Source organism: Etheostoma spectabile, chromosome 23 (assembly GCF_008692095.1).
Source record: "Etheostoma spectabile isolate EspeVRDwgs_2016 chromosome 23, UIUC_Espe_1.0, whole genome shotgun sequence".
Classification (NCBI taxonomy): Eukaryota; Metazoa; Chordata; class Actinopteri; order Perciformes; family Percidae; genus Etheostoma; species Etheostoma spectabile.
Genome location: NC_045755.1, coordinates 19,937,234 through 20,081,412, shown reverse-complemented (window position 1 = coordinate 20,081,412; position 144,179 = coordinate 19,937,234). Strand labels below are relative to the sequence as shown.

Below are 144,179 nucleotides of genomic sequence, written 5' to 3'. Positions count from 1 at the left end.
AATGACCTCTCTTTTGTTTCATGTACTGTATATATTGTCTTGTAACTGTGTACCTACCTTGTAAATATAAGACAAAGATAAAAAAACATCTGTATGGTCACCCAACACACACACACATACACGCACACACAAGATAATTTAGTTTTCCTCTTTATTCATTCCATATTATACATTTTCCTGTATTGTACAATGACAAGAAAGATTAACCTTGACCCTTTGTGTTTCCCTGTTGAGCTTCAGTAGAAGGATAGTTTATATATATATATATAATATATATATATATATATATATATATATATATATATGTAGTTTATATACTAAAGTTTATAGTAGGAACTTTGGAAGATATCCACTTGATTTGTCTTAACTCAGTGACTGCTAAAAAAACATTTAGGAAGATAAACTTCAATACATCTTTGCACAAAACAAGGACTGTGGATTTTGTTTTCCATCGCTGACATTGAAAGTGCAATAAGAGGAAATGTTTTATTGAACAGGAGAGTCAATTATCTACAGTAAGCACAACTTGTTTCAATGTTCATATGGGCCCTTGACTACTACAGATTTCATATTAGACAGGGGTGTCACTTTTCACAGGATTGGCTATTTCCTCAGCATTTTTTTTTTTTCTTGTTCCCTGAAGTATTTGGTGGAAACATTAAGTGAGTTGTGCAAACAAGCAACAAAGGTAAAGAATGTGGTCTCCGACTCCATGATGCATACATGTGTTGGCCAATGGTGCGTTCATGAACACCTCGTAAACTCTGTAAACTGTTGAAAAGTACCCTTCTTTCATCTAATAGCTCTTGGCATCGTGGCATTGCCGTAAATGCTGAAAAGAAAAAGTTTAAATCTTGAATCTAATCAAATCGTGAATTTGATGAATGGTGACTCCCCAAATGGTACTGCGTTACCTTTAGCTTGGTGTACCTAGTAAGTGGGACATATAGCTATAGGCAGTTTTCTGCTGGAACAAACGTGTGTGTTTGTGTGTGTGTGTATGTGTGTGTGTGTGTGTGTGTTGTTCACTGCAGCAGCGCAGCGGCGAGACGGTGAAGGTGCACCAGCTGGACGTGGCCATTCCACTGCAGCTGAAGAGCCAGCTGAAGAAGGGGGGCTCCAGAGAGCAGTGCATCGGGGAGGCGGACTCGGACGTCTCCGACACCATGCAGTTCGTCATGCTGACCCGCAAGGGCAACAAGCAGCAGGTAACTGCCAGCTGGAAACCACTGCCTATGTGGATTTTTATTATTTAATTAGTTTTTTTTAACCTTTTATGTTTTCCTCGGGTCAAACTGACCCATTTCAAAGTGTTTTATATCGGAAAATATTGATTTCTTTGAACCAAATTGCCCAAAAATAACATGGATGATTTAACATTCTTCAGGTAAAATTAATGATTACTTTCATTGAATTTTATGGGTTTTTTATTTAAGCATTTGAAGTTTTTTTTGTTGTTAATTGTTTCAAAACTAGGACATCTACCCATCTGTGATCCACTCAGTATCCTCTGATCTTAATTATTAGTCAAAATAATTCATAATTTCTGTCTTTTTAACTAAAAACACATGTATAATTTGATATAAATGAGGTTTGTTGACCAAGAATCCCAAGAACAAGCCAGTTTAAATAAGCTGAATAATTCAATTTATTTCAAACATAACAGTGTCTGCTGCTGCAGATGAAGACTAGTATTCTTAATTTAAAAACAAGATAAACTGTAGTACAGTTATGTAAACGGAGTATAGATAAGTGGAATAGTGATACGTGACACGTTTTTACCCTCGTACTGAAACTTCCTGCTGAATGAAATTCACACACACACACACACACACACACACACACACACACACACACACACACACACACACACACACACACACACACACAGACTCACTTCAGTCTAACTGAGCTCAGGAATAATATTGACTTGGGTGTGTGTGTGTGTGTGTGTGTGTGTGTGTGTGTGTGTGTGTGTGTGTCTTTGCGTGCATGTGTGTGTGTCTTTGCGTGCATGTGTGTTTACTTAGTCAAGCTGCAGCGGTGGAATGTGTGGTTTGAGGGCAGAGACTGGCGCTTGTGCTGCTGCAGGGTGTGTCCAGCGTTTCTCTGGCAGGATTCAGAGGTTTAATAGAGCATTTACACGGCTGCAAGGACAGCTGCCAAATACACACAAGCAACAGAATAAAACACTTTTCTCACAAAGTTTGGAGAAAAGAAAGAATATCTGTGTAGTTGTGTTGTGGACGGGAAATTACATTTCTCTCTCTGTAAACACGCTGCCTCACGAGGTTACTGCAGCATCGTGTGTGTGGGTGTGGGTGGGTGGGTGGGTGGGTGGGTGTGGGTGTGGGTGTGTGTGTGGGATGGACCTGGACACCTCATATGTCACTGTGTGATGAGAAGATTAGTGCCTACTCTCATGTCAGTAAGGTAAATATAAAAGCTACATCCGGTTAGTTTGGCTTAGCATCTAAAAGCCGTTTTAAACAACTAGCCTGGCTCCGTGCAAAGGTAACACAATTCACCGCCAGCACGTCTAAATCTCGCTTATAAACACGTAAAAGCAGAAGTTGTCGTTTTTAGACTGGAGTTTTTAATCTGGATTTAACAAACAGGATTTAACGTGTTAATAGGTGAGATTTAGGGGCACCTGGGTAGCTCACCTGGTTGATCTTGCACCCCATGTACAGAGGCCCAGTCATTGCCGCAGTGGCCGCAGGTTCGATTCCTTCGCTGCGTGTAGTTCCCCCCCTTCTCTCTCTCTCCCCCTTTACTGTCATCAGTTGTCCTGTCCAATAGAGGCCTAAAATGGCCTAAAAATAAGTCAGATTTAGAGGTGCTAGCAGCTGTTTCCCCCTCTTTCCATTCGTTATGCTAAACTAAGCTAACTAAGACTGGAGGCAGGGGGAAACGGCTAACTTGGCTCTGTCCAAATCTAACTGGCTATAGGGTAGAGAACATTTGGGGATTTTACGCGGTAAAACAAAACCAGGGGCTGTCACCTAAACTGCATTTCGTTGCCTTGTACCTGTACCTGTGTAATGACAATAAAGTTGAATCTAATCTAATCTAATCTTTTAACTTCCAGAAATATCAGCTTTCAAACACCCAAATCAGTTGATTCAATCTCTTTTGTGTGTCATGTAAATGTGTGTGTGTTTCTGTTCCACAGTATAAGATCCTGAACGTGCCCCTGTCATCCCACCTGGCGGCGAACCACTTCAACCAGCAGCAAGCCGAACAGGAGGAGCGCATGAGGATGAAGAAACTCACCCTGGACATCAATGAGAGACAGGAGCAGGAGGACTACCAGGGTACGGCACAATGTCCTCTGAACCCGAAGCATTAGCATCAGTGTAGGCGTCGTGATGAGGAATCAAAAAATCTAGATGATCTACACTCTTATCAATAGGTAGAATATGTGAAGCGAGACTAGAGCAACTTTAAGAAACAAATTCACTGCAGATATCGGGTTAGAACAACACAAAAGTTGGTGAACATGTCTGCCAGTCTCTGATTCTCCGCTGTGTTGTTTCACTCCAGAGCCTGAGACTGACCGCAACGGAGTATATATATATATATATATATATATATATTTTTTTATCGTTGAAATAATCACCAATAAAGGCCTCTTAACCAAATAATACACAACCGGTAAAGCACTAAAGTGAGACGAAATTTGGGTGGAGTGACCAACATCCACGTTGGAGTTGGGAAACACTCACTAAGATTTCTCTAAAATATGTTAAACTCATTATTTGAACATTTTACATGAAAATCCGACATTATAACATCATAGATGATGACAGAAAATACGGAAAAGCATAATAGTTCCACTTTAAGATAAGATGTAGATCGACCTTTATCGATCCCCGGGGGGAAATTAGGTTGTTATAGCAGCACAAAGACATGAATATAATAATAATAATAATACATAAATAGTACAGATAAATATACACGTAAGAGAATAAATAATAAGAGGTATATAAAAACTAGTAAAGTTTAAAAAAAAGAATAGAAAAAAATAGGGCTGTCAATCGATACAAATTCAAAGAATATCTGTCAGTTTGCATCGTTTAAATGAAATTAAATGAAACCACTTTTTCTAATAAATTATATTATGTGTGTGTGTGTGTGTGTTGTGTGTGTCACAGAGATGATGCAGTCCCTCGCGCAGCGGCCGGCTCCGGCCAACACCAACCGGGAGCGCCGGCCTCGCTACCAGCACCCGAAAGGCGCTCCCAACGCCGACCTCATCTTCAAGACCGGAGGAAGGTGAGACGCGATCTCTGAAGCGCCGGCGCTCAAAACAAACCGCAGAACGGGTCGGATGACGATGTGAGGAGTAGGGCTCATTCTCTTACTGCAGTATGTTACTGACTCTCCCCCTCGGTGGTGTCTCTTTGACCAGAGAAGTGCAAGAATTAACAGGCATGAGACGCGAGACAGACGAGAGAGGCGAGACAGGACAGACAAGCGGGAGGGAGACTAAAGACATGTCCCGGAGTAGGCTAGAGCGGCTCGAGTCCCATCGAGGTTCTTTAATTAAACGTCAGCAGAGATGAAGCTTCAGCAAAGTTAGCCATAAAAACAGAGGCAAGGCTTCGTCGAGGGGTTCCTGTTTCTGTTTGCACTTTTAACTGATTCTGATTTTCTGGTGCGTAAAGCGTTCGAGTGAGATTTTTTCTTTAAAAGTTCTGGAAATATTTGGAAATAAAGATGACTTTAAGTTAATACTTTTGTTAACATCAACAGCGCCTTGTTGTGTGTCTTTCTTGCTTCTGTAAAGTGGAACGACAACACAACACAACATGAACATTTTCCCCCGTTATGCTTTCTTATCGTGGCAGGTGAATCCACATGTTGCCACAAACGTGACACTTTTATTTTGGGAAGAGTTGTTTTTAAAAATTGGAAGATGAATAAAGAAGATGAAGGAAGATGATAAAACTGTAGGGAGAACAGAGGCAGGGAAAGTGGGTTCAGGGATGGAGCACAGGGTGTGATTTGTGATTTGGCTTCAGTGACAGTAATAAACTTTTATAACAAGTACTGTGTGTGAATCAAAGCCTGAGATCTCTTCTTCCTCTGTGCCATGAAAACATGTTCCTTCATCACCATGAACACACACACTGTAGTTTAATTTGACTCAGTCCTACACACACCGTCCTGCTGCCATAAGGACTCACTAAAGCACCAAATGTGGATTAATCCGCCGCTGAAAATAGTGCCCAACAAAGTCAATATATCCTCCCGTTTGTCTGATAAAAAAATAAAGTGACCAGCTGTCTTTATGAAACTTTTCTATTTGTATTTTTAAAGATTTACATCTCCGTACATATGTTAAAATCAAACTGGAAAAATATTATAATCATAATTATTAATCATTGACTTTTGGAAAGATGTTGCACTCATTGAACTTAAAAAAAACAGTGAAACAGTTCCACAAATCAAAAGTGAAAACACGTAGAACTGAAATTTCCCTACATTTCTGTTTTTTTTTTTTTTAAATTCCCCTTCAGACAAAGTTTACTTGCAAAATATCGTCTTCCTCAAATACGTTGTTTTTGTTATCGTTGGGAGCCGAAATCCCGATCAAAATTTGATGAATTGCTCAGCCCTCTTAAACACATTATTTATACATTATACACTACAATATAGATTAAATATGATATCAGGATCAGGTCTATTGCAAATAGGGTTTCACATACAAGGAATTTGCCTTAACAATAAAAAGTAAGAGAAAATAAAAGCAGGTGTGAAAAAAGTCAAGAATCATAAATGTGAAATAGAAGAATTTACAAAAGAAATACTGTCAATAAAGTAAAATAAGTCCATTTTAAAATATAATTGCTGTACGGTTTGTGTTAATACTTTGGTAGCTCTTCCTCTAATACCTCCACATGTATCAGACCCTGGTCTTGCAATGCTGAAAATCAATGAGCACTTATATGGCAATATGTTTGTTTTTTTAATACCAGATTCAGGTAAATCCTTAAAACCGTAAAACCACATTGTGATACTTAATGGGAAAAATTACTTGAAAGAAAATCTGGATCTTTACTTTGTTACTAATCCAGACCGCTAGCTAGACTATCTGTCCAATCTGAGGACTATGGTTACCTGGTCCTCAGGTCTCTGCAGGGTAAATCCAGACCGCTAGCTAGACTATCTGTCCAATCTGAGGACTATGGTTACCTGGTCCTCAGGTCTCTGCAGGGTAAATCCAGACCGCTAGCTAGACTATCTGTCCAATCTGAGGACTATGGTTACCTGGTCCTCAGGTCTCTGCAGGGTAAATCCAGACCGCTAGCTAGACTATCTGTCCAATCTGAGGACTATGGTTACCTGGTCCTCAGATCTCTGCAGGGTAAAACCAGACAGCTAGCTAGACTATCTGTCCAATCTGAGGACTATGGTTACCTGGTCCTCAGGTCTCTGCAGGGTAAATCCAGACAGCTAGCTAGACTATCTGTCCAATCTGAGGACTATGGTTACCTGGTCCTCAGGTCTCTGCAGTGTAAATCCAGACAGCTAGCTAGACTATCTGTCCAATCTGAGGACTATGGTTTCCTGGTCCTCAGGTCTCTGCAGGGTAAATCCAGACAGCTAGCTAGACTATCTGTCCAATCTGAGGACTATGGTTACCTGGTCCTCAGATCTCTGCAGGGTAAATCCAGACAGCTAGCTAGACTATCTGTCCAATCTGAGGACTATGGTTACCTGGTCCTCAGGTCTCTGCAGGGTAAATCCAGACAGATAGCTAGACTATCTGTCCAATCTGAGGACTATGGTTACCTGGTCCTCAGGTCTCTGCAGGGTAAATCCAGACAGCTAGCTAGACTATCTGTCCAATCTGAGGACTATGGTTACCTGGTCCTCAGGTCTCTGCAGGGTAAAACCAGACAGCTAGCTAGACTATCTGTCCAATCTGAGGACTATGGTTACCTGGTCCTCAGGTCTCTGCAGGGTAAATCCAGACAGCTAGCTAGACTATCTGTCCAATCTGAGGACTATGGTTACCTGGTCCTCAGATCTCTGCAGGGTAAATCCAGACAGCTAGCTAGACTATCTGTCCAATCTGAGGAATATGGTTACCTGGTCCTCAGGTCTCAGCAGGGTAAATCCAGACCGCTAGCTAGACTATCTGTCCAATCTGAGGACTATGGTTACCTGGTCCTCAGGTCTCTGCAGGGTAAATCCAGACAGCTAGCTAGACTATCTGTCCAATCTGAGGACTATGGTTACCTGGTCCTCAGATCTCTGCAGGGTAAATCCAGACAGCTAGCTAGACTATCTGTCCAATCTGAGGACTATGGTTACCTGGTCCTCAGATCTCTGCAGGGTAAATCCAGACAGCTAGCTAGACTATCTGTCCAATCTGAGGAATATGGTTACCTGGTCCTCAGGTCTCTGCAGGGTAAATCCAGACCGCTAGCTAGACTATCTGTCCAATCTGAGGACTATGGTTTCCTGGTCCTCAGGTCTCTGCAGGGTAAATCCAGACAACTATCTGAGTCTCTGTTGCATAATACATGTTCCACCAAAACACGTTCCTTCCCGAGGCGATTTTCCAGCCGCATCGTGGCTCCGTCTGGCTTTTTTGCGTCGCCCATGACGATTGTGATCGGTTTAAAGAAATGCCGATAAACCAGAGCACGTTTTACTCCCATCCCAGAATGCTGTGTGGACTAGCCAGACCTTCCTCCGCAGCACTGCGAAAGAAGGTCTGGCAATGCCAGACCACTATCCCCTCATTAGAGTTGCTGCTCAACCTCTGCCTCCATCGGTTAGTTTGTTGTTGGGTGTTTTGGTGAATCCAGACTAACAAACACACTGACTCTGGAGAAGTACCTCACACAACCACACTCCTCTCCTTAAAGTTGTAATCCGTAGAGTGGTTTCCGGATGACTCTGCAGCCCCCCCCCACCCCCCCACCCCCCCTCCCCTCCCCCCTGGCTTTACACAGCTTAATAGTGAGTTTCAGCTCATTGTTTATCTGTCGCAACGTCACTGTTCTGGTTCACTCCCAGTCTCCTAGCCTCGTTTTCAGAGGAGAAGCTGTAAAAAGCTTCTGTTGCTCAGCAGCGGACAGACAGTTAGCGACTAGCGGGTGAACGTAGCGGAGCATTTAGCAGCTAAAGAGACAGATGTTTCCCTCAGGAGTTGGTGAGGACCAAGTGTTCCTGTTGCTCAGCACGTCTACAGTAAATGTCTGCTCTGTCCTCCAGGAGACGCTGATTGGAGTCTGGGTCCGGGCTGAACGAGCGAGCAAGCAAGAGAGCGAATGAACAAGCGAGAGAGAGAGAGAGAGAGAGAGAGCGAGCGAGAGAAAGAGAGAAAGAGAAGATCGGAAGGGATAACCCGGTCTAAACAGGGAACGAGTTCTCCAGACGCCCACCCTGAGGCCGGGACAGACCAAAAACCCCTGACCTGAACGCACACTTCTATTCCTGCCGAGGGGCCCGAAAACCCGAGGAGGAGAGACAGAACCGGGGAGAGGTCAGAGGTCAGAGGTCAGGGGGTCAGACGGTTGGCTCTCTTTTCTTTTCTTTTTTTTTTTGTCTGTTGCCTGAGATGACAAAAAAAAAAAAAACACAACTTGTCTGAACCAGAACTATAAAGTTGACTGGACATGTGCGCAGGCCGAGCGGATGGCGGGACGGAACAGGAAGGCGGGACGAGCGAGCCTGTCTTCACCGGCAGGGGGGGGGGGGGGACAAAAGGACAAAAGGACAAAAGGACTCATGTTTAGGAGTTTAAAAACCTGCGAGTGGATAGAAATATACCCGAGGCTAGTAAGGGAAATGGATATGACCTTTTTTGTTGATGTATTTTTTTTTTGGAGGGGGGCCTTTAAAAAAAAAAAAAAAAAAAGAAAACTGGGAACACTGCACCCTGTCGCTAAGGCAACGCTGTGAGATGGATACGAGGGGGCGGGGGATGGCGAGGTTGTAACGCTGGATCCTAAGATGGCCGCCCGGTAACGCAGAGGGCATGTTGGGTACACTCAGACGAATTATGTGTTTTAGGAGTGTTTTAGGCCGATGGTTTGAGACTGTTGTTCTAGAGGCATGTGTTGATTCAGACCCGTACTAGGGTGTCACTTTGGTTTAAGAAGTGTGTGTGGGGGGGGGGGGGGGGCATAAAACAGGGGGTCTGTGGGTCCTCCGTCAAACAAATGTTTCCATTTTTACGCCCTTCTCTGCATTTCTACGTACATTTAGGGACTATGGTGAAATAATGAAGTTGATCTTGATGATGAAATCGACCAGAAAGAGTAATTCTAATCTATGTGTCGTCCAAATTATCTTCTAAATTATGTATTTCTTTCTTTACGATCGCTGAGACCTAAAAAACAAACAGGATTTTTAAAAAAGTGGCTGCGACTATTTTCATAATTCCTAATTTTTTTTTTTAAGAAACATTCCAGACCTGCAGCTTCTCAAATGTGCTACTTTCCTCTATTTTTTTTTTTTTTTTTTTTTTTTTTTACATTATTATATTATTGTAGGTTGAATATTTTGGGCAACGAGCAATGTGAAGATGTCAGCTCGGCCTCTGGAAACAGTTTATAGACCAAAAACGATAAAATTGGCAAAATAATCTGCAGATTAATTCATATAAAATAATCATAACTTGCAGCCTTAGATTTGCATTTGGTGATTTCAAGAGGAATTAATGAAGGGAAAGTTTAACAATTGAACACTGTCCCCATATTCCTCATAATTATACATACATATATATATAATATAACGACGGTTTAATCTTAAACCGGGTCCTGACTGTTAATACTCAAATACTTACTTACTTATAAAATTATAGGAAACTATAAGACCCGTAAAATAAAGTGTTACAAACTACTTTTCACTAATAAACGCCACTGCTGTGCTAACGACACGCCCAATACTCGAATATCTGCTGTTTGACTGACACTTAATACTTTTTAAAGTAGAAGGGCACTCGCCAGGTCCACGCACTAGCCTACAACGTTGATGCAGTGGGAATTTTCCCAGTCGGGAACTCATTTTTCTGATTATTCCGACACCACGTGAATGCAGCACAAATGCCCCATGTCACAATGTTGACGAAAGCGAAAAATACCGCGTGTATCGGCTCAGTTATCATATTCTCCAATATTTAACTGGTTGCTTCTTGGCCCACGCTGTTAAAAAAGTAAATGAGAACGTTGAAATGGCCGACAGCGGCGACTGCCAAACCAAATCTGTCGATTTAATGTAAAAACAATTATACATTTACAGTCATTTTCATTCAAGGTTTTGCATCAAAACACTGTTGTTTTACAGATTTGTTCTTTAATTGTCACGACCTTCAATAGAGTGACGGTAAATGGTTCAAAAAACTTCAAATTGAAGTGAAATATCCTAATTCAGTTACATTTTACAGACTTATGGCCACAATTTAAAAAAAACTAATTTAAACCAGTGTAACATTTAGAGTTAATTTCCATCAAATTAGGATTTGTTTTTACTGTGCATGATGCACTCTTCTGCAAAGTTTCATGAAAATCTGGCTGGTAGTCGTCGTAGTCGGCTAGTAGTTACATCTAGTGTAATGTTAAGTAAATGTTATGTTGGACATTTTGGGAAATACCCTCGTTCACTATCTGGTTGAGATGTGCCAGAGAAGAGCCTGGACCAGTTAGCGTAGCTTAGCACAAAGACTGGAAACAGGTGGAAACAGCTAGCCTGGCTAAGTTAAGCTAAGCAGCAGCTGAGTGTGGCTTCAGTTTAACCTTACAGATGTAAAATTGGTTTCATTTCATTTATTTAATAGCAAATAAAAAGGAACATTAACAGATCAAGATTAATAATTACAGAATATGAAAAGGAGGCCAAAAAGCCTGAACGTGTTGCTGAAAAACAACCAAATAAACTAAACAACAATTACAAATACAGACGATGCGTTTCAAAATATTATTTCCCATTTAAAAAAAAAAGAAAAAAAAAGGACTCTAAAAATAAAAAAATATTAAAATAAAGTAGCCACTCCATGTTAAATGAAAATAAAAGAACAAAGACCAAACCTTACCTAAATGCCATTTTTGGGCTTATCTTAAACAGTTATTTTATTTTTATTTTTATTGTTTTCGTCGACCTTCTCGAAGCTTTCGATGGAACATGGGTGACGTATTCATAATGGCGTCAAAGACCAGACTAAATCAACATACACATCAGAACATCAGGCATTTCGTTTGTTTTCATCTATCCCGCTAGACGTTTTCTCCCCTCCAGAATCAGGACTCAGTTTGGACAATATCCAGCTTTGCTTTGATTTGTGAAGTGTAACGTGGTAAAAAACAAAACAAAAAAAAAGAAATGGATAACCGTGTGCCTAAAAGGTTGTCCTCACATATTATTTTTTTTAGCTGAATTCTTCTCCGTTGAGGCTATAGATGGATAAATATACTCTGTATTCTGCTGCATGGGTCCTCTTCTGCACCTCCTTCTCATTTTGTAGTGAAGCGGCTCGGACTTAGTTTGTCTGTGTCTAGATTCTTCAGATCTGTTGTTCTTTTTCCTGCAAGCAAAAGTAAAGAAACCCAGCTCCCGGAGCTTTGTGTGTGTGTCTCGGCTCATGACAGACAGAAAATATTATGACAATAAAATGTATGAAGATGAACGCTGTTTGCCGGGTCTGTGGATGAGGGGGTCGTGCGTCTGTGGCTCTTGCGTGTTTTCAGAGGGTGCGCCTGTTTGTCGAGGTAATTACAAGGCAGCAAAAAACATAAGTATGTGCTCATTTCCTGCCCGGGTCGCTCCTCTAAACACTGCACATGCACAGTGGTAGAATGTAACTAAGTATATTTACTCAAGTACTGTACTAAAGTACGAATTCGAGCTACTCGTAGCCTACTTTACTTGAGTGTTTTATTTTCCTGCCACTTTCTAGCTCTACTCCGCTACATTTCAGAGAGAAATATCGTGCTTTTTACGCCACTACATTAATCTGACGGCTTTACTTACTTCACACGTCGAGATGTCTGCACACAGAACACATGTAGTTTATAAAATCTGATGTTTTATTGTAAAGTAAAATAGCCAACGATTTAACGGCCTACTAGTCCAGCTGAGATGATTAGACCATCAAACACACAGCAGTTTGGATCCTGTGATTGATTTTTTTCTTCCACCGTCCACTTGTTGTTCAGATTGAGTACTTTTGAGTACATTTTCCTGATGACACTTACATACTTTTAGAGTAACATTTTTTAAAGTAACATTTTCAATGCAGGACTTTTACTTGTAACAGAGTATTATTACTGTAACTTGAGTTAAGGGACTCAATACTTCTTCTCTGAATACTTATTCCACTGCATATGTACAACATTGCTAAATTATGTCCGGATTGATGTGGTTAGGGGCCCAAGGGCGAAGATTTTCTGTTGACACACACACATACATACACGCGCACACACACACACACACACACGCGCACCCCTGTTACCTTTTATAGGAGAGACATGTCTCAGGTGCCCACATGGACATTGAAACCGGTTTTGCTTGATGTAATTGTGCCTCCTGTCCTCTTCCACTGACGTTTGTTTTCAGCAAACGCAAAAGATATTTAGTTTACAGTCAAGAAGGAAAACTAGCTAATGTTTAAATGTAAAGAAATGAGTTGAATGGATTTTGACACCTACCAGACAGCCCTTTACGACTGGGAACTGAAGCCCTTATCTATCACTGGGTGACTTTAGTGAATCCAAACTAAACCTTTAAAACACCAAAATAACACAACCAAACTAACCGATGGAGGCAGTGGCAGAGCAGCAACTCCCGTGTTTTGCGAGGTAAAATGACTGTTTTTAGTAAAGGATTCTGGTGGCTTTTAGAAATCAGAGATAACGGCTTCAGTTTCCCGTCGGAAAGGGCTGTCTGACAGCCAGGTGAAGTGCTGAAAATATTCCAAATATAGTGTCCACTTAAACTGTTCCGATTTTTTTGAGGTGTCTGAAATGCATTTTGCCGCTGCCCCCTGTCCACAGCAGGAGGTTGCTTAGCTTTTGTGTGTCGGTAGTAGTGCCTGCTTCTCCAAACTGGGGGCATGCAGACCGCCATCTACTGTACCTACCACACTGTCTATGGAGAAGTAGCTCGTACAACCACACTTCAAAAAATCTATGCTTTTAAGATCTGATCCCAACCACAAGTCCCATAAATGTCATTGCCCGGATTACATGTGCAAATACTGATGTTTTGTTGATACCAATTGTAAAATGGGGGTCCTCGTTAGTGGTGATTTCACTTCACATAACTTGCGCGATGTGAGCACAATATAAACTAAAATCACCAATGTGTTAAAACTACCTTCTGACATGGTGGAAGACAGGCCTGAGGTGCATGTAAGCTCCTTTAAGAGAAACAGTGGGAATGCTTTGTGTCAGTCATCATCAGACACTGCTATAGACGCCCTAATGCACTTGTATACACACACACACACACACACACACACACACACACACACACACCACACACACACACACACACACTTTCTCTCAGCGTAGCTGTCGTCAACCCCTCTTCAGGAAAGAAAGCCCCTGTGTTGAAGGCTTATGTAACCGTCTGCAGTCCAGACAGTTTGCTTCTGTGTTCCTCATGTTCAACACACAAGTCGTCCAATGTGAAATATGGGGAAGGTCAGAAAAACAACATTTTCTAAAACCTTGTTTCACATACTCGTTGTAGCTGGCTGCAGCTTTACGATTACCGTGCCAACCCGTTCTCCCACCCAACTCGTCAAATACAGTAACGTATTCAGGCATCCAAAACCCTTTAGTGTCTTTATGAGACTCCCTGGGATTCGACTGTTGCGCTGGCAGATGAAGAAGTGTAAAGAGTAACACTAGACATGTTTCCATCAACGTATTTTTATGCACATTTGGAAGTATTGCATTAGCAAATGTAGATGAGAACGGCATAATTCGGAAAAACAAACTCAAATTTGTAAAAACAAGCTTTTCTGCTCGCTTAAGGTGGTTTTAGGGAGATTAAAACAGCTTTGCCAAATAAGTTGTGATGTAGAGAAAATGTAGGCTCACATGACTAATGTCCCGGTCGCCAGATTTTTCTTTCCTACTATGGCCACACCAAGACCTGCCCTTCAGTGGACCTTTTTCCACATCAGACATTTTGACTTGCAATAGTTGGAAAAGCCCAGCTGAAATTGATAACTTTAACCATGGCTCAATTCCCTCAAGTGTCCTAGTGAGCTATTTCAGTGAGTCAGCATACACAACACCAGGGCCGCTTCTAAGTGGTATGCAGCCATCATTAATGGTTTTGAATACCCTTGTGCTTTTAGGGATAGGACCTGAGCATGTAAGCATGAAATGGGAGGTAACCTTGCCCCTTATGACCTCATAAGGGGAAGAGTCCAGATCGGCCCATCTGAGCTTTCATTGTCTCAAAGGCAGAGCAGGATACCCAGGGCTCGGTTTACACCTATCACCATTTCTACCCACTGGGGGGGCCATAGGCAGGCTGGGAGGAACTCATATTAATGTTAAAAAAAACTCATGAAGTGACATTTTCATGCCATGGGACCTTTAAAATTTGCTTGACAATTAGCTGGAACCATGACTACTGACTTGACTTCTGCCTCTGCACCCCCAAAGTGAACATAAAATATATAAATATGTAAATGCATATGACACTGTTGTCAAAACCCACGCATTTGACAGACAGAGACGGCATCTTGGAAGTTTGTGATCAATACTGTGTGGAAATGTAACCAAGTGGTGTTCCATTTCATAGGGGTATGTTTTCACCCCTACCCCTTACCCCTTGTCAAGGGGTAAGGGGCAGGGGTAAGGGGTAAGTTGGAGAAATGGGATTCAGCCTAACACTCAAGCCAGATTAGAGAGAAACCAAAAAAAAACCTTTTAGAAACTGTTTCCATGTACTTGTAAAATAAACTGATCTTTCAGTGTAAAGTCAGTGGAGTGTCCCTTAGTTAGTTAGTTAGTTAGTTAGTTAGTTACTCAACGGTGGTAATGTTTAAAACATCCTGTAAGTTCCCACCCAGGTGAAATATCCCCCAGACGTGGCCAATCATTAAACAGCATCTGTTCTTTCTTTACATTCCAGAGTTAATCGAAGAAAATCACAAATAGAAAACAAGTTACTACTTTGTCTGTTTAATGATTGATGACAAACATTCAACAACACAACATATATATATTAAGCAGAGTATATACAGTTTAGAATATGGACATTTCATAAGTCAGAAAGTATACCAGGCTGTGTTTCCATAGCAGCAGCTCTCACATGGACACGGATCTTCCCATTTACACACACGCATGCCCTGTTTAATCCCTGTTTTGTGCATCTTTGCACAAACATTTCCTTATAAAGTACGCTGTTTTATACAGAATGTAGTTATAAACTGTACGTATGCACCATCAGATACTTCAAAATGACTGTAGCTGAACTACAGAGAACCGGAGTCTCTAGACAAGAATTCACAGATATTCACACGGGAGAAGTACTGCAATACTTCAGTGTGATACAAAATATACTTCAAAAGTTACTGTAGGTAAACTACAGAGGCCGGAGTCTGGATAAAACACAGTAAACTTGCGCACACACACACACACACACACACTCGTACATATACACACACGCATGCTTATGCTGATACAACAGTTAAATAACACACTTGCAAAATGTCAGAAAGTTATCGACGACAGCTTGACAGGAATCAAAACACACGTCCGAGATGTATTTCCAGACTCTGTGGTTTTTAGTGCTTGTGTTTTGTAAATGCCATGTGCTCGCCCATCCCTAAAGAGTAGTTTTAAAGTATTCCCTCTGCGTAGTAAAAAAGTAAAAGTCCTTCCCACAAACCCATTTCACAGTCTGTGGTTTGGTGTGGGAGGTTTGTCCGTGGAGTAAAAATATCCTCCAGCTCAGCTTGGCATCTTTCTAGAAAGCTCTTTTGGTACTCCAGCACATCAATGGAGATATTAGTTTCCAGAACAATTCAAATGTTCTTGTTCATTGGATATTCTATTGTTCACTTGAGTATATATACCTATTATCTTTACAACATTAAGTCATTTCAGAAGTTCTAAAATTGCACTAAAGAAAAGTGCTTTCAACTTTGCTCTTGCCCCAAAAGTGCCGGAAAAAACACACACACACACACACACACACACACACACATGTACTCACCACTGACTAAAATGCCCAAAGTGGGTACACAAACCAGTAAAAATGAAGAAAACCAAAGGGTTTCCCATGTAACAGGGGTAGTAACGTCTTCACAGCCTGTGTATGAACATTAATTTCACTCTGCTGATAGAAGGAAAGTGACACCGTAAAACAAATAATATAACTTAAAACTGGATACAGAAGGGAGGTCTTTTCAGAGTATTTTCAAACACTATTGTATTTGTATTTAAAATACAATTTGCAGCTCACATAATTTATCATTTATGGTCTTTTAAGTACCTAACCTAACTACTTTTGTGCATAATTATCTGCTAACACCCTGTAAATTGTGGTTATAAGTATCTCCTTGCAACAAAAACACATTTTCACCGGTACCAGGTCAAGCTGCTCAGGGGCCCTGTGGCCCCCCACTGATCCTCCGCTTCCCCCTACTCTCTTTGGATCCATGTGTGCCAACTACACTTGATCATACATTAACATACATTTCCCCAGACATAATCCTATTCTCTATGACTAATATGGCCCAAATTTGCAGTGTGTCAGGTAGTTAGTGAAGCACATATATTTAGAAAATTAGATAAAAATTAAGGAAAGACCCCCTTTGCCTCATTTCAATCATCATTTCAGTTTATATTGTGCTTAAGCATTCAGCCAAACAAATGCAATTGCTAAAATTACCACAAATTAACTGCCACATGATGTGCCTGGGGCTTTTGGGGGCCATGGCGGTTCTGGAGCTTAGATACAGTTACCCCCTTTATCATCAAAACTAAATATAAAATCCCAGTTATAATCAATTAAACCTTTTAATGTGGGCCTTTTTTAAAGGAAAACAGGATCTTGGTCCCATTGTAGTTTATTTGGACTCGTACGTCTTTCGGCTGCACTCTTTAAAGTATCAAATGTGTATTAATCCACAGCAGAAAATAGTCCCCAACAAATACCCTGTTTCCTCCTTTTTAAGGCAGATCATTGAGCCTTTTTAGAAGGAAAGAATGAATGTGGGGGATTTTACTAGGAACCAATGGAGTCGGGGCCGAGTGCCACATAGTTTTTTTTCATCGGGTATGTTGACAATAACAAATGTGTAGAGTAACTTAAGCCTTTTTCTTAAAAGGTGCTTTTTAAGAAATTGGACCCAGTTTAAAAAATCTGTCTATTCACAATCAGTGGAAAAAAAGGTGAGACGGGAGACCAAATGTCATTTGATTGTCTTGTGCGGATGTATATAACGTCTTGGATCAGAGGCAACGTAAAGAAGTTTGTCAAGACTTGTGTCATTGACACAGTGTTGAGTTTGCAGCAGCTACACCGTGTCACCCTTGTTTGTCAGTTGTTTTATGGCCAGGATGTGAGAACTGGCTGTGCAGGTCTTTTAAAGGACCTGGCTCCATTCCTCTGTAAAAAATAGCTCTCTCTCCAACCACACCTCGCACTCTGACACACACGGGGAAACTTCTAGCATTTCACCTCCACCCGCAGGTACACGCCAGAGTTTCTGGCTCGACAGGTGAAGACTGAAGAATTCTGTTTTCCAGAGTTCATCAAGAGTCTTTCAGCAGCCCCAGTTTCCTCAGCGCATCCCTGCGCGATTCGTCCGTCGCCCCCCGTCCGGAAAACTGCACCGTGATGCCTTGGGGACGAAACATGGAGCCGGATCTTGGCCTCTGTTCAGGGGACTGGACTCGCAGTGCTGGTTTCTGGGTAGTACCAGCGCCGTGGTATGACTGCCGAGAAGGTTTTGGGGCCGGGGCTGGAGCTGGAGCTTTAAAACTTCTTCCCGGGTTGTCTGAAGTGCGATTTAACCCGGTGATTGGGTTGAAGGTTCGGCTCTTTCCTCCATAACTGTTGAGCTCAGTGGGGAGTGGCTCCGATTTGGCGGGCAACGGTTGATTCTTGTTGATATGGGAGCTGAGGATGTCGGGAAGGTCGCTCCGGGTCACGGCTACCTGAGCAGGGGTCATGACTTTGGTCTTTCCTCCGTAGTGGTTGAACTCGCTGGGTTTAGCCATAGCAGGTGGGGGGACCTTTGGTTCCTGGTTAGTTGACAAAGTTTCAGGTTCGTTTCTGTGAGAAACAGAAGGGTTGACCGTGATGGATTTCCCTCCGTAGCTGTTTGACTCCAGCGAGGTGACATCAGCCGAAGGCGGCAAGGAGGCCTTTCTGTTCAAAGGAGGTGGATGGTAGATGTTCTGTGGGACTGATGGAGGTGAGGTGCTCAGTTGGTGGTTTCTATCTTCATACCTCTTGAGGGACTCTGTCCGCAAAATCTCTTGTGTCTCTCTTCTGGTGACATGGATCTGGCTCTGAGTTGGTGTCGTAACATTGGCTTTTGGCAATTTGCTGTTGGTTTCTGTTGTTGGAGGAGCACTGGCCTCCAAAGGTTTGACACTGGTTTCTGCACCTGCAGGAGGATCCAGGGAGGTGCTGTTAGGGACGGCGAGGTGCGACGTACCCCCAGACATGGATGGGTTCCTGGTCAAGCCTAGCTTAGACAGGGCCTCCATCCTGGATTTATCCGGTGCGGGGTCCTTGAAGGAAATTTTGCGAGCGGGAGCATTTCGAGGCTCCTGTTCCACGGCCGGCTGAGGGTCCTCCTGCTGCAGAGGGTTTGGCGTTCCTGTTAGGTTTGCCAGCATCTGCGCCCGTCTGTCGTTGAGTTTCATATTAGCCAGCGGCTGGTTCTGGTGCTCCTTGTTGCCATGGATCACGTTGATGTTAGCAGGAAAGTGGGTTGGCTTAACAGAGGTCGCAGGACCATGTTTAAAATCACCACTATAGCTAAGTGGCTTGTCGGACTCCTGGCTGCTACGGCGGAGTAATTTGGAGGATTGGAAGTTGGAGGTTCCACCTGCCTGGTTCTCCGCTATCTGCTGGGCAATCAGAACCGGGGTGGGGATACAGCCCGGGGGGTGGTAGTGGTGGCTGTCTGTCGACCCGTAGCTGCCGCTTGGCAGGGGAGGGTTGTACTCTGAAGGAAAGCTGTCCACCTGATCCCGCCTTGGCCTTGTCTCGAAGTGGCTTTCAGGGTTCTGCATCATACTCCGAAAATCTGGGAGGAACAATCGCAAAGTGAAAATCTGGGACAGACTTCAAGCCTCAGTTCATTCTAGGACTTTAGTTACTGTTGATGACATTGAAGTCATTTGGGGGGTTTTAGCAACCTGGGGGCAGTTACTATACAATTGAGAATGTGACATGGTGAGTCCAGTAAATTTTAGACTCTACATATTAACTGACTATAGGTCAATATATAAATAAAAGATTCTGTATCTCTACATCAGAATTGTATCGTTGACCAGTGTGAGGATAGTCTGGATCAAAGGAAGTGCATTTTCAAGATAATTTCCCAAATGTCCCTCGGCTTCAACCTTGTATCCAGCTACTTTAAATAGCTCATTACTGTATGGTGCAAACAGTTAACTTCATTAAGTTAATTTGTTGGGTTTCTGCAAATAACATCCCAGAGTACGGTCTAGACCTGCTCTTTTCTGAAAAGCGCAATGAGATAACTGTTGTTGGGAATTGGCGCTATATAAATAAAATTGAATTGAATTGATTGAACCCTCCTGTTGTCCTCGGGTCAAATTTGACCCGTTTACAAAAAACTTTCTATATCAGAACTATGACAAAAGAACGTTAAAAAAAGTGACAAATGTTTAAAAAAAAACTACAAAAACGCATGAAATGCTGAAAAAGTGACAAAAAAAATCGGAAAAAGGAACAAGAAAAACCAACAACATTGGAAAAAGTGACAAAAAAATTGTTAAAAAATGACTAAAAACATAATTAAAAAAAGTTTTTAAAAAGTTTTTAAAAAATTGAATAAAATTGACAAAAACGTAGAGAAAAGTGTAGAAAAAGAACAACAAAATGTGGAAATTTCAACCCAGAAAAACACAAAGTTGCATGGTTGACGGGAAGACGACCCAAGGGTTAATATTTTATGTGCCATTCTCTCTGTTGTTCCACCAAAACAAGTTCCTTCCCGAGACTTTTTAGCAGAACCACCGTCGCTGCGTCTGGAGTTTAGCGCCAACCAATACTACTGTGGTTGGTTTAAAGAAATGCAAACAACCCTTATCCCAGAATGCATCTGTGGTGTGGCCAGACCTTACTCCGCAGCGCTGTGGAGGTTGGTCTGGCAAAGCGAGACCAGTGTGAGGAGGACTCGGGAGTTCTTTGAGTCGTGTTTCCAGAATCCTGGCCACCCCCCCCCCCCCCCCGTTCATACAAAAAACCAAACTGCTGTAGTTACCTGGGTTGGTGGGATTGAAGACCGGCTCTTTGTTTTGACCCAGGTCGGGTTCTGGGCGTACCAGGTAGATAATATCCTGGTCTTTGGGACTGGGAGGTCTGGCCAAGAGGGAAGACCCAACAGGGCCGCTGCTTGCCGGGGTCTTCCCTTGCCCGGGTCTCCGGTCGGTTTCGTCTAGACCGTCCTCCAACGAGTCGATGGTTTTCTCGAAGAACTGGATGCACTCCTTCTCCTCCTTCGTCAGGAACTGCAGGGCATCGTCTCTCTGTCGGGACCAATGGACAGTGGGACACTGGTTGACATGGGGGGGGGGTTTCAGTAATTTTCAAAGTTTTTTACTATCTTGGCTTCGTCAGGGTCTTAGGTTGTTTCCAGTTCATTAATATATCGATCAGATATGAATCAATGATACCAAAACAACATCTTTTTTTTTTTTTTTTACAAAATAACAATATTTACTCTTTATATTTACAGAAAGAGGTTGAGATTTAACGAAGGGAGTTGGGTTTCTGACCTGGCCACCTGAAAGGGTGGACCGTACACCACCCTGGTGAAGAAAAGATACCTGAAGATGCTGAGTAAGTGAATAAGAACGGGTGTACTGGAGATGGAGTTGTAAAACCTGATTATATTTTTAAACCAAATTCCTTAATCTTGTTGCACTAGTTTAACTTGACCCCTCTCTTCATCATCGACGCCCATGTTACGAACCGTGCACTCTGACTTTCTCACACAGTAGTCATGTGTCCAGACGGCACACAGCGGTGTGTGTTCCTGCATCCCAACCCTCCAGACTTCTAAATTTAACTGAAACTCTCCTCTCTTCTTGCCTCTCCCCCTCTCTGCTGTACCTCCACGTCTACTCTACCAGTCCAGCTTCACATGGGGGGGGGGCATAACATAATGGGCTTTCCAATAACAACACTGTTGATTGATTTTGCTGCTTCACTTTTAGGTTTTTCCCCCAGTCCTGATAAAGATCTAGTCCACATATTTAAACCATACCACATGGCTGTAGGGAATAATCCCCTGGAACAATGTGTAATAAACCCTTAAAATAAGTAGCGGTGAGAGAAGTTCTTTTAAAAGTAGATCCACAATGGAAAAAGTACTACATTACAATGATGAAGTAAAACTTAAGTGAGCAAGTATTTGCAAAAAATAATCTGTTAAAATAATTGAGTTTATTGTTGACATTGGCAACAGCGGTTACACAAAATAATCTCAGTACTCCTCATTAACATACTAACAGGCAGACTGAAGCAACAGTGGTTTTCCTTGGTTTATGGAAGAGTTACGTGTAGGTATTTGGTGGTGATTATAGGGGTACTCCCTTAAGAAAAATGTATGTTATGCAAATAAAAGAAATATGAAATTTCACATAATTTTGCACTATTCTTTGTACCATATCTGTATCTAAAATTTAGGAAAAATTAGAGCAGGTAATAAAAGAAATCCAAGACAGAACTTTCTGAAGAAGTCTACTGGGGACCATCTACGACTTTTAGATCTGATAAAAATCATTTAGTTAGTTTTTGATGCTCATATTGATTTACATTCATTTGGATTAGGTGCCACCTAAAACGGCTTGGGTGCTCCACCTAAAACGGCTTGGGTGCTCCACCTAAAACGGCTTGGGTGCTGCACCTAAAGCCTTGTAATGGCAGGGAAGACCCTGCTAACTATTCAGTACTAGTTCTTTGAGTTTACAAATTTAGGGCAAAGGTAAAATAAGTTTTTTTTGTCTCTAAGTCCAGTATTGGAGAAGCCTTTCTCACACAAATAGACAACGCAGAGTTAAATGTAGTGCGATGATCTCAGGTTGTTTTACTGTAATTACACAGCCACCAGACCGAAGGAAGCTGCTTATTTGGGCCATTTCAAGGTGATGACCTCCAGTTTGCGGCTGACATGGCAAATAGGCTTTGTTGCTGACATCAGTGTTAGGAAAAAGTGCCACGACAAGGTAACACATAGCCTCGCTTCGAAGACACCTGCAGGAGCAGCCAACTGAAACCGATATAAGATGGTTTGAGCTGGAGTGAATAATGTCCATTGTCACAAAGCAGCTCAGGAGCTAGAAAACTGCAGCTCGACCGGTTTGCTTGTGCTGTGCGTTGATAATGAATGTCGTCCCCGAGGCACGCGAAGGGATTAGGTTGTTGGGCAGGTGTAATGTCTCAGCGTCTGTGAGTGACTGGGTGCATTGTGCAAACACAGCACCGAGCCTGAAGTAAAGTTTGACTAATCAGCTGTTCATCTGATACGCTCGGTGTGTTTGCTGTGTTTAGGGAGACAATAGCACGAGACGACTCTATTCTCCAGTTCACAACGCAACACAATGGGGTAATAACACAAACCTGTGTCCCCAGCGATGGCCAGTAAATCTGCTTTATTTATTCCAGTTGGTGATGATCTCAAGGAATCAACGTTGCTCTCATAACTGTACGCTAAATAGGAAGCGTCAGCCTGCAGCCTGTTAGCGTAGCTTAGCACAAAGAGGTTGTTCTTTCTGCTTATTAGTAAAGAATTCAGTTGAAGGAATACATTTTTTTTTTGCCTCCTTTAGAGTATTTCCACACTAGTCTTGCTTGATCTAAGCATTTCTTCCACCTCTGCCTGTTTCTAGTCTTTATGCTAAGCTAACCAGCTGCAGACTGTAGCTTCATATTTAGCAGACAGACACACAGTTGCATTGATTGATTTTCATCTTAACTAAATAAGGAAAGCATTTAAACGTACATTTTAATGTTTTTTTGCATGTTTTTTTTTAATTATTTTTTAAAGGGGGCTTTTTTTAAAGCATGTCCCAGCTGCTCCAGGTCCCACTTTTAAGTTTGAATCAGGCTGTTACAGAGTTCAAGGGATGCAAATTGCAAGGATCTACATATATGGAACATGTTCTGCAGTCCAAAAGTACATAAATAGTACAAGAAGATCTCAAATGTGGTCAGGTATTTCACTATTTAGGTTTTTAAATACTCACCGATGGCCTGGAGCTTCTGGCTGCACCCCCGTTGACCCCGTAGTGAGGCTGAGGTTGGGCCTGCAGACGGGCGCTCATGGTGCGAGGCTCAGACGTCATCGGGACATCGCATGGAGGGGCCGGCGTTCTCGCTCTGACGAATCATCAAAGTTTCTATTCAACGAGAGTCTGGAGAAACAGACAGAGAGAGAGAGAGAGAGAGAGAGAGAGAGAGAGAGACGTCAAACATCCCCTTGAACAGACCGTCTGAGGGAAGGGTTCAATCAAGGTCAGGAAGAAATATTCAGATCATTTTACTTAAGTAAAAGTACCAATACGAGACTGAAAAAATACTCCATTACAAACAAAAGTCCTGCATTAAAACTCCAACTAAAGTAAAAGTCCTGATTGTGTCCCCTGTTGCTTACAGTTAACTATAGTCCACTGGTTCCCGACCTAGGGGTCGGGCCCTTTAAAGGGTCACCAGATGAATGTGTACGATGATTAATAGCAGAGAAGGTCAAGGTCAGAACGTAATGAAGAGGAAGCTGTTGACTTTATTATTTATTTATTTTTAAAGATATTTTTGGGGCATTTTTGGCTGTAGACGTCTGTGAGAAGGTGACCCACTTCTCTCTTGATTTATTACCTCAGGAAACATTTTCCTAATGAGTTTATGGTCTCAATCGCTAGTTTTAAGTCTTGTGTATGATGTTCATTTTTCGAATTATAGTCTCGTTGATTTTAAAATCGGCGATAAAGCGGGGGGTGTTTTAGGGCGTGGCCATGATGTGATTGCCAGGGAAAGTGTGTGTGTAAGCAGCTCCTCCCTCACTCCTCCCTCACTCCTCCCTCACTCCTCCCTCTCGTCCCAAATCCTCACATCCACAAGCAGATCTCCACAAACCAGTGGGTGACATCACACATGCTCGGTCCATTAATATTCAGTCCATGATTAAAGTACCAAATACCATTCACAGAAAAAAAAAAGTAACGTAAAAGTCCTGATTGTGTCCCCTGTTGCTGCTCGAGGTGGAGATACTGTTAACACAGTTAACTATAGTCCACTGGTTCCCAGCCTAGGGGTCGGGGCCCTCCAAAGGGTCACCAGATGAATCTGAGGGGTCGTGAGATGATTAATAGGAGAGAAGATGAAGAAAAAAAACAATGTTCTGGTGCACAAATCCTTTTTCATTTTCATCTAATCTTTGTTTTCTTTGTAAAATATCGGAGTTGGAACGGTTAAATGTTTAGAGGAGAAATGTCTCTTTGGTGGAACTGATAAAACTCTGAAACCTAACAAAGGTCGTCCAACTAGACTTTTTGAGCTTATCAAGTATAAAATGTATAACTATATCTATGTGAAGCGAAGTAAGACGCATACTATTTCACTCTGAAATGTAGTGGAGTAGAAGTACAACTTGGAAATACTCAAGTATATATATATATATATATATATATATATATATATATATATAATATATATATATATATATATCTCAGAATGAGCAAATGTACTTGGTTACTTTTCATCCCTGCTCTGAATGAGAGAGACACACACACACCTGATGGACCAGTTCACCTGGAACAGGTAGCTGTGGAACAGGCTCCCTGAAGCCGAAACCAGGCCTGTGTTTTTTTTAACACATTCCTCTGCGATGCTGCTCTGATATAAAAACAAACTTCACAAGAAGAATTTTTTTTTTTAAAAAGTTCCTTGTTGAGGTTTGAAAAAAAAAAAACTCATCTAACAACTGAATGGTCACACCAGAACGTGCGGTATAAGAGAAGGCTGGGTACGTCCTAGCATCTGTTGAGTCATGAATTAAACCCAAAAAGCCCGTCATTTCAAATCACACACGTCACGTTTTAGGGTTTTTAGGTCAATAACGCACCAAGTACCCATGGGTAGTAAAATATTGGACAATGGGTTATCAAGACCCAGTGTTTGTGTTGTTCTTATTTTTGTTTTGCATGTGAATATGCAGGGATTTTGACCCGGTCATACCATCATCTTTATGTTTTTGTTGGGTCGATAAAGTTACTTTTTGTCCCAGTGTTTGAGTTATATTTTAGATTTTCTTTGAGTCATTCAAAAAAACCTGATACATGGTTATTGTGACCCGGTTCTAGGGCTGTGTTTTCATTTCTCTAATGGGTCATCAAACGAAAAACGGAGCATCAGCAAAGCTATGTAGTTAGACCCAACAAACTTCCATTCAAATCCTGACAAATTCATTGTGCATATGGCATTCAAAACTGCAAAATATACACTTGTCTATGTGACGTAACACTACGTTTTAGGACATGCATCTTTGGTTTCTTTTTTCTTAATAATAATAGATAGTTAAACATCTTAATTTAAATCTAAATTGATCAGAAATCTATTTATTACAGGTCTTCAATGTCGACAAACATGTTTTTGTATATCTTCAGTGTGTTTGAGAATACAGCACATATTTCTACTTTTTATATATTCCTATAAAAAACAGATGGTGCAAGGTCTTAACATTGTGTCATACATTCTTAAAGAAAAACTAACAGCCCATTCATATATTGCACTGTAAAATTACATGTTATATTAGTATGTCATTATTAGAAGTATCTGCAGGACTATCATATAATAAAGAACATTGTGTCTTTAAATACAAGCCCCATAATGCGCTTGACATTTAGCCAAATATTGCGAGTGTAAATGAAATCTCAAAAGTATTTTTTTTTTTTTTACACAGTGACTTACCCAACAACTCCACAGACGAGTAATCCTAAAACCTGAAGAAGGGACAGTCGGCTGTTCCTTCACAGAGACAGCAGCAACATTTATCTCAGTAAACTTCGTTGTAAAAGAAATTGTCTTAAAACAAAAGTCCAGTTGCGTCGCGCGCTGGGTGATCTCCGTGTGCGTAATGACACAACTTCGGCACATTTTGCGCTTTATACCACGAGGAAACTCCACCCACAGCCGTCAGGAGGGTGTGTGTGTGTGTGTGTGTGTGTGGTGTGTGTGTGTGTGTGTGTGTGTGTGTGTGTGTGTGTGTACGTGTGTGTTTTCATTCAAGTGTGAGAACAAGTGTTAAGGAGGTGACTGTAGTGACACAGTGGAAAGTTATCCTACTCACACCTACCTCAGTTTCACTGGGACGGGTTCAGGATCAGTGGGAAATTTAAGCTTTATCGTGTATTGGCATTTTTTCCCTCTATAGACATAAATATATATATATATGCATATGTTCTGGAAAGATATATGGAAAGATATTTGTTTCCATCCAGAAATCTTGCCAACACATCACTACGTGCCACTGAGTCAACACTTTTATCTGTGTAACATCCACAATGTGGGTTGGACTGTAAAGAGATTTTAGGGGAAGCAGATCAACAAATAGTTAGAATAATAAAACTTAAAGGCTTTGAAATTTAAATATACATTGTCATGTCGTCTCACATTGCAGTATAAAACAATATCATACTGAATTTTTATGGAAACTTTTGGGCGTTTTTTAATCCTGAGACTGCTTTCAGGTGAAGTGGGACACATTTCTGAACTTTTATTCAATAATGGACAAACATAATGAGGTGGCTTACACCACAGTTTGGCTGTGCTGTAATGTTATGGTTGATAGTTTGGGTATTTATTTTCCAAATCTAGTATGAGCTCTCTATTAACTTGTAATAATATGATAATATGCAATAACCCTAACCCAATGTATCATACGTAATGACACTGACAGGAGCAATTATGCTGCATTATAAATACTTTCACTTTAAATACTTTAAAGCCATAGTGCGCAGTTTCTGCCGCCCCCATGAGTAATTCTAAGTAATAACAACAACACTGGGAGCGTCCACATGACACAAGCCTTCCGTGAAGTCATTTTGGAGTACAATTTGGTTTTGAAGAATTTCATAAGCAGCAATGACACAGGTAAGGCAATCGGCCAGTACTGGGGAATACAGGTATGCACTAAAGCTTTAAGTATATTTTGCTGATAATACTTGCACACTAAAATTCAGAAATTACACTTATAATCGAGTATTTGATTTTACATTGAGGTATTGCATTGTAACACAGGATCTGAACACTTAGAATAAACCTTTAATGCCCATCCGAGGCAGTAACAGTGTCAAAAGAAATCAGCAAGATAACATATACACTTTATAGTAAACAATTAGCTCAGGTTTAACCAAACTAATAACAATTGCGTACCACCACAGAAACACAATGTAATATCTTGAGAAGATGGGACAGTTAATGTAAGTTATCTTGAGATAATGAGATGAAACTGTCGTCTCTGAGACACAGGTGCACAGAATCAGTTACCAATGAAACAAATTAAATACATGGATACATTCATTTGGCAAATGTTTAGTACAAAGTGCACATGAAAACATTGGATAATGTACTTTATCACTCGACAATTACCGTTAATATTAATATTATCAACATATATGGAGTCTATGGTTGAACACTCATATTTGTGTTGTTTTGCGCGCCCCCTGCTGGCTGCAGCTTGTTAATTTCTTCCAGTTTTCTTTAAGAACCAGAGACATCCAGTGATACGTCTGCACACCCAGGGCTACACTGCACACAATAACAACTCATTCTGCATGCTCTTAATTGGTGCCAATTTGCCAAAATGTAAACCACTAAAGGATATAAACGAGGCTGATAGGAGAACACATGAGTAATTATATGAAGGAAAATATAGACATGTTTAGTGGTGCTGATTTAACTTTATGGTAAATTTGGAGGATGTAGGGGAGAGCCGGGACAGTTGAAAGACTTTTTAATTAAACGTAATTTACACTAAAAGCTAAGCTATGTTGTCACTATAGCAACCTACACGTGTCATCTGTCATACACAGTTGCATTTACAGCTTTGTAATGAAAATAAAACCGCTCAGGAGTTATTACAGCAAAAGAGGGACGTGCGTAATGTTTCATCTGTCCCTCCTGGACTGGAAGAATGAAACAGCATGGGGGGGGGGTTATGGCTTAAACTGACCTTACAACTAGCCATATAAACTATAACAAGACTATAACTAGCCATATAAACTATAACAAGACTATAACTATCCATATAAACTATAACAAGACTATAACTATCCATATAAACTATAACAAGACTATAACTATCCATATAAACTATAACAAGACTATAACTAGCCATGTAAACTATAACAAGACTATAACTAGCCATGTAAACTATAACAAGACTATAACTAGCCATGTAAACTATAACAAGGCAAGGCAAGGCAAGGCAGCTTTATTTGTAGAGCACATTTCAGCAACAGGGCGATTCAAAGTGCTTTACACAAAATCATTTAAACAGATAAAACACAAGTACAAACAGTTAAAAGTCATAAGCATTAAAAATCAATAAGACACATGAATAGACAGTTAAAAACCAAATAGAAACATTAGGACACATAAAACACAAGAATAAAAGTTACAGTGCAGCATAAGAAAGAAATGAGCAGTCATTTAAAGAAAGGCAGCATCAAAAAGAAAGGTCTTCAGCCTTGATTTAAAAGAACTGAGAGTAGCAGCGGATCTACAGGTTTCTGGGAGTTTATTCCAGATATGAGGAGCATAGAAACTGAAAGCTGCTTCACCCTGTTTAGTTCTGACTCTGGGGACAGAAAGTAGACCTGTCCCAGATGACCTGAGAGGTCTGGGGGGGTCATAGTGTAGTAGCAGATCAGAAATGTATTTTGGACCTAAACCGTTTAGTGATTTATAAACTAGCAATAATTTATAAACTAGAGTACTTTGAAATCAATTCTTTGAAACACAGGAAGCCAGTGTAAAGACTTCAGAACTGGAGTGATGTGATCCAGTCTCTTGGTCTTAGTGAGGACTGGAGGGATGTGATCCAGTCTCTTGGTCTTAGTGAGGACTGGAGTGATGTGATCCAGTCTCTTGGTCTTAGTGAGGACTGGAGTGATGTGATCCAGTCTCTTGGTCTTAGTGAGGACTGGAGTGATGTGATCCAGTCTCTTGGTCTTAGTGAGGACCCGAGCAGCAGCGTTCTGAATCAGCTGCAGCTGTCTGATTGATTTTTTAGGGAGACCTGTAAAGACCCCGTTACAGTAGTCAAGTCTACTGAAGATGAAAGCATGGACCAGTTTTTCCAAGTCCTGTTGACACATAAGTCCTTTAACCCTTGATATGTTCTTTAGGTGATAGTAGGCTGACTTTGTAATTGTCTTAATGTGGCTGTTAAAGTTCAGGTCTGAGTCCATGACTACACCAAGATTTCTGGCTTTGTCTGTTGTTTTTAACATTGTTGTTTGAAGCTGAGCGCAGACTTTTAATCGTTCCTCTTTTTTTCCAAAAACAACTACCTCAGTTTTTCCTTCATTTAATTTCAGAAAGTTCTGGCACATCCAGTCGTTAATTTGTTTGATGCAGTTAGTCAGTTTTTGTATTGGACTATAGTCCCCTGGCGATAAGGTTATGTAAATTTGTGTGTCATTCGCATAACTATGGTAACTTATTTTGTTTTCTCCATAATCTGAGTCAGTGGAAGCATGTAGATGTTAAACAGAAGAGGCCCCAGAATGGAGCCTTGCGGAACTCCGCACGTTTATTTGTACGCTCAGATGTATAATTACCTATTGACACAAAGTAATCCCTATTCTTTAGGTAGGATTCAAACAGTTTAGTACTAAGCCAGAAAGTCCTACCCAGTTTTCCAATCGGTCTAGTAATATGTCATGGTCGACCGTTGTCAAATGCAGCACTGAGATCAAGTAATACTAAGATTGAATTTTGCCACTATCTGTGTTAAGGTGGATGTCATTAAAGACTTTGACAAGAGCCGTTTCAGTGCTGTGGTGTGGTCGGAAACCCGACTGAAAGGTATCAAAACTGTTGCTTAGTGACAAGAAATGGTGAGTTGTTGAAAGACTACTTTTCAATGATTTTACTTAAAAACGGAAGGTTTGATATTGGCCTATAGTTGCTCATTAGTGACTTGTCTAGGTTGTTCTTTTTTAAGAGTGGCTTGATTACTGCAGTTTTCAGGGCCTGTGGAAAGATACCTGAAAGAAGAGATGGTTCACATCTGTAGAAGATCAGAAGTCAAACAATTGGAAACATTTTTGAAAAGTCCCGTTGGTAGAATATCAAGGCAACAGGTCAAGGTTTCAGATGTTGAATAATGTCCTCCAGGTTTGTATGGTTGATTGTGTGAATTCTGTCATATTGGAACTAGTTTTGCTTGAACACTGTGACAACACATATCCTGGACTTGATATGGAGGCACTGACTGTTTGTCTAATCTTCTGAATTTGTCTTTGAAGAAGAAGGCAAAGTCATTGCAGGCCTGGTAGATAAAAGTTCAGATGCTACTGGTACTGGAGGTTTGTTAACCTATCAACAGTAGCAAACAAAGCACGGAATTATTATTGTTTCTAGAGATAATATCAGAGAAGAAGGACCTTCTTAACAAGACTATAACTAGCCATGTAAACTATAACAAGACTATAACTAGCCATGTAAACTATAACAAGACTATAACTAGCCATGTAAACTATAACAAGACTATAACTAGCCATGTAAACTATAACAAGACTATAACTAGCCATGTAAACTATAACAAGACTATAACTAGCCATATAAACTATAACAAGACTATAACTAGCCATGTAAACTATAACAAGACTATAACTAGCCATGTAAACTATAACAAGACTATAACTAGCCATATAAACTAAACAAGACTATAACTAGCCATTTAAACTATAACAAGACTATAACTAGCCATGTAAACTATAACAAGACTATAACTAGCCATGTAAACTATAACAAGACTATAACTAGCCATGTAAACTATAACAAGACTATAACTAGCCATGTAAACTATAACAAGACTATAACTAGCCATGTAAACTATAAAAAGACTATAACTGCCATGTAAACTATAAAAAGACTATAACTAGCCATGTAAACTATAACAAGACTATAACTAGCCATGTAAACTATAACAAGACTATAACTAGCCATGTAAACTATAACAAGACTATAACTAGCCATGTAAACTATAACAAGACTATAACTAGCCATGTAAACTATAACAAGACTATAACTAGCCATGTAAACTATAACAAGACTATAACTAGCCAGTTAAACTATAACAAGACTATAACTAGCCATGTAAACTATACAAGACTATAACTAGCCATGTAAACTATAACAAGACTATAACTATCCATGTAAACTATAACAAGACTATAACTAGCCATGTAAACTATAACAAGACTATAACTAGCCATGTAAACTATAACAAGACTATAACTAGCCATGTAAACTATAACAAGACTATAACTAGCCATAAAACTATAACAAGACTATAACTAGCCATGTAAACTATAACAAGACTATAACTAGCCATGTAAACTATAACAAGACTATAACTAGCCATATAAACTATAACAAGACTATAACTAGCCATTTAAACTATAACAGACTATAACTAGCCATGTAAACTATAACAAGACTATAACTAGCCATGTAAACTATAACAAGACTATAACTATCCATGTAAACTATAACAAGACTATAACTAGCCATGTAAACTATAACAAGACTATAACTAGCCATGTAAACTATAACAAGACTATAACTAGCCATGTAAACTATAACAAGACTATAACTAGCCATGTAAACTATAAAAAGACTATAACTAGCCATATAAACTATAACAAGACTATAACTAGCCATGTAAACTATAACAAGACTATAACTAGCCATGTAAACTATAACAAGACTATAACTAGCCATGTAAACTATAACAAGACTATAACTAGCCATTTAAACTATAACAAGACTATAACTAGCCATGTAAACTATAACAAGACTATAACTAGCCATGTAAACTATAACAAGACTATAACTAGCCATGTAAACTATAACAAGACTATAACTAGCCATGTAATTTCCCACAACTTTAATATATTTTTTTATAAATCATGAATGGTACTTCCAAAAGCTGTTGTTTTAGATATATTGTTGCATAGCTTTACGTCTTTGTGAACTCATTGCCGTCATCCTGAAGCGTGTATGAAGCTGTTATTAAAATATTCTGCTATTTGTATTGCTAGAACAGTAGGTTTGTCCTTTTATATCGTGTTTTATATTTATATCATTAAAATATTCTGCTATTTTTATAGCTAGAACAGTAGGTTTGTCCATTTATATCGTGTTTTATATTTATATCATTAAAATATTCTGCTATTCTTACAGCTAGAATAGTAGGTTTGTCCATTTATATCATGTTTCTATTGTGGAAAACGTCGTTGAAACCGTCATAAAAAAAACAAATCGTCGCTGATGTTCTAGTTTCCCAATTGTCCCTGAACGCACCTCCGGTCTGCGTCAACAACCGCTCCAGTCTGTCCGTTTATTTGTTTGACGGTTTGGTTTTGCACGTTACCGGGAGTAAGAGGACCTACCGGCCCGGGTGCTGTTCAAAGAGAGGTCCGGTAAGTCCGCACCTAACGTGTTATTGACGTTACGGTTGTTGTTATTATTCTAAGCCAAGTTAGTTAGGGGCACTCGCTTGTTAGCCCGCTAGCTATCGTACCGTGTAGCTTAGCTACACATAGATGCGCCATTATCGGACACTGAGCCGTCTGTCGCACTACTCCTCCCATTTCCTCGCACCCAATCCACCACACATACGCACTGGCAGTGTTTTAGCATACTTGCTGTTAGTAAAGTCAGATACATTCATGGAACATCCCCGTATTTCTATTAATTTTAGTGGAATCGGCTAGCCTCGGATCGGGTATCGTGCCGTGGCCGATAATGGAAGCAGTGTTTTCCGCTCGTTATTACTGTCTAATCTGACATAAATGTTGCAGCTAACATCTCGCCTCTGTATGAGCCTGATAGTCTCAGCTAATTGAAAGCACACTGGGCTTGATACAGGGTTAGCAACGAAGCTGACAGACAGCGAAGAAGATGCTTCCATGCATCTTTCATGCGTGCAGTGTCAGACAACAGCCCCCCCCTTTAAATAGCATGCTAGCCTACATGCTAGCATTTCACACATGCTAACCACGGCTAGCTAGCTAACCTGATGCTAGCTGTCACTGCGCCCTGAAACAGGTATCCGTACAAGATATATATATATATATATATATATATATATATATATATATATATATATATATAGGACATTGATGTGGTCTGCTCATTTTGTGAAATGGTTCAAAAAAATTTGTTGGCACGATGTCTGTAACGTTACATTAATTTCCCAAAATATTGACTCCGACTTTTCCCCTTCCTATGAAAATGTGTTGTTTGGCCTTTGTTTTTGTCCTATTTTGCTACCACAACAAGCCAATACCACATTTATCAATTTGATCTATTTACTTGGAACCTTTCACATTCATAAATCCAAATAGTCTAATCCAGGGCTCTTCAACGTTTTCCAGGCCAAGGACCCCCAAACTGATGGCGAGATGGAGCGGGGACCCCCTAATTATATATGTTGTATAACATTGTGTTATATCAAACTGGTCCTATAGTGCCATGTGCGCATTGATGACTGAAAGACATCTTCTGCCTCCATTTATCTGTTTACTACAGTGTGTTGAATTCATGTTAATGTGGATTAAAGACATTTCAATTAGTGGAAAAAATTGCAGGGGGGGGGGGGGGGGGGAGAATACAAAAAAAGTCTAATCAACCAAAACTTTCGCGAACCCATGCCAGTACCTCTGCGGACCCCCTAGGGGTCGCGGACCCCCTGTTCGAGACCCCTGGTCTAATCATAAATCCATACACCTTTTACATTTTTTAGAAATTAAATCAAATTTTTCCAGTACATCAACCCTTATAGTCTAGAACCAAGAAAGCCATTAAAACCCTGAATCTGTGCACATTAACGTAATATAACGACGCTTAGTTCACGTTCTGGTCCCCTGTAAATTTCAGTTTCGATGATGTTTTCATGTTCATTTGTCAGTAAATGAATAATGAATTCCATTTTTATTAATGTACACGAATTTGCAAAGTGTCGTCAGATGGGAAATGGTACATTTACACTTGTATTTTAAGGAAATGGTCGTGCTGGTAACATTGTGGACCAGCTGTCCCTCGCGCTAAGATCTTAGCCGGGACTCGTGCGGATGAACAGAGACGCTGTTGGCCCTTAACCCTCGTGTTGTCTTCCCGTTAACCATGAACTTGTCCTCCCAGGTCAAAATTGAGAATGAATATTTTTTGGGGGCTTCTCCGATGATTTTGTCACTTTTTCTGATTTGTTTGTCACTTTTTCCAGCTTTTGGTGCTTTTTTCTTTTTCTTTTTTTAAACCTGAGCTGGTTTAATAACAGGTTTTACACTTATTCTTGGAATTCATGGTCAACAAACCTCATTTATATCAAATTACACATAGGTTTTTAGTTAAAAAAAGGCAGAAATTATGTATTATTTTGACTAATAGTTGAGATCAGAGGATGTTGAGTGGATCTCAGATGGGTAGATGTCAAAGTTTAGTCTGGATACTGTTTTGGAAAACCATTAAACAAAATAATTCAAATGCTATAAGATTAAATAAAACACCCAAAAAACTCAATGAAAGTAATGTATGGAATCAGCCATGTTATTTTTGGGCAATTTGGTTGAAAGAAATCCATATTTCTGATACAAAACAGGACAACACGAGGGTTAAACTGAGTTACTGCTGGTTGCAGACACGGCTCTTCTCTGCAGAGCTGGGTGTCAGCTTTCACCAAAATAAATACTAATAATAATAAATAAATAAATACATAACATTGTTACAGATAGAGCTCCGTGATGCATTGGAAATATCCTGACTATAGGTCATTTTAAATTATGAATTTGTTAAAATAAAATAAAATCGATCAGATGTTCAGAGCAATGTCATGTTTTTTTCTTTAATTCCAATTTTTATTAGGAACACATTGGTGTACATAATACAGCACAAACATGCATCTTTTTTATTTAAATTAAAAAATATATATATACGTAGAAAGGAATGGAATGACATACTGGACCCTTGTGTTGTTCTCCCGGGTCGAAAAAGTTTTCACTAACACCACCTTACTACCACTAGTTTTCTTCTTTTTTGGGGAGAATTTATGGTCAATAAGCCTCATTTATATAGAATCATACCTGATATTTGAGTTAAAAAAACACAAAAATTATGAATTGTTTTGACTACTAGTTAAGATCAGAGGAACGTACAGATGAAAGTGATCGGTTGTATTTACAACGAGCGTGGGAAGGAATCCAATCCATTTTTTTTTATGGTAATTTGGTTGAAAAGAAACTCATATTTCAGATATAGACATTTTTTAAAGGGGGTCAGATTTGACCCGAGGACAACGGGAGGGGTAAACATAATTGAAAATAAATGAGCGAAAGGATTAAGAAAAAATAACTTGGTTATACAAGTGGACATCATAATTAAACTAGTGATGAAAAAATAATAATGTCATGTTTTCAATCACAACTTGCTGTAAATATTTTGGATCATAGAAATGTGTTCATTAAGGAAGCAACCAGTGGTGGAATCCAACTATGTATATCTACTCAAGTACCTACGCACAATTTTGAGGTACTTGTACTGTACTTAAGTATCCATTTTATGCTACTTACTTTTTATTCCACTACTAAGTGACCCAGAAGGATATATAATAGTTCATAAAAGCTCCACCTTTACCGGCTGCAAAATGAAAGTGCTGAACACATTTACTATAATCCAGTAATATGCTGGATAATATTCTCAAATGGGCCATTCTGCACAATGAGTACAAGTACGTAAAACCAGTAAAATATCTGAGAAATTAATGATTTATTTAGTCAATAAAATGTCAAGTGAAAAAATACAAGAGTCCAAAGTCTTTCAAGTGCTTGCAAAAGCATAATTACTTTTCGGACTATGGACTCCTTCACTAATTGATGGATTGCTGCAGCTCTAGTATTATTGATACTACTTTCAATAAATAATGAAGAAGATTCTAATTTAACCGTATCCCCCAAAGGCCAAGCTCCCAGTACAGTACGTGTGTGTGTGTGTGTGTGTGTGTGTGTGTGTGTGGTGTTTTGGTACTTCTACACAAGCAGAACCCAAATTTCGAAACCACGTCAGTTCAGGTGTTTGGTTGCGTTGGTTGCGTGTCGGTGTTTGGGATCACGGGAGCTGGCTGTGAACCCTTCCCACACGGATGAGCCTGTACCGGGCGGCTGGAGTAACCGGATCAATCCCCAGCATCCCTCAGCGCGTCAGGTTACCACGGTCTCTCCGGGACAGGTCTCCATGGAAACATGCAGAGGGGGGGGGGGGGGGGGAGAGTACGACTTGTTGGTTTGATGCGGGTGGGCTCTCACCGTGTTGTGTGTGTGTGTGTGTGTGTGTGTGTGTGTGTGTGTGTGTGTGTGTGTGTGTTTGTGTGTGTGGTTTGTGTGTGTGTGTGTGTTGTGTGTGTGTGTGTGTGTGTTGTGTGTGTGTGTGGTCTGTGTGTGTGTCTGTCTGTGTGTGTGTTGTGTGTGTTGCTCTCTCTCTGTGTGTGTGTGTGTGTGTGTTGTGTGTGTGGTGTGTGTGTGTGTGTTGTGTTGTGTGTGTGCTGTCTGGTGTTGTGTTGTCTGTGTGTGTGTTGTGTGTGTCGTCTCTCTCTCTGTGTGTGTGGTTGTGTGTGTGTTGTGTGTGTGTGTGTGTGTGTGTGTGTGTGTTGGTGTTGCTCTACCTCAAGTGTTCTGTGTTTCAGCGATTTTACCTCAATTATCAATAATAAACAAACTGGATTGACGACTTGTGCTAGGTAGAGTGTTTTGTCAGTTTATTGTTTTTGATGTTTTTAGCCTGTGCACGTGTGCTGTCGGCATCTTGTCATGCTTTGTTTTGGTGTTGTGTCGTCTTAATCATAATTTTGCTAATTTCCAACACAACTCTTGAACTTCTCATAAAACATACACCAACTGGCGTGACACACTTGCCTTGTTATCGCGAGAGTTTAGGAAATGTGACTTGAGTTTGGGTTTAGGAAAAGAAGAACGGGGTTGGCTTTAGTAAAAAAAGAAACCAACGGTTAAGTTTAGGAAAACGTGACACGACGAAAACGTGACACTTGGGACCCAAAACCCGGTCTCCTGGGTGAAAGTCCTGTCTTTGATCCGTCCACCAGCCCGACTACCTCCCTAGTTAGATTTTCATCCTTTCATACTACTAATATATACTATATATATACTAATATAAGGTAATATAAGTCAATGGGGGCCAAACGGCGTTGATAAACACGCTAAAAGTGAGTATTTGTCTTGATAACACACCCATAAGGGCATATGAATTGGCGTGTCACACATACGTCATTTCATGAGATCAGTCAAGCAATTTCATCCATCCATCCATCTTCGTCCGCTTATCCGGTATCCGGTCTTGGGGGCAGCAGCTCCAGCAGGGGACCCCAAACTTCCCTTTCCAGAGCCACATCAACCAGCTCCGACTGGGGGGTCCCGAGGCGTTCCCAGGCCAGGTTTGAGATATAATCTCTCCACCTAGTCCTAGGTCTTCCCCGAGGCCTCCTCCCAGCTGGACGTCCCTCCACTAGTCCTGGGTCTTCCCCGAGGTCACCTCCCAGCTGGACGTCCCTCCACCTAGTCTAGGTCTTCCCCGAGGCCTCCTCCCAGCTGGACGTCCTCCACCTAGTCCTGGGTCTTCCTCGAGGCCACCTCCCACTGGACGTCCCTCCACCTATTCTGGGTCTTCCCCGAGGCGTCCTCCCAGCTGGACGTCTCTCTACCTATTCCTGGTCTTCCCCGAGGCCTCCTCCCAGCTGGACGTCCCTCCACCTAGTCCTGGGTCTTCCCCGAGGCCTCCTCCCAGCTGGACGTCCCTCCACTAGTCCTGGGTCTTCCCCGAGGCCTCTCCCAGCTGACGTCCCTCCACCTAGTCCTGGGTCTTCCCCGAGGCCATCCCAGCTGGACGTCCCTCCACATAGTCTGGGTCTTCCCCGAGGCCTCCTCCCAGCTGGACGTCCCTCCACCTAGTCCTGGTTCTTCCCCGAGGCCTCCTCCAGCTGGACGTCCCTCCACATAGTCCCTGGGTCTTCCCCGAGGGCTCCTCCCAGCTGGACGTCCCTCCACCTAGTCCTGGGTCTTCCCCGAGGCCTCCTCCCAGCTGGACGATATGGACCCCTCCACTAGTGACCCTCCCCAGGAGGCTCCTCACCAGATGCCCACCACCCAACCTGCTCCTTTTGACGCGAAGGAGCAGCGGCTCTACTCCGAGCTCCTCACAGTCAAGCAATTTCAGACTTTTCTAATCATTGCATTTTTAAATCAACCAATTAGGAGAAATGGGGACTTTGTTGGGGACTAATTTCATCAGCAGATTAATCCACAAGTTGGGCTCTAGTCAGCATTTGTGCCGCAGGACGCTGTGGGTGGTATTGAGTCAAAATTTACCAAAGTGGCAGGTGTGTGTTCATGTCACAGGCCCGTTTTTTGCAAGATATTTGAGTAAAGAGGTTGCTGTTCTGCTGCTGTCTCACAAAGTCTCAGTTGTCTGATTGACCTTGAATGCACCAGCAGTCCAGCGCTGTCAGCTGTAATTTCACACAGCAACAAGGAGACTTGGACCAAAACAGTGACCCGACCGAATGTTAATCGTGATGGATTAATCATCCCAAATAAGCATCATGTTTTGGGATTGTCTGCTGACGTTTATGACGGCAGAAGGTGTGACTTTGACCTAATGATACTGATATAAAAACACATCACAGACCTCATTCTTCAGCTGGATCTTTAAATAACTCAGGGAGGGAGGCAAGTTTTCGTGAGTCACGCCAGCTTTGTTTGTCTTCTCGAGCAAGTCGCTGAATTTCAGCTTTTGTATATATGCTTAGATGGGGACACATCCACACACACACACACGCACATACACACACATACATGAAGGAACACACCAGGCTGAGCAGGTGGGACCGGTGTGCTGTTAAAAAACACCTTGCTGAGGTAGGCAAAACATAAGGTAGGGCAGCTAGAAATGGAAAAGTGTCACAGAGATTATTTAAAGAACATCATGATGATCATGCTGATGATGATGATGATGATGATGATGATGATGATGGATGGAGCATCTTTGGTATGTGAATATACTTGATGCTTTGTTTAGGTGAGGAGTTGTCAGTCTCTCCCTTGTCGACTATGAACATCCGGTTTCTTCCTGTCTGCCGCTGCCGGAGTTTGACCCACAAAGTGAAGCTAGACTCCAGTCCGCTGTAAAGTTATTAAATTTATGGTATTATAAACCTGTTGGAAGTGGAAAAAAGGAGGAGGGAAGTTACTTTGAAGTACAGATGTGCCGCTATCAAATTTTCATGCTATGATTATTGTGGCCAAAACTATCACATTATCGCATAATTATTAAGCTTTCCTGCAATAGTAAAATATATTGTCAAATTTAGTGCCCAATACTGGCCTACAACCGACATCAATATTGGTGTATATGTTGTCTGATATGAGGCAATATCATTGTTTTACTGAAAATTTAATACAGAAAATGTTGTATGATTTGATGTAGACACAGTGTCACGACGTACTATTTCAATCAGCAATTGACTGATACAGGACTCACAGTACTAATGTTTATTTAAGCTATTTTATTTAGTCTTTTTCAGTATTCATTTCAAGAAGTCGAATGTATAACATTGTTAAATATTCTCTAAAAAAGTTATTTGTTTTTTAAAAGCAGCCTTCTGAGTACTTTTTTACATATCAGTGCAAAACCAGTTCACAATCCACATAGAAAAGGTCTATTTCACACCGGTAATCTTCGAATTTTTCCCCTCTAAAATCTGTATTGGTCTCAAAAATCCTTGGATTAAATCGAATTGACCTTTGAAGTGTACATCGCAGCTTTGTTGCACTCCATGAAATTTCAAACTTTAAATGCAAATGTGTCCGTGTCTTTTTAGATTCTACGTTTTCATACGTGTTCGGATTTCTTTTGGCTCGTAATAGTAGTAAGGGAACGTATCGTCTCTCTTCTTCTCTCAGGTTGAAGACGGGCGTTACCTGTCGGCTGTCGGTGGGTTTCTTGAGTTCATCTCGTTCATCTGGAGACGGTCCTGTCCTGTTGTTCTGATGACTGACTGAAAGCCTCCGTCCATCGTCCCAGCGTCTCCGTCCACAGCTGCACTATGGTACAGGTACAACACACACACACACACACCACACACACACACACACACACACACACGAGACTTCCCAGAGACACCGGGAAGAGGTCCAGAAGCCTGCGCTCCCGCACCACCAGACTCACCAACAGCTTCATACACCAGGCTGTTAGGATGCTGAACTCTCTCCCCCCTCTCCCCCCTCTACCCTCAGTTACATAACATCCTGGACTTTGGAGCAAAAATGGCTGCCTTGCACTATTCCATTTGCACTACTCCACTTGTACACTTGCACACTTTGCAACTTGTTGTTGTTGTCCTGAAAACCCTTGGGAACACATTTCTGCTGCTCTTACATAACTGGCACCACTATGCTACCGCCTGACTTGTTGCACTATTGTATCATATTGACTGTCTACTGTATGCATAATTGCACATTTTTAACTCAGATTTTGCTGCTCTTATTTTCCTCATTGTATATATATCTTCTTATTTTTACTTTTTATATTGTTTACTTGAATGTTATGTTTTGTCTGTGGACCTAATTGGTTAAAAATGTCTTGTCTCCACCGTGGGATAGAGGGAAACGTAATTTCGATCTCTTTGTATGTTTTGACATGTAAAGAAATTGACAATAAAGCAGACTTTGACAACACACACACACACACACACACACACACACACCACACACACACACACACACACACACACACACACACACACACACACACACACACACACACACACCCCTCCAGAATTTGATTCATCCACTGAGCTGAAAGCTTCAACAAGGTGAACTTGTAAACTATTTATAGATGGATTTACCCTCATCTTTTCAGGCATTGTTGTTATTTTCAAAAAGAACATCTGCATGTAAATAAAAATCCTGGTACCATGCAGTTTACGGCAGTTTATGCATCTTAAACTTTAAAAACACAGTTTACCTGCCTTCATAATAACAGTCAAAGAATTTGATGAATCCTTACAAACATATTGTCCAAATTCAGTTTCAAGGATCTAAAACTTAAAATTAAAAAATCAATTTGTATAATGTTGGTTATTTTTATGTTATGTTTGGGGTCATAGACCCCCTGGGCCTCATTAACAGCTTAACAAAACATACTTGTGTGTGTGTGTGTGTGTGTGTGTGTGTGTGTGTGTGTCTGTCTCAGCAGAGTGTATGATGTCTGAGAGCAGCTGCCATGGCCTGCAGCAGCGGACAGACCAATGCCGAAACTCTGGAGGGGTTTCATGAGGTGAACTTGGCCTCACCCACCACACCTGACCTTCAGGTACGTTGAATCATCTCATCACATGCAGGTAGACATTCATTTTTCAGCATAGTACTTGATTGACAGAAGATCTTTGAGTTTAACTAAGGTTTTCTGTCATCATGAAGGTTGCTCATTTGTGTGTGTGTGTGTGTGGTGTGTGTGTGTGTGTGTGTGTGTGTGTAATGTGTGTGTGTGTAATGTGTGTGTGTAATGTGTTCAGTTGTTCATTATCAAAATCGGTGTTGCCCGTTCACCTGTTCTTTTTTATGAATATTTACCACCACCACCTTCAATTCCAAGTATTCCCATTGGCTTAAAATGTCAGATTTCTATTTGCATGAACTGGGGTCAATGCTCCATACTCCTGCACCATCTTGAAATACATCAGCCGGTAAAGGACATACAGGACATACTGCTCCGCTTGTCGCTATTTTGCTTTGAGGAGGGAAACATGGAGGACCACGTGTATTAAAAATCCAAATTTCAGGAACAGGAGTCTTCTTCTTCTTCGTCGCCCAGAAATATAAAAAGGAGATTGAAAAGAGCAAGAGTTTGGCTTTATGAAGCGTGAAGGCTACCGTAGCTGTAATGCTTTCTTGGAACTGCGTGGTGCGAGAGAGTTGATGAGCGATATATGATCTCAACACTAGATGGGAGAAACTCTCACACATCGGACCTTTTAATACTTCAAATCGTGCCTGATTGGAACAAGCCGATTGCTTGGCTTCCAGCGTTGCTGCTTGTAGCTTTCTCCAGAACCACTGTACCCCAAAATAACTTCCAGAAGGCCCCCAAAGCAACCCACCTGTGTCTTACTGTGTACTTCTACTTCAGAGGAAAACATTGTACTACTACATTTACCTGATGGAGAAATGTAACCAGTTATGTTGGAGATTCACTTCAGATTTTAAAATATGATGCATTATTATTCATTAAACCATCTAGCTCCACCAGCACAGACGTTAAGTAAGTAAGTAAAAAAACACACACACACACACAAAGACGGCCCTCACTTTATAGATAGTTAGCTATCACTCTTGATAACTTTTAATGTCTTAATTGGTTCCACGTGTGTTCTCCTGCAGAACCAAGCTGAGCAGCGCCCCCCCGCCCGACAGAGTGCCCCGCCCACCTCTCTGTACCGCACCCACTCTCTGGGAGCGCACCCCAGTGGCCGCCCCACCTCACTGCGGGCCGACCAGCTCCCCACGCAGCCGGTGTACTCCACACCACGGCACAGCCACAATGGAAGGTAGTGAAAATAATTTGGCCCAAGACTTTTCTTTTGTATCCACTGTAATCCATAACTGACCTGTCGTTTCCATGGTTACGCTGCTGCACAGTGTGCCGGGCCAGGAGGCGAGTCAACCGAGGGCAACTTCCTGTCTGCAGAGGATGGCGAGGAGTGCGGCGCTTTGAGCGACAGCCTGTCGCGGCTGCGCAGCCCATCGTGATGGAGGTCCGAGAGAAAGGAAGCGAGAACTGAAGGAGGAGCTGGCAAAGGCCCAGAGGTAGGACACACACACACACACACACACCACACACACACACACACACACACACACACACACACCACCACACACACACACACCACACACACACACACCACACACACAGTCTCTGGTCTTAACCTGAAGGTTTTTGAATTTAAACTGAATGTAAGTGGATGTGTGCAGTTGGGACAGTGTGTGTTTGTAAGACTTCACTTCATCTCACCCATACTATCATTACTGACGTTAACATCTTGTAATATTTTATGTTAAATGCATTTACATGATTTATTTTTATACATTTTTTTTTATTTAAAATGGGAACGAGTCCAACATATTTCACAATTTTTTTATTTCTTCATCATTTTCATTTCTTACTTCCATGTGTTTTCATTTGGCGGTTGTTTTTCTGTTGTGTTGTTTTCTGTGTTTGTATGTGTGTGTGTGTGTGTGGAAGGAGCTGCTGTTAAAGGATGAGGAGTGTGAGAGGTTGTCTAAAGTCAGAGACCAGCTCGGCCAGGAGCTGGAGGAGCTCACCGCCAGTCTGTTCCAGGTCGGTCCGCCTCTCCCCCGTCCATCTGTCCGTCTCCTCTGCTTCCCGTTTCCTGTTTCCCTTCCTCCCGAGGCAGCGGCCAGACAGAAAAATGAAAATGGTCCTCCCTGGGATTTGTGGCTCTCTGTTTTTTGGCAGCAGAGATGTGAAACGAAGGCGCTGGGAGGCTGTGTTTTAGTGGACTTCTAAACATTTAGTGCGTCTCAGGGTATTCTGCTTGATCCTCCATCAAGTCATTAAAGTAGAAACAACTATGGCTCTTTTTCTGGAGCTGGTGACCAGAGAGAAAGCTCTGTTTCTCAGTCTTGCTTGGTTCAACTCTGTACTTTTTTTTACTTATAACTGAATCTCTGAGAGGGGGAAATAATCATGGGGCTCTAAATCTTTATTTTATACTTCTTTGAGTTTTTATCCCCAAAACCATTTATGACAGACTTACTGGCATGTAGGTAAGGTCACCAGCAACAGATTCAATGTGACCTACATGTTATTTTACACAATATATTTAGTAGGGGGGTCCCTGCCCCGTCTCTCTTTCAGGTAAGGGGGTTTTGGCCTACAAATGGCCTACAAATGTTGAAAAACATGGATGTATGAGTTGAAAATACAGTAAATACTTTGGAGAAAGAACAGCAATGGCAAAACTGTGGAACTGTTACTGACAGGTTTGTAAGCCTACCTAACTGATAAGACAGACTGACGTGCATCAGCCTTTCCTACGGACTCAGTTTGAGCCCGTTTAATCTACATAGTTACCCCAGAGTTTTCAAACCAAAACAGGGGCAGCAGTTTTTCCAAATGTCTCCATTTCAAGAGCTGGGAAATGCCGGAGTAGTGTGGAAGCGAGGGTTAAACGTAGCAAAAGACATTCTTTCTAAAACCTAAACACACCTCAAGATATTTTTTTTTAAATCATTTTCAAACTTGTAGTCTTCGAACCCTAACCGACATTGCTTCAAATGACACTTGAAGACACAGTTCCCTCCGGAGACACTAAAGGCTTCATGCAACGTTTTCCACCTATGCAGTAGTCTTCCCCAACACTGGGGCAAACAGTCTTTCACAAGAACACCAAACCTTTTTCAATTGCTTGACACATTTCTTGTTCTGCCGTTGGATGAACCAAGCAGATGGAAGCTGTGCGGCTGGCCTTCACGACTTGTTGTTCCTTTCCTCCTTACACTCCTTGTTCTTCACCCTTTTTCTCATAGCAGGTGTTGGGGTTCTTATCTCTGTGTGTGTTGTGTGTTTGTGTGTTTTTTGTAGCCTGTAGATGTATGCTGCAAAATCTGTGTTACGTATTCAAACAGATGCTTAACTTTATGTTACCATTATGTATTTCTAACGTTTGAGTGAATTGTTCCTTTAATAGGCATTGAGCTTGTGTAAATCTGCTTCACTATCGGAATAAAGACAAAATCCCAACACTTATATTGTGAGTGAAGAAGATATCCAAAAAATAATAAAATCGTTTGTGTGTGTTTTCCAGGAGGCCCACAAAATGGTCAGAGAAGCCAACGTCAAACAGGCAAATGCTGAAAAACAACTGAAAGAAGCCCTGGGAAAGGTGACAACACTACGAATGTTCCTCTCACGACTGAGTTTGTGTTGAATATCGTAATCCTTACCAGAGTCCCAACTCAGTCAGTTCTTCAAAACACACAGACATGAAATGGTTTGGGAATTTTCATTGTCAGTTTGTTGCTTTCCACACGGCCAAGGCCCAGGAGACTGGCTGATTCCAAACGTCACAACGCTTTGAACTGTGGGTAATCCCCTTTGGTGAAGTCTGCATCGATGCAGACTCACGGAAAGTGTGTACTCCCACCCTTTGAAATTCGACATTGAGACAACCCTACGCCCCTTACGAGTGCGCACCAAAGTCTATGAGTCCAGACATTGGTTTTGGGCCAAAATCTCTGATGTGTATAAATGTCCATGAATCAGCTTAGAAATCATCAAAAAAGCAATTGAAACCGAGAATCATCATGTTTTAAGTTTTATTTATTGACAAAGTTCCCCAGTGAGGGTACACTGCAAAGAGGAGCTGCTAATTTTGCATACTTTAAATGGTCCAAATAGGTCTATATGTTGGTGTCAGCATGTTTCCATCTATCAGATTAGCTAAAAAAAGAGCTTTTTTTCTTTTTAGATTGACGTCCTTCAGGCGGAGGTCCAGGCCCTGAAGACCCTGGTGCTCTCCTCCCCCACCTCCCCGCTAGGTGAACTGCCCTCTGCAGGAGCCGGGGGGAAGACCCCCTTCAGAAAGGGCCACAGCAGGAACAAGAGCACCTCCTCGGCCATCATGGGGACGCAGCCTGACCCGTCGGCCACGCAGCCCATCGTACGGGAGTGTAGAGAGGTAAGAGCGCTAACACGAGCCTACAGAACTTCACGTAACACCAGCTGACAATACTTTTAATACGTTATCCTGTGTTGTTGAACATGTAGGTGGACAGTCAGCTGTTCAGCGACTTTAAGGCGTGGAAGGAGGAGCCGACACTCGACCGGGGCTGCTGCTTCCTGGAGAGAGTTTACCGCGAGGACATCTACCCCTGCCTCACTTTCAGCAAGAGTGAGGTACAGAGAGATGCAGACAAAGATCTCACCTAAAGGCTAGTAGTGGTTATGGAGCAAGGACGCAACAAAACAACCATTCAAAAAATATTTTAAAGGCATGAAAATGTCACTTAATGAATTTTTCAACATTAATATGCATTCCCCCAGCCTGCCTATGGTCCCCCAGTGGCTAGAAATGGTGATAGGTGTAAACCGAGCCCTGGGTATCCTGCTCTGCCTTTGAAAACATGAAAGCTCAGATGGGCCGAGCTGGAATATGGCCCCTAACGAGGTCATAAGGGGCAAGGTTACCTCCCCTTTCTCTGCTTTGGTCGCCCAGAGAATTTGGCCCACCCATGAGAGAGAGAGAGAGAGAGAGAGAGAGAGAGAGAGAGATCGACGGCTTTCAAAGGAGCAAAGTGAGCCAGGAGAGCTGCAGTTCAAGAGTATAAAAGCTATCGTGCATTGGTAACTAAGCAACAGTGGGCTCTTTTGGCTGGCACATGGCTTGGCCCATGTTTAAGGGCTGAAAAAACATTTAAAACTGGCCCTGTTGAGGCCTGTTGGATGCTAACTCTAGCAGGAGGATAACACGGTGTAGACAGCGGATTTGGTGTTAAATCAAACTCTAGAGAACTTGGATGCAACCCGAGAGTTCGGTTGTTTGGTCCGCGCCAGAGTTCAAATGAGCTTTCACACCACTCAAAACCAAAACCAAATTTTGGGGGTGTGGGGGGGTATGTTTCCTTCTTCAGTCTCCCAGATATCGTGATGTATCGTGGAGGTTTTTCTTGCAATGTCGAGCTTTGCAGGATTGCTGTATCATGTTACCACTGTTACGACAGGCAACATATCCTGATAGTATCAAAGTTCCCATCCCTACTGTAGACCTAGTAGAGTACGTCTTGCAAAGTTAGTCTTTATTCCATCACTGTACTGTCCACTTTTCCAACCTTTCCTTGAAGGCCCATTGTCCTCTCCTGCTCTCTCCTCAGCTCGGTTCGGCCATCTTGGAAGCTGTGGAGCAGAACACGCTCAGTGTGGAGCCGGTCGGTTTCCAGCCGCTGCCGGTGGTCAAAGCCTCGGCGGTGGAGTGTGGAGGACCAAAGTAAGACAGCGCTAGAGCTGGGCCATATGGAGAAAATCAAATATCCCAATATTTTGGACCAAATTCCTCAAAATCACTATTGTGGGGATGTTGTAGGGTTAACAATTGGTGCTTTCACAAAATGAGCACACAATGAGAATTTTGATAAATAATCAACAGCTATGTTGCTATAATAACTATGTGGGTAAAGGCAAATAATAGAACAGCTAGAACAGTCTAGTGTTTTCACAAAATTACATCACTCTACTGTAATGCAGCCTTTTAAAGTGCCCATATTATGAAAAAAAAATAAAAAATCACTTTTTCACTTTATCCTGCCTTGGACTGATCAAAGCTGGAGAAAGAGTTATCAGCTGATGGATCTTACCGAGCTACTGAGCATGTGCAGCTCCCAACAAAGATAGGATTGAAGGGAGATGTCTCACTCTGGAGCAAAAACCTAAACACACAGGGTGGAAACAGGATCTGCAGCAAAAATATGGTGTTTTTTGAAAATGAAACCATGTAACCCTATTCTGGTACAACCTCAAAATACAATTATGAAACTGAAAATGAGCAGAATATGGGCGCTTTAAAAAAACAGGACAAGACAAAACTTGTGTCAAATCGGGATATTACGTAGCCTCAGATATCAATATAATAGAATGAGTTATTGCCCAGCCCTAGACAGCACACACACACACAACACACACACAACACACACACACACACCACACACACACACACACACACACACACACACACACACACACAGCAACTCTTTCTCCTATTCATCGAGCTATCAATCTTTCATCATCATCTCTCCATCTTCCCTCAATTTCCTCCTCTAGTGGGCGAAGAGCTGAGCTCATCACGTAAGTCTAACTCTCTCTCTCTCTCTCTCTCTCTCTCTCTCTCTCTCTCTCTCTTTTCCATCAGCATTTTTTAATTACCCCTCAGTTGTTCCCTGCCTGGCTCTTCCAACCATCCCTTCTATCTCTTATAATAATAATAATAATAATAATAATAATACTACTCCTTTAATACTTTCTTCTGTCCAGGTTTATCAAAGCAATCCTGATGATAGCAAGCTTGATAAATGTCTAACAGTGACCATCTCTCCTTCCTTCCTTTCCTTGCTTCCTCAAGTCTTAGTATTAGTCTTGTTCTGTTTGATAGGTTGTTGTTTTGTCCTCACTTTGAAACAAAACCCATAAATAACCTCTCGTCTGTCTCTCTTTTGTGTGTGTCTCTGATAGAAAATGTGCCCTGAGCGGTCAGACCAAAACCTGTAAGCACAGAATCAAGTTTGGAGATTCGTCCAACTATTACTATGTGTCTCCGTATTGTAGATATAGAGTGAGTAACCAACACACACACACACACACACACACACAAAAGCAACAACTTGTTCATTTTCCTTTCTGTTAAGGCGCTGACACACCAACCCCATTCTCGGCCGTTGGTACAGTCTGCCGAGGTCGGTGACTCGAGTCTGAGAATCCGTCGCTTTAATTTGGGCCGATTTGACTTGTTAAATTGGAGGGTTAGGGCCGTTGGACTCAATGACCAATCTGATTGGTGGAGTGCTAGCCCTTGACTACCGAATCAGTGCACTTATGTTAAAACACGTACTGGAAATGACGAGTGGGATGAGCATGAAGAACGCCTCTCTTTGTTGATCAAAGAACAGACAGATTCAGCAGCTGCACGGCCTATTTCTCACTAAAAATGTTTTCAGAAACACGTTTCGGTGACCTATTTTGTAAAATACAACATTGTATTGTATTCCAAACGAGCCGCCATTATGATGATCTGGCTTTAAAATGGGAACTCCGGTTCAAGTTGAACGTAGTCCAATTAGAACGGAGCCGCCCCGGTGACGTTTTTGGTGGAGCTGTTGGTTTAATAGATTAGATTAGATCAAATTATACTTTATTCATCCCACAGCGGGGAAATTCCCTTATTACAGCAGCATTGTCTACAATAAAAGCAAAACAAACAAACAAACAAGTAAACACACAAACAAACAGGCAAACAACAGCCAATGAGCAGAGGGTAGGCTGGAAGTAAAGTGGCGTCACATAAAGATATTTCAAAGGGCGGTTGCCACAGTACAGAAAACAATACTGCAGTGTAAGTGAGTGACGTTAAAATGAAATTGAATATGTAATTAAAACAATAAAGCAAAAGTAGGTAACCAAAATACAAATTATATTTACCTGTGACCATAAATAATATTGAAAAAGTAAGTACTTGAAATGGAAAAAATATAAATACAGATAATAAAGATATACAGAGTGTGTGGTGTAACAGAAACCCCTCCCAGAATATCTGCTCTGCCACACACACACACACACACACACACACACCACACACACTGTGCATCTGCCCTGTTTCTAATACCGTGGCGGTATAATTTTGCCCTGGCGGGCCACAACTACAAAATCATCTCCTTCATGTTTTCTTTTTAGTCTGTCATGTCTTTCTTGACGTCATGGCATCGGCTGTAGGCTGTCTGACTTCGTTCCATTAACTTTCTTAAAAAGGTTTCTAGAAAAATGAAGTTGTTGCAACACCTCGAAAACATCTGTTTCACAAACAAATGTTTTTTAACTTTAATTGTATTTGTCTTTGTGTTTTTGTCTTCTCAGATCACAGCAGTGTGTAATTTCTTCACCTATATCCGCTACATCCACCAAGGGCTGGTCAAACAGCAGGATGGTAAGAGACACACACACACACACATACACACACACACAACACCACACACACACACACACACACACACACACACACACACACACACACACACTTTTTCTTTACCACGCCATGCTATTACTTTTTTATTTCTGTTGACACACTATATTGACTTTTGATTTGACTGATGGCGTTTCCCTCTTGTGTGTGTGTGTGTGTGTGTGTGGTGTGTGTGTGTGGTGTGTGTGTGGTGTGGTGTGGTGTGTGTGGTGTGTGTGTGTGTGTGTGTATGTGTGTGTGCGCGCGCGCAGCAGAGCAGATATTCTGGGAGGTGATGCAGCTACGGAGGGAAATGTCCTTCGCCAAGCTCGGCTACTACAAAGACCAGCTGTGACAGATGGACAGCCCCGCCCTCCAATCACAGCCAACTGCGCCCCGAATCCCCGCCCCCCCTTCCTGATCCCAGTTTTCCTCATCCTGTCATCCCCCTCCCTCCTTTCCTCCCTCCCTCCCTCCTTTGTGAGAGTGTGTTTTTGTGTGTGAAAGAGAATTACTGTGGTGGTTTTCAGTCACCACAAAAAAGATGTCAGTGGTCTGTTGTTGTCGTTATCAATCTGGAGTTTTTATGGGTTTCTGTTGAAAAACCAAAATATTTTTCTTTTGAAACATGTAACACTCCCATTATATGAATTATTATTATTAATTGGCTTTCCTCTCTCCCCCCCCCCCAAAAAATAAACATACAAAAAAAACCATGAATTGTTACATCAGAGTTTAACAGGGCTGAAATAAGTCATTTGAATTCTTCAGTTAGGAATAGAGACTTTCTGGACAAATGATGGAGAATTAGAGCCACACTTCTGAGATCTAGAGGATATCATTTAAATATTAAGAAACAAGTTGTAGTGTTGAGAGAATAAAATCATAATACAAAAATGTATCAACATTGTTATTTTGATAACAGTTTAAAACATTACTTAAAACAACCTAAAATATTACAAAATACTACTAAGTATTACAACTACTCTCGAAATCCCGGATATATTTTCCTAACTGTTGCTCCAAAGTAGTGACACAAGTAACTAAAACCTGTGAAGTAGACCGTGCAGAAATACAACACACACCCAGCAGTTTAAATGACCAAACAATCAGTTATTGTGTAACTGTATAAGTTTATGTTGTAGAAAATGTTAAAGGCAGTACGTGAAATTTAAAGAAATCCACGCAAAGATAATCAGACGATCACCCATTCAGACTGGATAGTAATTACCTGCTGTTTCTCTGCAAACTCGCTTGTCCACATTATAATTTAATTAAATAATTTCATTGTAATGTTTCTTTGCCTCCCCTTTAAGTCTCTGCCACCCACCTGTGGAGGCTTTTGGGATACAACCGCTGAAGGCCCATCTCTATTCATGACCCTATCCTGTATTATCCAGATCAAAAAACAAGGAGTTAAATTACAAAAGAGCACAGTGAATAATTCCCCACCTCCCCCTGTAATGTTTATCCTGTCTGAATGGGGCTTTAAAAGTCTTTCCAACATTAGAAAGTTTGCCTCTGTATGACAGAAAATGTTATTTATGATTTCTTTTATAGTTTGTTCTTTAGTTGTGGCTAAAGCTTCAGGAGGAAAAATGAAATGTACATGTCCTGCTGTTAAACACTACAGGATGTTGGGTCCTCTTTTACATATGCTGACAAATTTGTGTGGGAATTTTCATTCAACGCCTCCTGGTGTTTTCAGCCTGCTGTATTTATTAATCAGTCAGGAAATGTGTAGTTAATAAGCTATGTGTGTGTGTGGGGGGACACTGACTTTGTTTGTATGCCTGGTGTTGTGTAAACTTTATATATGTTAATTTAAACCTGATTCCTCTGCATTACTCTCTGTCATTCATAGTCAATGTCACTTTCCCGGTTTGGTTTAGTGCCTTTTCTCTCAGACACTCTGAAATAAAAACAGTGATACCTCTGGAAACTGCTGCTGTCTGAGTGGTCTGTTCCCCCCCCCCCCCCCACACGCTGCCATGTGACAAAGTCAAGACCGACTTTTTCAACATGCTATACCATGACTTTTTTCATGAATTTTTCGACATGCTATACTATGACTTTTTTCATTAATTTTTCAACTTACTATACTATGACTTTTTCGACATGCTATTCTATGACTTTTTTTCATGACTTTTTCGACATGCTATACTATGACTTTTTCAACATGCTATATTATGACTTTTTCGACATGCTATTCTATGACTTTTTTCGACATGGCATACTATGACTTTTTTCGACATGCTATTCTATGACTTTTTTCGACATGGCATACTATGACTTTTTTCGACATGCTATACTATGACTTTTCGACATGCTATTCTATGACTTTTTCAACATGCTATACTATGACGTTTTTCATGACTTTTTCGATATACTACACTATGACTTTTTTTGACACGCTATACCATGACTTTTTTCAACATACAATACTATGACTTTTTTCATGACTTTTTTCGACATGTGTTACCAGACGTGAGCTTCGGCGGTTCCTAGGAATGGCTGGGTATTATCGGTGTTTCTGCCGAAACATTTCTGTGGTGGTAGCCCCTCTCACTCACTTGTGTAGCCCAAACCAGCCTTTTGTGTGGACCAGTGAATGCCATCAGGCCTTTGACTGTGCCAAGTCTATTCTCTGTCGTGCTCCGGTACTAGCCGCCCCGGACTTCACTAAGCCATTCAAGATCGAGGTGGATGCAAGCGCTACTGGAGCCGGAGCGGTGCTGCTTCAAGATGGGCCCAACGACATTAGCCATTCTGTCTCCTACTTCTCAGTTAAGTTCAAGCGCCATCAGCTTAACTGTTCCACTATTGAGAATGAAGCCTTGGCTTTGCTCCTTGCCTTGCAACACTTTGAAGTGTATGTGGGATTGTTGAGTTTTAAAAAGTTAAAATGTCTGAAGGAGCCAGGTTAGAAAGTTATGCATACATCTGTCCCCATTTTTCCCCCACTTTCTGACTGTAAAGAGTTGATCAGGTCAAGTCTGGCATTTAACATATGGAAAGGGGCTTCCTGCTATGCAACAAAAGGTGGTCTTCTGTCTCCTGTCCCCTGGGGTCTTAGTCTAGGTTGAGACAATACAATGTTGATTGGACTATGTTGATGTCAGAGTTTCACATTTACACGACAGACCCCTCTGTTCTGTAACCAAAACAACCCCCAAAGGTGCAGTGTTTGAAGGCAGGTCAGTTCTCATTGCACAGCAAAGATGCACGGCCTGCTGTCATGACAACAACGGACCAATGAGAATGGAATTGAATGCACCAGGGGAAAAGGAACAGCCCCCCGGTGCAGCGCACAAAAGAGTGTGATCTGAGAAGTTTCTGGACTGCTTTCACGTGACTCCGTCAGGGGGAGCGTGGATCAGTCCGCTGTCAGCTGCAGTGTTATTTTGTTTGTTTGTGTCTTATTGTCTTTGTCTTATCATCTTCATCACTGCTATTGCATTAAACCTTTTCCTAATTCTCAATTCGACCCTCAGCCTCCTTTTCCTCAGAGATCCAGCACCAATGCAGTCCCCTGGTTTTTCTCCATCGTATGTACAACCATAATCAGAGGCTGATGTGCTGGGCATTACCAGTCCAAGAGTTTAATCTAGACATAAGACACAAGAAAAGAGGTTGACAACGTTGTTGCTGATACTTTGTCTCGTGTGTGACTTTTTGTTGGTTTTCTCGTGTGTTTGGCACCCGTGGCTTGTTTTTTTTTCTTTACTGCTTAAGTGACGGAAGTAGTGTGGGTCAACATCCGGGCGGTGTTTGTTCTTATGGGAGGGGGCGTTACGTTCTCTAACGCTGCTCTGGCCTCTGTTTGGAAGAGAGCCATTTGGTGTTGTTTTTCTGTGTTTCGGGTTTGCCACCCCTGAGGGCCTGATTGTCCACAGGTGTTACCAATCCGGTCATCAGCTGGCCTGCATAAAAGCTCCCGAGTTAAAGACACCGCCCCTTCCTCTTTCCAACTTCCGGTTGTGCTGAGAGCAGTTGGTGTAGTTAGTAATCTCTGCTGGTGCATATGATTTGTAGACTGAAGGACTTGGTATCTGAAGCTGGTAAGGGTTCTCTGCCATTTGTTTTGACCCCCTTTTTCTTCTGTTTCGTGGTTAGTCAGGGAGTTTAGCATTGTGTATTTTGGTTTTCTCAATCTGTAGTTCATTGCCATTTTGTTTCCAGATGGATGGATGGAGGTGGATTTTTTGATCCCAAAAAAATAAAAATTTCCCCTGTGTTACACAGCAAAATCGCACAAAGACAAAATAAATAAAATGAAATACTGGGAAAATATCAGCATAAAATTAAAAAAAATAATAATACGAAAAAGTAAAATAACAAATTTGAATAGTACGGAGGGGGGAAACAAAAATTAAAATGCTTAAATAAATGTAAAATGTAATAACCAAATGTCCAGGTTGCCGTAGTGTGGTGTCCAAAGTTCATCTACCACCCATGTGACAGTTAAAAATGTTATTGCGATTTGTTTGTGTTTGGCCTTGGAGACCCTGTGGTTTTTAAAGCGTGTGGTGTGTGCTGTGCTTTGGGGTGTGTGGCTGCGTGGTGTTGTGTTATAATTACGATTAAAAATCTTGTTTGTATTTGACTTTGTCTCCTTCCTTGTTTGAGTGTTAGTTTGTGTTACGTCCTAGTTTTCCCTGACAGTAAAGAAAGGTCGACACCATGCAAAATGACTTTTTATACTTTTTTTCAACATGCGATCGATTTTTATGACTTTTCAACATGCTATACTATGATTTTATACTTTTGACATCTATACATAACTTTTCGACATGCTATACTATTTTTTGACAGCAAAAAAACGTGACTTTTTTCGAAAATGCTAACTATGATTTTTCATACTCTTTCAACATGCATACTAGATTTTTTCAACAGCTATACTATGACTTTTTTCATGACGTTTTCAACATATACTTGATTTTTTTTCACATTCATACTTGACTTTTTCGACATACTATACTATGACTTTTTTCGACATGCTTACATTTTTTTAAAATCCTATACTATGACTTTTTTTCATGACTTTTCAACTGCTATCCTATGACTTTTTTATGACTTTTTCTGACATGCTTACTTGACTTTTTTATGACTTTTTCGACATACTATACTAAAACTTTTTTCGACATGCAACTATGACTTTTTCAACATGCTATATATGACTTTTTTCAAATGATACTATGACTTTTTCGACAGACAACATCTTTTTTGACATACTACACATGACTTTTTCAACTGCATACTATGACTTTTTCAACATGCTAACTATGATTTTTTTCATGATTTTTTGCCCATACTACACAAACTTTTTTTCAACATGCATACTATGACTTTTTTTGACTTTTCGACATACTATACTATGACTTTTTTCGACATGCTTACTAGATTTTTATGACTTTTCGACATACTATACCATGACTTTTTATAAGTTTGGACATGCTATACTTTTTTTTCAACATGCTATACTATGATTTTTTTCCCGCCCATGCTATACTTTTTTTTGACCATGCAATACTGTGATTTTTTTCGACATGCTAAACTAGACTTTTTTCAGACTTTTTTCATGCTTTTTCAACATGCTATACTATGACTTTTTTCAACATGCTATACTATGACTTTTTTCGACATACAATTACTTTTTTGACATACTACACTATGACTTTTTTCAACATGCTATACTATGACTTTTTTCAACATGCTATACTATGACTTTTTTGACATACTACACTATGACTTTTTTTCAACATGCTATACTATGACTTTTTTCATGACTTTTTCAACATGCTATACTATGACTTTTTTGACATACTATACTATGACTTTTTTCGACATGCTATACTATTTTTTTCAACATGCTATACTATGACTTTTTTCGACATGCTATACTATTTTTTTCGACATGCAATACTGTGACTTTTTCGACATGCTATACTATGACTTTTTCGACATGCTATATTATGACTTTTTTCATGACTTTTTCAACATGCTATACTATGACTTTATGACTTTTTCGACATACAATACTATGACTTTTTTCAAAATACTATGACTTTTTCGACTTACTACACATGACTTTTTTTCAACATGCTATACTATGACTTTTTTCATGACTTTTTCAACATGCTATACTATGACTTTTTTCAACATGCTATACTATGACGTTTTTCGACATGCAATACTGTAATACTATGACTTTTTTTCAACATGCTATACTATGATTTTTTTCATGACTTTTTCAACATGCTATACTATGATTTTTTTCATGACTTTTTCAACATGCTATACTATGACTTTTTTCGACATGCTATACTATGACTTTTTCGACATAAAAATGACTTTTTTTGAATACTACCTATGACTTTTTTCAACATCTAACCATGACTTTTTTCAACAGCTATACTATGACTTTTTTCATGACTTTTTCAACAGCTTACTATGACTTTTGACTTTTTCGACATACAATACTGACTTTTTTCAAAATACATGACTTTTCGACTTACTAAAACATGACTTTTTTTCAACAGCTATACTATGATTTTTTTTCATGACTTTTTCAACATGCTATACTATGACTTTTGTTTTCAACATGCTATACTATGACTTTTTTCGACATGCATACGAAATACTATGACTTTTTTCACCTGCTTATATGATTTTTTCATGACTTTTTCAACATGCATACTAGACTTTTTCATGACTTTTCAACATGCTATACTTGACTTTTTTCATGATTTTTTCAAACATGCTATACTATGACTTTTTTTTCGACATGCTATACTATGACTTTTCGACAACAATGACTTTTTACATACTACACTATGACTTTTTTTCAACATGCTTAACCATGACTTTTTCAACATGCAAAACTATGACCTTTTTTCATGACTTTTTCGACATGCTATCCTATGACTTTTTTCGACTACAATGCTTTTTTGAATACACATTGACCTTTTTCAACATGCTATACCATGACTTTTTCAACATGCTATACTATGACATTTTTCATGACTTTTTTGACATGCTATACTATGACTTTTTTTGACATACAATGACTTTTTTGACATACTACACTATGACTTTTTTCAATATGCTATACCATGACTTTTTCAACATGCTATACTATGACTTTTTTCAACATGCTATACTATGACTTTTTTCATGACTTTTTTGACATACTACACTATGACTTTTTTTTAACATGCTATACTATGACTTTTTTCATGACTTTTTCAACATGCTATACTATGACTTTTTTCATGACTTTTTCAACATGCTATACTATGACTTTTTTCGACATGCTATACCATGACTTTTTCAACATGCTATACTGACTTTTTTCATGACTTTTTCAACATGCTATACTATGACTTTTTTCGACATGCTATACTATGACTTTTTCCGACAATGACTTTTTTGACATGCTATACCATGACTTTTTCAACATGCTATACCATGACTTTTTTGACATACTACCCTATGACTTTTTTCCAACAGTCTACACTGACTTTTTTCAACATGTTATACCATGACTTTTTCAACAGGGCTATACAATGACTTTTTCAACATGCTATACTATGACTTTTTTCATGACTTTTTCGACATGCTATACTATGACTTTTTCGACATACAATGACTTTTTTGACATACTACACTATGACTTTTTTCAACATGTTATACCATGACTTTTTCAACATGCTATACAATGACTTTTTCAACATGCTATACTATGACGTTTTTTTGACTGCCTATACTGACTTTTCGACATAAAATGATTTTTTTTGACATACTACACTATACTTTTTTCAACATGTTATACCATGACTTTTTCAACAGCTATACAAGACTTTTTCAACATGCTATATAGACTTTTTCATGATTTTTTTAAACATGCTACTTGACTTTTTTTTTCGACATACAATGACTTTTTCATGACTTTTTTCAAACATGCTATACCTACTTTTTCAACATGCTATACATGCTTTTTTCGACATACAATGACTTTTTTCGACATGCTATACCATGACTTTTTCAACATGCTATACTATGACTTTTTTCGACATACAATGACTTTTTTTCAGATTTTTTTCCCGACAATGAATTTTTTTGACATGCTATACCCATATTTTTTTTAAATGACTTTTTTCGACATACTACACTATGACTTTTTTCAACATGTTATACCATGACTTTTTCAACATGCTATACAATGACTTTTTCAACATGCTATACTATGACATTTTTCATGACTTTTTTTGACATACAATGACTTTTTTGACATACTACACTATGACTTTTTTCCAACAGTCTACACTATGACTTTTTTCAACATGTTATACCATGACTTTTTCAACATGCTATACAATGACTTTTTCAACATGCTATACTATGACTTTTTTCATGACTTTTTCAACATGCTATACTATGACTTTTTTCGACATACAATGACTTTTTTCATGACTTTTTCAACATGCTATACTGACTTTTTTCATGACTTTTTCGACATGCTATACTATGACTTTTTCCGACAATGACTTTTTTGACATGCTATACCATGACTTTTTTCATGACTTTTTTCACATACTACACTATGACTTTTTCGACATGCTACACTATGACTTTTTGGACATACTATACTATGACTTTTTTAGCCTATAAGGAATTTCTTTGACATGCTATGCTATGACTTTTTTGATATATCTATCATATCTTTTTTCGATTAATATTTTGTCATTACTTCGACATGCTATATATTACGTTTTTTATACTATGACTATTTTGCTATGAAATTTTTTTTGACATATACAGTAATATGACTGACAACACACAAACAAAAAGCCCCTTTTATTTGAAAGTATGAACAGCCAAAAGCAGGAAATACATTTTGAATCATTGATATGTGAATTCATACTGTGAAGAAACACACTGCATACATTATCGTTGTAACGATAACACAAATCAGTCTTAAATACTGAAACATCACATTAAACGGGAACAAATTAGCTTCAAATTTGAAATACAGAACAAAACACGGCCCATTCCATTATTATTCCATATCTCCGTGAAGGCCATTAAACGTTCTCCTAAAACCTGTGTAAATATCCTCAGTCCATTAATTACTGGTAAGAGATTTAAATGTTTTCATCTGTCTACTATTTATTTCCTGTTCTTTTTTCTTCAAAAGAGAGATATCATAACCAGAGTGGGCAGAGAGCGTGTTGTATTAACTTTTAGTGTGACGCTTCTGTGATCAACAACAACCAATATACAGTCTTACTCAAATCTCTTAAATAATCATATTCGTCGTCTGGCTCCAGTGAATGGACAGTTGTCAGTCTATCGGGGCCACATCCCCCATGCCAGCCCTGGCAGGACGAGTGCGATGATGACGGAGGAGCAAAACAGGTTGACTGCGTTGTTGTCTAAGATTGGTTTCCCACAGATCCGCCGGGTCGTGGCAGACTCATAACTTACCACCTTATTGATGCTCGCGTCAAAGCCTAAAGGGAAGGAGAAATAACGGATTATTACCTCAGAGATTCATCATTGTATGTTGAAAAAGTCATAGCATAACATGTCAAAAAAAGTCAGAGTATGTTAAACTTCACGAAAAAAGTCATGGTATGTCGTAAAGTCATAGTATAGCATGTCGAAGAATTCATGAAAAAGTCATAGTATGGTATGTTAAAAAAGGTCATAGAATGTCGAAATAGACACAGTATAGTATGTTGAAAAAAGTAATAGCATAGCATGTCTAAAGTATTTTATGGGGAAAAAAGTCATAGTATAGCATGTTGAAAGTCATAGTTTAGCATATCGAAAAAGTACTGAAAAAAGGTCATGGGTAACCATGCCAAAAAAGTCATAGTATAGTATGTCGTAAAAGTAATAGCATAGCATGTCTAAAAATTATTTTATGTGGAAAAAAGTCATAGTATAGCACGCTGAAGAAGTCATGAAAAAGTCATAGTATGGTATGTTTAAAAATGGTCATAGTATAATATGTCAAAGTCCGACTTTTTTCGACATGCTCTGACTTTTTTCATGACTTTTTTCGAAGGCTATAGTATATGTCGAAAAAAGTCATAGTAGACTTTTTCAACATACTATACTGTGACCTTTTTTTCATGAAAAAAGTCATAGTATAGTATGTCGAAATAGTCACAGTATAGTATGTCCTAAAAAGTAATAATAGGATAGCATGTCAAAACAAGTCATAGGATAGCATGTCGAAATAGTCATAGTATGTGAAAAAAGTCATAGTATAGTATGTGAAAAAAGTCATAGTATAGTATGTTGAAATAGTCATAGTATAGTATGTGGAAAAAAGTATTTTATGTGGGGGAAAAGTCAAAGTATAGCACGCTGAAAAAGTCATGAAAAGTCATAGTGAATATATATCTAAAAAAAAAGGCAAAAATATAGCATATTGAAAAAGTATTGAAAAAAAGTCATGGTACATTATGTTGAAAAAAGTCATAATGTAGTATGTCGTAAAAAGTAACAATACCATAGCATGTCTAAAAGGTCATAGTATAGCAAAAGTTGTAGTATATTTTGTAAAAAAGCAGACATACATTTAAATGCCCTCTGTGAATACACGGTACTACATGGCCATGCTGCCACTTGCTGATAGGGGGCAGTAAATTACAAGTTGACTTACTTTAAAGCCGTATACTCATTCAAATGTTTGCCTTTAACAGAGAGAGATTAATAATCTAATATACCATCATTACTGAGATTAAAATACATTCTCGGTTAGATTTGCACTGAATAACTCATTCAATGAACAGAACAATATTAGCTCACACATTAAACACTGGAAAAAAATCATAGAATAGTATGTTGGAAAAAGTTCACAACATAAAAGTCACAGTAGAGCATGTTGAAGTCGGTATACTATGTCGAAAAGTCATAAAAACGTCATAGTGTAGTCATGTCATATGTCAACTATTAAAGTAAAAGGAAAAAAATGTACAGCATAGTTTATTGAAAAAAGTCATAGTATACTAACATAAAAAGTTAAAGTATACCAACACAAAAAGTCACAGTATAGTATGTGGAAAAAGTACAAAAAAGTGATATTATAGTATGTCAAAAAAGTCATAGAATAGCCCATTGGAAAAAAAATAAAAATAAAATAAAAACGTTGAACAAAACTAATATTTAGGGTTTGGGGAAAAAAAAAAACCAATCATCCTACCTGAGTATTGCATGTGAGCTCCCAGAAAAGAGTCAAGCATCGATCCCAACAGGCCCGCCACACCGCCATACACTACGATTGGCCACTGGGGGTCCGCCAGGTTCAGATCGCCAACCAATAGAAGCTGTGTTACATAGTAAGCCCCGCCCACCACAAGACCACCCAGCAAGCTGGCGACCAATCCGACGGGAGTGACTCCTCCATTCGTTCCTGGAGGGTAAAAGAGCAGAAAAATGAGATTTAACCCTCACGTTGTCTTCATGTTGTCTTCATGTTGTCTTCATGTTGTCCTCATGTTGTCTTCATGTTGTCTTCATGTTGTCCTCGGGTCAAATTGACCCATTTTCCTACATCAATGTTCTTTTTAATTCCCCAAAATAACATGATTGATTCCACCCAACGCTCTTTGGCATGTACAAATCTCTATTTTAATTAATTTTGGCGCGTTTGATTCAAGTTTACGGCATTTGTAAAAAAAAAAAAAAAAAAATTTAAAAATTTAAGGGATTTCAAAATAGTGTTGAGTAAAAGTTGACATATTCCAGTGTGTTATTATCCATCAACATCCATTCCTTTAATTTTAGTCTCAATAATTCCTAATTTCTAACTCCAACATCAGGTATAATTTCCTATAAATGAGGTTTATTGACCATAAATTCCAAAAATAACTGTAAAACCAAAGTTAATATTCCATAGTGTTACGTAGTGTTAAACGTCAAAAAAGGGAGAAACATTGAAAAAAAGGACAAAAACGTAAGGAAAAAGTTAAAAACACCGCTGGAAAGAGTCAACAAAAGTGTTGATTTTCAATTTTGACGGGACGACGACACGAGGGTTAAGTAGAAGAAAGCAGATCTGAATAAACAAATGCACCAAATTTTACACATCTACATTTATGTGACATTTCAGCATTTTTAAGAAATAAGAATTTACATAACTTAGACGAACTGACACAGATTAACTGTGTGTATTGTTGAACATTTGCCTTCATCCTCCCCATTAACACATGGAGCCTTTTACACAGCATGTCAGATCTAAAGACAGCTTCTGCTTATGTTTATGTTTAGTAGCTTTGCCAGACCCTCCTCCGCAGCGCGGTGGAGGGGGGTCTGGCCATGCGAGACTACGGTGCATGACGTCGGAGCAAGGGGGGACCAAGTCGGACACAAATCTAACCGGCATGCGTCGGGTGGCCATGACAAGCCAATCCTCTTTGCTTCTCACCTGCCGGGACTTCCTTCCAGGTGGTGATGAGTCTAGGCTGTGATTGGCTGAGGACAGGCCCCACCTCCGACGCCCAGGTGTCCCCGGTGCTGCACGCGAGCGCGCCCAGTAGAGAGAGGCACATCCAGGAGGCCGAGTACTGTTTGCTGAAATCAATGGGGATCTCACCTGGACCCACCTAAAACACCACCGCCATTTTAAAGACTTAGCATTATATACTAGGGCGAAATAACCATTTCCATAGAAACCATTTTTATTATCAGTGTTTTGTTTTTTTTGTGACAGAAATTGTCTACATACGGAATAAGAACAATGTACTCAAATGTGTTTACCTCTATCATGTAGAGCAGTGCCAGCTCTGTGGGAACGCCTCCATTACAGAAGACCTGGATCCAGTTCCTCTGGCCCCCTAACACAAACGTTAATGTTATATTAACACATTTTCATTTTGGAAAAGAAATAAAACGACTAAAAAAAGGGGCACACTTCGGCGTCTCTCACCTTCTTTGTACTCTGCGTCTATCTTCCTCTTCTGTGCTCCTCCCCAGCGGGTCAGTTTGGAGGAGGTGATGAAGAAGGCCAGCAGCGAGGAGAAGAAGCTGTAGTTGGCCATCGTCAACACGAACCCCACCAGGAGAGCTGAGGAAACACTCCTCACATTAGAGAAAAGGTCGGATTTCTCCAAATGGATGAATAACCCAAATGATAAGACTGGCATCCGACGTACGGACTCAAACTAACATGGCGTTAGTCTGTCTCTCTGACTTCAACCAAAACAAAGAACTACATTTCCTTAAACTGTCCCCCCCCCCCCCGCCCCCCGCCCCCGACTCTACAACACCTGCACCACCTGATAATGTTGGAGTTCCTCTTCATCTCCTCCACACACTCTCTGTATATCTTTATTATCTGTATTTATATTTTTCCATTACAAGTATTTACTTTTTCAATATTATTTATGGTCACAGGTGAATATAACTTATATTATGGTTGCCTACTTTTGCTTCATTACTTTAATTACATATTAATTTAATTTTAAGGTCACTTACTTACACTGCAATATTGTTTTTTTTGTACTATGGCAACCGCACTTTCCTTTACAAAACCTTTATGTGACGCCACTTTACTTCCAGTCTACCTTCTGCTCATTTTCTACTGTTTGCCTGTTTTTCTTGTGTGTTTACTGGTTTGTTTTACTTTCATTGTAGAAAATGCTGCCATACAAGGGAATTTCCTCGCTGTGGGATGAATAAAGTCTCATCTAATCTAAAAGAGTCACAGCAAATACAATGACGTTGAGTCCCTTATAAAAGGTTTTTAATAGATATAGAATCTATACTTTTGTGCAGTTTTGGCCACAAAGATGCATTCTGTCTCGAGGATGGATACATACACACATATATACATATAGATAGATATAGATTATTATAGTTTAAGAAAAGTTTTTCAAATTAGCGCCACATCAACTAATTTCGTTACAACATTGACTTAAATATTAATGCCCCAATAACATAACACTCACAGGGGCCATTCTGCATAAAGAGTACTTTTCATTTTGATTTATTAAGTATATATTTTTTACAGTACTTTGTATTTCAGCCTTGTTATATTGGTTTAATATTTGTTATATTTGTTTAATATTTGTTGTAATTTCCGTACTGTTGGGACGCTAACATCGCGGGGCCCGTCTAGTTAAGGAAACGTGTTTAAGAGACTGTAAAAAATGACTGAAAGTTTATTTGACTCATTGTATTTCATGTTTTAATTTTCTTTGTAGTTTTCACGGTGTCTTACGATGGAAATGTGGAAATAAATGTTAAAAGGACATCTGTAAGATGCGTGGCCGTGTTCAATTGGACCGGTGTAATCACACATATTCTCCTTCTGCAGCGTAACAGGGAGCCGCTTCCAAGAACTCATCTGCTGACTGAAAAACTGCCTGAGGGCAATCGATACTGCGAAGGAAATATAATCAGAAAACGCAACAGATACGCTCGGATTTTAACTTCTGCAGCTTCCTGCAGCAGCTCCGAGCGGGAGCTCGTCTCACGACTGGAATGAGACTCGAAGCCTTTATGGTTGATCAAAAGTTGTTGCCCAATAAAACACTACCATTTATACCTGTTTTATTTTTTCATTTTAGGGTTTTACAATGACTGTTTTAATAATTCATCATATTATTTTTTTCCGTTATCATCTATCATCCATCTTACTTTTCATTGTTTCTGATGTCATGTTTATTCTCTATAATTACTGTTAATTTATTGATCTGTACGGTGTTACCCGTGTCCTAATATGTCGCTTTGCCAAGTTTTTTTTCTCTTCTCTGAAACAGCGTTAACGAGGTAACTTCACGTTCGACCCGGGGGTTTTCTGTATCACAACGGTGGATCAGTTGTTACCGGGTTAAATCGTCATGGTGACTGATGTTAAACACCTAACCTGGTCGGGAGCAGGTTAAGTTGGAGATTTTTGATCAACCGGTGTAAAAGCACCGCCTACTGCCCAATGAATACTCAGTCTGATAACGGCATCACCGTAGAGAGAGAGAGACAGAGAGAGACAGAGAGAGAGAGAGAGACCGACAGAGAGAGAGAGAGAGAGAGAGACTGAGAGAGAGACTGAGAGACTCATAATATTTAAAACATTCGCAACAACCCGGTTAACATTCCCCAATGAGTACCTTTATGAAAGATATAGATTTTAAGCAGAGGAAATTACCTATAGGCTATTTGTGTCTTAAGATGATAAAAGTTGTGATTATTTAAATGGAGTCTGGGGGGTTTGGTGATGGGCTTTTCACCCTTAAATTAATAAATATAAAAACATACACAAATGTTGGCTGAGTGAGTTTAGCCTACGGGATTACGTATAGGTCGGCTTCTTGCGCGTCTTTGAATTATGTTGTACTATTTTTTTTTTTGTTGCTCTCAGCTCGCTTCCCACTGCCAGGGCTGCAACCCAAATAACAGGCTAAAGCAACGACAGGTTATGGAGAGCACATGTGTAATTCTGGTCAGCTCTTAGTCCTGACAGATGGAGAAGTGATATTGATAAGCGTTGGGATTTACACATTTACAGCATGTGTTCTTCATATTTATGTAGAATTATAGTTTGCTCTTCTTATGTAAAATATGCGGATCTGGTAGATGTTTCTGATTGGTCACGTTGTGCAAATATTGCCTTCGAACTAGTTGTTAACCACCGTTGTGACCGCGGCACATTTACAGCAATGTTGATTTATATATATATATATAAATAAAATAAATGAAACCAAGTCATTCCATTCACTGTTAATATAGAATATACATCAATGCAGCTTTTCAAAAAAAAAGAAGAAGGTTGGCTTTATGGACCCACACTGACCTCCCAGGGCTCCTGAGTAGTTCAGACTGCCTCTCTTCAGCGCTCTGATTGTCAGCACGAGGGGGACCAAGATGGAGAACAACCATCGCCACGGTGACACAGGCTGCATTGTCCCTGTAAACGGACACAAACACATACTCAGACCATAATCACTGTATCCTCTCTCCCCATGACAGGGCTCCGGAGGTCACTATTACCACGACAACCCACTGGTCAAATGAAGAAAAATATGCTGATTATATTGATAAGGCCAGGGGTCTTCAACGTTTGTTAGGCCAGGGACCCCTTGAGACCGAGTAGGGACCCCCCTTCTGCATAGTATACTATTGAGTTGCATCCTAAACCGGGCCAAATGGATGAAAATGATTATTTATACATCGTGTTTTAACGCTGAACATGCATGTGGAAGGCAAGGTGAATCTTTAAGCTCAACTGTACGGCCACCACAGTGGCTAGATCACCTATAGGAAGCTCTTCTTCAATATGTAAATATATATATTTGTCACAAATAGAACAATTTACTTTGCCATTGATATGTTTGATTCATTTAATATATATTTTTAGAAATTTTAATTGTTGAAAAAATATATATTTTAAGTAATTTGGCAGCCCTCCTGAATTAACTTTGAGGACCCCCTAGGGGTCACGGACCCCCTATTGAAGATCTCTGGATTGGACCATAGCAAATTTAACCCAGAGACAAGCCAACCTGGACGAGTGGGATGTGTAAGAAATGGTTTGGTTTTTGGGTTATGGTTTTCCCATAATTCATGGCTCCTCTTACCACATCACACCCTGTCCAAGTTGGCCTTGCTGTGGTTATGTTTTTCAAGGATGTTTGTTCACGTTTAATTTCAGGGAAAGAAACAGACTAGTTAGAGAGAAAAGAGAGAGAGAGGGGAGAGAGAGGAGAGAGAGTTAATAATAGATAGAAGAGAGAGTTGATAGAGAAGAGAGAGAGGGGAGAGAAGAGAAGAAAGAAGTTAAAAGAGAATAGATAGATTTAAAAAAGAAGAGTTAGAGAGATAAGAGAGAGTTAATAGATAGATAGATAAGAGATAGAGAGTTAGATAGAGAGAGAGTTAGAGAATAGAACGAATGAGATAGATAGAGAGAGAGTTAGATAGATAGATAGAGAGATAGAGAGAGAGAGTTTTGATAGAAGAGAGAGAGAGAGAGAGAGAGAGAAGATAGATAGAGAGAGTTAGATAGATAGATAGATAGAGATAGATAGATAGAGAGAGAGATAGATAGATAGGGGAGAGAGTTAGATAGAGAGAGAGAGAGAGAGAGAGAGAATAGATAGATAGATAAGAGAGTTTAGATAGATAGATAGATAGATGATAGAGAGAAAGTTAGATAGGTAGAGAGAAAGTTAGATAGAGAGAGAGATAATTTATTGATCCCAAAAAAATGGGAAATTACAGTGTTCCAGCAGCACACGTACATTAGTCACACAACACAGTATATAAATATAAATGAAATACAAGGAAAAAATATACATACATACAATATACATGAAATAATAATAATAGGAATAAAATATAAGAACAAATATTTGAATATGTACAGAATGGGAAAACCAAATGTTAAAATGTATGCTAAATAATCGTGATTTGCTGCTCTTAAAGGACATTTTTCAGCACAACCTGCAACCGGCCATGCCTCCATAGTAATGTTTATCTCACACTAAACCCCAAAGCTTAAAAACGGTAGTATCAATATGCATCGGACTCACCGTAGAAGGAGCTGATGGCGAGGGACAGGACCCAGAAGAAGAGGGAGAGCGCCAAAGTGGTACACAGCAGAATCATGTCAGTCATCATCTTGATGTTCTCTTTCATCAGCAGCTGACTCTCAGAGTTCATGGCGGCAGACGGGCCGAGCTGCAGCACAGCAGACAGACATTGTTGGGTGCGTTTGTTGCAATGAAGAGAAAATCTGGCATTTGCTAAAACTTGGGGTGTAAATCTCATTTGTGTGCAGTACATCCGTCATGGGAAAGTGTGACTGGCCACCTTTGTGCTGAGATTTGGGCCACGACGGACTACGAACCGCTGGACTCAATATGGAGAAAATTAAATATCACGATATTCGATATTGCGACCATATTGTAGGGTCGACAACTGGTGCTTTCACAAACTATTTACACAGTTAGATTTTAGACAAATAATCACCAGTAATGTGGATTTAATGACAGAGGGTAAAGTTCAGTGGGTAAGTTCAACATTATATACATACATACACACATATATATATATATATATACACACACAGTAATGCAGCCTTTAAAACCAAGGAAGACAACACTATCATAGACGATATCTAGTCTCATATATCGATACTGATATAATATCGATATATCGACCAGGCCGTCTTACACTCCTTGTCCACATCTCCCAAATCTCTTATTACGAAGGTTGTCAGTAAAATGTTATCATGAAGTAAAGCACTGCCATCGGCAGAGCTTTGCTCGTGCTTGTAGTACAACTAGAAGTACAATGTCTAAAACACAGGGATCGGGTTTCCTTTGAATATGCCGACAATTAAAAAAACAATTATGCTGAAAGAGCAACTATTGTGCGACGTTAACGAGGAGATCCTGATAGTTTAATTCATCCCTGCCTGGTATGTTTGTAGGTAACATAGATTTATGATAGTTATTTAACAGGTTGTAAGTGAGGTTACTTGTTAATTTGTAAGCCTTTCCTCCAGCATGTCACGTTAACGTGAAGTGAACTCACCGGTTATCTTCGGAGCCATTATGAGCAAATATAACGTCAAAACTACCTTTTACTGTAAAACAAAATTAGCAATATTTAACACTTCCATTCCAGTTGAGGCGACTGTATCTTTCTCAATAAATGTATTTATGTCACAAATATAGTTTTAGTAAGTAGCGCTAAGCACGCCAACAAAACTAGCAGGACCGTGCTACATTGACGGCTGCACCGGAGGGACATTTCAGTTTACTTCCGCAAACAAACCGATGACGCCTCTTAAAGGGACAGTCATCTGAAATGACGTCATGGCCGTGTATTAATTGACAGGCATCGCTCTGTATTTTCTTTTTACAATACAGCGGGTCTAGCTCGGGTTTTTTTTCCCTTTTCCGGCTAATAAAACAAAAAAAAAACCAAAAACAACTGGTAATATAAAGTTATGGCAAACTGAGCATTGATTTTAATTAGTTTAATTTTCTTATCATTTTTGATCCGTAATGCCATTCTCTCTCTCTCCTCCTGCAACGTTTAACATCACATCAGACTTTGTAGCTATGGTTACGTCACTTCAACTCAACTCAACTTTATTCCTATAGCACCTTTTATACAATGATGCAGCTCAAAGTGCTTCAGAGAGCAAGATGAAAGCAGCACAGACAAAAAAAAAAGGTAGAAATAGACAAAATTACAACAACAAAAATAGATACAAGTCAATAGAATAAATAAACATAGAGAAATATATTTGTGTGTGTGAATATGTATAAATATACATATATACATAAATATAAAAATATGTTATAAGGTTTCTTTTTCTTTTAAAAGTGTCCTGAGAGGCGGAGTCCCTCAGATCCTCATGCAGACTGATCTAGACTAACGGGCTCAAAACGTCTCCCAATGTTTTTCTTAACCCCCCCCCCCCCCCCCCACACACACACACACATTTTCAGAGTTTATCTTATTTAGTTTATCTTACCTCTTCTTCTAAGAAGTGTTTGCATTGGTTAAACTTGTCCACCAACTGCACATAAATCCAATTTAAAACCTTTTAATTAGATCCGTTTACACATCGACTGAAACTCCAGCTGTGAAATTCTTGACATGAAGCTTTGGCACACCAGTGGCTTTACCTGCAATGTGTGCCTTGCTCAAAGGTACACAGGGACAAAAGTGGCAACCGAGATGACGACTGAAGTACTAATAAGGGTCTGGTTTTTTAACAGATACAATCAAATCAGATAGCTAACCATGAACACACTCACCGAGCAGGAGAAGAGGACGAGGAGACGAGGAAATATCAGTTGTGCTCATTTCCAAGCTGTTTGACACATTTTAAGGGAAGAAGGGATCCACCCCTAACCCTGGAAGAGAGAGAGAGAGAAGAGAGAGAGAGAGAGACAGAGAGAGGTAGAGAGAGAGATAGAGAGAGACATAAAGAGAGGAGAGAGAGAGGAAGCGATGAGAGAGAGAGACAGAAAGAGAAAAGAGAGAAGGGGAGAGAAGAGAGAGAGAGAGAGACAGAGAGAGAGAAGAGGAGACGAGAGCGAAGAGAGAAAAGAAGAGAGAGGACAAAAGAAAGAGAGAAGAGAGACAAGATAGATAGAAGACAAAAGATAAGGTAGAGAAGACAGAAGCAGAGAGATAGAGAGAAAGATAGAGAAAAGAGACAAAAGAGAGAAGAAGAGCGAGAAGACATAGAGGGGAGAAGACAAGAGAGAGAGAGAAGAGAAGAGACAGAAGAAGAGCCAGAGAAGCGGAGAAAGAAGAGAAAAGAGAGGGGTAGAGATATTATAATAAGATACAGAGAAAGTAGAAGAGACAGAAAAAGAGAAGAATAGAGACAACCACAGTTATTATATCATTTTTTTATTATACCATGGAAATGTAGTTCAACGCTACCTAATGAATCGTTTCCCAAATTTTTAGTTCTGCAGGTTTTTGACCAATGAAAATCATTTCTTGCACCTAAGTCCCAATTTTGAGGGATTATTACACTTATTCACATTTTATGTTACTTCTATTCCACTACAATTTGGGGGCAAATATTGTACTTTTTACTCCACTTCATTTATATTTGACAACTTAAATGACTTTACAGATTTAGAGTTTTAATATAAAATATAAATCAACTCATAAAATATTGTGTATTATTATAGCTTAAGCCATCCAGCAGGATATAAGGTCATTTTAATTTGCTCCACCTTTACCAGCTGCCAGATTAAAGTGATGAACACATTAATGCATCAGAAATTATAATCCAATACTGTACAATATATATTACTAAAGTATTGCTTTACTTATGAAAGATAAGAGTACTTCTTCCACCACTGCATTTCTCTATACAAATTCATTTTTTTCAAAACTCTCACAGTCAGCACAGCAACGAGTCACGCTTTTCATTATTTTAACAACACAAAATGAAATTTAAAAAAACCTTCTTTCAATTTCTGAACCATTTTTTCTCTTTAAAACTCGATCCCAAAAAACTCCTGTGGTTCACGCTTTATTTTTGCACACGTTTCCCAGTTTACTGTCAAAACTGGTAAATTTTACATTGACAACATGACCCCACAATTCAATTCATTAAATTTTTATTTAGGGTATCAATTCAAACAAATTTTATCTGGACCCTTTACCAGATAGAGCAGGTCTAGCCCACACGCCAGAATCCACAAGGACCCAACAGGCTAATATTTCCCCAGAAAGCAACGGGCCACAGTTGCGGGGAAAACTTTTTTTTAGGCAAACTGGCCCGCCCCAGACCCAACCCGACCAGCTCTGGAGGCGGTTTGACGGCCTTTGGTAGGAATAAGAGTGGCAAACAAAATAGAAAAAATTAGTATTGTAGGCAGTCTTTTTTAGTTCGGGCGTTGGACGCTGGCGGCATTACAAGGACAGCAGGCTGCAGAGTACAAGGACGTAGAGGCGTAGCAGGGAAAGGATAGCAGCGTAGCATGTTTTTCCAGTCCAGGCGTAGCAGGGCGTAGGGGGCCAAGCAGGCGTACCAGGACTACAGGACGTAGCAGGACGTAGCCAGGGGTAGCAGGACGTAGCAGGGCGTAGCAGGGCAAAGCGGGCACTGCATTTGTGCATTGAACATGGAAATCACAGAACTGGTACGGACCATGGGCGACAGCTGCTCCCCTTTATTTCGACACAACACAACGTTACTGCAACTTTCTATATGGAGCTACAGTTGATCAAAAACAATGTCCCAAATTTGTAAGAGGACAAATCTTTGGAATCAGTTTTTTTTTTTTCTTTTTTTTTATCATGGTCCCGGGAGCCCGGCAGAGGGAGGAAGAACAGAATAGAGAGGGACTACGTCGACATAGATCCATGTCATAAACCGTGGTTTATCGATGACAGGCTGGTCTGATTGGGTAGCCGGAAAACACTGGCGTCAACTGTCCAACATTACCCCAAGGTAGCGTGTTGGCGGACCACGCAACATTTGGAAATGTTTGGAAGTGTGAGCTCTGCAGCCATTTGTGGGGTATGACGCACTGTCCCCTTTGAGAGGAAGTCTGATCGTGCAAAGGAGCCCGGACAATGACGCGGTCTGGTTAGGTAAAATAAAAAACAACCGTAACGGTGTAACTCTTCCATCGTCACCAAGGAAAGTGATTAGAAACAGAGCAACAGTGGGCGTGTGCCAACATCACAACGCGCCCAACTGTTGTTTTTCTATCTGAAGCTTTTCAGCTGTAATGGTTGAACCAAAATGTTATGGCTGATTAGTATGGATTATTAATGAAATAAATGCATTAAGGAGCTCTATGAATCTGTGCTTTGACCAACACTGAATTATGATGTTGTGTCTTCTTGCAGCGGGAACATGTTAATTACTGTAAATGTCTGAGAATCAGTATAAGACAATCTATTCTGGTATACATATAAAAAAAAAAAAAAAAAAAAAATCCAAGCATTTTTCTAGGAAAGTCTGTAAAAAACCAGCCTTGAATCAGCAGCCACGCCACCGACCCTGTGGGGCTGTACAGGCAAAGTGCTGCTTGATTATGGGGAAGAAATCATAATCACGATTATTTAACACAAATACTCGTAGATGTTGCATTTATCGAACTTAAAAACCAGTGAAACATATCAATTGTAAAAACACCTGTAACTGTTATATTTCCCTTGTTACTTTTCACGTTAAACTTTTTGACTTCCCCTTCAGAACAAAACACAAAATTAGAGTTAACTTGAATTAATTGAAAATTAATAAAAAATTTAACTAAGTGCACAGCTCTACTTAGACACAAGTAATTGACCGTAATTGCTAACAGCAGCATGCTAACATTCTCACATTAAAAATGCTAATGTTTAGCAGGTGTTATTTTTACCATGTTCACCATCTTAGCATGCTAGCATGCTAACAAGACAATGTTCAGCTGAGGCTGATGGGAATGTTTGTAGTTTTTCCCAGGTACTTGAACCTCAAGGTGGCCCGAGAGACGACAGGGGGATTATTTAAAGCTACGGTGCGTAGTTTCTGTCGCCCTGGTGAGGAATTCTGTGCAATGACAACGACACTGTCGGCGCGTCCACATGATACAAGCCTTCCGTGATCGGATGCACCCCCCCCTTTATCTTCACTCGAGCTTCCGTGCGAGAAAGTCACAGGACGCCACGATCTTCCGAGCGTAGTCACACTGAGAGACCCAGAGAGATAGAGTGTGTGTGGAGCTGGGAGTCTTAATTAGCTTTGGAGCAACTCGTTTAGCAACGGCTTGAATGTAACAGACGTTCGTTAATATCAAAAGCGACGCACTAAGGAGGGGTACCGCAGGTCTCTGTCTGACTCTACAACACCTGCACCACCTGATAGTGCCGTAGTCCTGGTCCTGTTTTTCTCCTCCCATCTACACCACACACTTTCTGTTTATCTTCATTATCGGCATTTATATTATTTTATCACAAGCACTTACTTTTCAATATTTATGGTCACAGGTTGATATAATTTATATTATGCTACCGACTCTTGCTTTAGTACTCTAATTACACGTTCAATTTAATTTTAACATCACTTACACCGCAATATTGTTTCTTGTATCATGGCAATCGCACTTTAAAATACCTTTTATTTGACGCCATTTTGCTTCCTTTCAGTCTACCGTATAATCATTGTCTGTTGTTTGCCTGTATTTCTTGTGTGTTTCCTTGGTTGAGTGTTTTTGTTTTTTGCTGTTATTGAAGAAAATGCTGCTGCTGTGATAACGAAATTTCCCCGTTGTGGGATAAATAAAGTCTAATCTAATCTAATCTAATCTAATCTAAAGCTTTAAGACAGTAGGTTAAATCCTCTCAGCACCATGATTCTGGACAAAACGTCTTAGTAATCCACCAGTAGTTGTATATATATATATATATATATATATATATATATATATATATATATTTCATGCTGGATCAAAGCGGTGTTCTGATCAGCCGACCGATAGAAAGAGCCATCCCAAATGTCACCGGTTGCCGTTTCCAGTTTCTAAAACGTAAAAGATTGCTGCTTTTTACTTTTCATATACTGTCAAATATAACCTTGCAGGTTTATAATCTTTCAATTTTGGGCCTAGGTCGGACAAAACGAGCAATCTGAAAATAACACCTTGGCCTTCTTATCTGCATTTTCCACAGTTTTCTGTTTTCTTTTTAACTAAATCATTGGTCAGTTAATCCAAATTCATTAGGAAAATAGTTGTTAGGTGGAGCCCTAGAAAACATGCGTTTGGCTAATCCATCAAGCAGATGATGGGATATTTTACAGGATAAGTGAAAACAACACGATGAATACCTGTACCAAATTTAATTGCGATCCAACATTTAGTTGTTGAGATCTTTGAGTCTGGACCCCAGAGGTGGACTGGCACACCCTGAACCCAGTCCAGTCTGGATCCCAGAGGTGGACTGGCACACCCTGAACCCAGTCCAGTCTGGATCCCAGAGGTGGACTGGCACACCCTGAACCCAGTCCAGTCTGGATCCCAGAGGTGGACTGGCACACCCTGAACCCAGTCCAGTCTGGATCCCAGAGGTGGACTGGCACACCCTGAACCCAGTCCAGTCTGGATCCCAGAGGTGGACTGGCACACCCTGAACCCAGTCACGCTGCTAGCAAGGCCAACAACACGGGCTGATTTGGGTTTGACCATTTCCAACACAACCACTTTTATAGTCTGTAGGGCTGTTAATAATTATATGGACTTTCTAACAAAGAGTCTTTGACAAAATCCTCATGTGACAGTGTACTCCACCAGCGCAAATCTGATTTCTATGAATGTTTCTATTAATCGCTAAAAGCCAGAAAACCCTCTGTTCAGGGATGACATATACATGATTAGCAAAGACAGAGCTGTGATCATAACAGAAATGTACAGTATGCTTTGCTGTGGAATGATATTGGGATATTATTAGAACTATATAAAGTATTTTTGCCACACAGATTGTTAAAGTGAGCTTGCAAGTGCTCTGAATACACATATTTCAACACTGAATTTCCAGGTAGAGACAAATTTATGATTACAGATACAAACAAACGGAAAATTAGATATAAAACCCTTGTTTTTGAGTACAACTTCTTGAATGAAAACAGTATTCCAGAGTATTCCAGGGTATTATTGTAGAAAAGGTATTTGCAAATGTTTGTGGAGAGTTTTGAAACTGTACTCATTTGGGAATGTACACAAATCTGTAAATGAGTAATTGTATACTGAGATTTGTACATGTGCACTTACGCTAGATTTGTAAATAACTATTGAACTATTGAAGCTAAATAGGCCTACTAGTAACCATTTCATTGATCAGTTTTTGAGTGTGTGTTTGCAGTGTTTGTTTTGTTTTTCTACATACACACATACGGATACAGTTTCACTACTCACAACACACTTTGGTAAATTACAGCCTATTTTTTATAATATTAACCCCATAATTCTGTCTTAGCGCTACTGCAAACTCAAACCAAACGCCTTTATCTTGGTACTCTTGGCTTGCCGTAGTATTTATATACAACGTAACCAAAATGGCGTCGCTCAGTTAGCCTTGTTAGCTGGACACAGACAATTCTTTACATTTATCGATTTAAAGTACATATTGAAGGAATGTAACCGACATCATCGTGAAGAAATACGTTTTGAAAAAATGTGAAGCTGTTTTAAAGTCGGTAAATTGCGTGTATTGGGGCTCGAAAATGATATTTTCTTACCTAGACGCTAGCGCGTCACTGTGCTAACACAGTTAGCTAGCCGTTAGCTCGAGCTGACCGGCGGCTCCAACGGTCGGTTTGCGGGAGCGTCTCCGACACAATGACGGAGGTGGAGGAGCTGCGGCCCGTTCCCCGGGAGCGGGCCATACTGGAGAGCTTCTTCACGCAGCTGGGCATGTTTTCTTTCGACCGGGCCAAGGACTACGTGGAGAAGGAGAAGGACAACAGCAAGAGCACCGGGGCGATCTGGGCCGCGCTGCTGGCCGCGCTGGCCCACCTGGCCGCCGCGGAGAAGGCGTACCACAACATGACATTCCTCGGACAGAAAATGGGTAATTCACCGGAGGTGGTGGTGGTTTGGGGGTGGTGGGGTGGGGGGGAGACATCGGAAATAAGTGTCTGTCAAAGTCTGAAACCGCTTTAACGTTTCCCCTGCCGATTAGAGGATGGATACCCGACCCGAGCCCGACGGGACCCGACGGGACCCGACGGGCCGGGCCGGGTTCGAACAGATATTTTAGAAAGGATGCTCGGGTTCGGGTCGTGCTCGGTCCCATCAGCGCGATAAGGCATTGAACATTTTGAATTTAAAACAGCTTATTATGTAGGTAATGGCGCTTGTTGCCCTGTGTGCATTGATGCTCATCTGTTGACATTTCCCAATGCCTTCCTACAATTGCTTAATAAAAGCGGCTTTCCACACAAACAAACGTACATGTGTAGTGACTGTGACATACATAAGTCACCTTGTTGATAAGTGTTGTTCCACACACATTTAATTACACATGTAATTCACTGCCTTTGAGTCACCACAGTTAATAACGGTTCAGGGAACACGGCCCCTTTAAATGTTGTGAAGGCGTGATGACGTGGGACGTTATGAGGTTGGCATTAAGCGTAGCGCCTTATTCTGTATTCAGTGGTTTTCTCCTGTTGAATAAACGAGCCATGCTTTTCGTGTGCTCAAAGTGAGAAATTGTCTCTTGCATCTTTCCGCAATTTCCACACATGTGTCATTAGTATGAGAAACAAATGCGATTTTAACTGGGTCGGGCTCGGGTCGGGCTCGGGTCGGGTTCGGACCGATCCGCACTCTACTGCCGATGTGTCCGTGATTGTATCCCGTGCAACGTTCACGTGATTTCTTATAAAATGGGGGTTCATGGTTGGATTCGTATCGGTTTAGGGGTCCTGGGCGTGAACCACATAACTAATAGTGGGGAAGTGTAATTTTTCAATGCAGAAATTAAGCTTCTTACAAAGTAAAGTTAAAAGTCCTGCATTCAAAATCATACTTTGGTAAAAGTACAAAAGTATCATCTTAAAAATTATACTTAAAAGACCAAAAGTAAAAGTGCTTATTTTTGTATGAATCTGAATCTAAATGTAATCAATCAAAATGTAGTGTAGGATGGGCAAAAAGTTTTATAAAATAGAAATACTCATGTCAAGTACAAACACCTCAACATTTTCTTAGAGTACAGCGGTGTAAGCTGAACCACTTTATGGTGAGCTACCTTTTGTGTAAGCTTAGTACATTGTGGCTAATTAAAGAGATATTGATATGAAAAATTCAATATTGTACTCAAATTATTCAAGACCAAACTAGGTAGGCTACTTTTAAGATAAGATACAACTTGATTCATCCTGAGGGAAATCGCTGTGCAGCATTTGCAGTACAAAGTATAAGGTGAGGAAATCTTAAAAAAAAAAAAAAAAAAAGGTGCAAAACCAAAAGTTTAACCCAGGGAAATAGGTTGCTGTCCCAGTGACAGCAACGTGTTTCCAACACCAGATGGCGCTGTAGCACACGAATGCTCAAATAATTCCACCATGTTTTTTTCACTCTCTGCAGGTGGCCAGTCCTTCTTCAGCCGCAAGGACTCCATTCGAACCATCTACACCTCCCTGTACAACGAGCTCAGGAAAGTGGTGACGATGGGGCGCCACAGCCAGCCGGGCTCCGCCTCCTACCTGGAGGACTTGCTGTCGCACCTGTCGGAGCAGCTCTGCCACTTCACCCAGGCCCGCATGGAGATGGCCGACCTGTACGAGAAGATGCACTCCCTGGGCAGCCAGAAGAGCATCAACCTAGACGAGCTGGTCACAACACTGGAAGCCGTCCTGCATAAATACAGCTCCAAGTGTGTATCTGTGTCTGCGTTACAACACACACGATCACTTTGTAAAAAATCTGATGCTTTAAGAACATAAAATCGTGTCTGTTTTTGAATAATCCTTAGTCCGTTATGTTTTATTAAGGGTTTTTAACACTTAAATCTTCCCAATTTAGTGCAGCAAATTGTTTCAAAAACGACACTTTTGAAAAAAAACAACAACTTGTGGTTTCAGGTCTCAAATCATATAAAACACCACCAAAGAAACCCAGAAGCAGGTGGATTATAAAAAGAAATGAGTGCGATGAAAGAAAAACTTGTAAAAGAGACGGACATATCTGGGTTGGAGGGGGGAAAACTTTCTGCTTAATCCAGCAAACGCAGAATCTCACAGTTTTCCCCGGAGTGGGTGTGTCAGCAAAACCGTGTCCTGCATCTGTAGCAGGAACACACACTGCACGGGTGAGCTGCAGCAGCTCGCAGCGTGACACACCACACATCCCTAATGTGACCGTGCACTGAAGGGTGAAGGTGAACATGCTCCTCAGCTCTCTGGAGAAATATATGTAGCCCAAATATAGAGTGTGTGTGTGTGTGTGAAGGAACTTAAATGCAAATGTATTCTCAGCAGGTCAAGCTGCTTGCAGGTCCCTTCAAATTTGACCAGCTCCTCTTCCGTGCTCCTTCAGGTTCCACCACCCCATCCTGGGCCGCGTGGAGGAGGGCTTCCAGACGGAGGTGGACGTGGTGACCCAGTTACTGCGCTGCCAGGCCCAGGTGTCCGAGTGGTATTTCCTGCCCGCTCTGCTCAGCCTGCACGGTGCCAACTCCAAGCTCATCGCCTGGGGCCAGCTCTTCCAGCGGCAGAAAGAGACCCGCAAGCATCTGTTTGGAGGTCAGTCCCAGAAGGCCGTGCAGCCGCCGCACCTGTACGTGTGGCTGCAGCGCTTCCAGGCGCTGCTCCTCGCCAAGTTCAGCTTCTACTTCCACGAAGCCCTCAGCCGGCAGACGGCCCCGACCGACATGAGAGCCCTGACCGCCCGCACCACGGTCGACTACCACGGGAAGATCTGCTCCTTCATCCGCAAACACGACGCCAGCAACGTGTCGCTGGTGTTCGACAACCGAGGCTCCGAAAGCTTCCAGGGCCACGGCTACCACCACCCGCACTTGTACCGAGAAGCACCGAAGGGCGTGGAGCAGTTCCCAGCCGTGGTGTCGCTGCCGACGGGGGAGCGGCCGCTCACGCACTGGCCCAATGTCATCATGATGATGGGAGACCGCGCTGCCGAGCTCAACACTCTGGACAAGGTGGTGCACTTCTACGACGATAAAGTCCAGAGCACCTACTACCTGACGCGGCCCGAGCCTCACTTCACCCTGGTGGTCATCTTTGACGGCAGGAAGTCGGAGAAGGATCTGCACATCGCCGCCTTCCTGCAGGAGATCTCAGGCTCACTGCGAAACTCCAAACCCTTCAGCACCCTCAAACCCGGGTCAAAGGGCTGACATGCACGGCTTAGAAGTGAGGATGAACCTCAAATAACTTCTCACAGATACATAAGATGCTTATAAATGTTCCATTTTCTTTTAGAAACCGCGGACCAACTTCTGGTTGGTTTAGCAGTCTTTTTTTTTTGTTGCTCTGCATCTCATTTTGCCCCCCCCCCCCAAAAAAAAAGGTCGAGACCAAAGAGATGTTCCTCTCTCGCCGATTCTTAGGCTGAAACAGTTCAACAGACACGCTGGAGGTGCTTAAAATCTTTTGTTTATTTAAAACATATTAAGAATTTTAATTATTTTGCATCAATTACTGTTTTAACATGTTCACTTTACAATTTAATAGTTTATTTACTGGGCTTGATACCATTTAAATAAAGCTTGGAGATAATTAAACATCTGGTTGAAGAATCGATTGACTGATGCATCAGTAATGCACATTTGTTTTAGTTGCAGTCCTACATGTTATGTTGCATTTAAGGTGCTGCAGGAGACTGGGCTATTACAACATTTAAAGGTCCCATTACTCCCATATTATAAAAAGTGAGATTTCTGTGTCTTTATTTTTATTATAAAGCAGGTTGAGGTGCTACATAAATACTGTCAAAGTATCAAAACACACCTTAAAAGATTAAGGATCAGGCATGGAGGGATGAAAGTCGCCCATCTAGGAGGGGCGGCACCAAGCGTGCATTTGAAAATCTCACTGCACGCAATTGGATAACGCTACGACCAATCACATCAACACACGGGGCGACGTATCCAGAGCCCCGTACGCTTAGCTACCAGCGGAGCTAACTGGTGGATTAGACTGTCATCATCTGTTGAGCTCGTTTCTGGCCCCGCCCACATCAGATACACCGATGTGATTGGTGCAGCTCGGCTAAAAGGGCAGAGTTAATGAGCAGCGTTACTCGATGCCGGAGTAACTCGCTGAGCAAATTCAATTTGTGCTATTGCAAGAACACTGGATTTCCAGTGTGTATCTATTCTAGGATAGAAGAGAGAAAAAAACCCCACTTTGACTGGAAAAAAAACACGTTTTTATTTCTTTAAAACAATCGGAGCCCTGCCCTTGCTAAGTAGATAGCAGGGATACAGCAGTGGAAGGGGAGGGACATGATGTCGGGCTTCATCCCAGCACTGTAGATGCCGGGCTAAGAGTATCAACAGGGAACCATAACTCTACAGAGCTGATGTGAAACCAGAACATCCGGGTTCTTTTCCAGAAGTAAGAAAAGCTCATTCAGAAGCCCATTGCCGTTTGTAACATTTTACAATTTTAATCAACTTTCTCAGGGGGGCGCGACAGAAAAAGTTTAAGAAACCACCGATTTACAGAATAATTAGGGTTCCGACCAAACATTTAGCCACATTTCATCTAAAGAAAAGTTTCAATCAATTTAATGACTTGAATGCTAATTTATTCAGGTTTATTTATAATATAAATACAACACGTTGATACAATCCATTTGGCTATATGAGCTAATCTTTAGGAAGCTCAGTTGTTCAAATACAGCAACACTAACAGACAAAAACCATTTCCGTTATTATGAAACACATTCAAAGAAACCTCCCTTTGAGTTAAAATGCACCAACATGTTATGATGCTACATGCCAAGTACACAATCCTATACATCAAAGTGCAATGTCACAATGGGTTAATGCTAGAATTCATAATTCAGTAATCTACTAAACACTTTATGATTATTTCATTCAGAGTGCTGCTGCTCTTCGTTCAGGACATGCGTGAGTGGATTCACAACTCCCCAAAAAAGACAAGGATTAAAAAAAAAAAAGGCACTTTCACATACACACACATATACACAGATGTGTCTCAGCACGTCATGTTAAATCACCACACACACACACACACACACATCAGTTACCAGCCGGTTGGACTAACCCACATTCAGTGTGCTGTTCAAGTGTTTTATTTTTGGGCGTTTACACACAAAGCCCCACCCTGTTAGCTTATTGTGAATTTAAGGTTAACTAGTGACTTCACAACCAGGTAAACCATTAGTCTGTCTGACACACACACACACACACACACACACCCCACACACACACACACACACACCACACACACACACACACCACACACACACACACACACACACACACACACACACACCACACACACACACACACACACACACACAAAGTGGCATGCTTTTTGTACTCGTTTTCCCAACTTGCACTTGCGTGTTCTGGTACTCAAGGCAGGCATGAATTATCTATCATCTATCACTATTCTAGTGCTTCTGCACTTACAAGGGAGCAGAACAAGGGCAGGCAGCAAAACACACACCACACACACACACACACACACACACACACACACACACACACACACACACACACACACACACACACACACACCACACACACACACACACACACACACACACACACACACACACACACACACACACACACACACACAGAACAAAATCATACACCCACCCCCATCCCAGAAAAAGTTCTGTCCAAGCTCCCTCCACCGCTCAACCGTCACCCCCTGTCTGAAGCTGTGGCCTGGGCGCCTGGGCACCCCCCCCCCCCCCTTCCAAAAACACAAGAAGGCTGTTAAAAGGTTTAACGAGTCGCCGCAGCAACTCGCTGAACATTCAATAGATGGCTGAACAGTCGTTTAATACTGGAAACATTCATTAAAAGCTGGACGAGTGAGAATAAACGTGAGTTTGGTGTCACTGGCGACCTCAAGAGGCGTTTCGTGGTTTGAGGTGTTGAGTGAGCTTAGCAGCTGAACCGAGTGGGAAATAAAAAAATAAAATTATAAGTCAGACGGACGTTGTTGAACCATTGTCCCCCTTCACTCTGCCGGGTCCTCTTCCTTTAGTCTCTCGTCACAGATACAGCAGCCGATCGGGGTTTTTTTTTTTTTTTTTTTTTAAGAAAACAGCAGCCTTTTGTGGGTGACTACAATTTCACGTCACTGAAACTACATCTTACTGGAGCTGCACTACACTCCCCACGCCTCATATACAGGACAGGACACTCTGCCTATGCTTCGTTCCCGTGTCTCTTCACCAGCACTTTGTAGCTAACCTTTGATAAATGCTTCAATACACGGAGAAAGTAAACTCCTACACACCAAGAGAGTACACACCAACCTGACAACACATAAATATCATGGCATATCATATCATAGTTCATGTCATATATTATAGTTTATTACTACATTTAAACCCTTTTTCTCTGTCCTACCATTTCTACCCTCATGTTGATTATTAACATTAAGCAGTACCCTGATCTCCTCTTCTAGCCCATTTTTGGCCCGGGTAGGCCTGATTTGGCCGTTCGTCGGCCTGTTTTGGCTCACATGGTGCAGGACTTGTCCAGTGGCGGGGGCAGAGGCGGGGTGCTGCTCTTGGGCGGCACCGTAGGTTTGGGCCGAAGGGCGGGGGGCCGCAGCGGGGCCCCCATGCGAGCGGCTGCCACAGGTTTGAAGGAGCCCAGGGTGTCGGGGGAAGGGTTGGCCGGTCTGGGAGGTCCGGGCGGAGGTCCGGGGAGTGGGCTCATGGGGCTCAGAGGGCTGAGGGGGCTCGGGGTGCCAGGCGTCCCGGGTGTCCCGGGGGTTCCCGGGGTGCTGGGGGTGCTGTGGGGGCTGGGAGACTCGGAGGAGCAGGCGGTGGGGGGGCCGTTCTTCACCTGCTCCAGTGTGTCCAGCACCACGTCGGGAGCCGGCCGCAGCCCTGCCGCTCCAGCTGCCGCAGCTCCCCCAGGGCCACGGTCACCGTCTCCTCGATGTCCTGCAGGGGGAGCAAAGACAAGGAGTCCACCAAGAGGGCAACAAGGGAACACTTCACGCCAGAGCTGCACAGATCGATCGGTTAGTTGTCTACTATGTTTTCTAACCGATTACCGGTAATCGGTTTTGATCAATTTTATAAAAAAAAAGGTAAGAATTCTCAGCTTTTTAAATGTGATTATTTTCTAGAAAGCAAGATAATTAAGGACGTCGTCTTCAGGATGGGGCATCGAGGACCGGTTCCAACCTGGAATCGTTTCAACGATCATGATCTCAACGTCGAGTCGTTTCTTTAGCGGAACAGTTCGGAAGATTTAGTCGGGAAAATCAGTTCCAAATTCAACACAAGTAACTAACTAAGTTTTCCATAGCGACCTGTACTCCCAGGGTGCTTGAGGAGTTGCAGCCCAAACTGTGTGGCTTTATTTTACGTTGAAAAACCCGGTAAAACTGTAACTCACCGCTGAATAAAAAACAAAATGCTCCTCTTATCTTTAAAATAAGCGTGGGACCCGTTTCTACTCCACCGCTTAAAGAATGGAACTCGAGAGTTGATTAAAACCTAAAATCGAAAGGAAGACTCCGAATAAGACTTGTTAAAATCAAACGAAGACCAACCTTATTAATTTTGGGCTTTTGGAAGCACTGACTGAAATTCTTCACCAATTTCCGACATTTTATAGACCAAACAACTGATCTATTATTAGAGAAAATAATCAACAGATTAATCAGCTATGGATATAACTGTTAGTTGCAGCCCTTCTCATCTTTAAACCTGCAAGCGTGTTTTTTTTGGGCACTTGTTGGGCAGTGGAAAAAAAATGATTCTCACATTTAGGTTTACCGGGGTGTGTTTGCTCAGGGCAGCGGGTTTTTACAGCGTTGTTTCTCTGAAGACGCTACGAGGCGACGCTGAGCGTTAAGCCGGAACGATGAAAACATGAGCTGTAAAGCCGAGAGGAGCCGCAGGTTCATCCCAACATCACGTTGTCATAAAAAAATACTTGATATGATACAACCGCTTCAAACAGAAGGATTTCATGAACAGAAGAAGCAAAACTGCCAAAGATTTGCTTCTTAATTTTGTTTTTGTGATCAAATTTGTATTTGTATTTTTATTCTCAGACTTAATCTGATTTTAAATTGAATGGTTTTGGGATTTGGATTGCTTGGACTCTGAAAACGTGTTACAGCTGCAGACCCACTGATCATCGTCGATGCGTCTGCCACTTTAAGGGACCCATTCCCCATAATTCAATTTGAATCCATAACCCGTGATTGATGCAGCCTTAATTAAGCATCTATTTTAAATTAAGAACTGTATTTATGTATGTGTGTGTGTGTGTGTGTGTGTGTGTGTGTGTCTGTGTGTGTGTTTCTGTGTGTCTGTGGTCGTGTTGTGTGGTGTGTTTGTGTGGTGTGGGTGTACCCTGGCCAGGTGTCGGGTCCGCGTCTGGAGCGATGGGGGTCACTGAAGCCATGCTGCCCGCGCTGAGCGCCGGATGGGCGTGTCCTCTGGCCGGCCGGCAGCGAATCGTGCGGCTCCACCGTCTGGCACGGCGGGGCAGAGCGCCGGCGCGCCCGGGGGTCGAGGGGCGGGGTCAACCCTGACCCCCGCCCACAGCGCTCCCTGGGGGGGAAGGGGCCCTCACCGGGGGGGGCTCCGCTCCATCACCCCCCCCTTGCCGGGCAGTGGGTTTTGGGGCGCCCGGGGGGGGGCGGGAAAAAAACCGTCGGTTCGCTTCCCGGGACTGTCGACAGGAAGGAAAAAAGTAGCTAGTTAAAAGTAGCCATTTTTGATTTAAAAGGAGGGGGGTTGGGAGGGGGGGTTTTTTTTTAAAGTTTTAACTTTGTAGAGAGAGAGAGAGAGAGAGAGAAGAGAGAGAGAGAGAGAGAGAGAGAGAGAGAAAGAGAAGAGAGGAGGAGAGAGAGAAGGAAAAAGAGGAGAGGACAAAGGAGGAGAGGAGGGCAGAGAGGAGAGAACAGGAGAAGGGGGACAAGGGGGAGAGGAAGGGAAGGGAAAAAGGGGGAAGGGGGGAAGGGGGAGAAGGGGGGAGAGAGAAGGGAGGAGGGGGCGAGAGAGAGAGACGAGGAGAGGGAGGGGAGCGAGAGAGAGAAAGAGAGAGAAGGGAGAGAAGAGAGAGAGAGGGAGAGAGAGAAGAGGAGAGAGAGAGGAGACAGAAGAAGAGAGGAGAAGAGAGGGAAGCAAGAGAGAGGAGAGGGAAAAGACAGGGGAGAGGCAGAGAGAGAGAGAGAGGGGAGGGAGAGAGGGAAGAGAGGAGAAGGGAAAGAGAGAAGAGAGAGAGCAGCAAAAAAGAGAGAGGAGAGAGGGGAGAAGCGAGGGGAGGGGAAGAAGGGAGAAGAGAGAGAGCCGAGCAGAGAGAGAGAACGGAGAAAACAGAGGAAGGCAGAGGGAGACAGGAAGCGAAGGGAAAAGAGGGAGGAGACCAGATGAGAGAGAGAGAGGAGAGGGAAGAGCGAAGAGGGGGAAGAGACAAAGAGCAGAGAGAGGGGAGCGAGAGAGAAAAGAGAGAGAGAGAGAGAGGGAGCGAGAGCGAGAGAGAAGAGAGCAGAGGAAGACGTAGAGAATGCACATCTGCATGTCCAAACTTTTACTAAACTAAATGTAAATGATGTGGATCTCTCAACCAAAACAACAAAAGACGCAGTTTGGTAACGTGATAAAGTAGCATGGGATGTTGGGAGTTGTAGTCTTTGCTGCAGTCAGTTTCTCCTGGGTAGGATTCCTTCAGCTTTCATTGTTCGGGAGCTTTTTTTATCCGCAGACGTCTCCCCCTCTCCCAAAAAAACCCAACATCTGTGTTTCTCTGACGCTCTCTAATCGCTACGGTTCATCACACCAACTGCTATAATTATTATGGATTATATTTCTCCATATCTGTATATCTGTATGTCTGTATCAGGGCCTCTGTGACCCGGATGGCCGCCCACCAAGAGCCCGGGTCTGTCCGAGGTTTCTACTGATGAAAAGGAAGTAATTGATGGGTCTCTGTAAATTATAGAGTGTGGGCTAGACCTACTCCATCTCTGAAGTGTCCTGAGATAACTCTTCAAATGAAAAAAAATATAGAATTTTCTAAAAAACAGAAATGACGCTGTTGTGCGTTTAGAGTTTAGATTCTCTGCCCGAGCCTGTGGGCCGATACCATTACTTTATTAGGTGGGACAAGAAAGTCTCCTATGTGGTTCCAGGGCTTTGATCATGTTGCTGCCTTGATCCGATACCCACAATCTTCAGCTAAGGGAGCTAAGGGAGCTATGGGTTGAGGTATTTAATTTCACGTCTCTTCACTCGGATCCGTTTGCGCAGTTTAGGCCTAAATGCTTCGTCCTTGTTGCAATATTCAATAAAATAATTCTAAATTTCTGTAGTTCAAACAACTCGGAACTGGAGTTGAGATTGTCAGTTTTAACAGCCCAAGTCTTAAAAAAACTTTGGGTTTAAATTGGACTCTGGCTCATAATTACAGTTAATTTGTCGGGTCAGGCCCGGACACAACGTGCAGGGGCCTCGGGCCGGGTCAGGCTTGATATTTTGGGCCGATCTGAGCTTTATTCTGCTGGTCAGCGGATGACGGGCTTCCAGCCGAGCTGCAGCTCACGTCTGCTCCACTCGTTTCTCTGATCCAGACTAAAATCCTTCACCCGGTTCTACAAATGTATGGTAAAAATGTGGCTTAAAACTGTGTAACAAGTCAACCGGGGATATGACGCCATCGACAGGCGACCAAATGTAACGCGTCACCTTGAATAAAATGGCAAAATTCTCTAGGTTTGAACATTGGTGGAAACATTGAGGATGAGCACACAACTCAACTAAATATACGGCATAAAACAGGTCTAGTCGATTTTAAGCATTTTAATGCGGAGAAAATATATAAAGTATGAATACTTCTTCCTCCACTGTGGCGTAGCCATTACTCTTCCATAGATCACGTGCATAATTGGGAATGAGATTAAAAGAAGTGAGCAGTTCACAGGAGAAACAGGAGTGATAACAGCGTGATGAAAGTCACAGGTATTTTTAGAGGTGAGAGAAAGAGCTGGAAATGGGGTTTAACATTCACCGCGGCTGAAACCAATCCTCTGAGCGCTCATGTGATAACGGAAGGTGTCTTACATGACGGACCTGTTGTAGGTCTCTAGCGGTCTGACGTCGGTCGGGGAGCTTAGTTCGCTCCTGGACCTTTTGTCGTCGGTGCTGCTGCTTCCTCCGTCGCTGTCTGCTTTCTGACTGAGGCTGTCGGACATGACGTCGGCCCTGAAGACACCAAGAGACGCTCAATCAGGACAAAATGGCTCCAGAGACAGGAGAGCACAACCGGCGCACCAATCTTCAGTTAGGCAATCGATAGCGCCCGCTTATTGACTCCCCCGGTCCAATAAGTCTGCTAATCAACAAGGTGTGCAACAAATCCACCTCAATCCATCGCTGCAGCTTGGCAGTGAACGCACTGAGCCACTTATGTCAACAAGAGCTTAAGCACGGATGTTTTAGCATTTTGCTTTATAATATTAAATAAATATATTAAAAATAATAACTTGTATGGGGTCCTTTATGTGGTCAAAATACACATTTTCCGAGTGTTATCGTCTTAAAAACAAAACCTTATTAGTTTTTTTATAACCGGCAACTAGAGCTGCAAAGTTTAATCGATTCATTGTCAAATATTAAACCAATCGCCAACTAATTTGCTACTCGATCAATCGGTTTGATCAATTTTTTCTGAAAAATAAAAATAAAAGCAAATAACGGAAGAAATTCTCTGATTCCAGCTTGTTAAATGTGAATATTGTTGTAGTTTCTTCTCTCCTCTGTGACGGTAGACTGAATATCTTTGTGTTTTGGACAAAATACGACATTTGAGGACGTCATCTTGGACTTTGGGAAACACTGATCCACATTTATCACCATTTTCTGACATTTCATAGACCAAACAATTAATCAATTACTAAAGAAAATAGACGACAGATTGATCCACAATGAACATTTGAGTTAGTTGCAGCCATACCGGCAACTAAAATCTACTATTTATAATTTCCTAAATTAATGAAAAAATGAAAATGATAAGTGTGTGTGTGTGTGTGTGTGTGTGTGTGTGTGTGTGTGTGTGCACTCGCCTGTCCTTCACCACGATGTACTGGTGAGGCACCAGGCCGTGGTTGCCGTTGTGCCGCCCCTCCCACCAGTCATGTGACGCTCGCTGGAAGAGCTGCAGGGCGCTCCCTTTTGAAGGACAGCTCGCGGCCCGACCGGCCCACGTAGTCAAACCGCGCCACCGCCTCCACACCCTCACCCTCTGCCACAGGGAGAAAACGGGGGGGGGGGGGGGGGGGGGGGAGAATGAAGATAAGAGCCAGACGTGGAAATAGAGGTGAACCTGAACTTGTCAATCAGCTGTCTGTGTGGCTTTGTTCCTTCCGCAGCTCGACCAATCACAAAAGAGCATTGAAGCACACTCGGGGTTTAAGTCTTTCTATCAATTCAGATAAAGGGAGAGAGAGAGAGAGAGAGAGAGAGAGAGAGAGAGAGAGAGAGGAGGAAGGGACGGGTGGGGGGTGGAGAAAAGAGCGAGAGTGGGGTGTGTGTAGTGTGTGTGTGTGTGTGGGGGGGGGGGGGGGAGATGTTCCATGGTGCTGTTGCCGTAGCAACCCTCTCCACCAGGACACAGAGCGATTGGGAGTGTGGGCGGACTGTGTGGAGGGTCAGGGGTCACGCGTACCCTCGTCGCTGGTCTGGGTCTCGGTGCCGCCGTCGGGCTCGGCCTCCTCCAACGCCCCCGGCTCGCTGAACGGACTCTCGCTGCAGGAAGAGGAAGAGAAGCTCAGATAGACACGCCGGCCATTCAACATGGGAACAAAAGGGAAGAAGAAGCACAGAAGGAGACGAGGCTGCTGCTGATGAAGAGTCTGAAGACGTTTACGCAACGACACAGCTACTGTAACAGGGCTGCAAAGATTAATCGATTAGATGGGCGACTGTTTGACAATCGATTAATTGCTTTGAGTCATTTTTGTGAAAAATGATCTGATTATGTAAGAAAAGCTGAGTCCAGCTTCTTAAATGTCAATACAGTGGCTTGAGAAAGTTTACACACTAATGCTAAAGTTGATTAAAAAGAGGAATAAAAAAACATCTTAAAACTTAATTTAAAACAATGTAGGAAAATCCAATCTTTTAAGGACAACCATTTTCTTTGTGCATGAATAGTGTATTATAAATAAATAAAAGTTCTTTCTTAAAATACAGGGGGCATAAGTATACACCCCCCTATGTTAAATTCCCATAGAGGCAGGCACATTTTTATTTTTTAAGGCCAGTTATTTAATGTATCAGGATACTATGCACCCTGATAAAGGAAGGCCTGTATACTACACTGTTTACAGTGACTATTGTTGTAGGCTACCACTTTTTTTGGCCTATGTTAGTTTACATTTTAGCACAATCAATTGTTCCCGATATTTGAGTGATATCAATACACTGGCCATGCGATGGATCCATTACAGGCAGTTAAAGTATCCCGAATTAGCTATTAGCGGCTCCTGTTTGCAGTGAACTCATGGTTGGTTAGATAACTCTCACTGGAATACTCTAAAAATGAAGCAAACTTAAAAACGTGAGGATTTTCAGGCAAGTTCTGAACCGTCTTTTTCTAAGATTTCTAAGTGGATTTTTGGGCGTTTATTCTCGATGGACATTAGAGATAATAATATACCCCGGTAAGTCACACTGAATGATCTCATGTGTGTTTCTTGTCCGTGTGTTTTAGGTTGGACTGAGCTATGACTCAGCTAAAGACTCTCCGGTGCCCCCTTGTGGAGGTTTTTGTCTTTCTCTATCGTCCTGCTGAGTATCTATTACCGACCATATCCTACCGTCATTTCCCAATGATTAAAATGCCGTTTGTTACGTAATCACATTAGGATATTATAATTAGATGAATATGATTAGCAGCTCATGAAATGAACTGAACTCACCAGTACTGGTCTCCAGTCATACACTTCTCATAAACGGGGCCGGGCAGCTCCTTGGTGTCTGGGAAGATGTTGTCGTGGTTCAGGATCACCGTCTTGATGACCTCATTGACGTGCGCCTGACAGGCCACCTGGTCCAGCGTGTCCGGCGTGGGCAGGAGGGTGGGGCCGAATACGATGGCCAGGTTCCCAGCATCCATCATGTTCTCGTCGCTGTACTGGGAGAGGCTGAAGGGGGGGCGGGGGGGGGGGGGGGCAAAATGGTACGAGAGCGCAGAGACGTTTGGGAACGATTTTCTTCTCTTGTTTTCATTTTTATTCTTACAACAACACACAAAACATGTAAAGCAACACAAACACCGACCCGCCTTCTGTCATCACCCCCCACCCAGACAAAAATCAAGAAAAGATGACACAGCAACTACAACATCCCAACACACCATAAACCAAATAAACATGTGTATAAATGACAACACCATGAGCCCGTCATACACATCTCTCCCCAGCACAAAGCTTTCCCACTAGAAAGTTCACATACGTTCCCCATTTTCTAATATAGACTTCCAATCTGGCAATGGGAACGATTTTTATTAAAATAAACATTTTTTTTAAATTAAGTAAGTTTTAGGGGTGTGCATAATGAAATCGAATCATATTTGAATCGCAATTCAAGTTCTACAGATTCAAAATCAGTTCATAGATTTCCAAAACTGGATTTATATTTTTTATTTAATTTCTTTTATTGTATGTCTACTGCAATCACGTTAGATAGATATACACTTTATTGATTCCCAAGGGGAAATTCAAGATCCCAGTAGATTACAGACATCACACACACAACATACACATACTGTATGTGATAACTCTCTTTCCCATTCAGTCTATGACTGTTTCCTGTAATGTTGCCTCCAGCGTTCACAGGAACTGGAAGTTTAATACGGATGGTTTAATAACGCTGAAGCTGAATGCATTTCACAGTGCTGTTAACGAGCGCACCAATATGTACAAGCTGGTACATCACACCTGCACACTTCACACTCGGCTCTCCATCCCTTGCTGCTCTCTTATTCTATATTTATTTGAGAGGCTGCAGAGCTGCTGTTCCATCATCTCTACAAGTGTGCCCTTCTATCGCCCTTCACTTCGAGAGAGGTTTGTAGCCTCTTCCCCTCATCCTCAGCTTTAAACCCATGTGCGATGAGGGGAACAATTCTGGGAAAATGGAAAGAAATTACCATTAACCGTAAAGGTCTGGTTTTTGTGTGAGTGGATACTCACTGGTTGAGAAAGGCGAACAGGTAACGCATCACCACCAGTGTCGCCCTCGGGACACCCAGCAGGATCTTACGGATGCACTGCGCCCTCTCGTACATGTTCTCGATTCCTGTGGCAAGAAACACACAGCAGAAGAGTCATCGAGACGAGTCTAAAACATGACGACACATCATGAAAAAACATCAGCCGGCTCCATAGTATCTCTGCTGAGTAAGGGGGATGAGTTCCACAAAGACATAGACACACTAAAGAAAAACAAAGCAAAGAAATGGAGAGGAAAGTGAGTATGTGGGCTGAAGATAGACCCACTGATCCTGATATATAAACTATAAGCTGAAATAGTTCAATATATTGGCCACGCGATTGGTCTTTGCCAGGCAAATTGGCGCAATTGAAAATATGCCAAATTAGCTACTAGCAGGTCCAGTTTGCAGTGTACTCATGGCTATACAGACATCTATCAGATGTAGTTTAGACTGCCAAACCAAATCTGTTTTTTGGTAGATCCAGGATTGATTTTTACAAAGCCGGAACAGCAAGAAACACATAAAAATTGGATTTTTTTTTTGCAAATCCGATCCAAACCCCATTTGGACTCAAATCTGATTTCAAAGTGTCTTTTGCGCCACTTGTGTTGCCGAGGGTTATGAATGTAACTTTATTTAATTAAAGTAAAACTCAGACGGTATGTAGTCCGAGCCAGTGTAAACCAAGACGCCTTTTTTGGCTCTTTCCGTTTTACATTTCACAATAAAAACCCAACTTGAATTATCTTTGAGCATTTCATTAAAGAGGAAACTCAACAAAATGCTCAACGTTACGGGGCAGCCTCTAGCTCGCCCGGTAAGAGCGTTCACCCCACGTAGGCTGAGTCCTACAGCGGCCCGGGTTTGAATCCGTAAAAAATGCTTAATGTTACTTTCAACGCGACACACAACAACGGCGTCGAGTCCAGAGTAAAGTGATGAGCAGATGCTACCAGCAGAGTGCCATGGAGACCATGGAGGAGAACAACAGTCCGTTCCACGTTGGAAAAAGTAAAAAACTTGATTGTCTTTTTCTATGATTTCTTACACCGGATCTAAAAACGTGTAATCTATTTGTTGCACATTGAAAGAAAACAGACGGCGGTACTCACGGACGCAGGAGATGAGGTCATTGAACCTCTCCTTGGGAAACAGAGGGTTCTCCAAACCCCTGAAGTAGAGCTTCAGCACGCCAGCCACAGAGTTGATGTCGTGGTTGCTCTCCTCGTCAATCAGTGGGTCGTTACCTGGACGACAAGACGAAACGAGTCAAACACATCTGTGCCCCCCTGAAGCTGTCGATCCGGGGTCCTGCAGGTTAAACCCCCTCACCTCTCTCGAAGGAGTTCTTGATGTCATTGACCTCCACCTGTGATCCCGACACCCGGAATATGCCCTGATGCTGCAGACCTGTCGGGAACAGACGGGTGTTTGTGTTTCGGTCAGTCTGTAGTGTTAGCATGAAGCTAGTCTCCCATTGCCAGACCTTCCTCCACAGCGCTGCAGGGGAGGGTCTGGCTAGTCTACCGTTTTAATAACCACATAAAATGCGATTAAATACCTGTTTCATGACAATAATGTTCAAAGTAGGACTGCACAATTAATTGCAAATGTATGGAAATTGCAATATGGACTACTGCAATATCCACATCGCAGGCGGGGCACAATGTTTATTAAAGACACAATATGTGTCAAATCATTCTGAATTAAGTATTGTGGCGCCGCAGGGACGTCCCGGCCTAGAAATCCTATCCTATAGACTAAAAAAAAATCTTTGTTTGGTACAGATCCTCGCAAAAATCTCACCATAATCCTTTTAATTATAATATTTTGCAACAAAAATGAGCATACCTTTACAAAAATGATCATTACCTCCAAAATGGTGAATCATATCGCAATCGTAAAATCAGTCAAAATAATCACAACACGCTATACTCCTCGTATTGTGCAGCTTTAGCTCAAAGTATGACAGTAGGAAACTAACATCACTGCCTACGCCTTTTGTAATGTCAAAGGAAACTAAATCAACGACCTTTCTCATCAATAACCGCTAAGCCAGATCGCAGTGAAACTCACCATGCAGGTTGATGTAGCGGATGCAGCTCTCCACAAGCAAGGGTATGGCTTTGGTTGAATCCTATAAACACAGTCCTGGTTGGTTATTGGTGACACTTTATTCATTCTGATTCTGTCTTATGGACTCCTGGTACTGCTTCTTGTCACAGAGTCAGCCTTAGCATTAGATTCAGACAATCATTTGTTATAGACGACGAGTTATAATAATAATAATAATAATCAATGAAAACAAATAATGTTAATAGTTACACAAAAAGACAAAAAACAAGATATTAGTCAGTCCTCTCTATGCTTTAAGACTTCCCAAAACTTGTTGGTTCCTACAGTGAATGTAAAACGTTTTAAAAAGTCTCAGTAAAACAGATGCTATGGACTATTTTTCAGCAACTGGTGTTTTAGTGAGTATTTCTCTTTTGAAGTTTAGTGGGGATTTTTCTTTATTTATCCCCAATGGGGAAATTACAATTTACTCTCTTGTTATTACACATTACACACAGGATGGAAATACACACACACACACACACACACACGCGCTCAGGTTCCTTACATGCACTAATGGAGAGAGGTCAGAGTGAGTGGGCTGTGACTGCTCAGTGGTGGGGGGGGGGGTTCGGTGCAATTCCCTTGTATTTATGTATGGTTTGCAAAAAAAGGGAACTGCTTGGTCCGTGAGATGAGAGAAGCAAAGTGTACACACTCTACATTACGGCAAGCATGCGCATTTAAAACAGCATCGGAATAACGCGCCACCGACTTTAGACTAGGTCTTTCCTGGTCTGTGGCGGATTGTTTTCTGAAACTCCAAAATAGCACCAAGGAACGCTTGCACCAGAACACGCCTCTTCTATTTGCTGAACAGCCCCCGGGGGCGCATGTTCATTCCCTGATTTACCGACGTGAGTCTGTGGAGAGAAACGTCCGCTGTGCGTCGGGTGCAGAATAGGAACGATACACGCGTCGGTGTCCAAAGTCAATTACGCTGGGTGCAAGGTAGGGCCCTTTGTGTTAATTTTATATTTGCGTATTGAATGTCAAACAAATAGAAGATAATGACCTCTTCTGAAGAGTTAGTCATGTTTTTTTGTTCCTCAGTGTCCTCCTTGGCTACTAGCAACTGCGTGGAGGAGGGGCTGGGGGGGGATGGCTTGTATCATGTGGACGCGCCAAAAGTTTTGTTGTCATTACTACTGCAGAAAATATGCACTATAGCTTTAACTCCTGTCTGGCGGTCTTGCGCTCGCTTCTCTAGTTTTAAAATGAACGGGTTAAACCAAGATTTGTTATAATCCTGTGTAAATTAGGAATTTGCAGTATTTTAAACAGTACAACACAGTAGTGTCTGCAGGCCTCTTCTCAGACTGCAGGTACAACTTCCACCTATCAGATGATCAGTCAGTTGCCTTTATTTAATTCTAACTTAACTATAAAAGTGACGAGGACATGTCCCCCCATCCGCAAAATTACGGACAATATTTTACGGCCTTGACTCTCAGCTATTGGCACAAAGACAGAGAAACAACCTGAAACCAGATGTAAGTGAGACTCTACCTGGTGCTTGCTATGGGAGTTCTTCCGCCCACGGCTGTAAAGAGCAGAAAGAGGAGAAAGAGAGAGGAGTAGCTTCCAACACTTATTATTATCATTATTATTACTAATAAACATGAAGTTAGATATGCACAGCAACATGAAATTATACCTGGTGGTCAGCAGTTCAGATTTATATCCTGTAAGAAAAAAACAAAGACAGGGAAAGATTTGAAGGCAATAAAATGCTGATTATTGTCTGTGTCACAAAATAAAAAGAGAGCAATAAGTGAGAGGTACGTCTTACCCTCTGCTAAAGCTTTCTTCAGTATGTCATGTTTGGCCTGCAGTTTGGAAATTAGATTACTTCCCTCCAGATACTCGCGGAATTTCTGAGGATTGAGAAATATAACACGAATTAAGTTTATCCTACCATCCAGTGGCAGCCGGTCAAAGCTTAAGTTGGAGTCAGCAGGCTTGATAAAATGTTATCAAATATTTAAGAAAATGAATTGGCTTTTTAATATGACTTCAAATGAAAATAAACAGTATGAAATACACACAAATTCAACATCTGCTGAGTAGCCAATCACACGGGAGGATGTCCGTGTGTCTTTTGCAATCCAAAATGATTTTTGATTTAATGTATTTTAGTCACCACTTTTAACCGCTTCACCTTGCTGTCAGACGGCCGTTTACGACGGGGAACTGGATCCGTTATCTCTGCTCTCGTCAAAGCCCCCAGACTCCTTTGACAAAAACAGTCATTTTTTCATGCAGAACACGGGAGTTGCAGCTGTACCGCTGCCTCCATCAGTTCGTTTGTGTAGTTGTGTGTTGGTGTTTAAAGGATTAGGAACAAACAAAACCAACAAACCTCCCATAAAGGCAGAGCAGCAACTCCTGTGTTCTACAAGGTCAAATTAATGTTATTGTCAAAGGAGTCTGGTGGCTTCAGTTCCCCGTCGTAAAGGGCCGTCTGACAGCAAGGCAAAGCGCTGAAAATATTCTAAATACAGCCTTCACTTAAACTGATATGGATGTTTTTAGGTGTCTAAAATGTGTTTGGCTGCTGCCGCCGTCCAGAGCAGGACATTTCGTAGCTTCTGTGTCGGTACTCCTGTCTGGTTCTCCAAACCGGGGGCGTGCCGATCTCCATCTACTGTAGCCAATACACGGACCATGGAGAAGTAGCTCATACAACCAGACTTCAAAAGACCTGCACTATCTCTAAGCATTAAGCAGAAAATGACCATTTTTATTGGACTCAACACCTCCTGTGGATCTTGTTTTTGCCGACCTCTAGTGGCTCTATAAATGCAGTCCATCACTGCTGGGGGGGAGGGGGGGTTACGGGTGCTACACTGACCTCTGTCATCAGAGGTGAAACAGGCTTGAAAGTTTAAACCACAGACGTCAGCAAACCACTGCTTTTCATCCTGCCGTCCTGTTACTCTTTGAGTGTGAACATTACGCTCTGCTGTTCTCTCACGGTGAAGTAGAAGAGCTCTGTCTCCTGCTGGTTGGCCCGTTTCTTGGCCAGACTTGGTTTGTTCAAGTAGCCGTCCGACACGCTGGACTTGACCGACTCAGAGGACGGGCTGTGGGTGAAGCTCTGGGAGACGTCGAAGTCTTCCTGCACGGTCATGTCCTGCAGTGTGGTCAGAGTCGCACCCCAGGTCTTCTTCACCTGGAGGGGGACAGAGAATGGAGAGTAGCCTGTATGTTCCTACCATCACCGGAGCCAATCACGTTGAGGCGGCATGCGAATGTGCCGGCAGGCCAGTAGCTATCAAGGGGTTAAGCCAGCCTCCGCAAAGCGTACCTCCTATGGAGCCATTTTGATGCTAATAAGCCATCACTGGATATTCATTTTGGCGCCATTTTGACAGCGAATAACTTTACATCTGGAGCGTTTAAAGACTCTGTTTGTCCGTTGTTTATTTCTAAAGACACACGACAACGTATAAAAGGCTCCGTTACCTTGTAACTGCTGCACTTTAAAACCCTGAAGTCAACATTTGTGCTCTACTGTTCCTGTATGGAAGGACGACTGAACACCTAAATAAATGCCACGACTGCACCGGGCTTCATGGATCACGAGATATGAATTATGAATTGTTTCAGGGTGGTTTTATTTTTGCAAAAAACGTTTTAATGATGCAGTGTGTGTGAGTTCAAGCACAACAGCTCTGTTTATGTAAACTTGCGCAAAGTGTGTTTGCATTTAAAGCGATGATAATAGGTGTAAAAGTGTTTTTATTTGTACGTGATGATCAGGGCGTGTTTGTGTGTACAAGCTGCTGAGACGTGCAGATGCAGCTCATTAATCCAGACTCCTTCAGCATTTTCATGCCCTTCAGGGTGAGTTACCAGCTGCCTTCTGCTCACACAACGAAAACAACAGTGATCACGCCGCAGACTGCGGCACCAAGTCGCTCTCACATGGCACAAATTCATACATCTGCTACATTATCACCCCATTAAAGAGGCATAAATTACCATAACTTCTTTTTTGGAACTGTCAGATACACATTTTAATTTGTAATCAGGGATTTATTTTTGGCCACTGTAGGATAGTCAATGTTATAAAATTCTCAACAACTATCGGACAAATTGCGAGGAAAGTTGTTGCGGACATTAAAGGACTCGAGGGGGATAAACCCAAAATGAGTTTGGGGATTTTTCATGAAACGCAGGCCTGGTTCCAGACTGTTAGCATCGTAGATATAGCGATTTAGCTATTCAAATAGATTTTTTATTTGTTTCCCTCCCACTGTTTGGCCATGGAAAAGCTGCCTTCAAATCTTCTTCAAAACATAGGGGCCAATTTATTAGATTTTTGATAGTCACCAAGGTGTTTGCTTAATACTTAAATTGTAAGGTATGATAGTAAGGTAATATTATACAATATTATAGCATCCATATGAATTCCAGGTCACAATTTATTATTATTTTTTTTTTTTTACATTTGTTTGTATTTTCTCTTTGATTTGTTTTGTACTTGTTTAACGTTATGTGTGTATCTGTTATGCTATCTTTGAAAACTCAAAACTCAATATATTTATTTAAAAAAATCAGAAGATGACTGATTGGTGAGGACTTTCCCCCCCAAACAGAAATCAGCTAACATGAACACAATGTTTAAATTAAGTGAAACGCACCAAAATCAGGTCCAACAAAGATGGTTTATAGTTCATTAAAGAGGTTCCTCTAACATAAAAGACAGAAAATAATGTAGCGCAGGGCTGCACGATATATTGTTTTTTAATCATCATCTTGATAAAAAGACATTTTGCAAAAGGCTGCGACATCGCGAAAGACACTCCGGTATTCTTTATGTTAGCCGACAGGAAATATGAGTAAAAAACTGCACTTTACAATGTCAGTCTTTTTTTTAGTGGTGCCTTTTATGTTCAGTTCAATGTTCAATTTGTTTAATAAATCTTTTTTGGAACTGATTTCCTTTCATTTGTTTTAAATTCAACAAGCAATTTGTTGTATCTTAGCAGAACACTGAAAGCAGCAGAAATGCAGAACTGAGGAGACTTTAATATCTATTTATTTATAGCAAGTAATACGGTTATTGCAAATTCGACAACGATATTGCATATTTTCCTTATATCGTGCAGCCCTAATGTACAGTAGGATTAAATGCTACTGAAAGTAACACCGGGTTAGTCTACTGATGCCGGCAGTTAGCCAGACAGCCAACGTTAGAGCACTTGTATTTTGGTTTTTGGAGAAGAAAACTGTGGCTAGTTAAAGTTGCTAAGCTCTGATTGGACAATCGCTGTTCAGGTTTAACAAACAACGCCAATTATCTCAGGCATGGTTTCTTTATGTCCCAGATACTTATTGTAGGAAACGTGGAAACTCTGAGCATTATTTTGGTTTGTGTGCTTGTGTGTCTGACCTCTTCGTTCTCAATCTTCAGAGACGCCAGGCGGGTCTGCAGCTGCGTGAGGCGGAGGGAGAGCTCGGCCTGGAGCTGCGGCTGGGAGGCGATCTGGGTCACCTGACAGGAAGTGGAGCAATGGCAAATAAATCACTGTCCAGAGGAAAGCAAACCCAGATATGTGCTCATGTGGACCTGGTAGTGCAGTGCAATTCTAGTGTATTTTATGTCCCAGGATTCCCACTACTAGACTTGCTGAACCCTTCTGTACGACGGCACATTAGGACCTCTTTAAAAGAAACAAAAATTATTATGTAGCCAGGAGGAAACAGCATAATATTCTGAGAAAAAAAACTCAGATTTTCCAAGATTAAAGTTGAAAATGTTTGACAAAAAAACGTATTCTCTGAGACTATGGAGTCATATATTTACTTCCTGAGGAACAAAAGCTATCACCTCATTCAAATATGTATGCTGCTTTCTTCTGTATAGGCCCAACTCACAGCAATGTCTCTTCAAAGTCACATTGCTTATGAAAATATGGCGATTAGGGCTAAAATCCCTAATATTTCCTTATTGCTATGAGTCCAATTGCATAGTATAATTTGTTTAGATCATGGACTGCAGGCCTAACACACGGCACAGAAATTATTCAAGAAGGTTTTATTCTTTACAAAGGAGAGTTATAACGCTAGTTATTCCTTGATAAATATATTTAATTAATTTTATGATAAGAAGACACACAGTTTCCTCAAAATGAGAATAAATGTTGGATTCTTGAGCTGCAAAAAGCCTCCGCGTGGTGCGTTATACTGACTGCGTCGCCCATGTGAGCCTGGAAGCTGAAGCGCTGCGGAGGGCAGAAGGCCGTCGGGTAGAGGCCCAGCAGACGCTGCCTGTCGCGGGCGGGGTCCAGTCCCTCCACGGCCCCCTCTAGGACCTCCAGACCCGCCCTCCTGGAGGCTTCAAGGCTCAGTTCGGCTGATAGGTAGGTCCTCAGAGCCCGGCTCAGACTGGAGTGGTACCCTAGGTCACAGCACTGAGACACAAGGATGGAGGAAACATTGCATATCGATGTCTTCAGTTGAGGAAAGCGTCCCCCCAAAGACAGAAACCACATTCTAGATTCAGATTAGGACTGGGTATCGTTCAAAAAACTTTGATACCGGTACAGATACAAATCCCGTGACTTTGATACCAGTTCCTGAACAATACTGTTTTTGATGCCAATTTGATAAAATCCATTTAAAAAAAAAAAAAAGAATCATAACATTGCACATCATGGCACAAATCCTTTATTTATTTATCGGCTTCTACTACGTGAGCCCCCTCTCTGTGTGTAACTTAGAGTTTTGCCTGCGTGCCTCTACAACGTTAGACAGCCAATCAGCATTCTGCATGCTCATTGGCTCACTCACGCTGATGAGATTTACTTCTTAGGAATTGAAATTTGGTATTGAATGACGAGGCATTTTTAGATACTCGATTCTTTAGAGAAAATTTGGTAGGTGCCTAAAAAGTGTTGAATTCGGTACTCAGCCCTAATTGTGATTAAATATATATTTTTCCATTTCTCTAATATCTTTTAGAATGGTGATGGTCAAATTGAAGTATCATAAAATATATTTGTATAGGACAATAAATTAAATCCCCTGACTAGACACAAATCTCTTTGTGATTTCTAAAACCAACTTTTCACGGTCCCAACAAGCTGATCTTTGCTCATTAGATGGTTGAGTAGCATCGCTCTTGTCAGTATTAGACGGTTGCTGCTAGTTTTTGCACTGCCTAAATATGCTTTTTCAACTTAATTAGCGTCATAACTATCCCTGGGATCCATATTCATCATGTTAAACTTGCCTGAGCTCGGCTACTCTCCCTAATGCGACATCACGTCCATTTCCTGCAGATGTGACTGCAGAATTCAGGACTTTCAGCCGTCACTCACAAACATTCTTACCGACCCCTCTAGTGATGACGAGAAATAGAAAGGTACACTCACGTCTATGATGTCGGGCAGGTCGTGGATGTAGTATTTAAACACGGAGGCGTTGGTGGCCTCCAGAGTCAACAGATACTCATTCCTGGCTTTCAGAGTCTTCAGTTTGTTCTCAGAGTACTTTGCCTTCCTCTGAGGAAGAAAGCAGAGTCCATTACACAACTCTTATCATTCATCAGAAAGAATTTCCCCTTTTAACCTGTATCATGAATCATATTAGAGTAAGTCTTTCAGTAATAAACACGTTTAATTATCCAATTAGGAATTCTATTAAATCACATTGATGGTGAAAATCCCTGTGTGTCAGGTAGTATTTGTTTTGATGTGATTTACTTAATTTGCACATTCTGGGGCTTTTTTATTCTATTATACTTGCTGTAAAAAAAATTAAATAAATACATAAATAAAAATAAAGGTGAGAGCAAGAGATCCAGGGGTATTTATAAAACATTTAAAGCTGTAGCCGGGGATGCCCAGGCCTATCGACGTCTCTGACCCACTATTAAAAAAATCCTTAGGCCATTATGTGTCTCTTTGTGTTTGTTCTGTCTTTGTGGTTGGTTTGTGTTTTTCGTTGTGGATGTTTTATGTGTCTTTGTGGTTGATTTGTGCTTCTTTGTAGACATTTTTTGTCTCTTTGTCTTTGTTTTGTGTCTTTGTAGTGGTTTTGCCCCTTTTTGAAGCTTTTTTTTGTCTCTCTTTCTTGTTGCTTTGAGTCTCTTTGTAGTCATTTTATTTTTCTTTGTAGTCATTTTGCACGTCTTTGTGGTCGTTATGTGTCTCTGCGAGTGACATTTTCCAGCTAAACCACGCCCGTAGCTGTCAGTATCTCCTCACCGGGTGCTGATTGGTCGACACATACGCATTCAATTGAAGCCAGACAATATGGATTTTTGTCTGATATGTAACGCGCCGATTCTCACATGATGTCGTAATGTGGCAGGAATCCAGCTGCTGTGCAAGGTAAATGCCTAATAGGCCCAGTTAGTAATCCATTGATGTCTATAAGTATTGGGTAAAGTTAGGATGGTGGTTTTTAGTGTATGACATTGCCTCAGATGCTGAGAGGAAACAGTGGGAAGTACAGAGATAAATGTGAGGGAAACATGGTTTCAAAACTGAGATGCAGGCCGTACCTTCTCTTTCATCTTCTCCATCTTGCGGGCGGCGTTGCGTCTCTGGTGGCGCTCCTCTATCCGCAGGCCGAACACCGGCTCCACACCTCCGCCCGTCCCCGACACGCCCTTCACGCGGCCCTCCTGTCGCTCCGCCTCCCGCAGCTTGGTTTCCGCACTAATCGTCTCCACGTGGTACATGTGATAGGTCTTCATTACCTAGGTAACAACAGCCCATAATGACACAGCCTCTGAATCTAATAGACCACAGACATTGGAAAACGTTACAGCCAAATGGTTTTGTTTCTTAAGATTATCAGGTCTCTAATCGGATTTTTCTGTGTTTAGACAAAAATCTCTGAAGGCCAGAACTGGGACTTATAATAAAACTCGAAATTTGACAACAAATAATCAGTAAATTGTGTCACTTTGAGGCTCCTTTCAGACCTGGAAAATATGTCAGAAAAGCAGAAGTTCATGACAGCCCAGAATGAAAGAACATCTCTGAATGCAAGGACAATTCTGCGTTTAAAACAGATGCGTCTTAAGCTTTCAAAACATGCCTCTGTGCCTTTCCTTGGCCCAGTTTCTGTGTTGTTGCAGTTTCTAATTCATTCGGTACAAGCAAAAACTACTTCAAGGAAATTTAACCTTTTATTTGAAGCTTTGTCTTACAGCGTGTCTGCACATGTCAGAGCATTTGTTAGGTTCTAAGACTTTTTTAAAGACCAAATATAAAGAAATCGTTTAAATGTAAAAATCATTTCAAGACATTTTGAAGCCATTTCAAAGACCTGCTGACGTCCACTTACAGTGTAAAGCTCGTTCAGAAGCTTCATCAGGTCTTCCTGAAGCTGAAAAATGATCTCCTTACTCTGACAGAGAGAGAAAAATAATATCAGCACAAAGTATTAAGTAAGTACATGCATTCACACACTCTGTCAGCAAGCTACATTTTTAAAGGGAACTTACACTTTACTTCATTGTTTCCATTTCTACTTAAAAAAAAAAGACACTTCCTGAATGTAGACAAGTCTGAACACAGCAGGCGACACACAAAAGGCAAAAACAAAAAAAAAGCAGCAAACAAAAAATTAACAAGTTCCTTCAGCAGGCGATAACAGATGATGGTCGATCACTGCATCGATGCTGAAGCACAGATGCAAAGATCAAATTAGGATTAGGATATTAGGAGATAGGAGATGTTTCACTGCATAAAAAGTATTTTTATTTTATACATTTTGATGATGTTTGTGTGCTTTAAAAAAAAGATAATTTCTTTGGCATTTTCACCTTTATTGAACATTTTGTTTCATAAAAGCTGTGTGTAGTTGGGGCTTCTTTTTACGTTTCAGGTATTTGTTTCAACAGTGAAGAATGGAAACGGGGGGGGGGGGGGGGGGGGGGGGGAGAGAGGAGGGAAATGACATGCAACAAAGGCTGGAATCCAACAGTTGACGTTGTGACTATGTGGCATTGATGCGTTGTTATGATAAAAATAATGATTACAGCTTCTTTAAGTGAAGGATCTGAGCACTTCATCTGAATTCCAACTCCAACTCCAACCGGTCGGGGCGGACAGCGCCAGATGAATAAATGCATGTGAACACACACAAACAAATGAATTGATAACGCTCCGGTGCCTGCACTCAAACTGAGTTTCAGTCTCATGCATTAAACAGCTCCACCAGTTTTGGGAAAAAGGAGTTATGTGGCGGCGCGGCGCCGCATTAATATTACATTATGCTAAATGACAGTGGAATCCCAGGATGGATTGATCCGGTTCCCATAGCGCCCGCTGAGGAAATGATCAGCTGAGCCTGTCGCCATGGCCACGGGGACTGTCAGCGTTGTCATGGCCACTCGGCCATCCGTGTGTCTCCTCCTGGTGGAGTTTCTGAGAGGACACGGCGATGGGATGGAGGTCTTTGTGCTCATAGCTGCTGGCAGCCGCTGCACTTTAGTTAGCATGAATAAAAGACGAGCCGGAAGACAGATTAATAATGAACGCGCAGAGCTAAAGTTGGAGGCGGTTTTCGGGCGTGCATGTGTGTGCGTGTTTAATATGTTAAACTCTGAGGCGGCCCGAAGGGCCTCAGGGGAACACTGGCTTTACTTTTCATTAGAATCAACTCTCGTATTTAAAGAAGCCGAATGGAAAATAACAAGCCTGAAGGTCTGCACACAAGGATAACTCCCAGAAGGGCAAAGTAGCACAGTAGCACTCAAGTACAATACTCAGGTACCACTTGGATGTTTCTTCATGCTTGTTACATTTCAGCAGAAAATATGTGTACTCTCACATGTTCATTTGCTGCTAATACCACCCCTGACAACCCATGTCCAACTGAAAACCCATATTCAATTCTGTTCTGTGATGAATCCCCATGCCGATGTCCCAAAACTTTGCAATTACACATGAATGAATGACCAAATTGTTCTATATTAAGTATACATGTAAAGAAAAATATGCAGGATTTGTTACATTTTCTTTCCCCCCTTTTTGCACACAGTACAGGCTTGACTTCACAATCCATTACTGGTGACTGCGACGGATTTAAAGCCCGACACAGGAGGGATATACGAGGACTTCTACTGGAACATTTATATAGATTTACAGTAAAACGTTTGGTTTGTATTGGTGATAAAACATCACCTTAATTACGGTTTATTACGGAGGTCCCATGATGTGCCTTGGCGTCTCTACCCGGAGAATAAGAGCTGGGGTGTTGCCAGACAGAAAGTGGCCCAATCAGGGCATAAAACCCGCCCAGTGGTCATAAAAGTATTGATTGCCGTCTGTGGCTCTTAGCTCTAAAGCCACTTGTTCCCACTGAAGATGTAAATCTTTAAGAACACAAATATAGAGCTCAACAGTCACAACCACAGCGGCTTACAGAAGTAAAAATACAAAGCAATTTCTCCATTGTCAGTTAGGGTGTAAGCCATAAAATGGTAACTGTCAATGGTAGACTTAAAACCAGCTAGCACAGGACTATAAGCAATTGTATATGCTCATATAGATGCTAAAGGTTCATGGGGCACCAACCTTGTTTTGAGATAAATGTCTTTTCTTTGCAATAAGTACTTCATTACCCACAATCCTAAACAATCCCCCAATCCCACAGTGATGCCTCTGATTGGTGGAACTCAGGGTTGGTGAGGAGGGGGAGCTGTCGGTACCCGATCTGTGAGCATGTGCAAGATGAGAATCCTGTTTTAGCCTCCACCGGAAAGCTAACGTTAGTTTAGCTAACAGCTAATTCGGCTAACCGCTAGCGGACAGATTGATTCAGTCTAAAAAAATGTTAACTCAAACTAAACACAGGGAAAGCAGGCTATAACTGCCATTTTACAGGTTATTTTCAAGTTTTATTTCGAGGTTCTTTTAAAATTATTATATGTTGTCTCAGCTAGCGGTTAGCCGAATTCGCTGTTAGCTAAACAAATTTTAGCTTCCTTCATTCAGTGGTGCGTGGTGGTTTATAGGATAAGAAGTTCCTTCATGCGATAATGAAAATATGTACACAGTCTTGAACCTTTGACTTTTTTGGGATTTTCTGTTCGTTTTTTTCACTCTAAATGACATGTTGTATGTTTTATGATTCAGGTGGTAGCTGGTTAGCCTAAGGCATGGTCTAAAACTCCTTGTATGCAGATTTTTACAGATGTCAATGGGAGATATTAATGGGAAATTTACTTCTGGAACCCAAGGTCTCTCGGTGGAGGGGCGGTAGCTCTATATAGATCCAATAAGGGCTGGGCAATATATCAATATTATCTATATCGTGATAAGACACAAGTGTTGTCTTTCTCTGGTTTTAAAGGCTGCATTCGAGTAAGTGATGTCCTTTTCTGAACTCACCAGACTTACTAGCTGTTTTATTATTCGCCTTTACTAGGGCTGGATACTGCATTCAGTACTTTTAGGCACAGACTCAACTGTCTCCTTATTTCAATCCCTAAAGAGTAATCTAACCAGCGACAGTAAGCCAACGTTAACGGTAGCTTGGTCAGCTAATTTACCTGTTGGGCCACAGACTAAAGAAAAGGACACTCCCCAAACTAGCAGTGAGTCCGACTGGCGGTGACATGCTGCTGTTCCTGAATGTACTTCATTAAATTCCACCGCTGGGAAGAAGATACATGAGCTCACCCTCTTCAGCAGGCGGGCCGAGTCCTCGCTGATGTGTGTGAGGCGGCTGATGACGTTGTTCAAGTAGAGGTCACTGAGGGTGGCGTGGTCCTTGCTCTCCCGCCTCACCTGGAAAAGCAAGAGAGAGACAAAGTGGGGAATCCATTTTTTTCTTCCACAGTTGCTCAATGTCAAAATCATGAACATTTAACACAATCACTCAGTGGCTTCTGTAAAAAACAGTTAAAAACCTAGAACTGTGAAATTTACCTTAATACTTTTCTCGTATTATTTTTCTCGTATTTACGTTTTTGAATTCCCTTTCAGAACACAAGCCAAAATAAGAGTTTAACTGCAAACTGCAATGTGCAAAAAAAATCATTTTCCCAATTACATTGTTTTTGTGATCGTAAGGAGCCGATCAAAAATCAGCACGAGCCCATTGGTTCCTACTGAAGATGCACATCTTTAAGAACACAAATATATAGACCCGATGAGGACTGGGCAATATATGGATATTATATCAACATCGATACATGAGGCTAGACATTAGATTAGATAAGATCTTACATTTTGGATATCTTGATACGACACAAGTGTTGTCTTTTTCTGGTCTTAATTGTTACAGTAAAATTATGTAATTTCCTAAACTTAGCGGTCTTACTAGCTGTTTTACTGTTTGCCTTTACTAGAGCTGGGCCAAGATAGTAATCGCGATTCATTGCATAGCCCTACTCTGATGTTTACATATTTCTTGTTATAAAAAGGTCTCGAGCAAGCAGCCCACCTGGTTTAACAGCAAGTACCAGCAGTTCACTGGAGAGAGCAGGTTCTGGTCTTTTCTGGAAGAGAGAGAGAGAGAAAAAATACAAACAATTCAAATTTCTTCAAATTACAATTGCAACCAAATTTGTACATAAATCACAACAAACACCAAAGAAATAAATGCATTGATTTCTCGGTAAAAATGTGTTTCCACAGTCCTACTTGTATTGCTGATGGTCCTTCGTGCTCCGTGTTTTGGCCATGAACCTCTCCGCGAGCTTCTCCAGGTTTCTGGAATATTCTGTTTCGATCTCGGACTTCTTCCTGAAGAAGTCCTGCAGGTCCTGAAGCAGCTGGACCCGCATCTCTGTCTGCTGCTCCAGACAGCGCTGCTGCTCCACCAACTGGGCCCGCACATCTACACACACACACACACACAAACACACACACACACACATCGTGGTATATTAGACACCTTTGACAATTTATATATCCGTGGCAGCAAAGAAATGTGAAAATGTATCTTTCATTTTAGCTCCACAAAGATGGCCGATCATCTCTTATTGCTTTTGTAGAGATCATTCATCTTGTTGTTATTTTGCAGTAAAAAAAAACATGACAATGGGCCCTACTTTGATGGCAGCGCAGCGACCAACACAAGCACCACTATTTTTCCAACCTTGACATTAGCTTTGCCCGTCTGTGTGGTATTTCGCATGCTGCACGGGGGGGGGTTCATTCAAATGAGGCAGTGCAAAGAGAGCTGTTTGTGTTTAGGTGGAAAAAAGTGTCTTAGGCTTTAAGATGTGAATCTGTTTAAATCTGCATCAAAAAAGTTTAATGTGGTTCAAACCATAGACGGTCTACAAAGATGGACGACACGTCTCCACTTCCTCCCACTGTACAAAAATGAAGCAACAACATCCCGGATAAGGGCACGGTGGAGCTGACCAATGGCGAGGCAATCCCAGCTGTCAATCATGACATTTCACCCCGTTTTTATAGCATCAAATAACTAATAGAAACCAAACTGATTAAAAGAATGAACACTTGAACAAAATCAGCGTGATCAGAACTACCTAAAATGACAGCAACCATTTATGTGGCGTGCACTTAAGATTTTTTTAGTTTGGTCCCATGTGCTAACATGGGGGGGGGGGGGGGGGGGGCACATGTTGACAAATCTGCAGCCTCTAATCTGAGAAGTGTCTCGCCAGAGCGCAGAGACATCACACACCATGTCCACCGTGTTTACCTTCACTAAATCACATGTGAGTGACACAAGGCTGCTGCAGAATAACACACACAGACACACACACACACAAACACATACTAACTAACTCACACACACACACCTCTACACTCTACACATCAGCCTGGTCCGTTATAACGCTGTATGTTGTTCACGCAGCAGATGTCAGATGACAGCAGCTACTATATCTTGGACGTCCTTTCCAACTTTCTTTTTAATAAAAGTGGTGCTTCCCATTTTATTGAAGTGCATCACGATAATCACGATAAAAACTCTGCCGAGTCAACATTTTCTGTTGATGAACCATCCTTATTGAGCATGCTAACATTTGCTAATAAGCCCAAAATAAGCATTAACAAAGAGACAAAGTGCAGCTGTGGCTGATGGGAATGTCATTAGTCCTGCAGGTATTTGGTCATAAACCAAAGTATTGGACAAATTAAAACCCAATGATGACACTCAGGGGAAAAGTCCGAGGATCACCAAAGTTGGAGAGATTCTCCATCTGGGGAAGATAAATGTTGGTACAAAACATCAAGGGAATCCATCCAATAGTTGTTGAGATATTTCAGTCTAGATAATAAAAATGGTGGACCGACAGAGGGACAGACATGGCTTCCTATAGAGCCATGCCTGTGACATGGCTCTAAGCCTATTAAATATATCAAAACATACTGAAAAATGTCCATTACGGCTTCATAAAGCTCAAAGTGACGTCTTCAAATTGCTTGTTTTGTCCAAAATCTAAAAGATATTCAGTTAACAGTGACATAAAAAGAGAGATTCTTCTCATATTAGAGAAGCTGGACACACTGAAAGTGTATTATGTTCGCTTTATAAATTATGTTGAATAAATGTTTAACTTTTTGTTGATCGACTGATCAAATCAATCAGCTAATAATTCAGCACCGCGCCTCATGCTGCTCCTACCTATAATTCTCATAATTACTGATAAAGACGGCCCAGCTTTCTCTGAGGAGTCACCTTGGAAGGCATCCTCTGACCGCAATAAAATACCCACCCACATCAACACCGTCTACACACACACACACACACACACACACACACACACACACACACACACACACACACACACACACACAGTCCTACAGTCAGCATGGTAATGCCTGTCTGAACGCTTCACTGGTCATGCTGTTTCAGAGCTGATCAATCTGCAGCAGGAGGGAGAGAGCAGGGACAGAATACACAATGATAACCCCACCTCTCACACACACACACACACACACACACACACCACACACACACACACACACACACACACACACACACACACACACACACACACACACACACACACACACACACACCACACACACACACACACACACTCCCTGAGGAGACCCTATCCACTCCACTACCTGTTGTCTTGGCAACCACACACTGTGTGCGAACCATGCGATGAGGAAGGTGAAGACAAGAGCTCAGATCTGCCGCATCCACACACTTCATAGATTTCTATAGAAAAACTCTCTCTCGCTACACACACACACACACACACATTTAAAAAGTACATATACATGTATATACACACACACGTATACACACACATATGTATACATACACACACACACACATATATATATAAACACACATACTGTACATATACTGTATATATACACATATATATACATACTGTATACATATATACATACATATAAATATATACCTGTATGTGTGTGTTTGTTTATACTGATTCAGGCATTTCTTTTTGCAATGTTAGCTTACTAATTTAAAATGGCTGCCATTTCATGCTGCTCTCACAAGCTGTGATTATGTGCAACACTTTCAAATAAATGAATGTCTGCTCTGGGTCCCTGAACGCTGCAACACATTTCTCCCTGGGCGGGGTAAACACGCGTTTGTGATTGGCTCGTGGGCCAAACGGGACATCCTAAATATGGTTTGAGGCGTCCCAGCAGTCACAAGGTTTATTCACTCTTGTAAATTGGTGTTGAGCCTCTGTTGGGGCTGTAGGTATCCATGGCAACACCTGCTGATGCTTTATGCTTTAAAAGGAATAGCCATATGCCATAAACTGCATTTCATCGAGGGACATCTCGAGGCTGGACGCAAAAGGGATTCACATAGATCCCCGTGTTAAAATGCCCAACTTTACAGCAGAATTAAACATATTTACAGCCTGTAAAACAAGGTTTACAGCCCCAAAACGGTTTTGTGATCTAAAGCTAATTTTCTCTGCATGAGGGACTGTGAATCTTTTCATAACTCACCCATTTAAATTATATCAAGGTTTAAAATTATGCATAACTCAGACGTTGGTTAAATTCACCGACCCTGGTCCCTGTCTTGATCCTGCCAGTAGCTGGTAGCTTGTAGCTGGTAGCTGCTAGATCCTAGCTCCTAGCTGCTCGATCCTAGCTCCTAGCTGCTAGATCCTAGCTCCTAGATCCTAGCTCCTAGCTGCTAGCTCCTGGCTGCTAGCTCCTGGCTGCTAGCTCCTGGCTGCTAGCTTCTAGCTGCTAGCTCCTAGCTAGTGTGTTCAACCAGGCTTCTATCTGTTATCATCATCCCGACAACAATCCACGGAGTAGTCCTCCAGGAGACAGGTCATGTCACGTCTTGAAGTTTATTCCCCCCTTATCCTGCTGCAACGGGACTTCAGCGTGAGACTACAGCTACCTTCTCTAACGCAATCACTATACAATGACATAGTCATAACCACTACAGTGCTCAATTACCTATTTTTGAGAGGAATAAACTTCAAGTTTTCATCGCAAAGCCATAACCTGTCCTCTGGAGGACATAGCCAGACCACCGCCACTCCGTGAATAGTTGTCGAGATGAATATCCCAGAGCCTGGCTGTTTCTGGGGAGGGGAATAAACAGCAAGGCGTGACATGACCTGTCCCCTGGAGGACATAGCCACACCACCGCCACTAACAGCTAGGAACTAGCAGCTACAAGCTACCAGCTACCGGCAGGATTGAGACGGGGACCAGGGTAGGTGAATTCAAACAATGTCTGAGTTCTGATCTTGTTGTCACGTAAGGGCCTTGTTCATGTTGCACAGACATTTTAATTGCATTTTATGTCTGTTAAGAGGCACATAGGCTCTCTAAAAATTGCTCCCAGCAACTGCCGTTTTAGCTCAGTGGAGGCTCATACACATTGCTGCAGCTACTAAAGACAGAGAGAGAGGTGGTGGTGGGGGGGGGGGTCTTTGCACAGAGGGATCTGGTCTCGAAGAAGAACACAACTTCTGCAGCTTGCCAGCATTTTGGGTTCAGTCCTAATGAAAAGGGAGAGGTGTTTCAGTATTAGTGTTTGGTATTTAGTTTCAAACCAACAGTTTGGTGACGCCATCTGATTGAGATTTCTCTTGCACAGCTACCAGAAGACTTACAGCTTTCAGACAGGTTGCTCACGTCACATCTACGTCTTCAAGCTCAGTTGGAGGCTGCGCAGTAACGCTCAGCATCACCAAAAAAAGAGCTTCTGATAGACTGGTCTCCGTGGAAATCTACGGCCTCACATTGTCCATTTATTTACCTGTCTGTTTCTATTTCTATTTCTATTTAGTCGTCCTCTATTGTGTACACTGTGGGTCATCTGTTTATGAAAACATTTGTCATTAGCGGTTTTAAATGTCCAGTTGGCATCTGTGAAAAAATGCCCAAAATAACAGGTTGAAAGTGAGTTTTGCAACCATTATTATACCCGTTACAGAAAGCAGGCCTCTTTTTACACACGTTATTATTACGTTCTTATTTTGTTTTTAACTGTCTATTCATGTGTTTTATTAGTTTTTAATGCTTATGATTTTTAACTGTTTGTACTTGTGTTTTATCTGTTTAACTGATTTCGTGTAAAGCGCTTTGAATGCCCTGTTGCTGAAATGTGCTCTACAGATAAAGCTGCCTTGCCTTGCCTTTTGTTGGTACAACTTCCTCGCCTGCCTGTTTGACAAGACAGCTGCAATATATTTAACTTATCACATCAAATTTCCAGATATCTAATGACTGTTGTGGGCCTCTTTCTCAAAAGTCAATCTATAACAAATAAAGACCTAATAATCTCAAAAGTGATGTACTTGTGATGCATTTCATCTCGTGGAATAAAACAAACCAGCTCCGCGTAGCCGGCTTTTCTTTGCTTTTCTTGCAAATCCCATTCACACTTTCCGCGGGGATTTCAGTCCAAACATCAAAGAGTGAACATGTTAACTTCACTGCTGACAAGATTATGAGACTTCTTTACATAAAATCCTACCAGAAGAAGAGCTGCTCCAGAGAATATTTCAGCAACTATCAAAAGGATTGCCGTGGCATTTTGTACAACCCTTCATGTCGCCGTCATGATGAGTTGTGTTAACTTTTCCTCAAGCGCAAGGTGTTTAAATATTCAATTACCTGCAAAACTAATGACATTCAGCCTCGGATGTAATTTTGTTTCCTGTTTATTAGCGAATGGTAGCATGCTAAAAGGCAAAATTAACACGGGGAACATGGTAAACATTACACCTGCTAAAATCACCAGCTTAACATCATCATTGTGGGAATGTTGGGATTTAGCTCACAGCACCGCTGTGCCAAACAAATTGAGAAATTGCAACTTTGTGTGTGAGTATCTGTGTTTTGGACTGTTAGATTTGGAGATTGATTTGGGTATGAGAATATCAAGATTTGCATTTTTCTGCTAATTAACATGCCAAACAATAAATCAACTATTGAGAAAACAATCAGACTAACTGCCTGTTGATGAACTGATAATGAAAGTAATTGTCAGCTGCAGCAAAGGAGTGTGTGAAAGAAAGGTTTGTGTTGCAGAAAAAGCGAGGAGTATCCAAGCAGATCCACCGAAGAGGCGAGATTATATCAATGAAACTCCTCTGCTTGGATCACAGTCAAGTGAAAGTGAAGGAGGACATCCACCGCTCTTTACCTTTTGATGTCTGAAACTATAAGTCTTAGAGACCTCCTTGTGTGTCCTCGTAACACCCCCAAAGACAAGGCTCAGCCTCTTTGATCAGAGGAGCTACAGTCGGCACTTAACAATGTAGCACGGGGGGGGGGGAGTATGCAGACAATACACTGGGACAAAAGAATTGGTCTCGAGAAATCTCCCGACTGACTAAATGTGAAAGCTCTACAAAGCTAGTTTTGTTGCTTTAGCGGGCGAGATGGATAGGAGGTCAGCCGGGTAGGAGGATGCACAATCAGCAACTTCAAGGTCATTTTCTTGGTTTCAAAGTGACATTTGGCAACATTTTTATTCAAATAGAAGTCAATTTTGCTGCTTTTTATCACATTAATTCTCTTATATTTGCAGCTCAATCAACACCACCGTTAACCTGGATCAGTTACATCTTAACTTTGGAGTCCTGGACTAGGACTAACTAACAAACATTTTCATAGTGGATTCATCTGTTAATTACGTTCTTGATTAATCGATTTGTTGTTTGGTCTATACAATGTCAGAAAATGGTGAAAAAATGTCAACCAGGGTTCCCCAAAGCCCAAGATGATGTCCTCAAATGACTTGTTTTGTCCAGAACTCAAAAATATTCAGTTCACTGTCACAGAGGAGTAAAGAAACTAGAAAAATATTAACATTAGACAAGCTGGAATCAGAGAATGTTAACACATTGTTCACAAAAAATGACAAAACTGATTATGAAGATATAGTTATAAGGCTCTGCATTAGTGATCTTATGTCCACACAGGTCGTGCGAAGATCCCCGAAAGGCTGCAATTTGTTGTGATGACACAACAAAACGTGAAATGAAATGAATATGCTGCAGTAAACCTCAACGTGATTAGCACCTGGAGACGACAGGTATCTAGAAATTTCTCTTCAACCCTCATGTTGTCCTTGGGTCAAATTTGAACCGTTTTCAGTTTATTTTTGTTTTTTTGTCACAAAAATTGGCCAACAACATAAGCGTTACATTAAAAATATAAAAAAAACATACAAAAAAAGCACCAAAAACATCAAAAAGAGCACCCACAACTTTAAAAAAGTGACAAAACTGCTGGAAATAGCAACCAAAACAGAGGTTTTTTTTCACGTTTTGATGGGAAGACAACACAAGGGTTAAAGAGTCTGAGCTCCAGCAGTAAAACGATTATAAATGCGTTCTGTTTGTCGTCCGATAATCCATATTATCTCCAGTCATAAAACCTTTAGTCTCAAATTAAACATGTCACGTTGTAGTCAGGGCTGGGTGATATGGCCATACAATAACTAATGTGGTGAGAAACTTCCTATTTTTAGGACTTTGAGTTGAGCAAGAAGAGACCTTCACCACCTGCAGGGCTGTCATCGTGACGCATGTTCAATAAATACAGGTTTATCAGATACAGCTATGGACTGTCCCAACCAGATGTTCTTCAACTACAGTCATCCTGTTAAAGTATCCGTTTGTTTTTGTTTTTTTAAATCAAAGAAACAGATTCATCATTTCTACTTATGATTCAATGTCCATCCAGGCCTTGGAAGTGTTCCACCTGTCCGTCACCTCACATCGTCTGTGGGCAACATGAATGAGACTCTGAAGAGCAGGGCCAGGTTGGACAAAACTCTCAGTCCAGTAACTGTGTGCAATCAACTAAGAGAGAAAATCGGCACCATGTAGTCTCTGGTTCCAGCTTCTCAAATGTGAAGATTTTGTTGCTTTCCTTAGTCTTGTAGGAAAAGGACATTTTTCACTGTGTTATGACCTTTCACAGATCAATTAAGGCGAGCGTAATTGTCAGATTAATTGATTATGAAAATAATGGTTAGTTGCATCGTCTATTCTCAGATGACTTCCTTCCATCTTCTGTGGATCTAAAACTGGTCACTCCCAGCCAGCGACTAATTCATTAATTATCATTCATTCATTCATTCATTATTATTGGAATGATCTTATCCATACTCATCTACGTTCAATTTTAGAACGAGAGAAAGTGTTCATCTTTAAGACACGTGCGTGTGTGATGTCACAGGAACGGGAAGCTCACACCGTCTTCCCCAGGTGACCGTCGTCATGACGACCAGGTCCAAGGACATGGGGGGCAGAGTACCGCTGGATCATCAAGAAACACAAACACACACACACCCACACACACACCCACCACACACACACACAATCGGTGGCCTTTTAATTCGGCCCTCCAGAACATTTTGCCCAACCAAGAGTCACTTCATTATCTTCTCCTCTTCCATCTACGCCCCTCCATCCTCTCCATCCTCCTGTTTGCAGGTATTTGCAGATGTGACATCACTAATCACCTGCATGCACACGCAGGCAAAAACAAGAGCTGCCGGCGCCGCATGCAGCAGGAAGCACCTCATTTCTGCCTCCTCTCCCCCCTGCAGAGCTCTTTTCTTTCCTCTCTCTTTTTTTTTTTTTTACCATTTGAATTTTCTCATTTAAAACGCTCCTCTTCTCCACCAACAGAGGAGGAGGTGACACACACACACACACACACACACACACACAACACACACACACACACACACACACACACACACACAGGGAGGTGACGCTCCAAATATCAGGAGCACGCTCGGTTGAACAAGAGCATTATTGAGCACCCAAATATGTACAGTCAGCACTGTGCATAATCACCCCGCGTGCTGTTACCTTTCCGCAAGGCTCACCTCAGCAAGTGGACTCCACCTCCTCCCCGTGAGAGAGCAGCGGCCACCTCCTGTGTATACATTACACCAACCACCTCCTGCATGGACCAATCAGGAGCCAGAGCTGGGAGGCAGACTTGGAAAGCACATAGTTACAACGCTGATCTATACGTTTGGCTCTCTGCAGGAGGCGATGGGGGGGCGGAGAGGGCCGGCTGGCCAAGGGAGCGGGGGGGCTTTATCTAACCGGTCACTTCGATGCAGGGCATCCCTGAGTGTGTTTTGGCAAGGTGCCAGAGCAAGGCCAGCCACACACACACACACCACACCACACACACACACACACACACACACACACACACACACAGGTATGAGTGTGTACAAACAAGACACACACTCCTCACGTGGGGGCTATAACACTCTCCACTACTCTCCATTCAATTTAATCACTCAATCTCTGTCAATTCATTGTGTGCAAGTGTGTGTTGCACTGACGGAAAAAGCACAGCAGGGTGAAGACGAATGGGAAAAGGAAGAAAGGGAAGGAAGAAGGAGGGGGGAGTAATTGTGCGTGAGAGGAAAGACATTATTTCTGAATGAAGCAGCTTGAATTTTGATGATTTGAACTCAGGAGAAAAATGTTATCTGCCGTGGAGTAAACACTACTTTTCCTCTTCCTCTTACTCAGACGTGGATTTAGGCGAGTTCATTTTAGAAGCTGAAAGTGATGGCTGTGGGGACGGGGATGGGGGTGGTGTGGGCGTTGGTGACAAGTGAACATGGAGGTGTGAAGAGCCATGTGGAGAGGGAGGAGCGAAAGCTAAAGACTGTAAAGGAATGAAGGATGAAAGAGGGGGCTAGAGCTGAATAAATGTGGTCAGAGAGACAACAAAGCTTGCGCCCCGGCTGCCTCCAATGGCATCTGCAGGCGTGAGAATGAGATGTCGCACCAGGAAAGGTCGGACATTTTGAACTGTACCAATCGGGCCTCTACAGCAGGTAAAGGAGCGCACAAGAGAACAGCTTTATCTCGCATCACACCTCTGGCTCTGAAAACGGAAATGAGGCAGCCTGTTAGAGTGGAAGCTGTGCCTAAAGGTCATTTGACTCATCCGTTGCCGCCCCTACGAAGCAGGGATGGTGGTAAGCAGGGCGCCAGGAGGAGGAGGAGGAGGAGGAGGAGAAGAGGGGGGTGGCCCATGGTAATTGCAACCACTATTTTAGGAGTCATACTAGCCTTAAAAACATGTCCCCAGTTTAGCATCATGCCATCAGGTACTCACACACACACACACACACACACACACACACCACACACACACACCTGCAGTCACAGCCTCAGAGGAATACCAATAGTGACTTCCAGACAGCCAGCCACACTCGCCTCAGGTTTGAGTGTAAAATTCTACAAACACACACACACAACATACGGGTGAGTGAGATCAAGGGGCACTGCAGAACAGATACACCATACCCTCCACACACACACACACACACACACACACACACACACACACACACACACACACATACTGTACATATATCATCCCCTCCCCCTCCTCATCCCCCCTCCAGCGCCATGCAGCACTCAGCATGAACCCAGAAATCCTGACGTCTCATGGTGAGGTGTCAGCTCCCATACACACCCTGCACGGGGCCGAATGAATCCAGTGCATGAGTGGTGAACATGCTGGCCGACAGGTGTGTGTGTGTGTGTTGTGTGTGTGTGTGTGTGTGTGTGGCGGGCATAGGTGAGAAACGGTGGGTGTGACAGCGAGGATTGGATGCAGAGAGTAGACAAGAGATATTAACGTTAAAAAATACTTACCTTCACCTTTGGCTCTCGTATTCAGCGAGGATTTCTTTGTCCTTCTTGCTTTTGTTTGAGTTTGACATGTTGTCAGAGTGGAGGTGACTGATCAGGTGAGACAAAAAAAAAAAGAATAAGCAAAAAAAAAAAAAAAAAAAGAAAGAAATCCCGGTTTATTTCCCTCCGCGTGCACCGCCCGAGGCTTCACCCGCAAACATGCGAGTTAGATCCATCCAGTGCCGCAGCAACCCAGCCAGCAGTGGCCCCGCGCCTCCACGAGGAGCAGGAGGAGGAGAGGAAGGAGGAGGCGGCACGCACGTGAAAAATCACGCACACTCAGTGAGAAATGACCAGCTCGTGACCGTGACCGCAGCTGCTGCCGCGAGTACCCGTAAAATCCATTAAAAAAAAAAACTAACTAATGGGATGAAAAGCTACAAAATTAGCTTCTGTTTTCTTCGCGTGCCGCTTGTGCAAAAAAAAAAAATGCACACCCGCGCGCATGCATGCACACACATGCACCACCGGTCTGCAGGGAGGGAGGACCGGGCACACGCCCACTTGGACCACACACACACACACACCACACACACACACACACACACTCTCTTTCTCTCTCACTCTCAAACACACGCACCACCCTGAGTCTCGGTGTTTGATGTTATCTTCACCCCGCCGTAACCTTTCACAGCAGCAAAGACTCACTCACACGTGCACGCGCACACTGACTGACCAGCCTAAAAAAGCGCGTGAGGATAATACCAATAAGGGTACATGAAATGCCGGTGAGGAAATGGGTGTGTCGGCGCTGGAGGCGGGAATCAGAGACATGATTGACAGCCGATGTGACCAGTGAGTCACAGAGCATCCTGGACATCAATTAATGTCGGAAGAAGTGAACTAGGAATTTTTCAATAAAAAAAATGGAAAAAGAAGGTTGGGAACCTTTTTGTGAATTAAGTAATTTCAATAAAACCAGAACATAAAGATATTCTACACCTATCTGGCTCCCAACCTTATTTATCTCAGATGAACTCACCTCTTCAACTGATTTCAATTGATTTGAAAGTAGATGGTATTTAACTTTTAATGATCTAAAAGTGAATATTTTTTATACAAGTTAACTGTTAATGTTTAGGTCGGTTTTGGTCACGTTTGTATTCATATTACTATTGCTATCACTTACATTTATCCATTACTTTTAGTAAAAAAAAAATAATCTATTGGATTTGAAATGGTGGGCAGATAATCAATATTAAAACACTGATCAGGAGCCAAACTAAATTATATTCTCAAATGAGCTGTTGAGCCCCTGTACATGGTTCAGTAATCCCTCTATGTTTGTAGCCTTCGATCAAAATCTATTTTAATTGTTTGCTTGACTGTCCAATTAGAGTTCAGATCCTGAGACCGCATCAGAAATGTCCCCGATACTCCCACGCTCATCTGTATCGGCAAGTATGCGACTCTGCACCGATTTAGTCTCACTTTGCCAGACCATCCTCCACAGCGTTGCGGAGGAAGGTCTGGATTTACCCTGCAGAGATCTGAGGACCAGGTAACCATAGTCCTCAGATTGGACAGATAGTCTAGCTAGCGGTCTGGATTTACCCCGCAGAGATCTGAGGACCAGGTAACCATAGTCCTCAGATTGGACAGATAGTCTAGCTAGCGGTCTGGATTTACCCTGCAGAGATCTGAGGACCAGGTAACCATAGTCCTCAGATTGGACAGATAGTCTAGCTAGCGGTCTGGATTTACCCTGCAGAGATCTGAGGATCTCAAATTCAAAGCGGAAGGTGACGGACATCCTGCAGTAAAGGATTTCCCGGGGGAAACGGACCAATCCTGGAAGTGGAACGTCATGGATGTAGACTAGCACCGATTCAATACCACTTAATTTAGCCCTGAAACTAATTTCTGTTATGGCTGTCAAAAAAGATTAAAAAAATAAGTTTTATGGCATTCATTCACTGTCTGTATTTGTTTTACAAAGGGTGTACGTGAGCCAGGCCATACAACAACGATAGCAATCAAATCACATCCATACAGGGTTGGTAGTGTCCAGCTGTTAAAAAAAAAAACATGGTATGCACGGTAACGATGGTAACAGCTCGGCTGTATCTTCCGATATGCAAGTACGGGTATTAGGAAGGAAAAAATGGTATTGGAACACCTCTATGTCCAATTACAGTATATATATATGCTTTGTAAATCTTATATTACTTACACTATGGTCTGGAGCCGTGTGTGTAGTTTTGTGGACACTACTAAACTGGTCAGTCCTTTGATTTAATTCAGTTTCTATTTGGCAAAAAAAAAATATTACACACAGCATCAAAATACTGAACATGTGTAATCCTTAATATTATGTCATGATTGTGTTTCACAAAAAAGGGAAAGATTAGAGAAAAGTCCAAAACATGAAAACAGATTTGCGTATCAAAAGTTCTCCTCACGACCCCTCAGATATATCTGGTGACCCTCCGACTGGCCCAAACCCTAGGTTGGGAACCCTTGGACTAAAGTGCATATAAAGCAGGGCCGCGACTAAATATTATTTTTATTGTTGATTAATCTGTTGGTTATTTTGTTGATTAATCCATTAGATGCTTGATCTATAAAATGTCAGAAAATGTAGATCAGTGTTTCCCCAAAAGGCCCAAGATGATGCCCTCAAATAGGTTCATTTGTCCACAACTCAAATATATTCTATATATTCTAATATATTACTGTCACAGAGGTCAGAAGAAAGTAGAAAATATTTACATTTAAGAAGCTGGAATCAAATATTCTTGACTAAAACCCATAAGTCTAATAGTAGACAACAAATCGATCTATCTAATTATGTCATGAATGATGAAACAGTCAAAGGAGACATTTTGCTCCTGAGTGTGTAAAATCAGTCACAATGACCCGTTCAGGTTTAACAGTGTGCAAAACAAACATCTCAATCCAGACTGAACCTCCATCAAGTTAAAATCCACTTTAAAAAGATGAGCTGAGTCACCGTTCGTGGCTATTTGTCTCCACCTTGTGGTGAAATGTGAGAACTTCCACCTGACGGCTTTTCTACATGACCCTTGTTACATGTTGACATCCTCAGGGTTTGAGGTCCCACTAGTGTCTCATTGCCAGACCCTCCACCCTCCACCCTCCACCAAAGCGTACTGAAGGAGGGTCTGGCTAATCCACATAGAATTAGAGGAAAACGTGCTCTGGTTTATTGGCATCTTGGGCGGTGCTAAGCACCCGCAAAAAAGCAGCAGTGCCGCTGTAGAATAGGCCTGGATGTGTACGTTTAAAAGTTGTTTTAGTTGTGCAATAGAAAACTCAGATTGGACAGATAGTCTAGTTAGCTGTCTGGTTTTACCCTGCAGAGACCTGAGGACCAGGTAACCATAGTCCTCAGATTGGACAGATAGTCTAGCTAGCTGTCTGGATTTACCCTGCAGAGATCTGAGGACCAGGTAACCATAGTCCTCAGATTGGACAGATAGTCTAGCTAGCTGTCTGGTTTTACCCTGCAGAGACCTGAGGACCAGGTACCATAGTCCTCAGATTGGACCAGATAGCTAGCTAGCTGTCTGGATTACCCTGCAGAGATCTGAGGACCAGGTACCATAGTCCTCAGATTGGACATATAGTCTAGCTAGCTGTCTGGTTTTACCCTGCAGAGACCTGAGGACCAGGTAACCATAGTCCTCAGATTGGACAGATAGTCTAGCTAGCTGTCTGGTTTTACCCTGCAGAGATCCGAGGACCAGGTAACCCTAGTCCTCAGAAAACCACCAGAGGTTAAAACGCCAACACAGAGGAAGTTTTTCTTCTTCAGAATTATAACTTGCATTTGGAGAAAGGTGATGGAATATATAGATAACCACACATAGAATACATGATTACACCAAATATCAAAATACATCTATTTAAATATGTTCTTTATTTATAACAAGCCAGGAGTTCTTCTGGTGGAAGTTCAGTCTGAGTAACATCTCATATGCAACAAATAATAAGAAACAGAAATAAAATGTATCATTCATTTTTGTGTGGCCCAAGAGAACTCCATTGCTGCGTCAACCCAGGTTGAACTAGCCGAACCAAAGGTAGTATCTCAAATGGTGGTGAACCGTTTTAATTTAACAATGTTGTGTAATCAGACTGACTGTCATTTACAGTTCAAGATTCACGTTATTGTCCCTCAGTGTAGGAAATTTGGTTGGGCTTTCACCCACACCTCATCCATAAAACACATTCCACATACAGTACATAAAATACAAGGCTACGTCGGCTACAGATAACAAGAAAAACCAAGCGGAAACTTCCAGGCCTGAGAAGTAAAGCCAACGCTGGTTTCTTAAACCTGCATTCTATCTAATTTCCAGCAGGGGGCGACTCCACTGGCTCTATTAAACTGTTTCTATAGAAGTCTATGAGAAAACATGTATATCGCCAGTTTCAAGTCTTCTTCAATACAGTATGATGTTCATTTAGTAAATTACGGTCCCAGTTATTTTTAAATAGATGATAAAGCAGGGGATGCTTTAGGGGCGCGGCTGCACGTCGACCAGCCAATCAGGACAGAGGCTCAGCAGCAGGGTTGGGCATCAAGAACGATTTCAATGGGACAGTTTCTTTGGAAAAACTTGGTTTCACATCTGATCATCCGTTCCAAATCTAACATGCGAACGTTTTGTTTTCCATGTCAGGCGCTTGTTGTGTTGCAGCCGTCGAGCACAGTGACGTGTGGCTGAAAAAGTTGGTAAATCACATTTTGAAACAAAATAAAATGTTCCTCTTATCTCTCAAATAAGCATGGGACCTGTTTCAACTCCACCCCTCGGGAAAGGGGAATCAGGATCAAAACGATTCCCAAATCTACTCAGCAATGCTAACCATGGCACTGTGGAACGGGATACAGACCTGGACTTGTTTTGGGATGTCGTCCGTGTTTTTCTTTTTAAACTTTGACCCTTTTCTTTGAAACTGAATTTTCATTTGTAACCCTATTAAATTATTCTTATTTCCTGGTGTGTTTGCCAATTTAGTTGTTAAGCTGTACGTGAGCAGTGCAAATACTTCAGGGATTCCTGATGTATGTGTTTTTGGTTTAAACATGTTTATATTCTATTTTCAGACCACACACCAACGCTGACTGTCTCCAGCGTCCCTGCAGAGGAGCTTGTCTGAGAACTAGGAATCCTAAATGGCAATTAAAGCTCCTGATGATCAGCTTCCTCTGCAAGAAACAAAACAACAAAGCACCACTGGGCTGAGAGAAGGAGCAGGGTCTGTCTGTCTGTCTGTCTGTCTGTCTGTCTGTCTGTCTGTCTGTCTGTCTGTCTGTCTGTCTGTCTGTCTGTCTGTCTGTCTGTCTGTCTGTTGGTCAACCGTGTTTTGGAGAAAGTGAGGAGCAGCTTGACTTCTGGATACATGAAGGTTCGGGAGACTGTGGCCCAATCCCAAAGTGAGCCCTGAGGACTGAGGACTAAAGACTCCCAGACTTAATTGATCTCAGGTGCTGAGTGAGTGAGTGTCTGAGTGTGTGTGTGTGTGTGTGTGTGTGTGTGTGTGTGTGAGGCCACATGGGCTCAGATAGGCATAAATGGGATTGGGACAGCACTTCACCAGATCACATGTTACCGTGGCGACGAATAATAACAAAGATGTTGCTGACACTTGCCGTCGTCGTTTGGGAGTTTTCATTTTTCATTTTGTTGCTTTCCACACGGCCAAGGCCCGGGAGACGGCTGGCTGATTCCAAATGGTTTTTGTTGTTGTTGTCCATGTCAATCATGGTAGCAGCTGTTGCCATGGTCCCGCTACATGTCCTGCGATGCCATGTTACATCCTGCTACGTCCTGCTACTTCCTGCTATATCCTGCTACGCTCTGCTATGTCCTGCTACGTCCTGCTGGGCCTTGCTACGTCCTGCTACATCCTGTTACATCCTGCTATGTCCTGCTGGGCGTTGCTACGTCCTGCTACATCCTGCTACGTCCTGCTACATCCTGCTACGTCCTGCTACTTCCTGCTACGTCCTGCTGGGCGTTGCTACGTCCTGCTACATCCTGCTACGTCCTGCTACATCCTGCTACGTCCTGCTACGTCCTGCTGGGCGTTGCTACGTCCTGCTACTTCCTGCTACGTCCTGCTGGGCGTTGCTACGTCCTGCTACATCCTGCTACATCCTGCTACGTCCTGTTACATCCTGCTACATCCTGCTACGCTCTGCTATGTCCTGCTACGTCCTGCTGGGCCTTGCTACGTCCTGCTACATCCTGCTACATCCTGTTACATCCTGCTACATCCTGCTACTTCCTGCTACGTCCTGCTGGGCGTTGCTACGTCCTGCTACTTCCTGCTACGTCCTGCTGGGCGTTGCTACATCCTGCTACATCCTGCTACATCCTGCTACGTCCTGCTACGTCCTGCTACGTCCTGTTACATCCTTCTACATCCTGCTACGTCCTGCTGGGCCTTGTAATGCCCCACAGTACCCTGCTATGCCATGAACTACTACAAAGAACTACTACAAACTACTATTCTTTGTGACTGTTATTGCCACTCTTCATTTTAACCCCAACCGGTCGTCAGACACCGCCTACCAAGAGCCTGGGCCTGGGTCTGGGTCTGGGTCTGGGTCTGGGTCTGGGCCTGGGTCTGTCCCAGGTTTCTGCCTAAAAGGAAGTTTTTCCTCGCCACTGTGGCCCTGTTGCTTGCTCTGGAGGAAACTACTAGACCTGTTGGGTCCTTGTAAATTCTGGAGTGTGGTCTAGACCTGCTCTACCTGTAAAGGGTCTCCAGATAACTCTTGTTATGAATTGATACCATAAATAAAATTGAATTGAAATTTTTTACAAGCTGGACAACAGGTCCGGTCCCTCCCGTGGTCGTGTGGCGTGCTGTTGTTTCCCTTTGTAATTTCCCTTTGGTCTCCAAACGCTTTGAACTGTGGGTAATTCCCTTTGGTGGAGTCTGCATTGATGCAGATTCACGGAAAGGGCTCGGTAAGTGTGTACTCACACCCTCACGCCCTGTGAAATTCGACATTGGGACAACCCTTGTCCCACTGTCACTACACTATTTTCTTCATACTGACATGACAAGACATGAGCTGTTTGAGTGGCGTGGTCAAGGAGAAAAACTGCACTTTAGAAATCTGTCTCCCTTCCAGCGTGCAGCGGGTTTAAAATCAAATACATTGTGTTTAATGGAGTGTTGTTGTTTTACCCAGACACCCAAAAATAATACATTTTAAAACTGCAGTACAGTGAAACCGTGATATTTTTAAGGTTATCATACCGTCAGAATCGTAGACCGGCCCATGTCTAGTGCCGTGTGTGCGCCTTTCCCCACATGCACGTATCTTTCCCTCAAGCTGTCGAGTTTGTTATGCCAAAACAAAAGATGCTCCCCTAAAACCTAGCTACGTCTCTATCTCTCTCTGGGATGTACTGTATGCTAAAGTGTGTCCACCAACCTCCAAAAGGAGACATGCCTGGAGCAAAACCTGGTCTCATCATGCAGCAGCCCAGACGCCCTGAATCTGTAAAGACACAGACACATAATCATGCATGAACAGGTCTGGTTATTAGAGACTGGCTGAACATTCCCGACCCCTGACCTGTGGCCTATGACTGACATGATGCCGTCTAAGTTTTCCCCTTTCCACATCTTACTACCACAACCCGGTGTTCTTGGAAATTCCCCCTCTAGCAGGATTAAGGAAAAAACTACGGTCCCGATTCCCATGAAACTTGGAAGGCCGCAGCATGAGCCAAGAGGAAACAGTCTGGAGTGGATCGGAACTGCAAGGCGGAAAACCATTATTATTATTTTTTTCTCTTTTTGTTTACATTGTGAAACGAGCGGCAGTTGCTCAGTCTGGAAGTTGGGTTGGGAACCGGAGGGTGGCCGGTTCAAGACCCCATTTGGCCCAAAGTACGGCGTGTGGACTGGTAGCTGGACAGATGCCATTTCACCTACTGGGTGCTGCCAGGTGCTCTTGAGCAAGGCACTCTACCCCCAACTGCTCAGGGTGCTGTTCCAGCTCGCAGCCCACTCACTCTGACATCTCTCCATGTGTACATGAAAAGGCCCTGAGCATGTTTTCTGTATTTCAGACTCAGTTACTAACAAAACAAACAAATCCCCACTGGGGATCAATAAACAGTACAAATTATTATTATTATTATAAATTAAATAGGGGATTGACCCTTTCAAGTGTTATTATTGCTACTTCACTTGTAAATAGTACTCCACTAACACAATTTGCACTAACTGTGCCTTTGACTCTTTACTACATCTCAGCAGTAACATAGACTCTTCCTATATATTGTGTTATCACCATATCACTCTTGCATATCCATTGTCTTACTTACACCTCATTTTGCGCAGTCTTTGTAACAGCTGCTTAATCTTTCCATTATGTAGCCTATTGTTTTCTGTATTCTTGTACTGTATTGAATGTGAAACTGTATGTTGTCTTACATGCTTATGCTTTTCTTGGCCAGGTTGCCCAATGGCTTACCTGGTTAAATAAAAGGTTAAATATTAATATAACTGACTTTTTTTATACACGTACATCTTTATGTCTCTAAAATGTTTTGTGAATTACTCTTTAGACCAAGATCTTTGCAAAAGGACAGAGACGTGCTCTTTATTCTCGGCGGTTTCCTCTTAACTCAGGAGCTACTTCAGGAGCCCGAGGATGTTTTGGGAATACGGCCCCTTGGGTCGTAACACAGCTGGCTCGTTGACAGACGCTACAGCATGTTCAACCTGACTTTATTGTATTTATTTAGAGCCCAGAAGGAGTTGAGTTTTCCAGTAATCCACAAAAAAGCAACCGTTAACACCAATAAACACACATTTGTCTCGGGGAAATGTGGTTGTGGTTTTTTTTTTGTACTGCTGGTGTGTTAAATCATCTCATATTTATCCCAGCCTGCAGGTCGGGTGAAAAGAAAGTGTCTATGGCTGCTACACTACTGATTGTGGTGAATGACTACAGCGTGGACGCATTAAGCTCTTCTGACTTCTCCCCTTCCTCCCCCTTCCCTCGTAAATCTCTTTCAGCACTCCATCTTTTCCAAAGCTTTTGTAAAGCCTGCATTTGTTTTGTTCTCCTAATCAATAGCAGACACCATTTGCCTCATAAGCGCAGTGTGTTGTTAATGTGTAAGGAATGTGTTTACAGAGATGAGCAGTACTGGAACGCCCTGGTTGTATTTCAGCCGTAGTTTAAAAGGAATGACTCCCAGCTGTTTTGTTATCCTTGTTAGACGTTAAGAGTAATCTTTCTCTGAGGGTCATCTGTTCCTTCCATATTTCACTGTTGATGGAGGAGTCTGACAGCTGAAGGAATGTACAGTATGCTGGTCTTAAAACCTTACACAGGTTGAACCTATACATATGTGTTTTTGGAGAAAAAAATGCCCTTATGCTGTTTTTCACTCCAGAGGTTTTTTGAAATTCAATTTTTGATTTTATTTAGCATGAAGTGGTTCATTTGTTACCTTGCACGGAAGCGGGATTCTCACATATCACAAGATCGTACAAAATAATCCATCCCGTCAAGCTTCAAGCAGAGACGTTTTGGAACAGAAACGCCCCAACTTATGCCGACCTCACACCAAACGGCTTCAAGCTATTCCACCCATCATCTAAACCCTCATGTTGTCCTCGGGTCAAATTGGCCCGTTGTCCTATATCAATGTTCTTTTTAATTCCCCAAAATAACATGATTGATTCCAACGCTCTTTGCCAAGTACAAATCTCTACTTTCATTAATTTTGGGTCTTATTCAATTTTAAAGCATTGTAAAACAAATGGAAGTGTTTTTGAAATAGTATTGAGTAAAAGTTGACATATTCCAGTCTGTGATTATCATCAACATCCATTCCTTTAATTTTAGTCTCAATAATTCCTAATTTCTGCTTTTCTAACTCCAACATTAGGTATAATTTCCTATAAATGAGGTTTATTGACCATAAATTCCAAAAATAACTCTAAAACAAAAGTTATTAAGTTAGTGTTACGTAGTGTTAAACGTCAAAAAAAGTGACAAAGATTGAAAAAAAGTGTTGTAAATAGGGACAAAAACGTGAGAAAAAGTTAAAAACATCGATTAAAAAGCATCAACAAAAGGGTCGATTTTCAATTTTGACGGGAAGACGACACGAGGGTTAATACATTGGTGTAAGGTGGTCCTAAAACTCAGCCCGAGTCAGTCTTTCCAGACTTGACGTTTCCGACAAAATCCAACGTGTTTGATGTTATCGTTGTTTTGGTAATAGTGTGGGGACCGATCAGGGGACCAGAGCCAGGTGAGTTCATTGTCTCAGCTGACTGATTAAAGTCTCCCGTTGCATGCAGTAGCGTGCTGGACCCGGACTGTAAGACATCGTTCGGTTGTTTTTTGTTAAAATGTTGCACAACGGGCTGTGTGGCTGCCTGTAGATCAGGGCTCTTCAACAGGGGGTCCGCGGAGGTACTGCATGGGGGTCGCGAAAGTTTTGGTTGATTAGACTTTTTTTTTATATCCCCCCCCCCTGCAATTTTTTCCCACTAATGAAATGTCTTTAAATCCACATTAACATGAATTCAACACACTGTAGTAACAGATAAATGGAGGCAGAAGATGTCTTTCAGTCATCAATGCACATGGCACTATAGGACCAGTTTGATATAACACAATGTTATACAATATATATAATTAGGGGGTCCCCGCTCCATCTCGCCATCAGTTTGGGGGTCCTTGGCCTGGAAAACGTTGAAGACCCCTGCTGTAGATGGTCAGACGGAGGGGCGTGGGTGGTAAATGTAGAGTAGTGTTGAGCTGTGATCTGTGCTGAGGGTCACCCGCGGTGGCAGTGAATCCTGAAGAGGGAAAGCTGACTGGTTTTAAACCCTTCTAAAGCGCCTCATCCGACTGGAGTTTTACCAACGATAAACGCAGGCCTTCAGGTACTGCTGCCGTTCATCTGCATGTACTGTTTAAAGTCTTCTTGTGTATAGCAGGCACCCAAGTCTTTTCCTATATGTGTGGATTTCTCCACGCCTCTTTAGGAGACTAGAAACAGGTCCTGAGTGTATTGATTAAACGGTAGAAACAGTAGAAGTGAACATGTGCACAGATTAGGATCTATTCTTTTGCCCTTTAGTCACTATAGTTAATATTGGACCCATTTTTCACAAGCCACATACCTCCAGAATATTCTGACACTATAATGGCATTTTCCAGATGGACACATTATGTTATGAGAACTGTTTGTGCGAGATCTGGCAACACTGATAGGCTAATGAATGTGACTGTCCTAAGCAGCCAAAAAATGGCTTTTTAGCTGTGGAAATACCTAACGTTACCAAAATAAAAACATGATTGATTTTGCAAAAATAACCTTTTATCGGTCCATGACGCTTACTACAAGTCCATTTGGGAGACAGGAATTGGGTACCATTTCATTCCATTTCATTCCATTTGTGCAGCCTGTACTGCGCTATATTTAGTTATTGAGCATATTTGCTTTAAGCAATGCATTTGTGTGTCTCTCTCTCTCTCTCTCTCTTAGTTTTCTTCAGTGTCCTTGCTCCTGTACTAATACGTAGCTATGCTTCAAAATGTTATTCTCCAAAGAACTCTGAAATCTGTGTCTTTATTTTTTTGCTCTTACGTAGGTGTGAGTGTGGGGCCTTCAAGGATAAAAAAAACAAGCAATTGACATTTCAAGGTATTTTCTCTGCTGACTGGAGAACACCAGGAGGCCTTGGTGGTAAAGAGGTTATATATCTCAAGCCATGGATGTATAAAAGATGAGTGAAATCACAGAGGAGCACAGTGAATATTTCATTCCTCACCTCCGTCTGTGATGTCAGTCCCATACTAATGAGGGTTGTGTTGGAGAGGCTGTCTGAATTCAGTCCAAACTTTCCTGCCACAAGAGATTAATACAGATATATTACTATAAAACACTTTAGGGATAGTTTGGTTCTTTTGAAGTGTGGTTGAAAGAGCTACTTCTCCATAAGAAGTGGACCAACAGGTCCCGTTTCTCTGGATGGAGACCAGTGGAGTCTGTTAGGAGCTCTTTCCCGGTGATGCTGAGCGTTACTGCGCAGCCTCCAACTGAGCTGGAAGACGTAGATGTGACGTGAGCAACCTGTCTGGAAGCTGTAAGTCTTCTGGTAGCTGTGCAAGAGAAATCTCAATCATTCCCAATCAGCAGAGACGGAGAGGTAGGTATATGTTAGGAGATAATATAGGCACAGGCTAATTACTGCTAACTAACATGCTAGTTAACATTAACATAGGCACAGGCTAATTACTGCTAATTAACATGCTAGTTAACATTAACATAGGCACAGGCTAATTACTGCTAATTAACATGCTAGTTAACATTAACATAGGCACAGGCTAATTACTGCTAATTAACATGCTAGTTAACATTAACATAGGCACAGGCTAATTACTGCTAATTAACATGCTAGTTAACATTAGTAATTAAACCTCAACAGCTGATGTAAGTCAAAACTGTCTGCGAGCTTTCCTGACAATACTGTGATTTGTCGACTATGCAACAGTAAGTCGCTTGGTTATGACACAATCGTTTGCCTATTTTTACAAAAACGTCTGCTACGGAGCCATTACGTGAGCTACAAGTGTTGAAATGATTGAGGAGTCCATGATTTACTTCCAAGCCGGATGGATTTATTTTATAAACCTCTGTTGGAAAGTACCGAACTTACTGAACAGACAATACAGCTAACATGGTGGGAGCTGTACACCTACTGAACTTATGACCCACTGCGCATGCGCACTCCCTGGAGGTACGGTGTCCCTTGGTGTCCATATGGAACGCGAACATATCATTCACAGAATGATCTACAACAAGGTAATGGAGCCTTTTATACATTGTTGTGTTTCATTAGAGATAAATAATGGACAAATAGAGTCTTTAAACTAATTAATTTTGTCACCTATTTTTAATGTAGTCTTAGTCTTGTGTCAAATGTCCTTGTTAGTTTTAGTCATATTTAGCATTAACATGCATTAACACATTAACATGTGCTTTTTGTAGTCAAGTTTTAGTCGACTATAAGTCTGGTAACTTAGTCAAGTTTTAGTCAAAAATTTTAGTCTTTAAAAAAAAAAAAATATTTCTGATAACCATTTCTGTCAAATAGTGTTTCACACATCTCAAATATTGGTTGAAAAATGTAATGATTACCTGACGAAATACAGTTGTTAAATGATTTTTGTTGAATGCAACTTTGTTAAATGCGTCTTTTCCTCCCTCTCCCATCTTATGCGCTGTAGCGGCTTCTCCAGCAGGCTGAAACGGCCTTCCTCCCCCCCCCCCCCCCCCCCCCCCCCGCCCGGCCACAGTGCTACCTGGATGTGTGACGGCTAGATGAAAAAAGGGGACACGCCGAATCTCTAGATGAGCCGCAGCCGAGCCTGATTGAAACGGGCTCTGCACCAGTTCTATCTCATAATGAAAAACTCTCGTCTTTTCTTCGTCAACAGTAATGCACGTTAAATTAGTCTCAGCGTTTCTGGACATTGATGCAGTCTCGTCATCGTCTCATCTTCGACATGGAAAAAAAGGTCGTTGACGACCATATTTAGTCTTGTCTCGTCTGACGAAATTACCACTAATAATAATAAATACTAAATTACAATCTGTTGTTATTATACACATTACACACCGGCCTGATTTACACACACATGCACAGTACCTGTACATGCACTAATGGAGAGATAAGTAAGGGGGGCACAAGGGAACCTTGGCAGTGCCCAGGAGGTGAACTGGCACCTCTCCAGCTACCAGTCCACCGTTCATATGTGGACTTGAACAAGCAACCCTCCAGTGCCCAGCCCAACTCCCTACGGCCGGAGCTACTGCAACCCCCTACTACTTTCAACGCTTTGCTGTCAAAGGACATAAAAATGAATGGCAGTCAATGGAATGCTAATGGCGGGTGAGTGCTTCGTAGCATTAAAATGGCGCCATAGGAGCTGCGCTTGGAGAGGAGAGGCTGACCCCCTTGTGTGTTAACTACAGCAGACGGCAGACGGCACGCCCACAGTTTCCTGCTGTGGACAGGGGCAGCAGCTAAACACATTTTAGATACCTTATAAACATTTAAATTTCAGTATTAAGTTTTACACTATAGATTTTTTTTTTAAAGATTCAAACCCTGGCCGCTGCAGAGGCCCAAGTGAATGCTACGTACTCTATGTTTGGAATATTTTCAGCACTTTAACTTGCTGTCAGACGGCCTTTTCTGGTCCGTCTCTTCAAAGCCTCCAGGCTCCTTTGACAAAAACATTTTATCTCGCAGAACACGGGAGTTGCTGCTCTTTCCCTGCCTCCATCGGTTAGTTTGTTTGTGTTTTTGTAGGACTTGGTTGTTCATTGGTTCGTCGTTGCTGCTGAAGGTTAAGTGCCTCCAGATAGGGCTGCACGAATCATCTAATCACAATCATGATGTCACTCTTTGCAATTACATAACAGCAAAAAATTTTGTGATTTGAGTAAACAATAAGGTGCGCTGTGTGCCTGAACAGATGAAGCCCCCGTGGTGTTTCTTGGTTTTTACCGTTAACTCACTTTACATTGTCTTTGCTATCTCCTCATCCTTTCCCTTTACTCTCACACAATCACAATATGCCTTTTTCTCGAAATCGTGCGTCTCTACTGACATCTCAGCTGTACCGTCTCCGGGCAGAGCTTCATAAACGATTAGCAGAGATAGTTTACGAAACACACCCTGAGGCTGTCCACAGACACATAGTCACTGTAATAAAACGAGGCTCAAGCACGGATCGTGACAGATCAGGTAATCTAGGAGCGCAAGTGAAGGGGTTTATGAGAATTTGTGCTGATCCATCACAGAAATCCTGCAGTTCCTCCAAAGCGGGCATTGAATCACTCTCAGAGGCTTTGAACAGAGGCAGAGAGCAGGCAGCTTGTGTGGTGTGTGTGTGTGTGTGTGTGTGTGTGTGTGTGTGTGTGTGTGTGTGTGTGTGGGTAGCACGCATTTAGCCACTTTAGCTGTAAACTACACAGAGATAATGACCCCAGAAAACTCACAGAAAGTTAAACTCAAGTGGGAGATAAAGAAGAATACAGTTCATCTGATAAGGTGTTCCCTGTTCTTTCACGCACTCGGAAAAGTGCCGAAAAACTGCCTTCAAAAAACAAGTCTGACGTTCAGATCGTATCCTTCAAGATTCCTAGAAAGAAGCTGACATGTTAAGTGCAGTGTTTAGAAAAAAGTTCCACGAGGTCATGGTTTTAAACCTGCAAAAGTTAGCGTAAAATAAGGAGATGAATATCTATCAGAGAGACTCTAGGCTGAAATATTTCGATGGATTGCCAACTTTCCCTCAGGATGAGCTGTAATAACTCAGGTGATCCACGGACTTTTCCTCTAGAGTCACCAGCAGGTCAATTTTTGAATTTGTCCAACACGATACCTACTAAAGAAAAAACTTCAGCTGTACTTTGAGTTTAGTGTAAATTAGCAAATGTTAGCATTCTCAAATGCTAAACAAAGGGTATACATTGAACCTGGTAGAAATCAACATGTTAGCTCAATGCTGCACGGTCCCTAACAGAGCATCTAGCACGGCTTGTTCAAAAAAACAACAACAAAAACGATCTGCTGCCGTATTTCTTGGCCAAGACCATACTGTAAAGCCTTGCAAAACAATTCTGTCACGTTTCATGTTTCCAGTTCTCTGTTCTCCCTGCGTTGTCTTGTTTAACTTCCTGTTGTTTATTTTCCCGCCTGTGTGATTACCTGTCCCCGACCTAATGAGTTGCACCTGTGTCTCTCATTGGCTCCCCTGTCTTGTGCATTTAAGCGCGAGATTGTCTGCCTCCTTGTGTTCCACCTTCGAGCGGTTTTCCTTGCGTCTTGTATTCCTGGGTTCCGGTTGGTTTCCCTGCATTTTGACGATTGTCTGTTTTTTTTTCTGGATTTCCCTTTGCCTGTTGATTTTGGACACTGTTGCTTGTGAGTTCATTAGCTTGCTAAAAAAAAAAAACATGGCATTTTACGTACCTGAGTCGTGTATCTGGGGGTCCCCTTTCCTATGTGCGTGATAAATTCAGTGTAAGTTTGACAATTTAATTGTTGTACAGATTAAGCGAACGAGAGAGAACATGTTCATTTGTGAGGGTTAGAGGCTGGTGGATTGATTTATTATCTTTGGACTGCTAACCAGTCTCCTGGCTGTAGCTACGTATTTACAGACATAAGTGTGGTATTGAGTGTTTTATCTATCATTTGGTAAAAAAACAAGTTTCTAATTATATTCCAAATGCCTATTCCAAACTATTCCTCTAAGTGGCGCAGGAGGAAAACAACGGCCAACTGAGCAGCAAATACAAACATCCATGTAACTTTTTCTGTTGGGAAAATGTTATTATAGTTTCTACTGTTCTAGTTGGTGTATCTGAGTGCAGACTACTCATCGTGTGGCTGTACTGACCAGCCCGGGTTTAAAGGGATTACTGCAGCTCTGCTCAAACAAAGCGAGTAGATTGGCCCCGAGGCGACTGCATCCTGAAACAGACACAAACACAGGCAGCACACAGGTTCAAGGCCGGCAATGAAAGGATGTTTGTTTTGCACGTGGGTGGTATATTATGTTATTTGTGTGGAGCCAATTGGCTGGAGATACCTAAATGCTCAATTAGAGTCGTTTATCATCAGCACACAGCCTCAAAGATACCCCCAACGTATAGCTTGTGTGTAGTTACGGGGGATTCCCAGCCTTTAAAAACACGCCGATTAAAAGCCAAAGGGTTCCTCTCTCGTCTGTGAGGGAGAGCCTCGTTCTTCTCACTTCAGCAGACCGTTCATTTCATTTGATTTAAATCTCAGCCTGCTTCAGACTCCCTTTAGCTCTGCTAGCCTTGCACTCTCAATCACACTAAAACACAATGTATGCTGTTGAAAAGAAGCCACTTGTTGTACTTTTCCGGGGAAAAAATGATAGATGCAAGGTAAACAGAAAACTGCAGATCCCAAAAACAAATTAACAACAGTGTATACGGCAATGAGTAAAGAGAAAACTTTGCAGAAAAACACATTTCACAGAGAGAAAACACTTTGTGAAATAAAGGAGTCAAGTAGGAAAATTATTCACCAAACAAAATAAATTCCAAATCAGAAAACAAATATCTGTGAATTTAGTTTGTTTTTATTTTTTATTTTACTTTCCAGATGCCGTATGCACCTCGGGGGCTCCAGATGGCCCCGTGTCTCTGGAGGAGGAGGAGGAGACATTTAGAGTCAGGAGCCGAGGAGAAGGTGCAGGACATGACGGATGGAAATGGCAACACAAACGACTGAAAGCCAACGGATGACTCTACTCCAGTTGGACGTCTGTACAAGCACACACATGCTGATCCTGATCTTTACCTACGTCTTTTGATATGAAGTATCTGCCAACCAAATCCAATCTAATATCTGTTTTGGTTTATTTTGTTTTTTTATATCACAGCTGCACAACACATTGAGGCCATTTCAACCAGAAGAGCTCTTCATTGTTCCTGTCTTTTCGTTGATGTTTTCCCATAATGTTTTGCATGGTGTGCTGTAGTGTTCAGTGTAATATCTGAGCAGATCGGTGTGGATCTGCTCAAGCAGGAAACTTTGTTCACCTGCAGAATGTCACTTAAGGAGACACAAATACAACTACAGAGATACTCAAAATGACCACAAAGAGACACAAATACAACTACAGAGACACTCAAAATGACTACAAAGAGACACAAATACAACTACAGAGACACTCAAAATGACTACAAAGAGACACAAATACAACTACAGAGACACTCAAAATGACTACAAAGAGACACAAATACAACTACAAAGAGAGGGAATTTTTACATGAAAGAACCTAGGGTCCCGTGTGTGTGTCAAACAGCGTTCAGCGAGTGTATTTTGTTTAACTTCCAGGTGAGAAGTACTTTGCTGTTGAAAGTGACCCCATCTTTACAGCCTGGGATTCCCGTGAGATTTGATTTCCTCAGAGCTTTACTGTCTGAAAAGTGTTTTCACAGGAGGGAGTTACAAATTCCAAAGGCCTACCGACGCACTGAGCCAAGTTCAAAGCGTCTTTACACTTCACTGTAGCTCAGACCAGTAGCTCAGACCTGTAGCTCAGACCTGTAGCTCAGACCTGTAGCTCAGACCTGTAGCTCAGACCAGTAGCTCAGACCAGTAGCTCAGACCAGGACCTCAGACCAGGACCTCAGACCAGGACCTCAGACCAGTAGCTCAGACCAGTAGCTCAGACCTGTAGCTCAGACCTGTAGCTCAGACCTGTAGCTCAGACCAGTAGCTCAGACCAGTAGCTCAGACCTGTAGCTCAGACCTGTAGCTCAGACCAGTAGCTCAGACCTGTAGCTCAGACCTGTAGCAAGGCTTCAAGCAGAGGTAGCATACTACACTATGTGTAGTAGGGGTGGGAATCACAGGGTATCTCATGATACGATACATGGTTCATGATACTGGTAATATCACAACACAGCAATTCTGCGATAATCAATATACTGCCAGACAGTGTGATGACTGTGATAGTTTTTAGGTTGCTACAACATATTAGATTGTAGTACTTATGGACTAATTAACACTAAGCTCAAAGTGCAGCTGAAGTTTTTTCTTTAGCAGGTATTGTGTTGGACAAATTCAAAAATTGACCTGCTGGTGGCGCTAGAGAGAAAAGTCAGTGGATCACCTGAGTTATTACAGCTCATCCTGAGGGAAAGTTGGCAATCCATCGAAAGATTTCAGCCTTAGGTCATTTGATATTTTATTTAAATGATATTCATAGTTTTTATAAAAAGAGAGCCAGGGCCAAACACATTTAATTGTATTTTTCAGTGCACATGACAATAAACTTGAAACAATCCTGTATTGACACATCACGACATCGGTCTAACTATGAATACATAACGCCTGTAAAAAAAGGAAATTGCCAGTTTTTCGCTTTTTTTTTTTCTTCTCCTTTTTAAGTCCAACCCGTTAGAAAACAGCACAATTCTGCAGCACACGTCTTTTAGTCTGTAAACTAAAATGATAAACAACTATAGAGCAACTATGGATCCAGACTTTGGACTTAAACATGTCTGTTGCATGTTTAAGTGTCCTCCATCCCGTTAAAAACCTCTTCAGCGAGTTAACGTCTCTTCAGTTTCCCTTCATTCACGTGTTGATCTCTTCAGACTACCTTGTTTTATCCATTTAAATATCGATATTCGGCACAAGCGTATGAGTTATCGTATTGCACAAAGGGCGATACATTGCTCTATCGATGTTTTCTCCCACCCCGAATATGTACTGTATCGCAAAACAACACTGTGAACTACTAGTTCACAAGTAGTAGAGGTAGTATTTTTACCACCGATACTCTTAGTTGATTGCTCGCAATTTTTCATACACTGTAAAAAAAATGGAACCAGATCAATAGATGGTGTAATAAACAGGGATGGAATATAACGAAGTATATCTATTCAAGTACTGTACTTTGAGTACTTTACCGAAGTCTCTTCCTTTGATGTCCCTTTTTACTTGTACTCCTTAATTTATCTGACAGCCGTAGTTACTTTACAAATTAATATTTTTGCACGCAAAAAAATACAAAAAGTTTCTAAAATAAGTTTTGTTATAAATTAAAGTACCCAACAGTCGGCAGAGACGATCAGTCCATTAATCAATTAGTCGATTGAGAGAAAATTACTTGGATGATTAATGATTTTTTTTATTGTAAAAACCTTTTAATAATGTGAATGTATCAGTAACAACGATGAGGTCTGGACTGCTGCTCGGACAAAACACACGATGTGAAGGTTTCCCTTTGGGCTCCGGGTCACTGTGGCGCTATTTCGCACTTTTTACTAATTTTTTACAACAATTGATCAATTCATGTTGAAAATAATCAGCAGATGAATCCAGCATGAAGATAATAATGAGTTCAAAATGAGCTGCAGCTCAACCAACTCCAGCAGTAAAATCCTACTTTTACATGCATGCACGAGGAATAATAATAATCTAATGACAACATAGATAGCAGTACAATGGTCACAGAGGACATTGTTATACTTTTAATACTTTAACTACCATTTTTTGTGATCGGATTTTTATTTTTTATATTCAGAAAACATTCACGAACCATTACAAACAACACACTGGGACATAGGAACGCACCCCAGGGCACTTAAACTTTTACTTAACCCTCATATTGTCCTCGGGTCAAATTTGACCCGTTTTCATTTAATTTATTTTTTTTGGGGCACAAAACATGGGCCGTCGAAATATCAAAAAACTTTGACAAAAACGTTTAAAAAAAAGCACCCACAGCATTGAAAAAGTGACAAAAGTGTCGGAAAAAAAGTTGAAAAAAAGTGACAAAAACATTTTTTTTGTTCATGGTTGACGGGATGATTTCAATGCAGGACTTTTTTTATTCATTTTTTTACTTCCACACATCCTTTGGCCCGGCTCTTCAGCATCAGAAGTGTCAGCTCCCGGTCATTTTAATTTGTTTCCCATGACACGGAGGAGAAAAACGCTTGCTCGTGCTCTCCGGGATCACCGTATTAATCTTTTTATCTTCACACAAGGACAAACACCACATCCGAAGCAACCACTGTGTATCTTTAAACTACATTCGTGTTGCACACACGCATCGCCAAGCTGGAACAAATCACCGAGGTGGCCTCAGCAGATTACACAAACTGGGGTTCAGCTTGTTTAGAGCGTGACACCGGGAGGGTGGGAGAGCACGTTGACATGTAAAAGGACAGGATTTGACCCCGGAGCCCCCTTCAACCCCCTGATGTTCCAGATGTAAACATCCCGTGACTCAGTCCTGCACAGCTTTCTATAACATAAACACAACAAACAGATCACAACTACCGAAACACACACAGTATGTACAGCACACGGATTGGGAAAATGTAAATGTCACAGTGTGTGTGTGAAAGTGAGAGATTTATAATCGGCCCAGCAGGGTTGAGAAAACCCTTCACAGAGCAAAAGGAACGAAGCGATGTGCCACAATGTTTAAAATGCCTCAAAACCTCGTGGATCTCGGACCCCCCCTAAAACCAAAGAGTTAAAACGTACAGATTTGTATCGTAAATTCTTCTTTTCTACATTGATGTTTCTTGATTTTTGCAGAAATCTTTCATTTTCACATAATATGCGTATTGTTACGCATCAAAAAACCAACGCAAATTCCTTCCATGTGAAAAACTGACTTGGCAATGTGAACGTAAATTTGCGTGATTACGGATACTCGGCTCAATCGGCTTCAAAATCGGCTTTAAAACAGGTCAGACGGATGTCAGGTGCACTTCCTACATATTGGATATTCTATATTGAGATGTCAGATGATGTACACACGGCCAGATTATATCATATCCTACTTTCTTAGGTGCATTCTTGTTCTGAGGAAACTATATTTTATTCACTTTCTGTCTCTCTGGTCAGAAAGGGATTCTTTTGGCTTCCTGACTTCAGTGTTTTGTGACAAGGTTTATCTTTTATTAATTATTCTACAATAATACTAAGTCCACCCATCAATCCATCAGTATTTTACACTTGTTTAAGTGCTCTCATATCAATTCCACAAAAGCAATGACCTATATCTTGATATAACAAGCGATAACTAAACAATTAAAGGGGAACTATGCAGTTTTTTTAGCCTAATTTACGTTAACTGAACTGCTTCGGAGTCGTTGGAATGGTTATGTGACTTTTTACCGAGTTGATTGGTAGTCGTTTCGCTCCTCTTTAGCGCCTGTGGGCAAAAAACCCCCCAGAAATTTCAGATTTGATTGTAGTTTTTGCAAGTTCAACACGGATTATAGGTTGAAAGTTGAATGAACGAGTACTTCTATCCTTTTGATTTGTTACAGGTTGAGTCGTTGTTGCCCTTAACATGCAAGCATTCACTTCGCTAACACTAGCAATCAGCATTCTGCTAATGAATGCTGATTGGTCAGTGAAGGACTGATTACAACCGGAGATCCCGCCTGACGGCACCCGAAGCGGGGCCAGAATGTCAGAGTGAATATTTCGGCGTGGTCTTTAAAGCATTAGCTAACCTCTTTCTAGCACGTGTATTGACAGGGAGAGGCTAACCTGTCAGCTGTGTTGTCGATGCCTCGAGAGAACAAGGAAGTGACTCAGAGCTTGTCTCCGACTGTGCGATGTGTGTGACGTCATTGAGATTTTAAAAGGCTTTTAGAACAGAAAAGCCACTTTTTTTTTAGGAATCAACTGAGCAGGTCTTAGCCTCCCCTTTCGAATGCAACATTGAAATTACTAGACGAAAAATTATATCCTGAGAAAAGTGGGTTTTGAGGGGTATCTCTCCATAGAGTCCCATTCATTCTGCTCTGGCCTGTGAGCGCCCCTAGTGGACCTCTGGTGGAACTGCAATCGGTTCAGAAGCCAGAAGTATCGAGAGAGTGGGAATCCTTCCCTTATTAGAAATTCTTTAAAAGTGCCTTTTAAACACAGATAGGCTGTGCGTTGCTCGGCCGTGCCCCCCCCCCCTTGACTCATTTCCTGGTTCTATTTCTCTGTAAACACAACATGAAATCAAGACGAGGGTGAACTTTTCCTGCTACAGATTTCCCACCGTTGTCAGAGAGGACAGGGGAAACACTTTGTTTCTCTCACTATGCCTCTAGAGTCGCTACCCGCTCCGAAAGCTAATCACCGTCACTCTCTCACTTTCTCCCTCGCTCGATCACACACTCCACACACACACACACACAGCCGGCTCGACGCACAAGTATGGACATCGGGCCACTTATGTGATCCATAAATCAAGTTTAAGGCTTGCGTCATGTTGATTACTTAGAATTCCTCATGGGGGAGACGATGCGCTGCAGCTTTAAGTTACTTAGCTTAGGGAAATATCCCTGTCATCATTAAAATAAAAGGCTCTTAATATGTAGCTGGTTCTGTTTTAAGAGTTTTTTTAAACTTATGAAGAGCTGCTTCAACCGACTGCGGTTTCTCTTTATATTAACATATATTATATTAACCCTCCTGTTGTCCTCGGGTCAAATTTGACCCCTTCAAAAAAAATGTCTGTATCTCAAATATTAGCTATGATTCTATATAAATGAGTGTTATTGACCATGAATTCCAAAACAGTGTAAATCTAGTAAGGCGGTGTTAGTGAAAACTGAAAAAAAGTCTGAAAAAGGGACACAAATTTCAACTTTTTGTCTGTTTTTGACCCTGGAGGACAACACAAGGGTTAACTACGTGCTTTTCTACAGAGACTTTAGATATTTAATATATAAGTACACGATTACCTTTGAAAACGCAAGGTCTTCTCAGGCTTAGAAAAATAAAGTGATTATGTTTGTAGAGGGATGTAACAAGCTGGAGTGGTGGTGCATTTAGGTTCTAGTGGTCAACATGAGTGCTAAACATGATGCATTTTTATCCATCAATCCATTTTCTGTACCCACTTGTCCTGTGCGGAGTCACCCTGGGGGTTCTGGAGACTGGTTTTTAGGGGGAAATTTTTGTTTTTGTCTGCTTCTTTATCACAAAACTCCTTGTGACACTCCTCCACTCTCACTGCCACACGTCTGGAAAACAAACACCCTTTATTCCACATTCCGGTATTCCCAGAGCAGGGATTACACCGGGGCAGTGTGGCCATGTCAATGTGAAATTTACTGAACTTAAAAGAAACCCATGCGCCCTCAAAAAACCACGCAGATTTCCAGGTCAAATGGTCGAGGTTTTGTATGAATCAGGTCACACTAGAAACAAAATAAACAAACCCCGATTTCTGCGTTAACACTGTCATAACATACATCAGTAGGAGTGATTCAAATTCCTGGACCGAATGGGATTTCCAGAGTGTACGTCAGGTAAATGGACACATTCCCGTCATGCTGGTTCATTATGTGAAACACAAAGAGACATTTAGAGCAATGTGGTAACCGTAGCAATAAATAAATCCCTAATTACCTCCATTACGGAGTCTCTCTGCTACGGAACAGGAGAGACAACTCGACAGATTTTAAATTCAATTTAGCGGAAAACTCATCCATGGGCATTAGAAAAACTGATTATTATTTTTTGGAGTGGGTACTGCCAGTGTTCATCATCACATCGCACAATCATTATGCTTGGCGGAGAATCATCACATTTTAAAGTTTTCTTCAGTATCAAAGTCATCCGGTGATAGTTGTCTCTACATCCATGAGCACGCTGCAACCAGGAGCTGGTAACAGCGAACTTGTCAGACTTTTAATGTTGACAATTTGCTAAAAAGTAAACAATATAGGCTAAACTTAAGGATTAGAAGAGAATACAAGTAATGAGCTTTTAAAGGATCATGCTTTCCTGATGCCTTACATTTTTCTTTTGTCATAGTGGTTCTAGGGATAGACCAATTATCGGCCTTTAATACATACACGTATATATATAATATTAAAAGGTGCAACAGCATTGGTACAAGTTTAAAGTCTGTACACATTCTGTCCATTTGTTCATCCATTTCATTTCATTTTTTCCCCCTCCCCATATCGGCATATTTTGGCAGAATGCAGATTATCTGTATCGCCGTTTATTTGCCTGATAACGATAAAGTTAATTAATTAAAACTTCTCTAAAGCTCTGTATCTGTCCCTTCGGTTTCACTCACCACTGAGTCTGACTTAACGTCCGGCCTATCTGACGCTCTCTAACTGTGTGTTATTTTAAAAATGTTTCTAATTTATTATAATTGCTTATAATGCTTTTACAATATGCTTAATGCTTTTACACTAAGTTTTGTGTTGACAGTTTGTAAGATTCAAAAATCTCTCTCTTTCATTTTAGCTGTTCAATGCATCTTGGCTCCAAATATCGGTTATCGCTTTCGGTTAACAACTAATAATCAGTATCGGTCTTGAAAAAACAGTATTGGTTAATAATTGGTTCCCAAATAGGCCTATGGGGGGGGCGCATGCTTGTGCACCAACAGGCAGCAGGTGCCACGTCCATGTCTGTCTGTTTGCTAGAAGCCTGTTTTGTCATTTATTTCATGATCTAGATTCTACGTGCTGAATACAGTGATTTAGAGCAATCCACAAAGTCCTCTTACCTTCCCTTGAGTAGTGAGTCACTAGTGACTATTGTTGGTCTTCTAGCCCACTAACATTCTTCTGTATGTCTAGGTTGTTTTTTCATGTATTGTATACATTGCTGTAAAAACATTTGTCCCTCCTGGGCCAAAATAAAGTTGTAAGTGAAAGATGATGTAAGCATGTTTACATTTGTCAGATTAGCAAATTGCTTTTTGACGTCATCTATTTTCATATCAAAGTTTGACACTAAGCTGTAGAAGAACAAGCATCTTTTCAAATGGAAAAATACTCAGAGATCCACTTAAATAAGACATGGACGTCGCTCCAGACGGGACTCAAAGGACAGGAGGAGCAGCAAGGTTGCAAAAAAACAAAAACAACCACTAGGTAATTGCTTCTGTAATTAATACTGGTGTTGTGTTGAAAATGCATGTTTGTGCATTTATCTCGCCTCCCCTAGAGAAATACATCCGGTCCAAATAGAGCCTTGATCTTATTTCCTCCAGCAAATGTCATCCAATGTTAACCAGATTTGGTGCATACAGTACATACATTTTGACGTCTAATGGACAGTGGTGGAATGAAACTACATTTACTCAAGTACTGTACTTTGCTGAGTATTTTCTTTTCTGTTTCTACTTGACTACATTTATCTGACAGCTAGTGATGCATCTCATGTCCCTTATTTGATATCTCCTTGCTCCTCTGCAAAACAGGAAGTTGTTCAGTCCCTCCTCCGTGAAGGCCGTCTCAAAGCCCTTATTTCTACCCCGAGGACCCAGAGGCGAGCATCGAGAAACAACATGACTTTATGACTTTGTGTAAACGACTTTTTTAAGCCAAGTGGCGTGTTATCAGTACGTGTTTTGAGCTATCTGCCGGCACGTCTACGCTATATACAGCGGACGTAAACATACACGCCACTTGGGGTGTTTTGCCACATGGGGTGTTATCGCCACATGGGGGGTTATCGCCACCTGGGGGGTTATCGCCACCTGGGGTGTTATCGCCACCTGGGGGGTTATCGCCACTTGGGGGGTTATCGCCACTTGGAGTGTAATTGCAAGAAGACAGCGACGGTTGAGTTTAGGACGTGTGACACGTGGTTGGGTTAAGGAAAATAAGTACCCGTTGGATTTAGGAAAAGAAAAACGGGGTTGGCTTAAGTAAAAAA

The 144,179-nt window shown here is 41.6% G+C and overlaps 6 protein-coding genes across 11 annotated transcripts in view; 3 read left to right on the top strand and 3 right to left on the bottom strand.

The window, feature by feature from the left end:
- Positions 1 to 8,597, top strand: part of LOC116673135 (regulator of nonsense transcripts 2) — a 22,912-nt gene extending 14,315 nt beyond the window's left edge. Inside the window, exons 18-21 of one of the 5 annotated variants that reach the window (XM_032505288.1) lie at positions 1,038 to 1,208; positions 3,176 to 3,317; positions 4,158 to 4,278; positions 8,236 to 8,597. In XM_032505288.1, coding sequence (XP_032361179.1) covers positions 1,038 to 1,208; positions 3,176 to 3,317; positions 4,158 to 4,278; positions 8,236 to 8,245 — 444 coding nt within the window. In that variant the 3' untranslated portion in view covers positions 8,246 to 8,597. Of the gene's footprint in view, positions 1 to 1,034; positions 1,209 to 3,175; positions 3,318 to 4,157; positions 5,056 to 8,235 lie in introns of those variants that run through there. The other 4 variants (XM_032505287.1, XM_032505286.1, XM_032505290.1 and 1 more) reach the window with 4 other exon arrangements.
- An 8,939-nt stretch (positions 8,598 to 17,536) lies between these two features.
- Positions 17,537 to 26,342, bottom strand: LOC116672942 (uncharacterized). Of its 2 annotated transcripts, none has more exons than XM_032504934.1 (4): positions 26,164 to 26,342; positions 23,445 to 23,612; positions 20,459 to 20,750; positions 17,537 to 19,252 (listed from the first exon to the last, which is right to left on the bottom strand). In XM_032504934.1, the coding sequence occupies exons 2-4, from the start codon at positions 23,541 to 23,543 to the stop codon at positions 17,745 to 17,747; spliced, it is 1,899 nt and encodes a 632-aa protein (XP_032360825.1). In that variant the 5' UTR covers positions 23,544 to 23,612; positions 26,164 to 26,342; the 3' UTR covers positions 17,537 to 17,744. The 2 variants fall into 2 exon arrangements, with proteins under 2 accessions (XP_032360825.1, XP_032360826.1); XM_032504935.1 differs by having other exon boundaries at positions 20,459 to 20,723.
- Positions 26,343 to 32,772: 6,430 nt separating this feature from the next.
- Positions 32,773 to 52,217, top strand: LOC116672946 (rab-3A-interacting protein). The gene is given in 16 exon segments (XM_032504939.1): positions 32,773 to 32,909; positions 40,455 to 40,600; positions 41,749 to 41,865; positions 42,933 to 43,099; positions 43,191 to 43,204; positions 43,207 to 43,293; positions 43,296 to 43,325; positions 43,328 to 43,358; positions 43,794 to 43,890; positions 45,380 to 45,457; positions 46,043 to 46,252; positions 46,342 to 46,470; positions 47,445 to 47,557; positions 48,796 to 48,895; positions 50,191 to 50,260; positions 50,548 to 52,217. Coding segments are annotated over 14 exon segments (1,299 nt in total). The 5' UTR covers positions 32,773 to 32,909; positions 40,455 to 40,600; positions 41,749 to 41,775; the 3' UTR covers positions 50,631 to 52,217.
- A 6,895-nt stretch (positions 52,218 to 59,112) lies between these two features.
- Positions 59,113 to 69,051, bottom strand: LOC116672944 (transmembrane protein 19). Its single transcript, XM_032504937.1, has 8 exons — positions 68,828 to 69,051; positions 67,822 to 67,969; positions 66,084 to 66,197; positions 63,219 to 63,356; positions 63,050 to 63,126; positions 62,718 to 62,895; positions 61,494 to 61,703; positions 59,113 to 59,790 (listed from the first exon to the last, which is right to left on the bottom strand). The coding sequence occupies exons 2-8, from the start codon at positions 67,949 to 67,951 to the stop codon at positions 59,627 to 59,629; spliced, it is 1,011 nt and encodes a 336-aa protein (XP_032360828.1). The 5' UTR covers positions 67,952 to 67,969; positions 68,828 to 69,051; the 3' UTR covers positions 59,113 to 59,626.
- A 6,742-nt stretch (positions 69,052 to 75,793) lies between these two features.
- On the top strand, positions 75,794 to 79,781 carry LOC116672943 (KICSTOR complex protein C12orf66 homolog). The gene is made up of 3 exons (XM_032504936.1): positions 75,794 to 76,333; positions 77,857 to 78,145; positions 78,808 to 79,781. Exons 1-3 carry the CDS (start codon positions 76,102 to 76,104, stop codon positions 79,625 to 79,627), a joined length of 1,341 nt encoding a protein of 446 aa, XP_032360827.1. The 5' UTR covers positions 75,794 to 76,101; the 3' UTR covers positions 79,628 to 79,781.
- Positions 79,782 to 81,034: 1,253 nt separating this feature from the next.
- LOC116672945 (SLIT-ROBO Rho GTPase-activating protein 1-like) lies at positions 81,035 to 125,412 on the bottom strand. The gene is given in 27 exon segments (XM_032504938.1): positions 81,035 to 81,649; positions 82,004 to 83,334; positions 83,337 to 83,404; positions 84,832 to 85,056; positions 85,058 to 85,147; positions 87,538 to 87,678; positions 88,539 to 88,649; positions 88,651 to 88,717; positions 89,141 to 89,220; positions 90,396 to 90,620; positions 91,671 to 91,776; positions 92,806 to 92,940; positions 93,026 to 93,103; positions 93,770 to 93,830; positions 95,318 to 95,351; positions 95,466 to 95,493; positions 95,601 to 95,685; positions 96,786 to 96,983; positions 99,210 to 99,311; positions 100,009 to 100,230; positions 101,194 to 101,322; positions 102,327 to 102,524; positions 103,118 to 103,180; positions 106,462 to 106,569; positions 107,228 to 107,282; positions 107,428 to 107,623; positions 125,353 to 125,412. Coding segments are annotated over 26 exon segments (3,219 nt in total). The 5' UTR covers positions 125,396 to 125,412; the 3' UTR covers positions 81,035 to 81,649; positions 82,004 to 82,963.
- Between the last annotated feature and the right edge of the window lie 18,767 nt (positions 125,413 to 144,179).

Coding starts and splice junctions, on each gene's coding strand:
- LOC116672942 (XM_032504934.1), bottom strand. CDS start 23,543: ATGACGTCTGAGCCTCGCACCATGAGCGCCCGTCTGCAGGCCCAACCT. Junction 20,751..23,444: donor CCAGAAGCTCCAGGCCATCG/GTGAGTATTTAA, acceptor CATGTCAACCAG/TGTCCCACTGTCCATTGGTC. Junction 19,253..20,458: donor CTTCAATCCCACCAACCCAG/GTAACTACAGCA, acceptor TGTTCCTCCCAG/ATTTTCGGAGTATGATGCAG.
- LOC116672944 (XM_032504937.1), bottom strand. CDS start 67,951: ATGAACTCTGAGAGTCAGCTGCTGATGAAAGAGAACATCAAGATGATG. Junction 63,357..66,083: donor CTACTCAGGAGCCCTGGGAG/GTCAGTGTGGGT, acceptor GTGTTTCCTCAG/CTCTCCTGGTGGGGTTCGTG. Junction 61,704..62,717: donor CTGGAAGGAAGTCCCGGCAG/GTGAGAAGCAAA, acceptor TTTACCCTCCAG/GAACGAATGGAGGAGTCACT.
- LOC116672943 (XM_032504936.1), top strand. CDS start 76,102: ATGACGGAGGTGGAGGAGCTGCGGCCCGTTCCCCGGGAGCGGGCCATA. Junction 76,334..77,856: donor ATTCCTCGGACAGAAAATGG/GTAATTCACCGG, acceptor CACTCTCTGCAG/GTGGCCAGTCCTTCTTCAGC. Junction 78,146..78,807: donor CTGCATAAATACAGCTCCAA/GTGTGTATCTGT, acceptor GTGCTCCTTCAG/GTTCCACCACCCCATCCTGG.